The sequence below is a fragment of the Pinus tabuliformis genome, chromosome 1_2 (genome assembly GCF_031772625.1).
Source record: "Pinus tabuliformis cultivar Carrire ecotype Pingquan chromosome 1_2, CPIR1, whole genome shotgun sequence".
In the NCBI taxonomy this organism is placed as follows: Eukaryota; Viridiplantae; Streptophyta; class Pinopsida; order Pinales; family Pinaceae; genus Pinus; species Pinus tabuliformis.
Genome location: NC_142298.1, coordinates 279,427,155 through 279,571,333, shown reverse-complemented (window position 1 = coordinate 279,571,333; position 144,179 = coordinate 279,427,155).

The following is a 144,179-nucleotide window of genomic DNA, read 5'->3' as shown; positions in this document are numbered from 1 at the left end:
TCTCTTAATCACAAGTAGATCATTTTTTCAGTGTCCTAGGAGAACCTCTTGGGCCATATCATAATGAAGAGTCGGATTAAAGTGGACCCTGAAAGTGTCAAGGCTATTACCCAAATTCCCTTCCCAATGAGAAAGAAAGGCATGCAGACCTTCTTGGGGAAGATATACTTTCTCCGCAAGTTCATCTTCAATTATGTTCAAATTGTGAAACCTATGCAAGAGATAGTGTGGAAGGATGCAATTTACAAGTGGGAAAAAAGGGAAAAGGATGCATTTTCCTATATTAAGCAAGCTATCATAGAAGCACCAGTCTTATACAACCCATATTTCAACAAATATTTTATGCTCTACACATTGTCTTCTAATACTTCTCTTATTGTTGTGCTTACACAAAAGGATGATCAGAAGAATGAGCAGCCCAAATATTTTATGAGTACTAGCCTATAAGGACCTGAACTTAACTACCCTACCATTGATAAACATGCGTATGTATTTTATAATGCGGTGAAGAACTTTTGGCCCTATCTTTTGAAACGTTATTGTATTATCTTTGTTTTGCACCCAATAATGAGATCATTGTTTGTCCAACAAGAGCTAGGTGAGAGAAGAGCGAACTAGATGACCGATTTACAAGAGTATGATCTAGAATTCGAACCATTTCAGACTATTAAGGGCCATGGTCTATGTCGGTTTGTAGTAGAAGTAGTGAACGCAAAAAAATATGATCCATCTAGGTGGGAACAGGAAATCGATATGTACAATGTTGAGAATCCACCCCCACTACTATCTCAAACTCTTGATACGCAAATGTGCACCGGTATCTTAATCATGGCACTTTTCCCTCTCACTTATCCACATGAAAAAAGAGGGAAGTTAGATTGAAAGCATTATATTACCAGTTGGTGCATAGGGTGTTTTCTGCAGTTGGTGCATGGGGTGCTTTTCAGAAAGCCCCATAACGGAGTATTTCTTAGATGCTTGAAAGCACATGATTCAAAGAAAGTGTTGCATGACCTCCATGATGGACTAGACGGAGGACACTTCACAAGTGACACTACAGCAAATAAAGTTATGCGGGCCAATTTTTTTTTCCCACATTATTCAAAGATTCTCACGCATATGCCTACAAGTTCCTAGTCTGTCAGAAGTGTGTTGATTGAAGAAAGAATTCATTTTCCTTTTTACATCTTATCACTATGGAAGAACCATTTCAACAATGGTTTCTAGATGTCATCAGTGAGATTTTTCCGCACTCATCAAAGAAGCACCACTATATCCTCACTGCCATATATTACTTCACACAGTAGACAGAACTGGTTCCATTCAAGAAAGTGAATGATAAGGAAGTCATCAACTTCCTCAAGCAGAATACCATCTCCAGGTTTGGCGTTCTGACTTCACTTGTTTTTTACAATGAAACGTACCTTTCATTGTTAATATTATATGATTTTGCATTGAAAAATGGTATTGTATTGAAACATTCTGCTAATTACTATCTGCGGGGAAATGGTCTTGTTGAGTCTACCAATAAGAACCTCATTTGCATCCTTAATTAGATTGTTTTCTCTGAAAAAGGGAATTGACACTCCACTTTGGTGAATTCTCTATGGGGTGAATGATTCACGCCAAAACCTTCTCTTAATATGTCTCCCTACTTTATGGTGTATGGAAAAGAATCCATCCTACCCCCGAACATCTATTTTCCTGCCCTTAATCTTTCACAAGAATCCCAAGGTAAGCCATGGTTATTGGTTCAGAGTAGGATAGACACCCTCAACAAGCTGTAGGAAGAAAGAAAAAAATCAAAATAAATATTCTCTCTTCACGAGAGTTGTATCAAGAGGTGGTTCGACAAGAATTATCCAAGGAAAAATGAATTCAGTGTGGGTGACCTAGTCTTGAAGTGGGATAAATCCCACGAGGACAAAGGAAAACATACCAAGTTCCAATCCCTATGGATCATACCATTCACTGTGCATGAGAATCTTGTCCAATACACATATCATCTTCAATATTTAGATGGGAAGATTGACTCTCTTTCGGTTAATGGCCAAGATTTAAAACAATATTTTCAATGATAGTCTAGGATTGTGCCCTACCCTATGTGCATAATTTCATTTCTTCATTCTTTGTTTGTTCATTTTTGTGTTTTTTTCTCATCCATGTAAATAAGAGTCATGTGCGAATGTTTTTTTTGGATTCTTTGTGTGTGGTTGAGCTGAAAAGAGTCTTGTGACACCACAATATTTGGCTAACATTATTCCTCCTTTGTTTTGGTTACATATTTTGGGCAGTGATGTTCTAATGTAAAATACGATCCTTCCATAAGGATATTTTTGTGTTGAATCATGAAACCTATGTCTATTCTGGAAAACTTACACCCATACTCGGTTCTTTATGTTTCGGTGCTTTCACACTTATCCAATCAAGTAGAAGAGGAAAAGGGGAAAAATCTAAATGAGTAAACCTAAATCAGAGGTCTTTATATGATTCTTTGAAGGAACAACCTCTCCTGCTCAATAAGTCGATACCCCTCCTCCACCCATGAAATGAATAAGTGCCTATGCACAATCCTATATAAATATATAAATAAAGGTGAAAGAAGAGAAAAGGCTTCCTACACATAGAGGTGAAGCAAGCAACCTAGTCGAGTTACTGTCCAGGCTCGCTAGCAGCAAATCAATTTTAGTGTTCCTGTAGTGACTCCGTCACGATACTGTTCAGGCTTGCTAGAAGTGGAGAAACACCAGAGATGAAGAACTATACTCTGAAAATCTAAAGCTCGCAAACCATACTACCCTTTTGTGATTTGAAACATTGTGATATTATTGCTCTTATGTCTGTGTTCAATCGAGAAGGGACAGAGGGGACTATGTTTATTCACAAGGTAAGTGGGGTGATTTGGAATTTATCCAGGGACAAAGTATTAAAGGTATTACAGACTCATGTGCATGGATGTGCCTATGTTATTTTATGCAATGGATCGATAAGATTGCAAAATACACAGACACTGAGGCAGTTAAGGAAAACATAACAGGAAAACATGTAAGACAACAAGTTTAATAAGGAGTTCACCCAATGCTCCTGGGCTACGTCTCCTGGTCTAGCTCTCAGTGGTGGCCTCTCTATTATGTTTTAAGCAGGGTCTTTTTTTTTTTACAACAGTGAGCTCAATTCGAGTCTCACTAAACAAATGAAAGTCAGTAGGAATGGAGTGCACAGAATCTCCTTACTGAAATTCGACCTATAATGGTCACAGTAGTATGATAGGCCTATGTCGAGGAGTTTTCTTGAACCTCTCAAGCCTTATATGGAGTACACAGACTCTCTGACTCTCTCTGGCTCTGTCTGGCTCGATGCTGCCTTCAAGTCAACTCAGCTTCTACTCTCTGTTTTCTTCTCTTAGCTATCTGCCTTCTTGTGTTTTTCTGCTTCTGTCAGGACATGACTTTAAAGCCAATATATTCTTTTGAATATTCGTTTCCGCTTCCCAACCTTCTGGTTTCCTTACCTCTATCCGTTCAAATTCCTCTGCTCTTCGTCATCATCACTAGGTAACGCCTCGTAGGGAGGTGGCCACCTGTTTCCTAGTGAACTGGGCGTCGGATTCCTTGAATCATTTTTGAATGGCCGTTAATTCCATTTGCTTCAAGATCGCCTACGAAACATGAATCGTTGGGCAACTCATCATCCACGTCGGACTTCAAATCCCTTGTCATTTCGCTTTTGACTTGTCAAATCCGGTCAGTCATCGGGACGCATCTCCGTCGTCGATCTGGGCCCCCCAAGATCCTACGGTCGTCCTTCATATCAGGCGGACAAGTTGCATGATGTTTACCCGTCCGATGCGGGAGGTTTTCTCTCTCATCCGTCGGACGCATGTCTCTCAATGTGTGGCATCGGGCGGGACTCAGCCAAAACTGCTTACCGCCTCAAGGCCTTCTGATATCTTGTCGGTTTGTGGAATCCCACGCTACGGAACCGAATCCGTTACTTTTCTGAATTTTATAGCATTTTCGAGTCCGGGCGCTTCGGGGCTTTCCTTCACTGAGGGGGATGCATATCAGAAATCACCCCCGATTCTTTTTTTGGCCTTCGGTTTTGCAAGTTTGCGCCAGCGCATGTTACCATGGGCCAACAGTCTACGCGCTTAACCAAGGGTCCTCATTACTGCGCTCTGGCCACAACTGCACTATTACAAGGATTCCCTCTGATAGCTTTGATTTTTCTAAGACTTGAATCTTTTGGCATAACTTGAAACAGTCATGAAAACTTAGAGAGTGTTTAGGATCCAATTCGGATCACTGCCTTCGCACTAAAAAAGCTTTTGGACCACCAAAAGTTGGCTTTCTTTTAAATCAATCAATTGAGGGTATTGCTTCCTCGCTTGCTCAATTTCTATCCATTTCGTACTGCTTGGCTTTGAACCTTTGAGTCCAACCCTGAGGTATTCAACATCCCCTCTGCGCATAGTTCTTACCTTCCTGTCCAAAACTATATCTTCCTACAATTCATTAAGATATTCAGGAAATAGATCATCAATAGAAGGCAATTGACTCTGCTCTTCAAGATCTTCGATTAATGAAGGTTCAAATAGTCTCAAGTTGTCTGCATTAACAACTGAGTAGATGCACATGTAAGCTGGTAGATCAAGGCAAAAAGCATTCTCACCAATTTTCTCAAGTATCTTGAAAGGTCCATACCTTATTGGCTTCAGCTTCTTACCTTCACCTTGCATTTTGTCTTTGTTGATATACAGCCAGACTTGATCACCAACTTGGAAACTATGCTCCATCAGACGCTTGTCATGCCTTGCCTTGTACTTGGCTTGCCTCTTTTCCAGTTGTTCCTGTACTGCCTGTTGAATCTCTTGGATTTGTTCAATGAACTTGATTGCCTTGTCCACATCATTGTGTTCATCAACTGCTATGTCTTTACCAAAGACAAAATCCAAGGGAGACCTTGGTGTGAAACCAAAACAGGTCTCGAAAGGAGATCTCTGTGTAGAAGAATGTTTAGCTCAGTTGTAAGCATGCTGCACATAACATAAATGTTCATCCCAAAGTTTGGGATGCTTGCTGCAATATCCCCTGAGCAATTGGATCACTGTCTTGTTGACCACTTATGTTTGGCCATCTGTTTGCGGATGAAAAGTTGTGCTCTTCTTCAACTTGGTGTCCATCAATTCCCACAAACTTGACCAAAATTTCCCAATAAATCAGGTATCTCGATCAGATAGTATGGAAGTGGGTAATCCAAAATGAACCCATACATGCTGAAAGAACAACTTTGCAGTTTGTTCAGCTATAATATGTTTGTTACAAGGTATTAAAATACACATTTTGCTGAACCTATCCACAACAACATATAAATAGTCATGACCTTTCCTAGATTTAGGCAGTCCTCCAACAAAGTCCATGGAATCACTTTCCCAAGGATGAGAAGGAATTGGTAGTGGAGTGTACAAGCCTAATTTTCTATTGTTGGGCTTGTTTTTAGCACACATGGCACACCCTCTTAAATATCTAGAAACTGTCTCATTCATTTTTGGCCAATAACAAAATCTTTGTAGCTGTGCAACTTTTTTATTTACACCAAAGTGACCTGATATTAGAGAAGTGTGTGCTTCTCGAACTGTCTTTACTCTTTCAGTTTGTGGAATGCATAGCCTCCCAAAATGATACAAGAGTTGGCCCTTAACATGATAATCCAATTCTTCTACTCATTTGCCTTGACTTAAAGTTGCATATACATCTTTAAAATCTATATCTTGAGCATATTGTTCAATGTGGCTTTCATGCAATACTGAATTATGCTTAAGTATAGTAGATGCATTTATAATTGGTCTGGACAACATATCTGCAACTTTATTGTGTATGCCCTTTTTATATCTAATGACTAAATGAAACTGGTGTAGAAAACCCATCCATCTATAGTTCCTTGATTGCTGCAACTTAGTTTGGGAGTGTAGATATTGAAGTGGTTGATGATCAGTATGCATAACTGTCTCTTTTCCCATTAAGCAATGTTTCCACTTTTTCACACTCTGTACTAATGCATACAATTCTTTATCATATGTGGGATCGTTAACTACTGCAAAATTAAATGTCTCAAAATGATAACATATGGGTTTACCGTGATGCATCAATACTGCTCCCATGGCATAGTCACTGGCATATATTTCAATCTCAAATGGTCTTTGAAGATCAGGCAGTGCTAGTACTAGTGTTGTACTAATATTTTCTTTCAAGGTGTCGAAGGCTTTCTTCTATTTGCCTCTCCACTGAAACACCTTTTTCAATCCTGTTAAAGCATGTAAGGAAGCTGCAATTAAGGAAAAGTTAGAATTAAACTTTCTCCAATATTGTGCTGCTCCTAAGAAGCTTCTAACTTCTGTAGAAGATTTGGGTTAGGCCAGTTTACAATGACTACAACCTTAGAGGGATCTATCTTCAATTCCCCACCCCCTACTATATGTCCCAAATAATTCAAATATGTTTTTCCAAATTCACATTTTGAGAGTTTAACATAGATATTTTCTCTTTTCAAAACATCTAGAGACTCCTTAACATGATTTAAATGTTCTTCCCACATTTTGTTGAATATAAGAATGTCATTTAGATATACAATAACAAAATCATCAAGAAAAGGTCTGAGTACATCATTCATTACTCTCATGAAAGTAGCAGGAGCATTAGTTAAGCCAAAAGGCATAACCAGCCACTCATACAATCCTTGCTTTGTTTTGAAAGCAGTCTTCCATGCATCTTGCTCTGCAACTCTGACCTGATGATAGCCACTATGCAAGTCTAAATTGGAAAAATAAACAGCTTCTTTCAACTGATCTAATAGATCATCTATGCGAGGAAGGGGATAACAATTTTTTATCGTTATCTTATTCAGTGCTCGGTAATCAATGCACATTCTCCACGAGCCATCTTTCTTTCTCACCAAAACAATTGGAGACCCACATGGTGATGTGCTAGGTCTGATGAACCCCTTCTCGAGTAGCTCCTGTACCTGCTTCTTGATTTCTGCATGCTCTAAAGTGGATAACCTGTACATTCTGATGTTAGGCAATGGAGCATCTTGCTACAAATTAATATCATGCGCTATTTCCTTTTTTGGCGGCAGACCTTTAGGTTCTTGAAATAATATATCATATTCTGAAACAACTTTTTCTAAATCAGCTTGTTGTTTAGCATCACAACCCTCAAATACATTGGTTTTATCAGGTTCCTTTTCCTTTACAACCATCAGTAAAAATTGTTTGCATGAATTTACCATTTGTTTCATATGCCCTGATTTTATGAGAGTATAATTATTCTTGAGCTTATGAGCTCTTACAATATATTCGATTCCATCTTTAACGAGTAGATACTTGTTCTCAGCTCTATAGAAAATAGCTTTTCTATCATACAAGTAAGGACTTCCTAAAGCAATCCCACATATATCCAAAGGAACTATATCTAACTCAACCTCATCTACAAATGTTGACCCAAAAGAAAACTTAAGTTTTCATTGTCTAGTCACTTGTAGCTTTGCTTTATCACATAACCAACCTAATGGATATGGTTTCTTGTGAGGTGTGGTTAGTAATCCCAACTTCTTTACAATTGCTTCAGAAATTAAATTTACTTGTGAGCCACTATCAAACAAAGTACCAATCTTTTGATGATTGGAAATAACTCGAAGATGAAAAAGCTCATGTCTTTTTCTCTCATTTTCTTCATTATCAGTAGATTGTGCAGAATTACTAGTATATGCTTCAGAATTTTTACCTTTTATACCTGTGGCTGTGATTGTTGCTTCATCTCCTAAGTCTGACCCCAAATCCTTTTGAATAGCTGCAACAGTATTCTTCTTCTTGCCCTCGAACTTCTTAGGTTTCAGCTCCAGATGCAGAATCTAGCAGTGTTCATCATCATGCCCATCCTTCTTGTAGTGAGTGCATGAAGACTTGCTTTTTTGTACAGTGTTTGTCTTCCTCTCTTTCCATTTCTGTTTTCTCTTCTCCTTATTTTTGCTTGCAATGGTTTTGGATGATCCCCCAATTTTCTGGGTTCCCATTCTTACCTCTAGCTTCTATATGCATAGCCTGAACGGATACCTCATGTATGCTAGTGGGATTAAACATGAGGATAGTGTGCCTCGTGTAGCTGTGTAGACCACCTATATACTTCAACAAAGTCTCAAGTCAGTCTAAAGAAATTCCTAGAATCAAAGCTCTTTTCCTAAATTCTTGGGTGTAACCTTATACACTTTGCCTTTTTAGTTGCCAAAGAGTTTGCTAGATCATCATGGCTTGCTACATGTAAGCTAGTGGATAGAATTGCTTTTTAATTGCAAAAACAAATTCACTCCAAACAGAAAGAATCTTACCATGTTTCTTCATGTCAGCTTGTGTCTTCCCTTCCCACCATACCAGGGCAATGCCTCCAAGGCATAGGCTGGCCAGCTGAATCTTACTCTTGTCTGAGTCAATGCTCTACACTCTGCAATAAACATCAATCTGTCTGATCCAATTATCCAGCTTCTCTGCATTCAACTCTACATCATATATTGGTAAATCAAATTTAACATCTAATTTAATCAAAGATGTCTTCTTTTTGTTTTCAGGGCTACTAAGAGGTGTGGGCAGTTTCACTTCTTTCCCTTTGCCTTTAGAGTGGTCATGGAGGAGAGATTCTTCTTCTCCTTTATCTCTTTTGGAGTTTGTTGCATCTTCCTCTCTACCTTTCTTAAATTCTCTATACATTTCCTCTACCATGGCTCTCATGGTCATGAAACTATCCATGAACTGAGGATCTGATTCCAAAGTACTTTCTTCTGACATTTTCCTCTCAGGATAGACTCTTCCAATTTCAGGGTTAGTTTCAAAAAACTCTCCTTCTCCTAGTTTAAGCTTTGATCTAGCTAGCATTCAACAACAAAATCCAACACAAGCTTGTCTAACCTTAGTAACCTAGAGCTCTGATACCACTTGATCTGGAATTTATCTAGGGACAAAGTATTAAAGGTATTATAGACTCATGTGCATGGATGTGCCTATGTTACTGTTAGCTACCTATACCAATAGGTTTCATGTTTCATGATTGGCAGGGGAAGTGCCAATATGATCTACTTTGAGGATGCAAAGATCTCATATTTTGGGTGAAAGACACATATCTACAGTTGGTTGATGTGGTCCTACTTCTGAATGGGTGATCCAACAGTCTAAGCTGGGTCATGCCATGTTTCAATTTTGTGTTGTAGATTAGAGAAAGAAATCTGTCCAAACAGTTCAATCTTGGCAGATAAAGTAGTTAGGTAGAGAATGAAGGTTCCCAACTGTTTAATCTGGGGCCTTGGAAGTAATAAGGCTAGCTTTATATAGATAAACAAAAGAAAAAGCCAAAGGAAAAGAAAAGGCACATAAGGGTTTGCAAGTCTAAGTGCACCCTCTTTGGAGTAACAAAAAATGCTAGGCAATAGAGTGGGTAGGTAGATGGGGTTGCAGAAGCATGATTTCCTTTATGTCACTGGCCCAACCAAAGGAAAAACAGGGTGCCAGTGCAGGTCTCTTATTCAGCAGTTTTTGCAGCAACTCAATGAAGCATGTCTAACTTCCAGATTATCCCCCATCACATTCATTGCTAACATCCCAATACTACCTATGTTCATGAAAGAAGTCAAACTCTTTTGTTGATTCTTGTTTCTTTAGAAGCCACATTTCTTGTGTAAAATTCTTTTCATTTTGATCTACTTCCTAAACTAAGTTGATTCCATATAAAACTTAGTGTTTTTCCCCCTTCATCCACCTCTTCCACTCATATTAACTCCTAATTTCCTATTTATTTAACTCCCTATACTCCTTTTCCCCTATTATTAGGATAATCCTATAGAACAAATCCCAAATATGTACATATTCCCACCCCCTTGGCATTATAGCCATATGCTTGAATATTGGAAAATCATGCAGGAATAAAGTCTGCTTGCATGTGGTTGTATGAAGTCAGGGATTAAATTGACCTCAGGTCAGTTTGATAACCTAAGCTATACCCCTTTTTCCCTTTACAACCCTTTGAAATCATTTACCCACTCTACTTGCAAAAAAGCCTTGTAAAAACCCACCTTTACCCATTATCCTAACTTTGCTGTAATGCGCATTTCAACACAAAAACACCAAATAAACCCACTTTTACGTTTTATCCAAAGTCTATTTGCAAATGCGCACTTTTACAAAAAGCATTGAAAAAAAACATAAAACCCGCCAAAGTCTAAAGGTTCCGCCTGGGCGCGCATTTCCAGAAAAATTATAAAATATGCCCCACCCGCTGCCATATTGTCCTGCCATCTTATTGACCCGTCGACCGTCGGATCTGGGCTTTCCCATCCGACGGCCCATATCCATATCGGGTCGGCCCCGATGGCCGGACATTACCTCCCGAGAAATTGTCAGAGGGTGACGTCAGGCCTCCGCCACGCGTCGCCCCCAAATCTCATCGGGCCACCCTCTGACAATACCGCGACCGTATCCAGAGCGGTCCGAGCAAACCACTTACCGCTTATTGTTTACCGCTTATCCCGTCACGTCCTCGTCATCGCTACGTCACGCCCACGTCATAACCACTCAGCACCGTGTCAGCGCCCGGCCCGCCACTGCTCCGACCTGTCCGCCACCTCACCAGTCCCCGTGGACCACTCGCAGGCTGCCACGTCACCCTTCCGTACCCGACCCCACTTGATGACGTCATGCTGACGTCATCCAGAAAAAGCGCCAATAACCCAAAAAGTCCATATTTTCACCAAAAACTGTGGTTTTTGTCACTTTTGGCAAAAGAACTATCGCTCCGGTTTGCATGCAAAATACGATCTTTTCGCCGTCAACCTACAGAATTCAACTTAAAGGCCATGGGCGCTTCCAATCCACCTGCATTGTAACCATTGCCAGTAATTCACCAGGTATTTATCCGATTTTCCCATCCGTGCCTGGTTTTGAGTATAATTTACCAAGCAAGCATAAAAAGAGTCAAAATCACTGTAATTACCAGCGATTCTCCAGCGACCAGCATTCATTTCAGTTGTAGGGTCGAAATTCACCTGCACAGTCCACATTTAGCCAAGTTTTCATTAAAATTACAGTCAGTCCGCGCATCCGTGGACCTGAAACCTGAGCTGCTCTAATTCACCGGGAAAACAGTGGTACTAGTCCCAGCACTTGTTCATTTATCTCTCTTTGGAGCATCTCGATTGTTCTCGCCACAATTTACCCAGTTCTTTCCTTGCAAATTGCCTCACTCTTGCAAAATACCCCTCTGTGTTGCTTTGTACAGTAGAGCAAATCCTGATACAACTCAGAGTCCTATTTAACCATGGAGACACCAGTGGCACTGAACATTCCACCCTTGAATGCCCCACACATAGAGCTAGAGTGGAAGGCCCTGGGTGATAAACATTAGCAGATCACTGAGACATTCTCAATGAATTCCAAGTTTAACATTCATATTCTAAATAAGTTAAAGGCTCAACACCTCAGTGGAGCTGATATTTTAGGGATTTGGGACTCCAATTTGCCCATTTTTAACCTTCCTCAAGTCAATGTCCTTCCAGACTTGATCCATAGATTCTGTGAAAACTATGATCCATGTCAAAGAGCTGTTCTCAGTCCTACAAGTTTAGTCTTGTTCCATATCACCCCTGAGGCCATAAATGAGATGCTGCACTTTCACACTGTAAAGCCACTAACTCCTCTTTCCATGATGGATTTATTAAAGAAGGGGGGCAAGCTGTCCAGTGCCCAGGTCATCAAGATCAATCAGTTATTTATTCAGCCAAGCTCTGAAGCTATGAGAACACCTCCTATTGGAAATCCATATCTCAATGACTTGGGCAAAATGCTTGTGGACTTGATCAGTTATGTCCTGGGGTACAAGGGAGTTGAGGATGTTGATGACACTATTATGGCCATGCTGTCCATATTTTCCCCTGGAAAGCCTCCTGCTGTGCATTATGATTATGCTACATACATTGCCAATAAGATTCATGAGCAACTGATGAATCTAGAGAGGGAGAAGGTGTTTAGATACACCTCATACATCTATCACATGTTCCTATTTTATCAACCTGACAGTTTCAATATTCCTCTCAAGAAACTTGATGCCCAGGGAAACCCAAGGTCTGTAATATTCTGGACTTCAGTTTTTCATCACACCTCCTGTTCACCATACACATACTGTGAATTCATAGACCTTTTTATCCATCCAGCTATGACCTTGTTATTTGGTGTCCCTCCTCCAAGATTGACCGATGAGATGCAAAGAATACTCCAGCTCTCAAAGGCCTACAGCATTGGTGATTGGTACTTTTACCAACACCATACAGTAATCAGAATATATGGCTGTGAGTTGGACCCTTATAGGCTGCCAAGATATGTCCCTATGAGACTCTTTGCCTTGGAGTATTTCAGGCAATTTGGAAATGCAGACTAGGTCCATTTCCACAGTAAAAACAAGAAGGTGCAACTGAAGGTCAGGAACCAGCTGGGCCCATTTCTTTACAACAAAAGGGAGGAGGGATGGAAGGAAGCAGATATGATCCTAGAGACCCTCCAATTAGAAACTAGTTTCCGCTGGGTACCTTATGACCCTAATCATTTCATTTCTCTCAGGAGGGTAAAACATAAATTAGGTGGCTATGCTCACATCAGATTGCCTCATATTGAGAAATATGCCAATTTATTAAGTGGGAAAGAGGGCACTCTAGAAGAGGCAATTACTAGAGAGAAAATGCTACAAAGAGAGGCAAAGAACATTGAGAAAGAGGCTGACTTGGAAACTTGTGGGCAGGTTTCCTCTTCCTATCAAAGGCAACTTGGAGCAGCTGCCTCATCTTCTACAGCCCAGCAGCAAGCAGCTAGAACTGTTCATCAGGTGTCAAGCAAGGGTAAAGAAAAGCAGATGGAGCAGGAACAGCCACCTCCTACAATAGAACAGCAAAAAGAACAGCAGCCAATGCAGCAAGAACAAACAGCTGAGGCCCCAATATCCACTGGGCAACAGGCTCAAGAAACTGTGCCTCCTAAGCAGCAAACGACAGTGGAGGCCTCGGTGCTCCAAACTCCTCAGAATGAAGACAGAAACTGAAAGAGGGATAGAGAGCAGGAGACTCCCCTCACCACATCCACAACTCAAGGGGAGAAAAGGCAAAGGATAAATCCCCTTTCTAAAGAAGAGATGCCCATCGGACAATCATTGGGCATGGGCCCACCAAGCATGGAGGCATCTGCCAGTTCCTTTCAGCAGGAACAAGAAAGAATAATCGGAGGAGAGGTCAGCTCCTCAAGTCAGCAAAGGAGAGCCGAAAAGGGCATCAAGCAACAATTCATTGACATAAAAAAGAGAAATGAGCCACTCAGGCTCCAGATCTATAATCAATTGCTTAAAATGGCCCCTACAAACCAGCAGAGGCTTATGTCAGCTTATGACATAAATGAGGGGAAAATGACCATGAGTCATTTCATGCCAACCATGCTGCAGCCATAGTCAGCTGCAGACTATATAAGGACCAACCTTGAGGTTCTTGCAAAAGACATCCACCCTATGGATCAAATAGAACTTCACAAACAAACGGGTGAGATGGTATATTCGACACTTGCATATAAGACCTTCTTGGCACATAGGTTGGAAAATAGCCTGAACAATACAACCGCCCAACTTGAGTTGGAGAAGGCATCCTCTCAGGCCAAAGACAACAGGATAAGGTCTTTGGAGGATATAATCATAGAGCTTGGGCATGACCCAAAGGACCCGAAAGCTATAAAGGAGCTGCTAAAGATAAGAGATTCAAACATTGCAGCTGTAAGAAAGATGATAAAGATCCCAGCAACCTTTCACCCTCAAACAGAGGAGGTTGCCCAGCAAAGAAAGGACCATGATGTATCAACATTGCTGGTAACACTGCATAAACAACTTGTCTAGACAGAGGGAAAATTGGTAGAAACAGAGGCTGCATTGCAGGCAGCCCTACAGCAGAAAGAAGGAGGCCAAACATTTCAGCCCCCTCCACAAGTAATCAACCTTGAGGAACCCCCTCAAATTGTTACTCCTCCTACAGTGCAAACAGTTGAGACAGCTCCATCAACATCAGCACTAGCACCAACATCAGAGCAGGCTCCAAGCCTTGACATGCAGAAGCTGATGAATGAGATTCAAGCCCTAGAAGCCCAGATGGTAGAGCTAAATGAAGCCAAGGAGAATTTAGCTAAGCTGAATGAAAAATATGACAAGTCTAAGCAAAATGTGGCTGAAAAAGGAAGAGAAATAAAGGCTCTCAAGGAGAAGATAAAGGAGCTGGAGAAAGAGCTCACCCTTGACAAGGTTGTAACTGAAATCAAGAAAGTTTTATGGGCCAACATTGGCCAATCAATAACAGATCAATGGCAGTATATAGAGACTATTCATGAGCAAATGGAGCTCATAGCCAAAGCACACAGGGAAGTCCAAAGGGCAAGGGCATCTCTAGGCAATATGCCTGAGATAGCCAATAGAATGATCAACGTTCTCAATAACCGTACAGGTCCTCAGCTAGCAGCAATAGGAATCCCCAATAGAACTGAAACCATCCTGCTGATAAAGAGGGTCCTCACATTGAGAAGCCTGGTACAAACATTGGATAGAAGAAGCCAGGACATGCAAACAGAAGTAAACAAATTCATGGATAAGATTGCAGCATTACAGAGCAGAGGCCTTCCTGGCTTGCTGAACAGCGCAGGGAGGCTACTATCACATGAAAATTATGCCAAAAGGGTGAATACATTTGCCACTAATGAGATCACTGCAGGATCAAGTACCTCAAAGGAAACAGGGCCAGCATCTGGGCAAAGTCTCTATGACAGAGTAGAGAACTTATTTTTTATTATGAATGAGATCAGAAATTTGTTTGAAGTGCCTCCAAACTTCTACAAATATACAGAGGCAGATGAAACCTTAGATGCAATTTTGAGACATCAATTGCCTACACAGGAATGGTGGACCAGAATGATACAGTTGTTACTATAAACAAGAGGCTTTCATCAAGTTTTTTCATCAAAAAATATAAGTCATCATGTTCAGAAAAATTTGATGCATTTAGCATGTCTGGAGAAGAATGGACTGAGCCAACTCAGCAAACCAATTCGGCCACTAAAGCAACACTGACAGCTACAGATGACAGGGTCGAGAAAGCTACAGCATGACAAAGCCATAAACACACATCATTCAGCATTAATGCAGAACGCTCAAACCGACTCAGTGGCCTCCAAAGGTCAAAAAAGACTTCTGACAGAATTAAAGAGTATTCATTTTGTATTTAGAGCAGCAATAACTTCCTTATCTGCTATTCTGTAAAGTTGGTGAGTGTATTTATTTATCAAGTGACTCAGCGGTTCAGATATTTTTGTATAACTGATTGTATATATTCCCCCTCGCATGAGCTTGCAGGGGTTGTTGATTTTCTCTCCAGGAGATACTACGTTGTAAATGTTCAGAGTTTTAATACAACAAAGCTGATGGAATTTCCAAAGTTCTGTGTTGTCTGATGCGTTTTGGTGTGCTTGTTAAATGCTACAGGATTCCTGCGTATTTCATGGAACAATAAGTTTCTTTAACCTGTTCGTTATGTTTGTTATTTTCTTCATAATCCATTCATGTTCTGTGTTTCACAGTTTAATGGCAAAGAAAAAGAATAGTTTCAGGATTTATTCATAGAATACCTTGAACTCAATCTATGCTATTATGTATGTTTTCCTCAGCTATAGTTATAAGAGTGTGATTCTTAATTGCTGCACTTCCAAACTATACCTTTCACAGTGATTATCGTTCAGGAATTCAAACCTGCTCCTAGCCAATACATCTCTTTCTCACATCACCAGCTTAGTGGAAAATTCTTAATTGCCTTCCACTGGTTAAACACATTTCATCATCTCAATTTCAAGTTTGTTTCATGAAATAATTAAATGGCCCTGCAGTTTCAACAATCCCACTCAACATTTCAAACAAGCTACAGCCATAGACTCCATTGCCCAATGGATTAAAACTGTCTGAAGATCTCATTTTAGGTACTGAAAGACATCATTCAACCAAAATTTCAAATCAAAACCCTTACCTCACAGCTAGCCCAAGATCCCCTAGAACATAGTGAAAAAATCATAAGAGAGAGCCCTCTCTGATTACAGGTTGGCTAGAACCTGTAATCCAAAGCTTGGTTAGTGGTTACCCCAGCCGTATTCCCTCAGGAGTCAAAGGGAACAACCTGGGTGTTAACATAAATGGCGACTCCGCTGGGGACTGGATGAACTTTGCAACCTCCTATCTGATTCTTAATGCTGTAGATAAAGCCTGAGTAACAACCAGATAGCCTTAGAAACTGCCTTTGCTTTGCATTTGCAGGAGTATATAAAAGCTACCTCAGTCAATCTTTATTCAGTTTTAATTTTCATATAGTTGTGCTATAACTGATCAGTCCTTGTCAAAAGATCACTACCTCCTTAGAAATTCTCACAAAGAAAGTTATAGAAGCTGGCTCCTAAGAAGAAAACTCGTTACACAAGATCAAACCCAGATCCTGATCCAGCACCTGAGTTTCAAAATCCAAACTTGATTGCAAGAATCCTCAAGAGACACAAATCAGAAGGGACTTTATCAGATTCAAGTTCTGAAGCGGGTCTCCAAACCGACATTCCAACCCCTGCTAAGGCTTCTCTACATCCTCATACAACTGGCCCACAATCTCCTAGCTCTTCATCCACTTCACAAGGTATCCTTTCAACCACTCCATCAACTACACACACCCCTTTCATCCCACTTCCTCCACTTGTCCCATTCATCCCTGTTTTCCCTATTGTCCCACCAAACATGGCTAATAGATATGCCCCACTACAGTTACCGGCCAATCCAGCTCCTATGCCTCAAGAGTACCAAAGCAAGATCTCATACTTTGATGGTACTGGCTCTTATCCAGCCCTTCAACATACTAAGAAAATGCAGGACTACTTTGAAAACTACGAAATAGATGATGATGGGGTTAGAATGAAAATTTTTGTGCAAAGCCTAACAGGGGATGTAAGAACATGGTTTAGGTCACTTACAGCAAACTCAATAGCTGACCCTGAAGCCCTCTATCAAACATTTATCAACAGATGGGAGAAGAAGAAGGATCCACTTCATATTTTATCCGAATACAATACGATTAAAAGAGGTCCACAAGAAACTGTCCTGGACTACTGTGCTCGGTTTAACAATGTCTACAATGCTATTCCCCAAAATCTTAGACCCCCACCGGATCTGGCCCTATATACCTTTCCTGATGGGTTTGATTCAGATATGGCATATCAATTAAGGGAAAGGGCTCCCCGAACTTTAGCTGAAATGCAAGATATAGCAGTAAGTGTAGAAGCTAACCTGATAGCCAAGAGAAATAGGACAAGAACTGAGAGAAAGACTACCTTTAAAGAAGAGCCTTCAGGCTGGGATCAAAAACTGGATGCAATAATCACTGGTATGCAGAGATTAGGTGACAGAGTAGAATCAGTTGAAAGGAAGTCATCATGGGAAGCACCACAGAATAATCCTATTAGGAATCCCAAATTCAGAAGAAACCAAAATCCTAATGTTGGTAAAGCAAATTCTGAACCAGAGATTAGACCTCCGTTCCAAGAAAATTATACAGAAGCATCCACTTCTAATGAACAGATAGATGACACCCACATTAACCTAATGGGCCTGAATGATGATCAACAAGTGTTTCTGAGTCAAGAAGATCATAAGGAGGATGACATTAAGCAGTTCCAAACCAAGTCAGGTGAGTCCTTTGACTTTAAACAAGGCTATGACACAGCTGTTTATGAAGTTCATAAGCAATACAAGCTAAGGAGCAGAACTATAAATGTGACACAGCCTGAGAAAACAAAGGACACTCCACTGCCTAAGAAAACCATTGTCACAGAGCCAATTGTCAAAACTGATTCAATTACAAATGAAGTAACAGTAGAAGAAATAACTGAAGCATCTTCCCCAAATCAACAATCAATGGCTACATCACCCTTGCAGCCTAATCCAAGCATTACTTCCCAAAAGATGAGTAAAAAGGACAAGCCTCAAGATCAGAGTGAAAACCAAGAAGAAAATTTGAACAACAAAGAAAGGGTTGTCAACCACAATACCAAGGTCCAATTTGAAAAACCCTTTGACTTAGAAGCTGAAATTGGCAAATTAAAGATAGCCATTCCTCTTTCAGAGCTAGCCAAGCATGACATTTACAAACAACAAATCAAAAAGTCCCTTCAACTTACCCATAATAAAGATGATGTCAATGTGTTGGATGATACCCCAGAACTACTTTTCGGTCCAGAGGTTGATGGAAAGACAGCAGTTACAGGGATCTTACCTTTTTATGTCAGCTTGCATGTTCATGATAAGATATTACACAATGCAATGTTTGATTCAGGCGCCTCTCATAACCTTATGCCTAAATCAGTAATGGAGAGACTTAACCTAGACATTACAAGACCATATAAGGACCTATTTTCATTTGACTCCAGCCAAGTTAAGTGTTTAGGTTTGATAAAAGATCTATGTGTATCCCTTGTCCAGTATCCAAACAAAACAATCTTAATGGATGTTGTAGTTGCTGATATCCCACCCAAATATGGAATGATGTTATCAAGATCGTGGGGGGATAAACTCCAAGGTTCCCTGCAATTAGACATGTCATATGCCACCATCTCAGTCTTTGGTCAACCCAAGAGGCTATATAGAGAGTCACTTATGAAATACATGGTGAGCAGTGAAGAAAAGCCTCAAAATTTCCCCATTTATGCAGTCCATTCAGATATGGATCCCTTTATTCTGTTCAATGATGATACAAGTCCTGAGAGTGATAATAAATCGGTCACACTTGAACAGAATATGCATGAGAGTAAGCAACCGAGTCCCCAAGAAATCAAGATTGAGAAACCAATTGATGAGTCAGTCCTAAAAGATAAACCAGATGAAAGACAAGAACTCCAACTGATAATCCCAAGTTACAGAAAGGATGTTGAAAATCCCTTAAAACAGGAGATCTTATGGTTTCTTGAGTTTGATGGATCAGTCAACAAATTAGGGGCAGGAGCTGGAGTGTGGATTCATAACAAACAAAGCAATCATGCACAAGGTCGGGCCTATAGGCTTAATTTCAGATGTACCAACAATATGGCAGAGTATGAGGCTCTTTTGCTAGGCCTCAAACTGGTAAAATCATTAGAGGCCACAAAAATTTCAATCATGGGAGATTCAAACCTTATTATCCAACAAGTGAAAGGCAATTTTGTCACCAATGACAAAAGACTAAGGTCATATAGGTCGGCTGCTATTGAAATGCTTAAAACTTTCACTGAATTTCAGATAACCAAGATAGCTAGAGCCCACAATCTTCATGCACACTGTTTAGCCACATTTGCTAGTACATGCAAATTGCCTTTTGAACCTAACCATTGTTTTACAGCCGAGATAAAACACAGACCTTCTATCCCAAACAATGTTAAAGACTAGCAAGTATTTGAGGATGACACACAGATAAATAATTTCTTAACCTTGCAGCACGAATTTTCAGGTTTGAACATTGATGTTGATTCTGTGAAAGACATACAACCATTGAGTGAACAGGACCAAATAGCTATATCACCCAAAACAACAAATCAAATGCTTTGTTCAACAAGCTTTGACAAGCAACAAATACAAGAACTTGAACAACTGCATTTGGATGAAGTAGCTGGTACAGAGGCCGAAATCATAGAGCTAAAGGATAACTTTCTGCCAACAGGCCTAACTCCATTGGAGGACATTTTTTACTCAAATGATGTCCCTAGAAAACCGAAAATGCAGCCCCTTAATGCTGCCATTGAAGAATGCAATATTGGGACTCCTGAAAAACCCAAAATAATAAAATTGTCTGCATCTTTACCTCCTGACCAGAAGCTTAAATACATTGACCTCTTTAAAGAGTTCCAAGATGTGTTTGCATGGAGTTATGAGGATTTGAAATCCTATGACACCTCTGTTATCCAACACACCATCCCTCTCAAGCCTAATCAAAAGCCATTCAAACAAAAATTGAGAAGGATCAATCCTATGCTTCTCCCTCCAATTGAAAAAGAGGTACAAAAAATGTTTAAAGCTGGTATCATAGCCCCAATCAGGTTCTCAGTCTGGATTTCAAATTTGGTGCCCACCAGAAAGAAAACCGGTGAGATTAGGCTTTGCGTTGATCTAAGGAATTTAAACCAAGTATCCCTCAAAGACAATTATCCCCTACCTAAAATGGATCACATTCTCCAAAGAGTGGTGGGAGCTTCAAGAATATCATTACTTGATGGATTCTCAGGCTTCAATCAGATCCTAGTCCACCCTGATGATCAAGATAAAACAGCATTCACAACCCCATGGGGAACGTTCAAATATGTTAAAATGCCTTTTGGATTGAAAAATGCAGGAGCTACATTTCAAAGAGCAATGGACATTGCTTTTTCTAAAGAGATCCATGACTTTCTTGTCATTTACTTAGATGACCTCATACCTTTCTCAAAATCTGACCAAGAACATCTGAAACACTTGAGACAGATATTCATAACATGTAGAAAATATGGGATTTCCTTAAATCCTAAGAAGTCTCTATTTGGTTTGGAAGAAGGTAAGCTGTTAGGTCACATCATTTCTAAGGATGGCATTAGAATTGACCCAGACAGAATACAGGCCATCTTGCAAATGCCCCATCCAAGAAACATCAAAGAATTACAAGCCTTCTTGGGAAAGATCAACATTTTAAGGAGGTTCATCCCAAACTTAGCAGAATTAATCAGATTACTAAACAACATGCTAAAAAAGGATTCAAAAGTAAAGTGGACAGTAGAAGCAAATCAAGCTTTTGAAGGTATCAAATTGGCCCTTACCCAAACTCCAGTCTTAACAAATCCTCAATTTGACAAAGAGTTTATCATTTTCTCTTTTGCCTCCCAGCATACCATTTCTGTTGTCTTATTGCAGAAAGATGACCAAGGAAATGAGAAACCTATTGCTTTCTTTAGTAGAGCTCTTAGAGATGCACCTCTGAAATATCAGATCATGGAAAAACAAGCTTATGCTTTGGTCAAAGCCATCAAAGACTTCAGGATCTACATCCTGTACTCCCATGTTATAGCTTATGTACCAAGTCCCATTGTGAAAGACATACTCACTCAAGAAAACTTAGAAGGCAGAAGAGGAAAATGGATTGCCAACATTTTAGAATTTGATATTGAGATAAGACCTACAAAACTGATAAAAGGGCAAGGTTTGGCTAAATTAATGTCTGAAACAAATTTTCAAGCCTTAGACATTAACCAACTGGACAATGAATCGGAGCTGGCGACTCCAAAGATCAATGCAGCCTTTGAACAATCCCAGTGGTATTCTGATATCTGTTATATATTGCAAAACCTGTGTGCTCCCCCAGGATTGTCCAGAACCAAATCTAGATTTCTAAAAATGAAAGCTTCAAAATTCTGTGTTATAGATGGTAATTTACTATGGAAAAATCATGAAGGTATACTGCTGAACTGTTTGAATATGGATGAAACTGATAAGGTTATGAAAGAATTTCATGCAGGTGATTGTGGTGGACATTTGTACTGGAAGTCCACTGTGGACAAGATACTAAGAGCAGGTTACTATTGGCCCACCCTGTTCTCTGATGTTAAAAAATTTACCACTTCATGTCACAAGTGTCAAGTATTTGAGGGAAAGAGAAAATTACTGCCCCTTCCTTTGAGGCCTATTGCAACAGAGAAGCCCTTTCAGCAATGGGGCCTGGACTTCATTGGGGAAATTCATCCTTCTTCTTCAGGCCAACATAGATGGATTCTGACAGCCACAGACTACTTCACCAAATGGATTGAGGCTGTTCCATGTAGACAAGCAAATGATTCTACTATCATTCAGTTTCTGGAGGCTAATATTCTTTCTAGATTTGGCTGTCCTGACAAGATTATAACAGACAATGCTGCTGCTTTTAGATCCAAGAAGATGGTGAACTTCTGCCACAGATTTCATATTACTTTGGGCCATTCCACTGCATACTACCCTCAAGGAAACGGCCTAGCTGAATCATCAAATAAAAGCCTTGTAAACATCATAAAGAAGGTGTTGGAAGAAAATAAGAAGAATTGGCACAAAAAGCTTGTGAATGCCTTATGGGCAGATAGACTAACAACCAAGAGATCCATTGGGGTCAGCCCATATGAGTTAGTCTATGGATTAGAAGCCAAATTCCCTTCATCCTTAGGGATCCCTGTCATGAAACTTCTTCAAGAAAGTCAAGCTGAGCCCAATGACATGCAAAGAAGGATCAATCAAATAATATGTTTGCAGCAAACTAGAGACCAAGTTTATAGCAGAGTTCAAGTTGTACAAGAAAAGTTAAAGAAAGCTTTTGATAGAAGAACCAAAGCTGAAGACTTCTTTATTGGTGACAAAGTGCTTAAATGGGATTCAAGAAGAGAAGACAAGGGAAAGCATGGCAAATTTGACTCCCTTTGGAGGGGGCCTTTTGTAATTCAAGCAGTACAAGGAAATAATACTTACTTCTTGAAGAATTTGGATGGCCTTGAAGTTGAAGAGGGCCCTGTGAATGGCCGGATGTTGAAGCACTACTTTGACTACTTTCCATGTATATAGCAGGGTTTCTCCTTCTGTACATAATCAGTTGTATATAGTTTCTTTCAGCATACAAATGGTTCAGTTTAAGAAGTTGTTGTAAATAAGCAGGAAAAGGCTTTATATTCCAAAGGTTCCACAGAGGTGACAACCTCCAGTTTTGAAGTACAAAGAGAGAGTTTTCAAGTTTTGAGAAAAAGTCAGAAGCCAAGGCAGTCTGACCTGCTATTCTTGGTCTTTCAAGAAGAAAAACCATCCCCAAGTGGAGCCACTGTTAGCTACCTATACCAATAGGTTTCATGTTTCATGATTGGCAGGGGAAGTGCCAATATGATCTACTTTGAGGATGCAAAGATCTCATATTTTGGGTGAAAGACACATATCTACAGTTGGTTGATGTGGTCCTACTTCTGAATGGGTGATCCAACAGTCTAAGCTGGGTCATGCCATGTTTCAATTTTGTGTTGTAGATTAGAGAAAGAAATCTGTCCAAACAGTTCAATCTTGGCAGATAAAGTAGTTAGGTAGAGAATGAAGGTTCCCAACTGTTTAATCTGGGGCCTTGGAAGTAATAAGGCTAGCTTTATATAGATAAACAAAAGAAAAAGCCAAAGGAAAAGAAAAGGCACATAAGGGTTTGCAAGTCTAAGTGCACCCTCTTTGGAGTAACAAAAAATGCTAGGCAATAGAGTGGGTAGGTATATGGGGTTGCAGAAGCATGATTTCCTTTATGTCACTGGCCCAACCAAAGGAAAAACAGGGTGCCAGTGCAGGTCTCTTATTCAGCAGTTTTTGCAGCAACTCAATGAAGCATGTCTAACTTCCAGATTATCCCCCATCACATTCATTGCTAACATCCCAATACTACCTATGTTCATGAAAGAAGTCAAACTCTTTTGTTGATTCTTGTTTCTTTAGAAGCCACATTTCTTGTGTAAAATTCTTTTCATTTTGATCTACTTCCTAAACTAAGTTGATTCCATATAAAACTTAGTGTTTTTCCCCCTTCATCCACCTCTTCCACTCATATTAACTCCTAATTTCCTATTTATTTAACTCCCTATACTCCTTTTCCCCTATTATTAGGATAATCCTATAGAACAAATCCCAAATATGTACATATTCCCACCCCCTTGGCATTATAGCCATATGCTTGAATATTGGAAAATCATGCAGGAATAAAGTCTGCTTGCATGTGGTTGTATGAAGTCAGGGATTAAATTGACCTCAGGTCAGTTTGATAACCTAAGCTATACCCCTTTTTCCCTTTACAACCCTTTGAAATCATTTACCCACTCTACTTGCAAAAAAGCCTTGTAAAAACCCACCTTTACCCCTTATCCTAACTTTGTTGTAATGCGCATTTCAACACAAAAACACCAAATAAACCCACTTTTCCGTTTTATCCAAAGTCTATTTGCAAATGCGCACTTTTACAAAAAGCATTGAAAAAACACATAAAACCCGCCAAAGTCTAAAGGTTCCGCCTGGGCACGCATTTCCAGAAAAATTATAAAATATGCCCCACCCGCTGCCGTATTGTCCTGCCATCTTATTGACCCGTCGACCGTCGGATCTGGGCTTTCCCATCCGACGGCCCATATCCATATCGGGTCGGCCCCGATGGCCGGATGTTACCTCCAGAGAAATTGTCAGAGGGTGATGTCAGGCCTCCGCCACGCGTCGCCCCCAAATCTCATCGGGCCACCCTCTGACAATACCGCAACCGTATCCAGAGCGGTCCGAGCAAACCACTTACCGCTTATGGTTTACCGCTTATCCCGTCACGTCCTCGTCATCGCTACGTCACGCCCACGTCATAACCACTCAGTACCGTGTCAGCGCCCGGCCCGCCACTGCTCCGACCTGTCCGCCACCTCACTAGTCCCCGTGGACCACTCGTAGGCCGCCACGTCACCCTTCCGTACCCGACCCCACCTGATGATGTCATGCTGATGTCATCCAGAAAAAGCGCCAATAACCCAAAAAGTCCATATTTTCACCAAAAATCGCGGTTTTTGTCACTTTTGGCAAAAGAACTATCGCTCCGGTTTGCATGCAAAATACGATCTTTTCGCCGTCAACCTGCGGAATTCAACTTAAAGGTCGTGGGCGCTTCCAATCCACCTGCATTGTAACCATTGCCGGTAATTCACCAGGTATTTATCCGAGTTTCCCATCCGTGCCTGGTTTTGAGTATAATTTACCAAGCAAGCATAAAAAGAGTCAAAATCATTGTAATTACCAGCAATTCTCCAGCAACCAGCATTCATTTCAGTTGTAGGGTCAAAATTCACCTGCACAGTCCACATTTAACCAAGTTTTCATTAAAATTACAGTCAGTCCGCGCATCCGTGGACCTGAAACCTGAGCTGCACTAATTCACCGGGAAAACAGTGGTACTAGTCCCAGCACTTGCTCATTTATCTCTCTTTGGAGCATCTCGATTGTTCTTGCCACAATTTACCCAGTTCTTTCCTTGCAAATTGCCTCACTCTTGCAAAATACCCCTCTGTGTTGCTTTGTACAGTAGAGCAAATCCTAATACAACTCAGAGTCCTATTTAACCATGGAGACACCAGTGGCACTGAACATTCCACCCTTGAATGCCCCACACAGAGAGCTAGAGTGGAAGGCCCTGGGTGATAAAGATTACCAGATGACTGAGACATTCTCAATGAATTCCAAGTTTAACATTCATATGCTAAATAAGTTAAAGGCTCAACACCTCAGTGGAACTGATATTTTAGGGATTTGGGACTCCAATTTGCCCATTTTTAACCTTCCTCAAGTCAATGTCCTTCCAGACTTGATCCATAGATGCTGTGAAAACTATGATCCATGTCAAAGAGTTGTTCTCAGTCCTACAGGTTCAGTCTTGTTCCATATCACCCCTGAGGCCATAAATGAGATGCCGCACTTTCACACTGCAAAGCCACTAACTCCTCTTTCCATGATGGATTTATTAAAGAAGGGGGGCAAGCTGTCCAGTGCCCAGGTCATCAAGATCAATCAGTTATTTATTCAGCCAAGCTCTGAAGCTATGAGAACACCTCCTATTGGAAATCCATATCTCAATGACTTGGGCAAAATGCTTGTGGACTTGATCAGTTATGTCCTGGGGTACAGGGGAGTTGAGGATGTTGATGACACTATTATGGCCATGCTGTCCATATTTTCCCCTGGAAAGCCTCCTGCTGTGCATTATGATTATGCTACATACATTGCCAATAAGATTCATGAGCAACCGATGAATCTAGAGAGGGAGAAGGTGTTTAGATACACCTCATACATCTATCACCTGTTCCTATTTTATCAACCTGACAGTTTCCCTATTCCTCTCAAGAAACTTGATGCCCAGGGAAACCCAAGGTCTGTAATATTCTGGACTTCAGTTTTTCATCACACCTCCTGTTCACCATACACATACTGTGAATTCATAGACCTTTTTATCCATCCAGCTATGACCTTGTTATTTGGTGTCCCTCCTCCAAGATTGACCGATGAGATGCAAAGAATACTCCAGCTCTCAAAGGCCTACAGCATTGGTGATTGGTACTTTTACCAACACCATACAGTAATCAGAATATATGGCTGTGAGTTGGACCCTTATAGGCTGCCAAGATATGTCCCTATGAGACTCTTTGCCTTGGAGTATTTCAGGCAATTTGGAAATGCAGACCAGGTCCATTTCCACAGTAAAAACAAGAAGGTGCAACTGAAGGTCAGGAACCAGCTGGGCCCATTTCTTTACAACAAAAGGGAGGAGGGATGGAAGGAAGCAGATATGATCCTAGAGACCCTCCAATTAGAAACCAGTTTCCGCTGGGTACCTTATGACCCTAATCATTTCATTTCTCTCAGGAGGGTAAAACATAAATTAGGTGGCTATGCTCACATCAGATTGCCTCATATTGAGAAATATGCCAATTTATTAAGTTGGAAAGAGGGCACTCTAGAAGAGGCAATTACTAGAGAGAAAATGCTACAAAGAGAGGCAAAGAACATTGAGAAAGAGGCTGACTTGGAAACTTGTGGGCAGGTTTCCTCTTCCTATCAAAGGCAACTTGGAGCAGCTGCCTCATCTTCTACAGCCCAGCAGCAAGCAGCTAGAACTGTTCATCAGGTGTCAAGCAAGGGTAAAGAAAAGCAGATGGAGCAGGAACAGCCACCTCCTACAAAAGAACAGCAAAAAGAAGAGCAGCCAATGCAGCAAGAAGAAACAACTGAGGCCCCAATATCCACTGGGCAACAGGCTCAAGAAACTGTGCCTCCTATGCAGCAAACGACAGTGGAGGCCTCGGTGCTCCAAACTCCTCAGAATGAAGACAGAAACCGAAAGAGGGATAGAGAGCAGGAGACTCCCCTCACCACATCCACAACTCAAGGAGAGAAAAGGCAAAGGATAAATCCCCTTTCTGAAGAAGAGATGCCCATCGGACAATCATTGGGCATGGGCCCACCAAGCATGGAGGCATCTGCCAGTTCCTTTCAGCAGGAACAAGAAAGAATAATCGGAGGAGACGTCAGCTCCTCAAGTCAGCAAAGGAGAGCCGAAAAGGGCATCAAGCAACAATTCATTGACATAAAAAAGAGAAATGAGCCACTCAGGCTCCAGATCTATAATCAATTGCTTAAAATGGCCCCTACAAACCAGCAGAGGCTTATGTCAGCTTATGACATAAATGAGGGGAAAATGACCATGAGTCATTTCATGCCAACCATGCTACAGCCACAGTCAGCTGCGGACTATATAAGGACCAACCTTGAGGTTCTTGCAAAAGACATCCACCCTATGGATCAAATAGAACTTCACAAACAAACGGGTGAGATGGTATATTCGACACTTGCATATAAGACCTTCTTGGCACATAGGTTGGAAAATAGCCTGAACAATACAACCACCCAACTTGAGTTGGAGAAGGCATCCTCTCAGGCCAAAGACAACATGATAAGGTCTTTGGAGGATATAATCATAGAGCTTGGGCATGACCCAAAGGACCCGAAAGCTATAAAGGAGCTGCTAAAGATAAGAGATTCAAACATTGCAGCTCTAAGAAAGATGATAAAGATCCCAGCAACCTTTCACCCTCAAACAGAGGAGGTTGCCCAGCAAAGAAAGGACCAGGATGTATCAACATTGCTAGTAACACTGCATAAACAACTTGTCCAGACAGAGGGAAAATTGGTAGAAACAGAGGCTGCATTGCAGGCAGCCCTGCAGCAGAAAGAAGGAGGCCAAACATTTCAGCCCCCTCCACAAGTAATCAACCTTGAGGAACCCCCTCAAATTGTTACTCCTCCTATAGTGCAAACAATTGAGACAGCTCCATCAACATCAGCACCAGCACCAACATCAGAGCAGGCTCCAAGCCTTGACATGCAGAAGCTGATGAATGAGATTCAAGCCCTGGAAGCCCAGATGGCAGAGCTAAATGAGGCCAAGGAGAATTTAGCTAAGCTGAATGAAAAATATGACAAGTCTAAGCAAAATGTGGCTGAAAAAGGAAGAGAAATAAAGGCTCTCAAGGAGAAGATAAAGGAGCTGGAGAAAGAGATCACCCTTGACAAGGTTGTAACTGAAATCAAGAAAGTTTTATGGGCCAACGTTGGCTAATCAATAACAGATCAATGGCAGTATATAGAGACTATTCATGAGCAAATGGAGCTCATAGCCAAAGCACACAGGGAAGTCCAAAGGGCAAGGGCATCTCTAGGCAATATGCCTGAGATAGCCAATAGAATGATCAACGTTCTCAATAACCGTACAGGTCCTCAGCTGGCAGCAATAGGAATCCCCAATAGAACTGAAACCATCCTGCTGATAAAGAGGGTCCTCACATTGAGAAGCCTGGTACAAACATTGGATAGAAGAAGCCAGGACATGCAAACAGAAGTAAACAAATTCATGGATAAGATTGCAGCATTACAGAGCAGAGGCCTTCCTGGCTTGCTGAACAGCGCAAGGAGGCTACTATCACATGAAAATTATGCTAAAAGGGTGAATACATTTGCCACTAATGAGATCACTGCAGGATCAAGTATCTCAGAGGAAACAGGGCCAGCATCTGGGCAAAGTCTCTATGACAGAGTAGAGAACTTATTTTTTATTATGAATGAGATCAGACATTTGTTTGAAGTTCCTCCAAACATCTACAAATATATAGAGGCAAATGAAACCTTAGATGCAATTTTGAGACATAAATTGCCTACACAGGAATGGTGGACCAGAATGATACAGTTGTTACTATAAACAAGAGGCTTTCATCAAGTTTTTTCATCAAAAAATATAAGTCATCATGTTCAGAAAAATTTGATGCATTCAGTATGTCTGGAGAAGAATGGACTGAGCCAACTCAGCAAACCAATTCGGCCACTAAAGCAACACTGACAGCTACAGATGACAGGGCCGAGAAAGCTACAGCATGACAAAGCCATAAAGACACATCATTCAGCATTAATGCAGAACGCTCAAACCGACTCAGTGGCCTCCAAAGGTCAAAAAAGACTTCTAACAAAATTAAAGAGTATTCATTTTGTATTTAGAGCAGCAATAACTTCCTTATCTGCTATTCTGTAAAGTTGGTGAGTGTATTTATTTATCAAGTGACTCAGCGGTTCAGATATTTTTGTATAACCGATTGTATATATTCCCCCTCGCATGAGCTTGCAGGGGTTGTTGATTTTCTCTCCAGGAGATACTACACTGTAAATGTTCAGAGTTTTAATACAACAAAGCTGATGGAATTTCCAAAGTTCTGTGTTGTCTGATGCGTTTTGGTGTGCTTGTTGAATGCTACAGGATTCCTGCGTATTTCATGGAACAATAAGTTTCTTTAACCTATTCGTTATGTTTGTTATTTTCTTCATAATCCATTCATGTTCTTTGTTTCACAGTTTAATGGCAAAGAAAAAGAATAGTTTCAGGATTTATTCATAGAATACCCTGAACTCAATCTATGCTATTATGTATGTTTTCCTCAGCTATAGTTATAAGAGTGTGATTCTTAATTGCTGCACTTCCAAACTATACCTTTCACAGTGATTATCGTTCAGGAATTCAAACCTTCTCCTGGCCAATACATCTCTTTCTCACATCACCAGCTTAGTGGAAAATTCTTAATTGCCTTCCACTGGTTAAACACATTTCATCATCTCAATTTCAAGTTTGTTTCATGAAATAATTAAATGGCCCGCAGTTTCAACAATCCCACTCAACATTTCAAACAAGCTACAGCCATAGACTCCATTGCCCAATGGATTAAAACTGTCTGAAGATCTCATTTTAGGTACTGAAAGACATCATTCAACCAAAATTTCAAATCAAAACCCTTACCTCACAGCTAGCCCAAGATCCCCTAGAACATAGTGAAAAAATCATAAGAGAGAGCCCTCTCTGATTACAGGTTGGCTAGAACCTGTAATCCAAAGCTTGGTTAGTGGTTACCCCGGCCGTATTCCCTCAGGAGTCAAAGGGAACAACCTGGGTGTTAACAGTTACTTTATGCAATGGATCGATAAGATTGCAAAATACACAGACACTGAGGCAGTTATGGAAAACATAACAGGAAAACATGTAAGACAACAAGTTTAATAAGGAGTTCACCCAATGCTCCTGGGCTACGTCTCCTGGTCCAGATCTCAGTGGTGGCCTCTCTATTATGTTTTAAGTGGGGTTTTTTTTTCTTACAACAGTGAGCTCAATTCGAGTCTCACTAAACAGATGAAAGTCAATAGGAATGGAGTGCACATACTCTCCTTACTGAAATTTGACCTCTAATGGTCACAATAGTATGACAGGCCTATGCCGAGGAGTTTGCTTGAACCTCTCAAGCCTTCTATGGAGTACACAGACTCTCTGACTCTCTCTCGCTCTATCTAGCTCGATGTTGCCTTCAGGTCAGCTCGGCTTCTACTCTTTGTTTTCTGCTCTTAGCTATCTGCCTTCTTGTGTTTTTCTGCTTCTGTCAAATCATGGATTTAAAGTCATTCTGTTCTTTTGACTGTCCATTTCCGCTTCCCAGCCTTCTGGTTTCCTTACCTCTGTTCGTTCGAATTCCTCTGCTCTGCGTCATCATCATTGGGTAACGCCTCACAGGGAGGTGGCCACCTGTTTCCTAGCGAACTAGGCGTCAGATTCCTTGAATCATTTTTGAATGGTCGTTGATTCCGTTTGCTTCAAGATCACTCATGAAACATGAATCATTTTCCAACTCATCATCCACGTCGAACTTCAAATCCCCTGTCATCTCGTTTTCGACTTGTCAAATCCGGTCAATCATCGGGACACATCTCCGCCGTCGATCTGGGCCCCCCCAGATCCTACGGTCGTCCTTCATATCGAGTGGACAAGTTGCACGATGTTTACCCGTCCAATGTGGGCGGTTTTCTCTCTCATCTGTCAAACACATGTCGCTCGATGTGTGGCATCAGGCGGGCCTTAATCAAAACTGTTTACCACCTCAAGGCCTTCCGATATCTTGCCGGTTTGTGGAATCCCACACTATAGAACTGAATGCATTACTTTTTTGAATTTTATAGCGTTTTCGGGTCTGGGCGCTTTGGGGCTTTCCTTCACTGAGGGGGACGCCCTGTGATACGCGATTAGCGCTTTAGCACTAATCACATATCAGAAATCACCCTCGTTTCTTGATTTGGCCTCTGGTTTTTCCAGTTTGCGCCAGCGTGCGTTACCATGGGCCAACGGTCTGCACGCTTGACTGATGGTCTTCATTGCTCTGCTCTGGCCACAACTGCACTATTACGAGGATTCCTTCTGATAGCTTTGATTTTTCTAAGACTTGAATCTTTTGGCATAACTTGAAACAGTCATGAAAACTTAGAGAGTTTTTAGGATCCAACTCGGATCATGGGGAAACCAAAGTGATATGCACGATGAATCAATACTCCCCGAGGAACTATGTATCACCCTCCTCCCACATCTACCCAATTAATCAGCCAACCAGGGTAAACATCTAACAAGAAGTTAATATGATATGATTCAACTCCCTATGTATTATTTAAGGAAGTAGAATCGGCGGAACATAACACACAGACCTTCTACATCAGAAACAGAACTCTGAGGATCCATCCTAAACGCTAGGTAACCAACCCCTGAGACCAACTAAAGTTTTAGTGCATCAAACCCTTGGACACTCCCTTGATATGGACAAGGATGCATCTAGGAGGCTCTCGACACTCCCACAGCAAGGGAAAGCGAGTGCCTGTGGACTTTTTCCCCAGTGTTGGGCCTGCGACTCCATGATTTGTGCCACTTTTTCAGGCCCAAAGCCCAAGTCACTGCCCAAAACTCAATGACACCTTCAGAAATGAAATTTCACAGCGGAACAAAGATACATTTCCAAAAACATCAACAAGGACTAAACTGGACCCCTATTAGCCATGACAGGCATTTCTTAAAACAAATCACAAATATGAAATCTACAGGTCTTAACAGCATAACTAAGCATAGGGGTCTCATACTTATCTGATAATTGCTAATAAGCATTGATGCCTCAACACATTAGCTGCAATTTCATCTATTATGCCATAGATACATTGTTCATTCATTTACAAGTAAAAACATGATGAGATGCATACATCATCACTGTCATAGAAAATTTTCATAACCATCATATAACCAACATCATAACAATGATAAAATAACCATCAAGATCACATAATAACAAGTACTTGTACCCATCAATTACGAGAGGAAAATAGATCTTATTAACATATGCAAAATGCAACCAGTTCTAGGACTTCCATGTACCACCCGACCATAGACATGGATGAGCCAAATCTCTCTTCAACCAGACACCCTCGTGCCATATTCCAAGCATGAATGTGGATATCATGAAGAAAATCCATCAAAATCGAACTAGGGCTTCTAGAGGCCAAACCACCTCAACTCTCAACCATTGATTCCATTTCACGGTTGGACATCACTAACCATCACCAAAACGGTCTCTACATAAGTTGTCTAGGGATCCAGAGTGTTCGTTCCAACCTGACTTCCAGGACTAGTAACTCAACCCATAGTTGTCATTGGGCTTCTAGAGAATTTTTCCAACCAAGGCTTCCAGGACAAGTAACTCAACCCATCCATGGATTCCAGAGCATTTTTCAAACCAACGCTTCTGGGACTAGTAACTCAACCCACCAAGGGCTTCCATAGCATTTGTCCAACCAAGGCTTCCAAGACTAGTAACTCAACCCAAGTTGTTATAGGGCTTCCATAGAATTTTTCAAACCAAGGCTTCCAGGACTAGTAACTCAACCCAAGTTGTTATAGGGCTTCCAGAGCATTTGTCCAACTAAGGCTTCCAGGAACTAATAACTCAACCCACATCTAGAGGCACAAGAAAACCAACTAGAAAACAAAAGTAAAACCCACAACAACATGGTTATCTAGGAAGTGGAAAGACTAGGAAAAACCATTGTTAATCCAGGAAATTCTCCATGCCAATGACAGATCATAACCAATAAACCACATGCATGCCAAAACTAGCAAGGAAACCATACATGCAACTCGATACCTACAAATAAATTCAGTTGTAGCCATTGATCCTACTCTTCCTTGCTCGATATTTTCTTCCCTTTTCCTTCTTTCTCTAAATCCCAAGTATGCCACACTCCTCCAAGAGTTCTCTAAGAAAATTTAAGTGTCCAAAAGTATGAGAGGGAGAGAGAGAATAGAAGAGAGCTCCACCAAAAACCTGTCAAAAACTTCCCAAATGGTCCTCATAAGCCTTTTTATCAATGAGGCCTCTATTTTCTTCATTTTCCATTATTTTCCTTCAATTTCCTCCTCACATGCAACTTGTGACCTTTCACCTTCCTTTTCTCCTAATTTCCATTATTTTCATAAATAAAATGCCAAATAAATGCCTCTTACATTTCCAAATCCTTTTCCAATTTCCTTAGCCATAATAAACTAAATGAGCACCCACTAGGATGTTTTTTCACCATTCAACTTGGAATACGTGTCCCATGACTGTGGTCTTCAATAGTTTTACATGGATTTTGACCAAGGTTGTTACAAACTAGACCCTGAACAAAACAATCAACCTAGATAGAGAATGTAGGATTCTACCAGTGTGTTGCCAAGTGTTGTCACTACTACAACACCCTCCAAAATTTTGGCCTACACCCAAATTCTAGAACTTTCATTGAACTTGCATACTTTCGTCGCAAGCATTAGGACTTGTTCCATGTGTTTTCTCTAAATGTTTTTGTCCCTTTTGCAAGAAAATCAAAGTGTAATCTTTTTGCATGTCAAGTGTTGCACATCGCATGGAAGCTAGTTTTGGTGGTTTCAAGGGGTGATATTTGCATAAATGAGTTGGTCTTACCATGTAAACATGTGTCACACTCATTTCCAATTTTTTAAGAATTGTCACAAAAGTTTCGGCACGGTCGTCACAAAGTGTATCTTTGGTGTCGCACTTGTCATCGCAAAGTTGTTACACTTAGGTAAGTTTGTTGTTCATGTGTTCTAGATTATCTATGTCATGTCATCAAGTGTTCTAAGTGTGTGATCACAATCAAGTCTTGTCATTGTTCACATCAACTTCATGGATCCCACACTTAGCCTCATCCAACCCTCTTGAACTGCACATTGTGCAGCCTCAACCCTCAAGTAGCAACCCTGCCTCTTAGCACTGTGCAATGCGTAGTTCCTACCTCCCAGGACAGTGCACTGCGTAGACTCAGTGCTCAAGCCCAACCCCTAAGGTACAAAATTACACAATCCATCTCTCCATCTAGGCTCGAAATGTGCATTGCGTAGTCTCAATCCTCAAACCCAACCCTTGAGCTATTGAACTACGCAATTGCATAGTCACCTAGCCTCCTTGTCCTTCTAGAACTATGCAGTGAGCAACTTCAGTCATCAAGCCATCAACCTAGCTCCCTCAGCTCCCCAACTGCACAATCATCAAGTCTAGTCCATCCTAAATTATGCATTGTGTAATCTTAAGGCTCATACCTGACCCTTGACTACCTAAGCTGTGCAATATTGTAGTCATTGAGCCTCTCCCTCAGCTTGCCTCCTAGTTTCGGCTCAGTCAATGGATCATCATGCAACATCTTAGACTAGGGTTTTAACGTACTTATGTCATCTTTTCATGGGTGAATTGCAGATGCGGGAACTCTATCATGCTATGATGGGATGGTGAAGAAGAAGAAGGAGAAGGAGAACATGATGGAAGACACCTATTTAGTTGAATATGCAAGTGGATCAATCAGGAGAATGCAAAGGGACATTAGTTTTTGATTGCAGCTCAAGACCTGATAACACTAAAGACTCCTCATCTCTAAGCTACTTGAAGGTGGATAGAATATCATTCTTAAGAAGACACATAACAAGAAGTAGCATGAATTACTTGACATTCCCATGTCATCAAGTAGTCCATGTCATCAGTGTCATGTCATGAGTAATAATATGCCACATCATTTTGTGGATTATGTAAATTATTATTCAAAAATGTATTGTAAAGTGGATGTCCAAAGGACATGCACAGAATATGAAGAGTCATGCAAAAGTAAAAAATTCATAGGGAAGTAAAATAGTCATGAGGGTAATCAAAGAGTCACAAGGGAGGTGAAGGATCATCCCATTGGTTATATATACACCCTCATTGTACAAGAAACTTACTTTTCACCTTGGCTCCTACCACAAGGCATCAGAGAGAAGCTAATTCTTTTGGGGAGAAAGTAGTGGCTCCAATGCTCCACTTTTGGAGCTAGTGGTGTTCATTGTATACATGTGTCTTGGGAATTTTACCTAATATATGAAGCCTAATGGCATGTACATTCTTCGTGCATGGATTCTGAATATTTGTAATATTGTTCTATGAATGTTTATATTTCATGTTTGTTTTCACCTATACTAAATTAGTTGAACTATTTCAGTTATTTTAGTGCTTATCATATTGAGAATGTGATGTAATGGTTGCAATGTTCATCACATCTTTGTGGACTATTCCGCTAGATGTTAGACGGATGTCTCCTATTTGTTTGTGTCTCCGCTAGAGTGGTACTACTACCTCTCTCCCAGAGGCTCACTTTCCTTTCCTATCTGCAGTACAAGAACATCGACACACCTACAACTCAACACTCACCAGGCACACTCACTTTATTTCTTAAGGCACATATGCATTCCTCTCTCTTGTTGATAGTTAGAGCCAAGGAAAACCTTTAAGAAAACAACAATCAAGTTGTATTCCAGATGGGGATCCTATACCAAATGGTGTGAGGTCTAATTGGGACCACATATCAGGGGGAGCCCTTTGAATTTTGGCAAGTCCATCACTATCAACACTTTGATGATAACATATCCCTTAGGAGATTGGACATTCATTGGTTCTACAACTAGTCAATGGAATATTTAGATCCCAAAAATCTCATTCATTTAGAAGACATGAATGAGTGTGTTAGTTTGTAGATATGTAGATTCAGACTCTTTTTAGCACCAAATCTATAGATTTGTATCAAACCCATCTCATTTAGCCATTTGTCTTCCATCTTTGTTTATAATTAGGGACACAAAAACAATTGGTGATTTGGAAGAAGGGAATTTGAGAATTGTGTCCCTATCCTTCCATCTTCAATTGATCAATGATTCTATTACTGACTATGTGTGTCCATTTGTCCCTTGAGACTCACTATCTCAAAATCAAAAGCAAAATGTGGCCAGGTTTCTTGCATTAAATGTCTTATGGTGGTGTTTATTTGAGAACTTTGACAGTAGTTTGTCTGTTATATTTGTGAAAAATTTGTAGTTCATGAAACAATGATTGGTTTGAAATTTGGATTTCTAGTTTGCATGTTATTTTTTCATTATGATTATTATCTACCAGGTATTATTTGATCACTATTATCATGTTGCATAATGTTGTTTGTGTAGATTTCAAGTTTTTTTATCCCAAGCAAGATGACTTCCATAGACTTGAGAACTTACTGAAAAACTATTGTGATGGGGAGGAATGGGATTTAAATGGTTTCACTGGCATAATTTTGGCTCATAAAATAGTGGTTATTGTTGTCAAGACAGATGAAGTTTCCTTTTTGGTGTTATCACAACCATTAACTTGGCAAGATATAAGTTTGGCATTTTTCAGATGGAGAGTTGACTTGCTTGTCTTTTATTTTAGGATTGTATTTGTTATATGTTTGCAGTCATATTTCATCAGTTTTACCCTTTTTTGTAAATTAGTTCTTTCTTCTATGTTCCTATTTTCTCCTATTGTATAAGGAACTATTAAAATTCAATAAGACATCATCATATTGAGAACCTATTGTTGTCTTTTTTTTTCTTTTTTTTTCTTTTTTGAAATTATTTTTTGACATTTAGTTTTAGGTAAATTATTGTTCAAAGAAAATTGACCTCCTCGGTGTTTTTCAGTAGTTAAATTTGTTAGTATCAACTTATTCTTCACATTACATCTATAAGTCAACCTTTTCTTCTCATGAGGACTCCAATTTGAATAGTCTTTTGTTGAGTTATATTATTTTGTAGGTCTTCTTGCTCTCTCAGAAATTAAAATTGGACGCAAGATTCGTGAATAAATATAATGGGACCTATAGCCTGAGCCTAGGTATATCATTGGTGTAGCTTAAGGCTATATAAAATTTGTTTTCTCGAGGTGACACCAAAGTAGATATAAAGGACCATTCAAGACTATATGTGATGTCCTTTATTAGTTTCTATGTGAAAAATAATTGTCAAAATTGGACACAAGATTTGTCAATAAACATAATGGGACGCATAACCGGGGTTGAACATTAGTGTAGCTTAGGGTTATATAAAAGTTTTTTTTCTAAAAAATGATACAAAATTATATATAAAAGACTCTTCAAGATTATAGGGCTATGGATTATGATCCTTTACAACAACTTTTATCATGAGTCTGAGATTGACCTCGAACCCATTTACAAGATATATATGCAAAAGGAGTGTACATGGCATAAAAATATTTTTGAGCACATCTGGATAAATTTTTGAAGTTGCGTCATTATTAACCTACAATATTACTCCAACAAAAAATCCTATAGACAATATTCCTGAATATGCACAGATCCACTACAATAATAGTTGTGTCTAAGTAAAGAATATGCATGGATCTTCTACAGTATCATAACGAATAAGCATCAATATTATCATAAAATATAATTATATTACATAAATTTTTTTATTTTTGAAAAATTAAATAAGAAAATCGTCTAGCTCAGAAATTGAAATTAGTTAACCATTTGTGATGTCTGCAATAGACCTGTGAATATTGGTGACCCAAAATTGCCACACAGATCCTTCAAATGCCCATGATTATCCTTGCAGAATGTGTAGATAACCATTCCTAAGGGATCATGTATTTTGGGGTTCTGAAAGTAGGCAAACCTGCAAAAAGACCAGGGAATAATTTTTTCCATATAGTCGATTGATGCTCGTATCCATCAAGGGAAACATTACCCGAAAGTTGTAAAATCATCTGGAAAACATCCACAATATAGGAAGAAAAGTTTGCTTCAGTTTGGGTAGCTCCCAGATTCAAGGGAAGTGTTTCATTGACTAAACTGATTGTGATTTCGAATCATCCACAATGAATAAATGAGTTTTAAACATTGATTTCTCCAATGTAGAGATTTATCAACATCTTCAGGACCATACATGAGAGCTTATACTTGTTTTCTTCTTCATTCATATTGTGGTCACTGGGGGATGGTTACAAGAGATAACTCAGCAGAGAAGAGAGTGCCCAGAGATTACCTCATTTTTCCCTGTCATCGTTTGAGCGGGAATAGGAGACGAGAAATTCCAATACACTGTTAAAATTCGAGGTTCGTGTAACGCCATTAGAGTGAGCAATATTGAGCATTATGATAGGTTATGATTCCTCATTCTTTACAGAAAGATGAGTTTCGCTTCAATCAACGTTTATCATAATTTTGTTTCTATTGTACAACAGGTAAAATCCATACTAAATAAGGACAACATTTCTCCAACCTATTTTTATTTTCTCTCTTTTTTAGTAGCTTTTGCTGCTTCTTTTGTTGCATACTTTACCAAGGTCATGGCCTTCACTGAATTTTTTGGATTTAGAGACTTTCTAAGCTTAGAAATGGTCCAAGACATACCAACCTTATGTCCTACAGCTCCAAGCCCCTCATTTATTAACTTTTCAACCTGCTCTCCAAACCTGTGACCAAAAAATATGTCAGATAATAACAAAATGCAAATATAAATTTGTGATCTCCAACTATTATTTCTCACTTGAAGTGAAACATAAATATTATGGGAGCAGTATATACTTATGAGAGACGATAGCTGTAGCCACAACAAAATAAGTTGACAACACACTCTTTCCAACAACTTCGACATCGATTTTTTCCAGTTCACAAGCATGGTAGATATTTCCACTCAATATACACTCTAATACATTCACATTTCTCCCAAAAAAATCCATTTAGGTTGATTTGTTTTGTATGATTAGTTATGATGTGCTAATAAAAATTACATATTTATAGATATTTGCTTGCTTATTGCTCCATGTGCTGAGGTTTCATTAGTTGTTTCTGCTTTCAATCAGGTAAATTTCCTTAATTTTAAAGTGACATTCATGAGAAAAACGGCTTCAAAAAAAAATATTGAACAAAAAATATTCAAAGTACAGCAAACCATCAAAGAGACACATTAACACAGTGTTTTGATGAAGGAGTTCACCCCTCCTGGGCTACATCTCCTTGGTCCAGCTTCCATGGCTTAGGCCTCTGTATTAGCTCAATGTGGAAAAAATATTGTTTAAAAATATCTATGACTCCTGATACCTGCACCAATGTGTTCAAAATGTCCAAATTAGCCAAGAACACCTCTTTCTGAACTCAATTTGGTCAAAATTTCACTTCTCTAGAGCTCATTCAGTTTTTTCCTACATTTTCTCCTCTAAATATAAAACATGTTCAGTTAGTCCCACGAAATTTGGTGGCAGGCCCAAATTTAGGGACACCTCTAGTTTACCTACAGTTAATTAATATAAAATTGCGCTTAATTAACTTTAATACGGGATTAGCACTAAGCGTAAACCGTGACATTCAGTGGCAATGTTGGACTGTTCACATGGAACGGTTAGTCGCATTAAACATTACGGTTAGGGTTCGTCGGAACTACTAACCATTAGGCATTACCCCACTTGCGTTCACATGAATCTGCCGCAGAGTGGTGGCCGGAATCGCTGGGTTAACTGACCGTCGGAGGTTTTGTTATGTAGCATTCATATGTTAATTGTTTATTGCTTGGTGGATAGCCACCGAACTTTACTGCAACCACTTACGTTTTATTACATTTTTTTCACATGGGGAGAGGGCTAACCTTCGGGTTGGCCCTCCCTTAACCGCCAGCCTTCAAATGAATATAACATAAATATAAACCGTGAACTCTATGGTTAAGAAACACGTTGTAGAGCGGACGGTTAAGGCTTGAGGTTGGTATGCGGTAGGTCATGCGTTCAACCCCCACCACCAATAAATTTTGCTCCATAGTAGACCACCAATCCAACCCTTGGGAGGTACCACATGGAATTCTTCCATTGGTCTAAAATAAAACCAATAAGAATGCGCCAAATCACCACTGTACAACCCAACCATATGGTGACACGTGCCCAATCCTGATTCCTTGTTGACCAATCATTGACCATGCCTAGACACCTGTCACGTTAGCAATACAGAATACTGACTGTGTAGTGACTGGGCATTTTCTTTTTAAATTTCATTTGTTTAGCAAAGTGATCAGAACACAATAACTTTCTCATACAAACTCGGTTTTCGACAAAATGAGTTGCATTAGGATATTTTTTCTGAGACAGACACAGTCGTTCAAGTTTCAAGCCAATATGAGAATTTTATTTTTGAGCTAAATACTGAGCACTTGATCATTCCTCCCTACTAGAAGCCTTTTTGACTCCAAAATATACTATCAATTGTTCAGCAGGTGAGGGTACAACTCCCACACCTTCTCAATCTACAACCATTTGGCTTGAGAAGGCTTTTGGCCCTTGAGTCCCACTCTAAGGTATTCAACATCCCCTCTCTGTGAAGTTTTGTTTCTCTTGTCAAGTATGAGATCCTGTTGAAGTTCATAAAGATATTTTGGCGAGAAATAATCTATTGATGGAATCTGAACATGCTCTCCTTGATCATCAATTAAAGGAGGCCCAAACAATCTCAAATTCTCAACATTAACAACAGAGTATATTTGCATATAAGGAAGCAAATCAAGCTTAAATGCATTGTTACCAATCCTTTCCAGAATTTTAAAAGGACCATAATGGATTGATTTAAGCTTTTTACCTTCCCCTTGAAGTCTCTCTTTGCTAATATATAACCAAACTTCGTCGCCAACTTGAAATTTTTTATCAACCCGGTGTTTGTCATGCCTTGCCTTGTAGTTGCTTTGACTTTTCTCAAGTTGTTCCTGCATTGTATGATGTATCAACTAAATTTTCTCTATGAACTTCCTTGCCTTATCGATGTCACTTTGACCATCGATGGCAACATCTTTCTCAAAGATGAAGTCCAATGGCGATATTGGCAAGTATCCATAACATGCCTCAAACGGTGATATGTTTGTGGAAGAATTATTTGCCCTCTTGTATGCATGTTGTATGTAATGCAACTGTTCATCCCACAACTTAGGATGTTTGCTGCAATATCCTCTATGAAGATGAATAATTGTTTTATTGACCACCTCGGTTTTTCATATTTTTTTGGATTAAAGGTTGTACTCTTCTTCAACTTTGTGTCCATCATGTCCCACATATTTGACCAAAAAGTCCCAACAAATCGAGAATTTTGATCACTTACAATAGAAGTAGGAAGACCAAAATGAACCCAAATGTTTTGGAAGAAAAGATGGGTTGTTTGTTCAGCAATAATTTTCTTTTTACATGGTGTTTGTATGCACATTTTGTTGAACCCGTCTACAACTACATACAAGTAATCATGACCTTTCTTTGACAATGGAAGACCTCCTACAAAATCCATTGAGACACTCTCCCATGGACATGAAGATACCGGAAGTGGAGTGTAAAAACCAATTTTCCTAAGGAATTTAGACTTCTGTGATCCATAACATTGTTTAGAAAATCTTCGGCAAAATCACATAACCAATCTTTTGTCGACGCGTTTCGAACCAACCAGTGTGGTTCATCATCAGGACAAGTTGAAGAACCAATCCGGCTTAGCTTGATTAAATAGAGTGTGCAGAGACTCCAACGGCTAATTTTGACCTAAAGATCCTGGTCAAACATTCTTAGAAATAGCTAAAACAGGTAAATATCAATTGTTAATTTAAAAACAAATAGATATAATATTATTATTAGCTCAAATATTAAGAGAATTCATAATATAATATCCATATCTAATATTTTAATTATAATGGTCATTAATAAATTATATCTCATATTTACTAAATAATCTATATTTATTATTATCCCAATATTATTTAAATACAAGTAAAAGGTAATAAATCACTATTATTCTCAGAATTTAGTTACATTAGGTAATTGCGTAATAATTATATAATGGTCCATTGGTAAGTTAGATCTTCTCTATTTTGTTCTTAAAATATATCATTTTTATTTATTATTTAAATATAATGGTCCATTCGAAATTAAAATAATAAGTTATATACAATAATATATGTTTATTAAATAATCTATATTTACTTACTAATTTATAATTCCAAACAAATAGTATTCTTGTTAAATTATTATTATTCCTAGAATTTAGTTCCATTATGTAAATACCATAATTTAGGGTTGTTAAGGTCCATGTTTATTAATAATAGTATAACTAATATCATAATTTACCCTTTAAACCTAATGGTCAACTAATTTATATTCATTAATAAACAATATTTAATCAATATTTATTTATTCCAATAAAATATTAAAGTTAACTTTGTCATTAGGTAAATATAATATTACTTATAATGTAAATACCATAATTTAGGGTTGTTAAAGTCCATGTTTATTAATAATAGTATAACTAATATTATTGGTATATCATAATCTATCCTTTAAACCTAATGGTCAAATAATTTATATTCATTAATAATCAATATTTATTCAATATTTATTTATTCCAATAAAAATATTAAAGTTAACTATGTCATTAGGTAAATATATTATTACTTATAAGGATTAAAAAGGGGTTTTTTAGACCTTAGTTAAAGGGAAATTCAATTCTAAGGTTATAGTAGAATTAAATATAAATGCATAAATAATGAAATTATGGAACCAAAAAATCTAATCTAATTATAATATACCCAATAGTATCATAAACGGGATAAGGTTAATACAATAATTAGCCCGAAACTAATTAATAACTTATTAATAACTCAAACACTCCATAATAATAGGACTAATCTGCCAAAAGCCCTATTATTATGGAGTGTTTGAGTTATTAATAAGTTATTAATTAGTTTCGGGCTAATTAGTGTATTAACCTTAGCCCGTTTATGATACTATTGGGTATATTATAATTAGATTAGATTTTTTGGTTCCATAATTTCATTATTTATGCATTTATATTTAATTCTACTATAACCTTAGAATTGAATTTCCCTTTAACTAAGGTCTAAAAAACCCCTTTTTAATCCTTATAAGTAATAATATATTTACCTAATGACATAGTTAACTTTAATATTTTTATTGGAATAAATAAATATTGATTATTAATGAATATAAATTATTTGACCATTAGGTTTAAAGGATAAATTATGATATACCAATAATATTAGTTATACTATTATTAATAAACATGGACTTTAACAACCCTAAATTATGGTATTTACATTATAAGTAATAATATATTTACCTAATGACAAAGTTAACTTTAATATTTTATTGGAATAAATAAATATTGAATAAATATTGTTTATTAATGAATATAAATTATTTGACCATTAGGTTTAAAGGGTAAATTATGATATTAGTTATACTATTATTAATAAACATGGACCTTAACAACCCTAAATTATGGTATTTACCTAATGGAACTAAATTCTAGGAATAATAATGATTTAACAAGAATACTATTTGTTTGGAATTATAAATTAGTAAGTAAATATAGATTATTTAATAAACATATATTATTGTATATAACTTATTATTTTAATTTCGAATGGACCATTATATTTAAATAATAAATAAAAATGATATATTTTAAGAACAAAATAGAGAAGATCTAACTTACCAATGGACCATTAAATAATTATTACGCAATTACCTAATGTAACTAAATTCTGAGAATAATAGTGATTTATTACCTTTTACTTGTATTTAAATAATATTGGGATAATAATAAATATAGATTATTTAGTAAATATGAGATATAATTTATTAATGACCATTATAATTAAAATATTAGATATGGATATTATATTATGAATTCTCTTAATATTTGAGCTAATAATAATATTATATCTATTTGTTTTTAAATTAACAATTGATATTTACCTGTTTTAGCTATTTCTAAGAATGTTTGACCAGGATCTTTAGGTCAAAATTAGCCGTTGGAGTCTCTGCACACTCTATTTAATCAAGCTAAGCCGGATTGGTTCTTCAACTTGTCCTGACGATGAACCACACTGGTTGGTTCGAAACGCGTCGACAAAAGATTGGTTACGTGATTTTGCCGAAGATTTTCTAACCAATTTTCCTGTTTATAGGCTTACTTGTAGCACACAAAGAACATCCTCTTATGAAACGAGAAACATTATCCAACATGCATGGCCAATAACAATACCTTTGAAGATTTGTTATTGTCTTGCCTACACCAAAGTGTCTAGCAATCAATGAAGTGTGTGCCTCCCTTATGATATTGTTTCTTTCTCCCTGTGGAATACACAACTTTCCCAAGTGATACAACAAACTGTTATGTACATGATAATCCAACTCTTCAATTTGGTTTCCTTGACTCAAGCTTGCATATACTTCTTGAAAGTCACTATCATTTGCATATTGTTCTATCTAACTTTCATGCTAAACATAATTATGCTTGAGTATAACAGATGAATTTACAATAGGCCTTAAAATCATATCAGCTACCTTATTTTAGATTCCCTTTTTATACCTGATAACCAAATGAAATTGTTGTAGAAAACCCATCCATTTGAAATTCCGTGACTTCTGCAACTTTGAATGTGACTATAAATACTGCAATGGTTGATGGTCGGTATGGATGATGGTCTCCTTCCCCATCAAACAGTTATTCCATTTCTTAACACTTTGTACCAATGCATAAATTTCTTTTTCATATGTGGGATATTTAGTTACACCTCCATTAAATATTTCATAATGAAATGAAATGGGCTTACCATGTTGCAATAAAACTGCTCCCATGGCATAATCGCTTGCATCCTTTTGAATCTTGAATGGTTGTATAAGATCCAGAAGTGCTAATACTGGTGTTGAACTTATATTTTTCTTCAAAGCATCAAATTGTTTTTTTTGTACATCTCCCCAATGGAAGACTTTCTTGACACTTGACAAAGCATGTAATGGAGTTGCAATGGAATAAAAAATAGCAATAAACTTTCTCCAATATTGTGATGCCCCTAAAAAGCTTCTTACCTATGTAACTGTATTGGGCTTGGGCCAATTTAGAATTACCTCAACCTTAGAGGGGTCTATCTTCAGCTCACCTCCTCCAAAAATGTGTCCCAAATACACCAAAGAAGTCTTGCCAAATTCACACTTCGACATCTTTAAAAACAATTGTTTTTTTCTCAAGACATCAAGTACTTTGTTTACATGCATGACATGTTCATCTCTTGACTTGTTGAATATGAGGATATCATCTAAGTAGACAATTCATAAAATCATCTAGAAATGGTCTCAACACATCATTCATTACCCTCATGAAATTAGTTGGAGCATTTGTAAGAGCGAAAGGCATAACAAACCACTCAAACAATCCTTGTTTAGTTTTAAATATAGTTTTCCAAATGTCTTCTTCATTTATCCTAACTTGATGATAACCACTTCATAAATCTAACTTAGTGAAATACTTTTCATACCTCAATTGATCAACCAAATCATCAATTCTTGGGAGTGGATAACAATTCTTTATCATGATTTTGTTCAGTGCACAAAAATCCACACACATGCGCCAAGTTCCATCCTTCTTTGGCACCAAGACAATGGGCGAACCACATGGCGAAGTAGATGGGCATATGATACCTTTGCTCAACAATTCTTGAATTTGATTTTTGATTTCCAAGCTCTCCATAATAGACATGTGATACATGCCAATGTTCAGAAGTGGAACATCCTATTGCAACTGAATCTCATGCTGAATTCCCCTCTTGGGAGGTAACCCCTTTGGTTCCTGAAACATCTCGCCATGCTTGCTTACCACATCAAACAAATCAGATTTCAATTTATCATCACAACCTTCAAAAGATTCATAATCAATATCATTCTTTTTCTTGATCATGAGAAGCACAAAATTTTTACTTGCATTTACTAGTCTCTTCATCTTCCCTACATTAACCAAAGAAATGTTCATATTTTTGTGATGGCCTCTCAGTATGTACTCCACCCCATTATTGAGAAATATGTATTTGTTTTCATGGCGATAAAATACTGCTTTTCTATAATACAAATAAGGACTACCCAAAATGATTCCTGAGATTTCAAGTGGAACTACATCTAACTCAACTTCATGAATGAACTTTTCAGTAATGGAGAACTTGAATAAACACTTCCTTGTAACCTGTAAGTTTGCATTGTTTACTATCCAACCCAATGGATATGGCTTATGATGAGGTATAATTTCAAGGTTTAGTTTTTTAACCAAGTCTTATGAAATCAAGTTTGATTGTGACCCACTATCAAATAATGCATCAATATTTGTATGATTTGAAATCACTCTAACATGAAACAACTCTATTCTTGACTCTTCATTTGGAGTGTTGTGTTAATTATGTGATGAATTAGTGCTTGCAACAGTTTATTTTCCTTTTGTAACCATGGCTGAAATCTTGGTCTCATCACCAGAATCTGAACCAAGGTCATGTTGTGTGGTAGCGATCATCTTTTGTTTTCCCTTATTGTTTTGTTTCTTAGGCCTTAATTCGAGATGCAATTTCCATCAATGGGCTTCATCATGCCCCTATTTGGAACAATGTTTGCATGTGATTTTCTCCCCTTCTTTCTTCACACTTTCATTCTTCTTCCCCTGCCCTTTTTTGCCCTTTTCTTTCTCCTTACCCTTGAATGGCTTCCTCTTACTACCCTTTTCATGAATGTTATTACCTCTAGATTCAAGGTGCATGGATTGCACACATACCTCATCTAAGTTATTTGGATTGAACATAAGAAAAGTATGTTTCAGATAGGAATGTAATTCCCCAATATATTTCAGCAGTGTATCTTGGGAATTCCAATTCACTCCTAATAACAAATCCCTTTTCCTAAACTCTTGTGTATAATCTTGGAATGTTTGGACTTTAAGCTGCCTAAAATTCTGCCAACTCATAATGGCTTTTTGCATATAGGTTAAAGGATAAAACTGTCTTTTAATTGCAAAAACAAATTCAACCCAAGTGATGGATATCTTACCATGGATTCTCATTTCCTCTTGAGTCTTTTCTTCCTACCAAACTAGTGCAACTACTTCTAGCCTCAATGAAGCCAGCTGGATCTTTATGTCATCTTCTTGAAGGTTCTGAATTTTGCATTATACTTCCAACTGTAGAATCCAATTGTTCAACTTGTCTGTAGTCTCCTCTCCATTGTACATGGAAAGTTCAAATTTTATGTCCAATTTCAGTAATGGAGTCTTTCCTTTTGGGGTTTTTGAATGAGTATGAGCAGTTTCAATGGTGATAGTGGAAGACGATGTTGTGTGAGATGGTGAAGATGATGAGGATGGTGGAAATGGAGGTGGCTTTCAAGCATTCCCTTTGAAATCCTTCTTCTCATCTTTTTTGTCCTATGAGCTTCCTTCTCCATGTGGAGGTTTAGAACTCTCTCCAACCATTCTAGTGTTCCTCTCTTCATAGAGGACTTTAACCATCTCAGTCAAAGTATAGAAAGATTTCTTGAATTCTTCCTCTTCTGAAGAGGGACCTTCAGGCTCTCTTTCTCCAGACATAATGGCTATGGATTTAGGCTCACAAATTGGTACTGCTTGTACCTCTTCAATCTCAGATTAAGGCAAAACTTGAGGAGTTCCAAGTGTAGCTAGAGTTGGAACTTTGGGTGGTGAAGATTGTGGCCTTGTGGCTCTCTTTCTTCTGAGCATTAACTCAAGAGTTGCAACCAATAGCTTCCCTTCTCCTTTCTGCAACTTTAACCTTGTAAGCATCACAATTATGCAACCATTAAAACCCTAATTGCACAAACTCAAGCAATCAAGCAATTCAACCTGGGCTCTGATACCAATTTGATATATTTTTGTATGATTAGTTATGTTGTGCTAATAAAAATTACATATTTATAAATATGCGCTTTCTTATTTCTCCTTGTGTTGAGGTTTCATTAGTTGTTTGTGCATACAATCAGGTAAATTTCCTTAAGTTTAAAGTGACATTCATGAGAAAAATGTCTTCAAAAACAAATATTGAACATCAATTATTCAGAGTACAGCAAACCATCAAAGAGACACATTAACACAGTTTTTTGATGAAGGAGTTCACCCCTCCTGGGCTACATCTCCTTGGTCCAGCTTCCATGGCTTAGGCCTTTGTATTAGCTCAATGTGGAAGAAAAATGTTGTTTACAAAGCTCTATGGCTCCTGATACCTACACCAATGTGTTCATAATGTCCAAATTAGCCAATAACACCTCTTTTTGAGCTCAATTTGGTCGAAAATTGACTTCTCTAGAGCTCAATCAGTTTTTTCCTACATTTTCTCCTCTAAATCTAGAACATTTCCAGTTAGTCCCGCTAAATTTGGTGGCATGCCCGAATTCAAAATCACCGCCAGTTCAACTACAGTTAATTAATATAAAATTGTGCTTAATTAACTTTTATACGGGATAAGCACTAAGCATAAACCATGACATTCGACGGCAATGTTGGATTGTTCACATGCAACGATTAGTCACATTAAAATTTATGGATAGGATCTGTCGGAACTACTAACTGTTAGAAATTACCCCACTTGCATTCATTTGAAACCATCGCGAAGTGGTGGCCGGAACTGCCGGGTTAACTGATCGTCGGAGGTTTTGTTATGTACCATTCACATGTTAATTGTTTGTTGCTTGCTGGATAGCCGCCGGACTTAACTGCAACCGCTTGTATTTTATTACATTGTGTTCACATGGGGGGAGGGCTGGCCTGCAGGCTGGCCCTCCCCTAACCGCCAGCCTTCAAACAAATACAACATAAATATAAACAGTGAACTCTATGGTTAAGAAACACGGTGTAAAGCAGACGGTTAAAGCTTGAGGTTGGTATGCGGTAGGTCGTGGGTTCGACCCCGACCACTGCCAATAAATTTTGCTCCATAGTAGACCACCAATTCGACCCTTGGGAGGTGCCACATGGTGGCCTCCGGGCTTGCCACGTGGCATTCTTCCATTGGTCTAAAATAATACCAATAAGAATGCGCCAAATCACCACTATACAATCCAACCATATAGTGACACTTATCTGATCCTGATTCATTGTTGGCCAATCATTGACCATGCCTAGTCACCTGACACGTCAGCAATACGGACTGCTGACTATGTAGTGACTGGGGAATTTTTTTTAAATTTTGCCCATTTAACAAAGTGATCAGAACACAATAACTTTCTCATACGAACTCGTTTTGTGACGAAACGAGTTGTGTTAGGATCGTTTTTCCGAGACGGACGTGGTCATTTAGGTTTTGATCCAATCTAAGAACTTTGATTTTTGATCTAAATATTGAGCACGTGATCATAAATCCAATCAATAGGTCTTTAAAGAGAAATCCTAGTTTAAACAATGCAAATAACAACATTTTACATATAACAATCTTAGTCATTAAAGAATTGACATTGCAAAACAAGCCAAACTTTGAAACTTTTTGGAAGGCTCGAAGATATTTTTGCAATGTTTTCATTAGAAATAATAGATATAAGGCCCCAAGGCATAGATCAGTTTCTCCAATCCTTTCCACTGAAGTGTATTTCCCAAGGAGTCACGTGATTTATTACTATGGAGTCTTATGAGGTTACCAACTACTATTGTATTTGGAAGTCAATATCAACCATCATTCACAAATCCACATAAGATGAAAGGAATCAGCAAAATAGCGTTAGCAAAGTACCAACTCCCTTATTCTTAACTTAAGTGCACAAGAAGGTGGAATAAATTATTTCTTAAGGGATTTAAAAGAATAATAAATAAATAGTTCTTAAAAAATGTTTATCCCTCCAAAACATACAACCCACATTAAATGTCCACCCTAAATGGTAAAATGTCCCCCAAATTAGCGACTATAAGCCAGATTTTCTAGGGGAGATAGGAGGAGCAACATTGACTATGATTTTAAAAATTTTCCAAACTAGAGACAAGATCCAAAGATCAGCAATACAAAAACAAAAAAAATGTCGGGATGCACCAAAGGAAGTAATGTCCATATGATGCCAATATTCCTTTGTACTATGATCTTAGACCACACCTTTAATTTGCCCTACACTTATCACTTGTGTTTCTTTCTTTTTTTATTGTTTATTCATATGGAAATTCTTACAATGATAGCTTTTGTATGCAAACATATTTGTCACATAGGTCACTCTATGTCACAGAAAGTATAATAAAATATTTATATTCTACTCTAATTTATGTTCTTTCCCCCTCTCCCTCCCTCCTCTCCCTCTCCATCTAATAGACATAGACATATCGACTTTTGAGTTCATTATTTCACGTTCATCTCTATGCGGTGTATTAGTGCTTATAGACACTATCATAATGCATGATACAACCTACCTATAAATTCTTTATTATTTCATAATACTTACAGTAGAATAAAACCCCTCCATCCCGAGAATGTCTCCATCCATAAACAAATTTTACGTAAACATGGAGAGAATAATCAATCAAGCATATAGGAAACTTATCCGCTAAACGAAAAAACAACATAATAGATAGAGAGAGCTCTGATATACAGAAAATCAAATATGGGATAAATACTTATTAAATATTATTCCATAAATGAAAATGTAGTTTATTTCGAATCTACAATCAAAATACACAGATGATGAAAGAGGTCTCAAAAATATATATAACAATAAGATTTAAAAGTAGTGCTAGAAAATTATATTCCATGCCTGCAACAAAATCCCTTTCTATATGCACATACAAAATAGAAAAACAAAAAAAGGAATAACCTTGTTCCATTACATCTTTATCATGTCATGGATGATCACTTTCTTTTTCATGGCCTCCTTATCTATGTTCCTATCTTCCCTGACTTCCAAAACCCTGCCACCGAGAACTATCGTGGTTGCTCCATGAATTATTGTTCTCCCCCCAACTTGGGCATGTTCTTGAAGAGAAGTTGTAAGTAAAGGATGTTCCACCTTGATCACTCTATTTAGAACCTTAGGAAAGCATAACACCCCCTGGGTTACTTGGAGCTCTTCACCATTCCAAAATGTTTATAAGGGCTTCTCCACTTTCATCATTGTAAAGAGTTATCATCAAAAAAAAAATTCAAAAAAAAAATCGCATGGGAACAAAGAAACATTTGATCTAGTTCGAATACCAACTATAATCCAAAACTTGTGGTCGTATTCTTAACTCAAAAATTACCCATACCCGTCTCTACAAATCAAGCCTCTTGTTGATGATGATGATGTAATATTTACTAATTCCATGATGTGATTTATTTACAAAGAAAAATTTTCTAAAGCATATCCATTTCATCTCATAGGTTTTCAAAAATGATAAATATCACTCATGAACTAGTAAATATTGCTTTGTATCATCCTTGACTAGAAATCAAGGGTGTGAGGCAGGAAAGTGTTCCCTTTGCAGACAAAGGCAACCCTTCTAGCCCTAGAGTGGGTCTAGTCACAAATAAGGACAGATCAACAATAGCTTTCCTTAAACAATCATAGTTAGAGGCCTACCTCAACCAGTGGTCGATAGAGTTCCATTGTGCTGCTCCAACTTCCGCTTCCTTCTCCTAATGAGTAATCAACCTGAAACAATGCAAAGGAAATACAACAAAGCACGTAACTGAAACAACAAATGATCTATTTACTCATAAAGTCAAGAAGTCATGAGATATCAAGTACATTACACACAAGACATAGGAAAACATCATCGATTGCATTAATTATGAAATAAGAGTAAGCTTACAACCAAAGTCTTGACGTCACAAGCCTTCTCAGAGGGATCCAGCCAACATGTTCCTCAAGCATTCACTCTTTGAAGATGGATCTCCCAACATAGAATTCTCTCTCACTCACAAGTTTTATACAAGATCAAAGGCACTTCACAACCTTTCTCAAGCTATCAAAAAACCCACACTTGTCACACTCACACTAGCTATCTAGCAAACTCACAGTACTATCAGCAACACTCCAAAGACTAAGAATTCCAAAACTAGTAGCACATAGCAATGGTAAGAGTTTAAATAGGAGAAGGAGTCTCCATGAAAGGTGGGAGGATGAGCTTATCTCCAAGGAAGGTAGCACAAATGACCAAACAGCCACACCAGAGAAAGGAGGGCGACATAAACTAGGCCAACAACCAGGTCTGGAGTCATCTGGAAGGCCGACTGTTGGAACAAATTCACCCAATCTGGATCATTGCGGGCACATAACTGGTCTGTCGCGCTAACATCGCTATTGAATAAGGGATCTAGTCAGGTCATCACAGAATATTACAAGCGACAGTTGCGCTGGCACATAAAATCCAACCATCGCGGGAATCACATGTACTTCCGCGATGGCAGTGCTTCTGGACTGTTTTGGAGCGCCCATCAGCATTTTTATTTTGCCAACAGACGCAATGAGGTAGAAACCTTTGGGAAAGTGGGTCATTTGGCAACATCAGAGAGCATTTATCTAATTTTAGCATGTACAACTTGGACACATGACACAGTAGGAAGACTGGAGTGAAGAAAGTGACAAACTATTGTGTAACAGATGCCCCCTAAAGTATGAAGCCCAAGAGAGAGGGAGGGGTGAAATTCTTTACAAAACTGACTAAGCTGGAACACCATCTAGAAGAACCTACGCACAAGTACAACTGATATCTCTGACGATGAATGACATGTAGTCTAGGCATGGGCGCAGCCATCCAGAAGACATATGAACTAGGCCTGTGGTATGGACGCAGCCATCTAGCTAGTGAGACCATGATGATGATAAAGGTATGGTCACAACCATCCGTGAAGACTCAGGTATGGTCGCAGCCATCCATCAATGAGTCATGTAATCATAAACCAATCCACGCAACTCGAACATATGTAATCTGAGTTTGGGGTATTGAACCCATCCAATCATAGTACAAATTCTAACATGCAAATAGATGTGCTGAGGTCGAGCATGATAGAAAGTCACTTGATTACCGGTCAATGATGAAAACCATTAACAAGCACAAGAGAAACCACCAATAATGCCAATGGCTCTCAAGGTACTATCTAGCACAATCCACGAAGTGTGAAGAAGGAGCTGAAGTTGAACACTCGTGGAATCACCCAATCGACGACCAATGATGAAAGTCGACCGTCAGGTGCGAAGAACTTGCCATTGAGGCATGCAAGCTCTAAGGTACCAAAGGGGATCTCTAGATCAATCTCCTAGATAATGAGCTGATGTCGACAGGAGACGACCCGTCGCAGGAGGGCCATAATGTTTCCCCCATCAATGACACGAGATAAGGAACAAGTGGTAGATGGCGAAACAAAGTATCAGAGGAGAAGACGAGGGTGTAAACTGCAGAAGGATTATACTCTTGAACATGTTGGCCACACGACTCCGAAGGGTGGCAGCATTCAGGCACCAAGGGATCAGAGGCTCAAAGGAGACGGCATGAATCGGATGGAATGAGGCTAGAATGATGACCCAAACCCGCGGAAGGCCAAATGACGATGTATGGATGTCCCAACCCGACAAGAAGCAAAAGTGTCGATGTTCAAGAGTGACTAGCTGCCATAGACAATCAATGAAAAACCTGTTGTTGAGTCCAACCTAGTAATATTTTAACAAGCCCTAGGAAGAAGAAGCTTGAGTCTTGTCATGGTGACGAGTCCAATGTCGTCAGGGTTTAACGAGTCCGACATAGGTAAAACTCAGAGTCTTTTTCATGTTTAGAGAGTTTGAAAAAGACACAGAAAAGAAAATTCCAGGGGGGTCCTTTTTCGTAGATTTGTGTCTCTCGAGCCCGAAAAAGTATAAAACGATACTCGAAAGAACCACCTGAACGTTACGATCGAGGAGTATTTTTCGTAACTAGTGACTTCGACCCGAAAAAGTAGAAAAGCGGTCGGAAGCATGTCGTTTCATAACCGATAAAGAGCTTGAAACGATAAAAGCCCGCAATATTTTTGTGTTTAAACGGTCAGAAAAGAGCTTAAAGGTGACCACCTTTTTAATTCCATTTAACGAGTCAAAAAAGGAAAAACTCGGCAATCTTTTCATCTTTTACAAGTCAGAAAAGAGCTTAAAGGAGACTCGTCCTAGAGGAACGAGTGGTATAAATGGTAGCAACTGGTTCCAGCAACAGTAGAACCACTCATCGCTGCAGTTCCTCAGGAAGGGATAAACAATCAAGTGAAAGCATATGATCAGCTAAAGAGATGGTGGCGATGGAATGAAACAACCAAGGCTCATCTAGCAAAATTTAGCAGATAAACGGCAATCACAAGATGTAAATCGGCTATGGTTTCATTTTTACACAAGCTTGAACCATGGAGAACTCTGCTTGGATTCAGTTTCATGTTTACACAAGCTTGAAACGAAAAAACTATGCTTGTTATAAGTTCGCATGCCCCTAGCATAATGACGCAAATCGAGGTGCATGCCCCCAAGCTTCATTGCATTCAACGAGGTGGATGGAATGAACGTTCACTTTCGAGATCTTGGAAAGACTCGACTTGGATTTTACGAGATCTTAATCAAAGACTCGATTTGGAAAAGGAGGAGTTGTTTCATTTTTTAATGAGGTTGACATAGTAAAAGAACTATCCTCATAAACCTTGCTTCATTTTGTAACAAGCTTGACACAAGAGAAGGAACTGTGCTCGAGACTCCTTGTTCCATTTTTTAACGAGGTTGACACAAGATAAGAACCATCCTCGGACGTCTTGTTTCATTTTTTAACGAGGTTGACACAAGATCAGAACTATCCTCGGGACTCCTTGTTTCATTTTTTAACGAGCTTGACACAAGGTCAGGAACTATGCTCATGATACCCGGTTTCATTTTTTAACGAGGTTGAGATAGGAACAAACTATCCTCGTGATTCCTTGTTCATGGGCCATACAAGAACATGGCTCCCAAGAGGTCTTCACGGGATGGAAGAAATGCACTCTAGGAGGAATACATGTCATGATGCACCAATGACAGATCGGGTTCCAATGCCCCAAGTACGTGATGTACGAGACCATCTGCATGATCATCAGCAGAGGCAGAGATGGAATGGGTAGCCACATAATTGACCTATGGCAAGGAAGTTATTGTTTGTGAGCAAGAACCGATAGGGGATGACAGTTGCGCAGGAGGCATCAGGGGACTAAAGAACGACAATTAATCTATGGTCACCATTCTTCCATCATGTGGAAAATAAACCACACGAAAAAGTGAAGAGACAAGGGCCTCCATGGCATAAACATAGTCATGGCCAAGGAGAAGACTGAAATCTAAAGCACCTTGGACAACCATAACGTCTATATAGACGGTTTTGGCCCCCAAAGTAACAGGAAACTTTGGGAGGATCCCTAACGGTTGACTGGTTCCTCCGTCAAATGCTAACAGATTTTATGCAACCGGAACAAGCTGTGGGGAACCCAAAGCTTGCCAAGTAGTGGAAGGCATAAGACTGACAGATGCACCCTCATCCAAGACAGTGCTAGGTACTGCCTTATCATAGGCATGTACTGTAATCTGGAAAGGCACATGGGATGGAAGGCGAAATGTAGTCAAATGACTCTAGTCGAAGGAAATGACTGAACTACTTGGTGGGGGAACCGTATGATTACCCCCTTGCTCTACAGGAACCGAAGAAGGACTCTCGTGATCAGCAGGGATAGGAGGGTTGTTCTCAGACTCAAGAGAATCTGATGAGACAAGAAGAACATGAGCATGACACTCTTCCAAAATAGAGTGATCAACAGGTGGTGAACCTAATTTGACACTCTCCCCGACCAATGGTTGGTCTGGAACGGGCTGAGCACAGCCAGGCTCGGAAGGAGGAGGACAGACAAGAGAAGAATCTAAGTCAATCTCTTTGTCAATTGGGAGAGGGTCTGAAGAGAGCCTCTTCTAACCAACAAGAAGTTGGGGTGAAGAAGCTATAAGACTTTCCAAAATGGCGGAAGCTTTATCCATGAGCGGATAAAGGTGAAGGGGATGGTTGCCTTCACCCAGTCTACAGGGAATCGAATCTTCCCTTCCTTCTTACCATTTCTAGTTGATAGGGTAGCATCGTCATGAGCTTCAGAGGATGATGAGGGACGAGCTAGATCGTGAGACCATACGTCTAAGATCCTAGGAATACCAGGACAATCACGAAGAAGATGGTCACCCTTACACAATTTACAAGGAAACTTAACCTTCCACAGAGGAGCAGAAGGTGGTCCGACCTAAGATGTACTTGGAGCAGTAGCTGCATAGGTGGCCTCGCATTTATTAGACTTCTTCTTCTTCTTCATCATCTTCTTCTTCTTCTTAGTCTCCTGGTTACTAGATGTGAAACTTTCACCAGGCGAAGGAGGAGAGGAAGAGGAAGAAACAGGGGAAGAAGGCGTAGGCTCAACCTTGGAATCAACATGTTGTAGTTCAGATGAAGGAGACGGTGGAACAAAATTCATGATGCTCGGGACCACCGAGGTTGAAAACAACCATACGGGCAAACCGATGGTTAACCCAGGCAAAGACAATGTTGCCATATACGGAGCACCAGCATTTCCAAAAGAAGGAAATGGACCAAGATTTCCATCTGGGTGAAAACCTTGGCTGGTAGACTCGGGGAATGTTGCCATCAGGAATGAGCCTGAAAACACTTGAACTGTAATGAAGAACTCTAACTGTTACCAGGAATATTTCGTGGGAAAATAAATTTTTAAGACACAGGAACAGAACTTCACCTTTTCACCTTTAAAGAGTCGAGAAAAGGACGAAAAGATGACTCTAGTCACCTTCAAATATTTAATAAGCCTGAAGTGACAAGTGCTCAGATGGACCTTTTCTATTAGGGAGTCCGAAAAGGAATGAAAGTGACTAATCTGGAGAACTAGGCAAAAGGTTTACCAAACAAATCCGTAAAACTGCATATACACCTTGGCAGTCATATGAAAACCAAGGACTTTCCGTACGACAGTCAATCTTCCTGAATGTTGTGTTCGGTGCGTTATGGCTTGTAAGGTGACAGAAACGGCTTCCTATGGATAAAGGATGATAACCTAGTGGGGTCTCCCAGCATATACTCGATGGCACATGGGAGCACAAACCCGTGCTAGACCACTATTGAGTCACAAAAGGAGGAATCACCCAACCTTGAGTGGAAACAAAAGTGACTAGGTTTAACGACACCGGAGCACGTCTCTAGCCTAGACCTCTAAATGTGTGTGTTATGTTCCAATGCGTTGTTAGATTTATTCAGTGCATTTTAGAGTTGATCTTGGATTATGTTTCAGTTTCCAGGCCTTACCGTATGTATATCAAAAACCTAGGATGCAGCTAGAATGAGCGAAGCATCTTTCATTTCGATGAACACCTACTTATGGAAAGGTATAGAGTTCATTCCCAAACCAAGACAAGCAAATGCAAACACTAAGAAACACAATGCATCAATACACTAATCTCACGATGCATCGATACTACTAATGAAAGATTTAAAATTTGCTTTCAAATTTCTCAAACATGAAAATTCATAATGCAAATGTACTTTCACTTTCGTATGCTAAATGAATGCAAACTTTTGATTTTCTTTTTTTTTTGTGAATTCAAAGAGACAAACAAGCAAGTGTGAACTGATCGATCCAAACAATTGTGATCTATGCTTGGTAGTGAAGAAATCGAATCAACATAAAAAATTGGTTCAATAATCGACACTAAAAGTCAACCAGAAACAAGCAATGAAAAAGCCTCAAGCAAATCAATAAGAGGGTTGTGGATGAACCTTGAACAGACAAGTAACCCAAGCAAATGGTTTCTCAATGAAACTTATAAAGGGCTAGGTCACATGGTCTAAAAACACAAGACTCACTCAATGAAATCAAAGAGACAGTGCCCCTAACCAAAAGCAATTAAAACAAGCTAATGAGAGACAAGAAACAACAGGGGATAAGCAAGATTGATGAATTCAGGAGGTAAAGTTATAAAAATAGCTTTTCAGGAATCATCGCAAGTTGTACACTGACAACTATATATTTCATCATTAGTTTAGATACCATCGCCAGTGATGGACAAACAACTAGAGATGTCAGCGCAAATTTTACATAGACAACCTGAGATGATTGCGGAAAAACACCTATTTTCCACGATGATGTGATTTCAAGAGTCGTCGCGAGAATAAGCTAGAAACCCAAGATCATCGTAGGTAAAAAGCTACAAAGTTGCGATGACATCGCGACTGTTAGGCTTTTTTCCGCGATGATGCAAAAAACAATGACAAATGAACAAAAACTCCTGAACCAAAACTAGTCAACCCTTCAATCAAATAGAGGTATTTCCCAGATCAACCCAGGAAACTCAAAAGACTGATAATTAATCCCCAAACTTCAAAAGAGACCAAAACAAAAATCAAAACAAGAGTAAACAAGAAAAGAACAAAGGCCAAAGCTTCCCCAACGGAGTCGCCAATTTGTGATGCAGGAAAGTGTTCCCTCTACGGATAGAGGCAACCCCTCTAGCCCTACAGTGGGTCTAGTCACAAACAAGGACAGATCAACAATAGCTTTCCTTAAACAGTCATAGTTGGAGGCCTACCTCAACCGGTGGTCGATGGAGTTCCGTTGCGCTGCTCAAGCTTCCGCTTCCTTCTCCTAATGAGTAATCAACCTGAAACAATGCAAAGGAAATACAACAAAGCACGTAACCGGAACAACAAATGATCTATTTACTCATAAAGTCAAGAAGTCATGAGATATCAAGTAAATTACGTACAAGACATAGGAAAACATCATTGATTGCATTAATTATGAAATAAGAGTAACCTTACAACCAAAATCTTGACGTCACAAGCCTTCTAAGAGGGATCCAGCCAGCATGTTCCTCAAGCATTCACTCTTTGAAGATGGATCTCCCAACATACAAGTCTCTCTCACTCACAAGTATTATACAAGATCAAAGACACTTCACAACCTTCCTCAAGCTATCAACAAACCCACACTTGTCACACTCACACCAGCTATCTAGAAAACTCACAGTACTATCAGCAACACTCTAAAGACTAAGAATTCCAAAACTAGCACCACATAGCAATGGTGAGAGTTTAAATAGGAGAAGGAGTCTCCATGAAAGGTGGGAGGATGAGCTTATCTCCAAGGAAGGTAGCACAAATGACGGAACAACCACACCAGAGAAAGGAGGGCGACATAAACTAGGCCAACAACCAGGTCTGGAGTCATCTGGAAGGCCAACTGTTGGAACAAATTCGCCCAATCTGGATCATCGCGGGCACATAACTGGTCTTTCGCGCTGACATCGCTATTGAATAACGGATCTAGTCAGGTCATCGTGGAATATTACAAGCGACAGTTGCGCTGGCACATAAAATCTGACCATCACGGGAATCACGTGTACTTCCGCGATGGCAGCGCTTCTGGACTGTTTTGGAGTGCCCATCAGTGCGTTTATTTTGCCAACAGACAAGATGAGGCAGAAACCTTTGGAAAAGTGGGTCATTTGGCAACATCATAGAGCATTTGTCTAATTTTAGCATGTACAACTTGGACACATGACACAGTAGGAAGACTAGAGTGAAGACAGTGACAAACTACTGTGTAACAAAGGGTGTACCTTAGAATTTGGGGATCAAACCCACTTGGTTTATTATTGCAACTATCCAATTCAGCTAAGGATACTAGGAATCCTCTTGCATAAGAATTTTTGACACTTATAGATGCAGTTAAGAATTCAAATTGTCTTGGAAATAAAATAGGATTACAAAGGTATCAAAACATTTCACATCATTTAGAAATTACATTTTAAATTTTACACAATAAATTTGAGGATACTTGGAAGGAACAATTGTATTTGAATCAAGTGAACTCTTCAAAGCTACATATTGATCATTAGGGTCTTGCCCCATTTTAAGAAAGAGAGGATATTCCACATTGTTTCAATGAGAGAAATCAAATTTGGATTTTACGTCAGCACCTTGTAGCAAATAAGGATTTGAGCCCATGAATCTATTGAACTAAAAATATCCTTAAATCCAATTTTCAACTACACAATAATGGAAGCTTTGAAGAAGGTCGAGCAAGTAAAAACTTGAACCCAAACCTTACTACATTTCTAATCTGGATGCAAGAAATGAATTTAGTAGCCTGTAAAAAGTACCATACTCTGCTCCTTGTGCAAGAGTGCTCTCAGCTCCATTTCATCCACATGAAAAGAAAGCATTAAATCCACAACATGGAAACATAAATTAGTAGTGACTTGTATCTGAGGGAGCAAGAACCTTCTGTATTTCTCTTCCAAATATTTATATGGACATTGTATTATGCCCCATGCGCACTGGTGGGAAACAAAAATACACCATACAAGAAAATTTTTCTTGATTTCTATATTATGTTCGTAGAATTTTATTGGTGACATATCCAATATTACACAACATTTCCTCAAAAAACAACAAAGGCCTAGGAGGACAGTAATAGAAAAATTTGGTAAAAGCTTACAAAATTTCTGTGATAAAATAAATTGCAAGAGCTTTCTACAAAGACAACAAAGATCAAAGGTTCACAAATGCCTCGACCAACAAGGAAGGTTTAATTATTGGAGGATATTTGTTAGAATATTTCTAAAGGATTCTTTATGATCAAAGATAAAACTAGCTCCAACTCTACTGTTGACCATTGCCAAAGGAAATTTTGCTAACGACTACCCTACAGTTGAAGAGAGTAAGGAATTGTGAAGAAAAAACCTTTTTAACCCTAACAAAGAAAATGATTGAAGAAAAGAATCTTAGAATATCGAGAAACAAATTAAAAGTCAAACCCTGGTATTGGGGACAAGTAGAGTAAAAACTCAAGCCAGATATTCATCTTGCAGAGGCTCCTCTCAGTTGCTGCAACCATGGGCACCTATGATGTCACCACCATCTGCATACCCTACTTCCATTTTGTCACCAATAACGGTAATGATCACCTGCCCTACATTGTGTGTATGGGTGAGAAGGAATGGGAAATCATAGCTCTGACCAACCTCTTGTATCCCCCTAGTTGTTATGCTTTCTCTTGAGGACAAACCCCTATAGACTCTCAACCAGTCTTACCTACTTTTATTTTTCTCTTGTAATGTGACCTACGTGTAAACAGGAGAAACCCTGAGCTAGATGAAGATAACAGAAACCCCGAAACGTTCACCACTCATACCTAAAGGCTTTGTATCTTGCACAAAAAGCGTATTTCAAAAATTAAGACAATAAGTGGTATATCTAAATACTTTGTATCTTGTACAAAATGAATCTTTGAAAAGTTAAGACAATATGCTAATTTTAAGATGAAATAAAATTTATGTCTTAAACAAATGTCTTAAAAAACCCCTCCATGTACCAGTGTGTATGCCCCTTTATAGTTTTAAATATTAACTGTATTCCACATTGTGCAGAGTGCAGAGGAAGAAAATAGCAATCCCGGGGAAGTTTAAATATGGAAAAGCACATCTTATATTTGGTTATTAAATTGACTTAGTTATCATTTTATACTTGTGTATATGGAAGTTTTAAGCGTCTTATAACCATTCGGGTTAAAAATAGCAAAAGCACAAAAATGAAAGACTAAATTCAACAAGTGAACCAAACCCAACAACTATTTACTTAAATAGACTAGTGATGGGCTTGACACTTGTGTTGTATTATACCAAATTGTGATGGGAAAACCTCATGTCACCATATTTGCTTGTGCAGGAAAGTAATATCTCATGCATTTTGTTGGGCTTTCTCAATGCCCCTCTAGAAACCATAGAGATTAGAAAACTCAATCAAACAGATTATGGAGAATGTTCAATGTACGACAACTGGAAAAGTTCTAATAAAGGAACACAAAAATGGGTTGGAGGTGATGGTCTATCACAAAGAATTGGCACCAATTAGGTAAGAGAACAATGATTTGGATGTAGAAGAGCCAAGTGTCAGAATGCAGCCAGAGAATAACTTGGCTAGGCTAGCCTTTAAAAGTAATCATGGTGTCTTCATAATGGATTACCACTTTTCTCCACTTAATCTGCATCTTTCTTTGTGGGTTGTGGATTCGGTTGGATTTTTCAGGGAAATTTGCATAATTATGAGATGATTCAATCATGTTATTTTTACGTGTATTCACGATACCATTAATATGGGCATTATTAATTCAGGAAATTTTCGTGAATGCTTTCAAACACAAATCCCCATTAAACATGACCTTTTACAGACACTTACATTTTCTTGTGAAATCATGAGAAATGCATATTCTAAACAACTTTATAAAACCATCAACAAGAAACAATAATTAATAATCATGAACATCCATAAACACGAGATATGATAATGGAGTTCACCTAGTATGGGCTACGTCTCTAGGCCCAGTGTCAAGAGTGGGGAGGCTTCTTCATTAGTTGTTGCAAGATGATGATGAGTACATGATGTGTTCTTTGTCAATACAGGGAAGAACCCCTTATCTAGAGTGTCATGTCTCTACAAGAGACGTTCTTCCATAAGAACTCTCACTCATATAAGATCTCCTCCAGCATGAAAAAATATAAAACTCTCAAATAAAGTGGCATACAATGATCCTCTCACAAAGTGGCATACATGGATCTAAAATTAAAATCATCATCTCAAAAAAAAAAGAAAATGAACACATGGAAATAATGCACCTATACCTCCAAGTCTGGGGACAACCTAAAAATCATCTACTCATATGAATAAATAGCATGCACCATCATGTTCCTTGTGAAAAATTGTGAAATCTGAGTATGAACTCGACCCCCTTCTATTTTGGTTAAATATGGGCTCCCCGGGAATATTTTATATTCATCACAAGATTATCTTCTAGACACGGTGAAAAATATGCTCCTCAGATGAAGAAATGCACTGCACCATTAGACTCCTGGTGAAAAACTGGTTCAAATGAGTATAAACTCGACATCATTCTGACACTGTCAAAGTTTGCCCCTAAGGGAATCGTAAAGATTTTTCATAAAGAATATTCTTGGGAATAATCCCTAACATATGCTCTAACCATATTCCTAGAATATTCTTGAGATTGATGTCTTCATTAGCCTTCCTACATCCTCATCTCTCATGTATTCTCCATCATTCTCCATGGTTCCCTTTGAACCATTTGAATGGCATTTAATACCAAAGTGTGAGGGTGAATAAGATAAGGTGCATGGTTGGCATTATGGTTGGCATAGTAATGTTAAGTTACTTGTCGTTGTATAGGTTTTGGGTTGAAAACCCATGGAATCCCAATTTTGCTGTAATATGGTTTTAAAGCCCAATTTTGGTTTTAATATAGTTTTTAAACCATATAAGATATGGTATACGTATGTCCATATTGTAACGACTCCCCAAATCATGAGAATAATACAAAAATGAAGGTTGCACCATGCCAAGGCCACTTGGACTAATTTTAGAGGCCATGTGGCACCATGAGATTAGGCCATGTGACAAGCTCTCATTGGTCCGCATCATATGCCACTTCTGTCACCTACTTGTGATGTGTTGACTTATGGTGTTGCCACATCACTTGCTTATGGGTCCACCTAGTTTTCTAATTGGCCTGGCGTCCCATTAGGCCTACTAACTTTTCTTCCATGTGTCATATGTACGAACTTCCATGTGGCAAGATCTTGACTTTGCCTATTTTGACCAAACCTTTGACTAGCCATAACTTTTGCATACAAACGTGAATTGAGGTGTCATTTGCACCATTGGAAATATTGCAACGAGATATTTTATATAATCCTTATTTCATTGTAATCCAAGTACTTTGATTTTTGAGCTTTTCTAGAGCCACCTGGATCACTCCTCCCCACTAAGGAGCTTTTGGTCCTCCAAAAGCATGAACACAGTCTGCAATATGTTATACTCTCCCATATGAAAAACAAGTTCCCTAACAAACCACACTTCCTTCTCCTTCACCTTTGTTTTTCGGAGCCATGAGTGATGGACTGAAGCCTATACCCAATGCAAAATTGTAGTACAGTATTTGCAAAATGCATGTTCCTCTACAAGGCGAAACACGACCCCATCAAACCCCATACTTTCCAAGAATTTATAGTGCATGCTTTGGTCAATTTTACATCAAAATCATAATATAAACCAATACCCCAGCTATCAACAAAAGGCTAAAAATATCGCATGATGCTTGCATAAGTTATGGAAAACACTTCATCATTTTTACAATCATTTCGCAACATGTGATTTACAAAATGTGGCCATGATCAACTACTTAAAAATTCTACCCATATCTTACCCAACCAGGTTGATGGTCTCTCTTCCTGCAGTTGGATTTCTCGTTGATTTGCTTCACTGACAGGGTCCCTTTCAAGTTCTTTTGGTCGTTCAGTCATTACTCTGGGTGGAGCTCCCAACATGTGGCTCTCCGATGTCCATGTTTGTTACAATGGATGCAAAAAATACTTTTCCTCCATCCCTGCTTAACATTATTCCTTACCTAGATGTGGAGAAGGAATTTCATGTCTTGTCCTATTTCTTGTTGCCATTATTTTCCAACAAACAACAACAACATGGTTATACAAGCCACAAAAACTGCATGGTTTTCTATGCCATAATTTTTTCTCATCATTAACAATATGATTGTAATCAAAATAAACTTTAGAATACTGACACTTTTTATACCTTGCTTTAGCTCTCTCTTTTGAATGCTCACTTCCCTTTGTAAATGATCAGCAATCACGATCACTCGAGGCTTGTAAGGTACTATCCGCATACTTCATTGTCTTGTACATTTCACCTGAAGATTCTCTTGTCTGTTATGCAACTAGCTCACAAAATAGAGGAAAAGATAGATCAACGACTTCAAAATCATCCTATTCGAGGGGGCAACCTCCTTTACATCACACCAATTGACAATTCTTGGATGATACAAATGACAAGACCTCCTTTCTATATAGGATTCTAAGGGGTCACAATATAGTCAAAGTCGACATAACAATAATAATGTAAGGGCACAATGTCTGCTTGGGGTAGTTCAAGTGGCGATGGTCGTGGAAATGAAGTCTCACCGAACCAGAGATCTTGGGTTCGTATCTTGTGCTACCCTCCCCCTAGAGTGGGGTGAATAATGGACATGTAAACGATGAAAATTATAGAGTCCTACCAAGCTCAACAGCAAAAAAAAATAATGTAAGGGCACAACAATAACAATGGTGGACTTCTATGGGGCACAATAATAACAATATGGGGACAACATGGGAACAACAACAACAATAAGGGGATACAATGACAATGATAATAAGGGAATACACTAGTATTATAGGGACCTAACATGCCCCTCTCCTTCAGAAAAGTGTTGTCCTCAAAGCTTGAGTAGTTCTGGATGCTTCTGTATAAATTTCGCATCCTCCCATTTGGAATCTTCAGCGGGTAAGTTCTTCCACTTGATGAGATACTCTGAAATTGATTGATTTCGTAGTTGTCGAGTTCTTGTTTCTATGATTGCTTCAAGTTCCAATATGATTTTTCCTTCTGTGTCAAGTTCCAGAAATATTGTTTGAATTGGGAGCTTGTCACCTATAACCTTCTTTAAGCATGAAACAAGGAAAACTAAGTGTGCTCAGTAAGATGTCGGAAGCTCCAATTTGTATGCCATAGTACCAATATTTTCAACACCTTGTACAGACCATAATACTTTGGTGATAATTTATTATCCTTCTTATCTTGCTTAAGGGACATTTGTTTATATGGTTGTAGCCATAGAAATACTTAGTCACCTACATCAAAACTTCTTAATTCGCTGCGATATTGATTTGCCTGTTGTTTCATTCTATTCTGTGCCAAAGTGAGGTTATCCTTTAAGAGTTGGAGAACTTGTTGTTGATGCTCGATGTGATCTTCCACTGCTTGAACCTTAGAATTTTCTCTTAAATATGATGTGATGGGCGGTGGATGATATCCATAAAGTGCCATAAATGGGGTCATTTTTTTTGTAGTATGGAAGGAAGTATTATACCATCATTCAGCCAGAGGCAACCATTTGACCCATTGTGTCTGTTTATGAGATAAAAATAAATGAAGATATCCTTCAAAACATTTTTTCACTATCTCAGTTTTCCCATCAGATTGAGGATGATAAGATGAGCTATGAGCTAACTGAGTACCCATACAAGAAAATAATTATGTCCAAAAATTTCCATTGAAAATTGGATCTCTGTCGCTTACAATAATCTTTGGGTTTCCATGTAGGTTTTGAATTGTTTCCATAAGTGTAGTAGCAATTGTACTGGCTTTAAAGGGATGAGATAATGCACAAAAGTGTGCATACTTGTGTTGTGGTCACCAACAACCCCCCTTCTTCACTTGACATTAGCAATAACGTCAAGCAAAGAGGGGACCCTGAACGAAAATCCCAAAAAATATTTTTTCTAAAGTTTTTGTATTTCTCTCCCTAAGGCTCAAATCGCATCGCGAAGAAAAGCCGAAGCATAACTCGAGCGTGAAAAACAAATACTGCGAAATTGCGATGCGAAGTTCATCGCATCGCATGCCTCACACGCGCCCCTTAAAAGAAAAACCTTCGAGCAATGCGATCGCCGATATGCGATATCGCAAATCGCAAGCATCACGCTATACGACGTAACCATTAAATGAGAACTTGCGATATTTGTGATTTTCGATTTGCGATTTGCGATCTGTGATGGCAGCGATCTGCGATCTGTGACCTGCGATCTGAAAAGACTTATCACACGATAGACCCATGCATTAAGTGCGTGCCTTGTAAGAATTTAATGACCGCATGCTTAAGTATCTAGGAATGATTGCGTTACATTTATCGAAGAGTCAAGTTATGATGAATGTCAGAATTATGCATTCATTAGAGATTAATGCTTCCACGTCAAATCTTTTCATTTCACTTCCCCTTTGCGTAGACTGCAAGACACACAACTGATATAAGTTTATATGCAGGAAACATCTGAGGGAAAGAGGAAAGCGCCAATCAGCAAAGAGAAAATGCCTCCGCAAACGGATGCCGCATGCAGCAGAACCGTGGATTCCAGACTATCAGCCAACCGGCACTGACGAAATTAGACTATCCAGGACTCAGAGTCAAAGGCACACAAAAGCAGCGTATTCAGAAAAGATCCTGAAGCTCAGACTTAGTGAAGCAGAGAAAGAAGCGCATGAGAAGGATGACGCGTCAGGAAAACCTGGAACAAAGAACGGAAGAAATTCTCGACACGGGGAGTTGCCCATACAGCACGACTCCTAACCCACTCAGTCATTCGCACGACCGGAAACCGAAAACGGCAACAGCAAAATCAGTTCGAGAAGAAACTGGGACACGCTAAGTATACACGCGGCGAATACACCCAGCTAGAGAAAGGTTTTCGAAAATATCTTCTGGTCTGCCGGAAGGAAGTGCCAGCTCCTGCTATTTCCACTTTTATCTCCCGAGCGAAACAAGAAGGCGGCCAGCCGACTCTTCCCAGGAAAGCATTACACTGTTGACAGCACTAAAGAGAATATACAGAAACGGTCAGAAATTAGATTTTAAGTTTAGAAATAAAGTTGCTTTTAGTAAAAGGGCGGTCATTTGAGGTCGATTCCCTAATTTCATGTAATTAAGATTGATTAGTTAGTAGTATTTAACCCTTCTCATGGTTTTTGGAGAAGGGTCCGGAAATCTGTCAAAAAACTTATCCTCAGAACATGCACTTCTGCACCCTCAGAGGAGGTTTTTGATGAATGGATGGATCGAGATTTATTTATGTTTGCATTTTAATATATGTTACTGATGTTGCACTTCTGTACTCTTAGCAGATGTTAGAACAAGTAGAAATAAATCATTGTTACTTGAAGTTTATTAGTGAAGTTAGTCATAAATGGTACTTTTATCTCTTGGCTAGATTCTGCTAGTATTCCTAAAGTGATATGTGGCTGAGTTCTTTATATGTTATTGCATGAATGTCTGCATTACCATTTGGCACTTCTGTACGGTGGGGTCATTTATTTATGTTTAACATATAGAAAACTGATTATGCGATATGTTGTTCACAACTACTCTGCCTAACTTCTTATGCAGAATGGTTTATCTTTATTGATTTATATTCTGATATCAGTTGAATGATCTTTATTACCGGCTGCTGTTAGAAATCTTTCTAGATCGCATAACAAAAGAAAAACACCCCGGGTTAGCATAGATTAGATGTATTTTTCTTCATTAGATTACATTAGCATAGAGTTAATTTAGCAGTTAGAATTAAGACTAGTTTAGAAGAACCCCCCTAGATTAATACCATCAGACTCTATGCACACACACACACCCATCACATTGGGAAACTGGTCCCATTACCCCCAGTCGGACCCGCTACTCCAAACGGGCAAGGAGCCGCCAACCAGGTTCCGGACCGGGTGGGTATCCCCCTTGTTGTTGACCCGACCTCGGGGCCCTCAACATTTCTGGCGCTAGAAGGAGGGCCACGGCTATGAATGGCACATAATTCAAAATCCAAATACCATTCTAAGAGCAAATCACCAACTTCCCCGACTTCCCCAATACGACTAAACTCGGAACTGGAAGTCGCTCGGACATCCACTGCTGCTATACATCCCGATACATCAGATCAACTTATTGTCGATCCCCCTGAAGTTCAAACCTTGATCCGTAAACTCCAGGGATTCTCTATTTTTAACCAGAAATCTGATAAATCTAAAGGCAGCTTGACTTCGCAATACAACCCTGCTCATCCCCTGACCCGATTAAAGAGTGAAAAGTTTGGCATTCAGCCAACTGAAATCCCTCTCCCCACTAGGAAAAGAGCAAGGAAAGCATTTCAAGAGTCTGACAGAGAGACTCTTTCATCCACCTCATCCATTTCAACTCCCTCTCCGCGAAGTCAACCACCCACATCTCCACCTCAAATCACTCATCCATCTTCCGCAACCCTTCCTCCACAATCGTCAAAGATCATAACATCTCTATCTTCTCAACCTCAAAGATCATCTTCTACACTTTTATTAACCAGCAACTCAGCGATGGCACAATCTCCATGGAACAACCCTGGGGCGGTTTTAATGCCTCCACCCCTGAGTCCAATACCTGCCCATCCCGAGAAGTGGTTACCAAAGTTCAATCCAGAAACTGGAATGCTAGTTGAAGAACATATCAATAATTTCATGCTTTCTGTTAATCTCAACGGAGTTACCAACGAAGACGCCGTGGTCCGACTCTTCCCCTATACGATGCAAGGGACGGTCGGGTCATGGTACTTTTCGCTACCCTCCGGATCTATCACCAGCTGGGATATTTTTCAAAATCAATTTCTCACCAAATTCGGCGATGATAGATCGACAGCGACACTGATCAACGATCTGTCCAATCTTAAAGCTGAGGCTCGGGAACCCATTAAAGATTTTAACTTACGGTTCAACAAGATCCTCAATAAAATCCCCGCTGCTTCCCAACCCAGCGAGGAAGTAAGATGCGAATGGTACATCACGGCCTTACCTTCAAACTTGGCCATCTTCGTAGATAGGGCAAGCAAGACAACCTTAGTCGAAAACTTGGCTGAGGCATTGGCAGTCGAAAGACGCGTAGTAGCCCTAAAAAAGAGATCTACAATCGAAGAGCGTAAATCTAAGAAAATCTCTTTCAAAGAAGAAACCAAGAAGAAGCAAACGAAGGATCCTTTCGACATGGAAGGATTACAAAAGGTATTAAAGGCCATGTCAAATGAGATGATTGATATCAGGAAACAAGTAGCAGAATCATCCCCAAGAAAGCCTTTTAGGAGTTTTAAGAGAAATCCTCCTATGGAGACGAAGCCACCCAGCGTGGTCTCTAACGTGGAATCTGAAGAAGAAGAAGAAGAGAACACCATTGAAACGCATACCGACGATGAAGAAGTGGTGGAACTGCAAGGAATGTGGGATTTCATCCTCCCACAAGAGGAAGATCAAGAAGCACTTCCGGTTAGCACAAGAAGCAGAAATCAACTTGATCCTCCCCAGACTACCCCAAAACAGAAGGGCGCAAGCCCTCCAGCAAAAGAAAAGGTCGCAACAAAGAAGACAACCCCTAAAGCGACCTCATTTAGCCCAGTCCAATCAGAGCAATCGCCTCCATCAAAGACACTAATAGTGTCGGATGAAATGGAGTATAACATCATCGACGACATGAAGAAGACTAGGGCTAATATCACCCTGTACGAGCTGAGCAAATTGAAACACCAACAGAAGATCATGATGAAAGAGTTACACGCCGTACCTACTGCGCCTCTACCTACAGCTATAGCTTCCCATAATATAGGAAGACCCCCAATCAACGCGATCAATAAAATCGATCCAAATGACATCGCTTTGATTGGAGGGAGGTCTAGATCTCACACTCCCCCTTTCCTCCTCACTTACGAGATCTTTAACAGAAACGTGCATAACTGCTTGGTTGATTCTGGTGCTTCAACCAATATTCTACCCAAGTCAATATGTGCCAAACTTAATGTTCAACCGCAAAAATCCGCAGTGCGCATAGTTCAACTTGATCGATCACAAATCGAAGTGATAGGCGAACTTAATCAAGTGAACATAAGACTATCGTCCAACCCCAAGGTATGCCAGGTCATCGATATTCTAGTTGTTGACATCCCTGAATTTTATGGTCTAATTCTTAGCAGGGATTGGTCCGAGAAGCTCCACGGATATTTTTCGACTGACTGGTCGCACATGTGGTTACCCTTCAACGAGAAGCCAAATCAAATAAAGGTTGAACGAGAACTGCACCAAAAGTACATAGTGACGGATCTGGAGGGAGAGAACGAAGCCATAGCATACAACAGCAGCATCATAGGCAACTATTCGGTAGACTCTTTCCTTGGAAATTTCAATGCTCACGTATCACCATATTTAGAAAATTCGGTCGTGTCCCAAGTAGAAAACTTTTCCCAGACTGATGATTCAAAATGTGTTAGTTTCTTAGATAACCCTGTAAATACTTCTTTATTTTGGAAATTATATTTTGATGGCTCTAAGTCCAACAAGGGAGCGGGAGCAGGATGCGTCTTGATTAGCCCAGACGGAAATAAGACCATGCTCACATGCAGACTGGAGTTCGATTGCACAAACAACACAGCGGAATACGAAGCCTTGGTGCAAGGCCTATACAAAGCAATCGGCTCCAACGTCAAATATCTTCAAGTCTTTGGAGATTCCGAGATCGTCGTCAAACAGGTACGTAACACCATACACTGCCTGTCTAGTCATTTAAAGCACTACCAATCTTTAGTGCAAGATCTCACTGCGCATTTTACAGCATTCAATATTTCATCAATCCCAAGACTTCACAATGCAAGTGCAGACCTGCTAGCAAACGTAGCCTCCAGACTCATTCCCTCCGAAGACTTTAGTCCAGATAGGTTTTTGATAGAATTAATTTTTAAACCGTCTATCCCTGACAACATCACCAACTGGAGAGTACTCAACGACGACCCAGACATCGTAAGTTTCCTTACCTCTGAAGGATCCTACTCAAACCAGATAATCGACGAGGACTGTCATGACCACCAAATACAACAAAATGGCACTGATAACGCTATACCCAAATCAGTGGTCAAATTAGAAGATTTGTATGACTTAAAAAGTCGGTTCAAAAGGTCAGCTAACGCCAAACTTTACAGTTCAACTCTGAACTACGAATCAGTGAACTTAGGAACCGATGAGAAACCCCAAAACGTCAATCTAGGCCAAGGCCTAGCTCCTGAAGAAAAATCAGCATACATCCGTCTTCTACGACAGTACAAGAACGTCTTTGCCTGGAACTACAATGAGCTGAAAACTTATAACACTTCTATCATTCAGCACACTATCCCTATGATCGACAACGAGAAACCCGTCCAACAGAAGCTCAGAAAAATCCACCCCAACCTGGAAAATCAGATAAAAACTGAGTTGAATAAGTTGTTGAGAGCCAGAATAATTTTCCCGGTCAGACATTCCAAATGGGTATCCAATATGGTACCTGTTAGGAAGAAAAACAGAGATATTAGAATCTGCATCGACTTCCGGAATCTCAACAAAGCCTGTCAGAAGGACAATTTTCCCCTCCCACCTATGGAGCAAATATTACAGGCTGTAGCAGGCTCAGAATTGATGTCTTTCCTGGATGGATTTTCAGGATATAATCAAGTACTGGTGCACCCAGACGATCAGCTAAAAACTACCTTCCGAACTAAATGGGGTACCTACGCGTATCGAAAGATGTCGTTCGGTCTGATCAACGCCGGCGCTACTTTTCAAAGAGCTATGGATATTGCGTTCAAAGGGTTAGTCAATAAATCAGTAGTGATTTACCTGGATGATATAACTGTGTACTCCAAAAAACGAAGCGACCATCTCAAAGATTTGAAGCAAATCTTTCAAAGATGTTTAAGGTATGGAATCTCGCTTAACCCGAAGAAATCTTTTTTCGCGTTGAGTGAAGGGAAATTGCTAGGGTTCATAGTGTCCAAATCGGGCATTCACATCGAACCTGCCAGAATCAAAGAAATTTCCGAGATATCCATGCCCCATAACAAAAAGACCATGCAATCTTTCCTAGGACAGATCAATTTTGTGAAAAGATTTGTCCCAGATTTTTCACGTATTATTTCTCCTTTACAAAAAATGATAAAAAAGAATTCAAACTTTAAATGGGGTCTAGACGAGCACGAAGCGTTTAACTTAATCAAACAAGCCATCATCGACGCTCCATCCCTAGCAACCCCAAATTTTTCAGAACCATTTGTCTTATACACGTTCGCCTCAGAACATTCTTATGCTGCGATCTTGACCCAGGCAAACAAAGAAAAGGCAGAAGCCCCAATCGCATTCTTTAGCTCAAACTTACAAGGTGCTGAGCTGAAATATTCGGACGTAGAGAAACAGGCATATGCCGTCTTTAAAGCAGTCAAATATTTCAGACCCTTCTTGCTAAAAGCCCATACCAAGGTCATAGTACCATTCCCGGCGGTAAGAAACCTCCTGATTCAGAAAGACGTGGGCGAAAAGAGAGCGAATTGGATCACCGCCTTGCAAGAATACGACCTGGAAATCAAGCCAGCACACATCGTAAGAGGCCAAGGCTTCTGCAAGATGTTAGCTGGAGCATCGCAAATCCCCGAAGAATCGCCTGAAGAGGTACACGCGTATGAGGTAAGCCTAAACGACGCAGAATCATTTTATGCCAACATCATTTATTTCCTAAAGAACGGATATGCTCCATTTCACCTGGATCACATCAAAAAGAGAGCCCTGAGGTTAAAAGCTAAACAATACCAGCTCGTAAATGATGTCTTATTTAAAAGAAACTATGATTCTGTGCTTCTTAGATGTCTTGAGAAAACTGAAGCCGAAAAGGTTTTGCAGGAACTCCACGATGGGCCAGCAGGTGGACACTATGCTGGAGAAGCCACCGCACACAAAATCTTACGTGCAGGATACTACTGGCCCACGCTGTTCAAAGACTCGTACAATCACGTGAGAAAATGCCAAGTCTGCCAAACTGCTGCAGGAAAACAAAAGAAGTCATCCATGCCACTGCAGCCGGTTAACATCGAATAGCCGTTCAGCCAATGGGGCCTGGACATAATAGGTGAGATCGTTCCTCACTCCTCTAAACAGCATAGGTATATCCTCACTGCAACCGACTATTTTACTAAATGGGTAGAGGCGGTTCCTCTCAAGACAGCTAATTCTGAAAACATTGTTGAATTCATAGATCAGTTTATCATTACTAGGTTTGGATTGCCAACGGCCTTAATATTTGATAACGCTTCATATTTTTCTGGAAATACCATGACTGAGTTCGCACTCAAAAGAGGGTTCAAACTGAAGTATTCTGCCAACTACTATCCACAAGGTAATGGGTTGGCTGAATCAACGAACAAGAACCTGATCAGGATTATCAAAAAGACAGTTGACCAAAACCAAAAGAATTGGCACAAAGCGCTGGTAAACGCCTTATGGGCAGACAGAATTACCAAGAAAGCCTCTATCGGGACTTCTCCCTTTAATTTGGTTTACGGGAGAGAAGCAGTTCTTCCTACTCACTTACTCATTCCCTCTTTGTCCTTAGTACAATACATTGATGAAGTACCTACTTCTCCCTTACAACTAAGGCAAATGGAGGTAATCAAGTTAGAAGAACGACGAGAACAGGCCAAGAAAACCCATGCTCACCACCAAGCGCTGATAAAATCCTCTTTTGACTCGAACATAAAGACCAGAAAAAACTTCCAGATGGGTGATTTAGTTTTGAAGTGGGATAAGGCTCACGAAGAAAAGGGAAAACATACGAAATTCCAGAAGCTATGGCTTGGTCCTTTTCAAATCGTAGAAGTCATAGGCCCGTCGACTTTTATGTTGCAGGACTTGACAGGCAGGAGAGATTCTCTGCCTGTAAACGGACAAATCCTCAAAATGTATTTCCCATAGAAGGTCATCCTTCTGTTTTTGTAAGATAGTTTTAAATTTTCATGTTAGTTTTCATTTTTCACAGATAGGGCTGGTTGTGAACGATCATAAATAGTATTCATGAAGAAACATACCATTTCTGTGTCAGATTTTGATTTCACTTGTATAAATAGCAAAACTTTTCGAAAAATCTGACTTTTATTATTGACAAGCAGAGTTAACTTTAACCTGAATATGATGTTAGTTTCAAACTTCACAAAGAAGCCTGGGATGAGAGTAACTTTTGGCAAAAAATTGTTTTATGCCAATGCTATGAAAGGTATCATCGATAGCAAAATAGGTATTCTCTGCAAAACTGTTGTTCTTAAAACTTTATTATTGTCGTCCAAAGCTTTCTTAAGGAAAAACAATGACTTCCTCCCTGCTAAGGAGAATCGCAGCATCCATAGAGACAATCCAAGAAAACACTATATCTCAAAGAATAAGAGGTCTCATCACGAGCCGGCTTATCATGATCACAGATATTATAACTTGCTGACTTTGCCACTACTGTCTACCAAAACAGGGCAACGACTCAAGATTGTGCAATCGAAAGACAAGGGGTCTCATCACGAGCCAGCTTGTTCAGCAAAAGTGTAAATCAAGTGAATGACTGTGTCATAATTTGGCCACCAAACCAAGACATTGTTCTTTAGAGAATAAAAAAATCAAAAAAGAAAGAAAAAGTGTCAAAAGGATTTTTCTCTGGAATGTTGTAAATAACCTCAAGCAGGAAAAAGGATCATTGCTGGATAACATGGTAACCCTGTCGAGGCTATGGACGCTTGCAGGCAGCAGAGGCTCTACCTACGACAAATGAGCATACTTTACAAAGCTAGTACGTAGAGAAGACCTTATTTTGTCTTTGAGGAGACTGAGTAATGACTAGGTATGAATACAAAAAATAACCCAGGGGAAACAAACAATCAGAATGAAATAAGAAGTTGTGACGAAGCATCATTGACAGGATAAAAGGTAATACTCTATCTGTCCATAACAAAATTTAGGCATAAGAAAACTTTTCTGTTTTGGAAGTGAAAATGCAATAGAACAAGCAGAGATAACTGGTTCTTCACAGTGAATCGCCATTGTTGTGGTCACCAACAACCCCCCTTCTTCACTTGACATTAGCAATAACGTCAAGCAAAGAGGGGACCCTGAACGAAAATCCCAAAAAATATTTTTTCTAAAGTTTTTGTATTTCTCTCCCTAAGGCTCAAATCGCATCGCGAAGAAAAGCCGAAGCATAACTCGAGCGCGAAAAACAAATACTGCGAAATTGCGATGCGAAGTTCATCGCATCGCATGCCTCACATGCGCCCCTTAAAAGAAAAACCTTCGAGCAATGCGATCGCCGATATGCGATATCGCAAATCGCAAGCATCACGCTATACGACGTAACCATTAAACGAGAACTTGCGATATTTGTGATTTGCGATTTGCGATTTGCGATCTGCGATGGCAGCAATCTGCGATCTGCGACCTGCGATCTGAAAAGACTTATCACACGATAGACCCATGCATTAAGCGCGCGCCTTGAAAGAATTTAATGACCGCATGCTTAAGTATCTAGGAATGATTGCGTTACATTTATCGAAGAGTCAAGTTATGATGAATGTCAGAATTATGCATTCATTAGAGATTAATGCTTCCACGTCAAATCTTTTCATTTCACTTCCCCTTTGCGTAGACTACAAGACACGCAACTTATATAAGTTTATATGCAGGAAACATCTGAGGGAAAGAGGAAAGCGCCAATCAGCAAAGAGAAATTGCCTCCACAAACGGATGTCGCATGCAGCAGAACCGCGAATTCCAGACTATCAGCCAACCGGCACTGACGAAATTAGACTATCCAGGACTCAGAGTCAAAGGCACACAAAAGCAGCGTATTCAGAAAAGATCCTGAAGCTCAGACTTAGTGAAGCAGAGAAAGAAGCGCATGAGAAGGAGGACGCGTCAGGAAAACCTGGAACAAAGAACGGAAGAAATTCTCGACACGGGGAGTTGCCCATACAGCACGACTCCTAACCCACTCAGTCATTCGCACGACCGGAAACCGAAAACGGCAACAACAAAATCAGTTCGAGAAGAAACTGGGACACGCTAAGTATACACGCGGCGAATACACCCAGCTAGAGAAAGGTTTTCGAAAATATCTTCTGGTCTGCCGGAAGGAAGTGCCAGCTCCTGCTATTTCCACTTTTATCTCCCGAGCGAAACAAGAAGGCGGCCAGCCGACTCTTCCCAGGAAAGCATTACACTGTTGACAGCACTAAAGAGAATATACAGAAACGGTCAGAAATTAGATTTTAAGTTTAGAAATAAAGTTGCTTTTAGTAAAAGGGCGGTCATTTGAGGTCGATTCCCTAATTTCATGTAATTAATATTGATTAGTTAGTAGTATTTAACCCTTCTCATGGTTTTTGGAGAAGGGTCCGGAAATCTGTCAAAAAACTTATCCTCAGAACATGCACTTCTGCACCCTCAGAGGAGGTTTTTGATGAATGGATGGATCGAGATTTATTTATGTTTGCATTTTAATATCTGTTACTGATGTTGCACTTCTGTACTCTTAGCAGATGTTAGAACAAGTAGAAATAAATAATTGTTACTTGAAGTTTATTAGTGAAGTTAATCATAAATGGTACTTTTATCTCTTGGCTAGATTCTGCTAGTATTCCTAAAGTGATATGTGGCTGAGTTCTTTATATGTTATTGCATGAATGTCTGCATTACCATTTGGCACTTCTGTACGGTGGGGTCATTTATTTATGTTTAACATATAGAAAACTGATTATGCGATATGTTGTTCACAACTACTCTACCTAACTTCTTATGCAGAATGGTTTATCTTTATTGATTTATATTCTGATATCAGTTGAATGATCTTTATTACCGGTTGCTGTTAGAAATCTTTCTAGATCGCATAACAAAAGAAAAACACCCCGGGTTAGCATAGATTAGATGTATTTTTCTTCATTAGATTACATTAGCATAGAGTTAATTTAGCAGTTAGAATTAAGACTAGTTTAGAAGAACCCCCCTAGATTAATACCATCAGACTCTACGCACACACACACACCCATCACATTGGGAAACTGGTCCCATTACCCCCAGTCGGACCCGCTACTCCAAACGGGCAAGGAGCCGCCAACCAGGTTCCGGACCGGGTGGGTATCCCCCTTGTTGTTGACCCGACCTCGGGGCCCTCAACAACTTGGTAAGTCTATCAACTACCACCATTATGACACTCTTTCCTTTAGACTTGGGTAAACCTGTGATAAAATCCATTGAAACCTCCTCCCAACATTGACTTGGAATGGATAAATGTTGTAATAGACATGGGGTCTTAATTGTTTCAACTTTATTTTGTTGGAAAACCAAACATTCCACCAAAAACTTTTGAATATCACATTTAAGGCCATCCCAAAAAAAATCCTTCTTAACCCTGTGGTAAGTTTTTTAAAATCCTGAGTGCCCTCCTAAGGGAGAGGTGTGCAATTCCAAAAGAATATTTTATTTGAGTTAGGAATTCTTACAGAGGTATAAGCGATCTTTGTACTATAACAAATCATTTTTCTGGATAAATGTATCAGATGTAATGGGGTCTTGTTGTATCTTTTGAATGAGTGTCCACACTTCTTTGTCATTATTCCATTCATGTCTTGCTTCCTTTATCTAATCAGGTTGGATAATAGAAATGGTGCAAAGCAATGCTTCCACATTCTCATCCTTTCTTGAGAGTGCATGTGCAATAACATTTTGCTTCCCTTTTTTGTAGATGATTTCAAAGTCATAACCCAACATCTTTGTGACCCATTTTTGCTACTCTTCTAAAGACAATCTTTGTTCTAAAATGTATTTTAGACTATCATGATTTGTTTTTACCTTGAAGTGCCTTCCCATTAGGTAAGGTCGGCATTTCTTAAGTGCATGTAGTATTGCCAACATTTCCTTCTCATAAATAGCTTTGTGTAAATACCTTCCTTTGATTGGACGACTTTTGAAAGCAATGGGTGTTTCTTTTTGCATTAAAACAGAACCAATTCCATTTCCTGAGACATCACATTCCACAATAAAGGTTTCTTTGAAGTCTGACATAGCTAAGACCAGTGCTTGGCACATTGCCTCTTTAAGATGTTCAAAGGCTTTTGTTGCTTCTGGAGTCCAAAAAAATGCATCTTTCTTCAGTAATGTTATTAGAGGTGATGTTATTCTCCCATAATTCTTAACAAACTTGTGATAATACTATGTCAACCCGAGAAATCCTCGCAGATGCATTATGGATGTGGGGATTTTCCATTCCTTAATGGCTTTAATTTTTCTAGGGTCTACCTTAACACCTTCATGAGATACAATATGACCCAAATATTCCACCACTTGTACTCCAAAGCAACATTTGCAAGTTTTTGCATATAATTGTTTCTCCTCCAATAGCTTGAGAAGTCTATCAACATGTTGAACATGATCCTTCCAAGACTTATTGTAGATTAGTATATAATCAAAAAATACTAACACAAATTTTCTAAGGAAGGGTTTGAAAATGGAATTCATCAAACCTTGAAATGTAGAAGGTGCATTGGTAAGGCCAAAAGGCATGACCCAAAATTGATAATGACCCTCATGAGTTCTAAATGTTGTTTTCGGAATGTCTTCAGTCTTCATTCTGATTTGATGATATCCTGAACAAAAGTCCAACTTGGTGAAGTAAATTTCTCCATGCAATTCATCCAATAATTCGTCAATGACAGCAATGGGAAATTTATCTTTAATAGTGAGCTTTTTGAGCTCCATATAATCCGGACACATGCCCCATGATCCATCCTTCTTGTGCACCAATACTACTGGAGCAGAGAAATAACTTTGACTAGGTTGAATTATACCATCCTCTAGCATTTCTGCAACCATACGTTCAATTTCACTCTTTTGGGCATAGGGATATCTGTAACACCTGATGTTTGGAGGAACAATTCCTGGAATCAAATGAATAGAATGATCATGATCAAGAATAGGTGGTAGGCCTTTGGGAGTCTCAAATACCTTGGAATGATTGTCCAAGGCTTTTTGGAGATCTGGAGAAATAGATGATTTCGACATGGGAACCTCTAGCAAATATAATTATGCAATTACGCCATGTTGTTCTTTCTTTAGAAGCTTTGTCATGTCGTTAGAGTTGACTATCTTTCTCAGTTTCCTTGTGATACCCCTTAATTCAACTTCCTTTCCTTCTGAAAAAAAATTCAAGAAAAGTTCTTAAAAATTAAAAGCTATCGTACCCAAAGATTGTAGCCATTGGACGCCTAGTACAACATCAGCACCACCCATTGGAATGGAAAGAATTGGACTATTGAAAACATATTCTCCCATGGATAGCTTTATATTATGGCACTTTCCAGAGAAATTTATGGTTCTTCCATTTGAAACCATCACTTGGCACTCTGGTGCTGGATACAGGAAGCAATTCAATTCATTCGCTATCTTACAATGAATAAAATTATGGGTACTGCCCAAATCAATCAACACTATTAACTTTTTCTTCTTGATATGTCCTTCTATCTTTATAGTTTGAGGAGTGGTTATTCCGACCAATGCATTACAAGATATGGTCGGATTCATTTCTTCTTTCTCTATGCTTTGTTCCTAGTGTGTATCCTCTTCTTTTAATGTTTATTGTTCCTTTTCTTCTTCCTCTTCACAATCTATGTAAAATAATTTCTTCTCATTACACTTATGACCTTTAGTGTATTTTCTATCACAACTATAACAAAGCCCTTTTGCTCTTTTTTCTTCCCATTTTTGTGGTCTCAACCTTGTCGGTTGTGGAAGGCTAGGAGCAACAACACTTCCATATTTATAGTTGTGATTGGTAGGCTTTCTTGTTGCCATAATTTTTCTTTCAATTTTTCTTGCCAACCTGAATACCTTCTCCAATGAATCAAGTTCCCAAAGGTGAAACTCATGTTGGATGTTATCTTTTAATGTCCCTATGAAAACATCAATCCTATGCTCCTCTGGAATATATTTTACCCTTATAATTTAATTTTTGGAAGTCCTCAATGTGCTCCACCATTGAACCTTTTTGTTTGAGATTTATCAATTGGCTAAAAAAGGTGTTGCTTTTTGTATCTTCATAATGTGTTATCATTTCTTCCGTAAAAATTGCCCAAGTGACAATTTTTTTATGAGATAAAAGCCATCGATACCATACAAACTGATAGGGTTCCAAATATAAAGTCGCAATGCGTACCTTTTGTGTGTTTTGCACATTATGGAGATCAAAATATTGCTCCATCTGTAGTATCCATGTTACAGGATCTTTGCCATCAAACTTCCTCATATCGATCTTTGGAACATGGTGGGTCTTCAATCCAACATTAGAGTCTATGAAATCATGACTAACATTTATTTTTTTCTCATTGTGAGTTTCCTCTACTACCATTTCGCCATTAGGAAGCATTTCTTGTAGCAATTTTTCTAAACCTCCTTTCAAACCTTCAATGTCTTTCTTCAAATGTTCAATGTTTACTTCTAACCATCCATATTAGCTTCCATGCCATTATTTAAATCATCCATCTTAGCTTCCATAATTTTCTTTAAACCATCCATATTAGCTTCTGCTACATTTTGTGAGAGTGAAATTTGTTGTACTTGGCCTCGTAATTTTGATATATCATGTTGCACTTCTTCCTCTTCTTCATGAGTCATGCTAGAGCTTTCAGGTTGCTTACTAGGTGTTCCCATTTTCTTTCTTTAGGGCATCAATTAATGATAATTATGCTTCACTATGTCCTTTTAATTCCTTGAAAATATTTTTTCAAACCAAACTTATGCAAAATTTTAAAAAGACTACACACCTTTTTTGGCTTTGTAGGAGCTCGATATTGAACCTGGTGTATCTCTGCAATTTTGGATCTCCAAGGTCTGCAATTTCATTCTGTGGTAGCGTTGGGATCTTTGCCATCAAACTTCCTCATATCGATCTTTGGAACATGGTGGGTATTCAATCCAACATTAAAGTCTATGAAATCATGACTAACATTTTTTTTTCTCATCATGAGTTTCCTCTACTACCTTTTTGCCATTAGGAAACATTTCTTGTAGCAACTTTTCTAAAACTCCTTTCAAACCTTCCATGTCTTTCTTCAAATATTCAATGTTTACTTCTAAACCATCCATATTAGCTTCCATTCCATTCTTTAAATCATCCATCTTAGCTTCCATAATTTTCTTTAAACCATCCATATTAGCTTCTGCTACTTTTTGTGAGAGTGAAATTTGTTGTGCTTGGTCTCGTAATTTTGATATATCATGTTGCATTTCTTCCTCTTCTTCATGATTCATGCTAGAGCTTTCAAGTTGCTTACTAGGTGTTTCCATTTTCTTTCTTTAGGGCATCAATTAATGATAATTATGCTTCACTATGTCCTTTCAATTACTTGAAAATAATTTTTCAAACCAAACTTATGCAAAATTTTAAAAAGACTACACACCTTTTTTGGCTTTGTAGGAGCTCGATATTGAATCTGGTGTATCTCTGTACTTTCGAATCTCCAAGGTTTGCAATTTCATTCTGTGGTAGCCCTCGGAGTCCTTGTTCCAACCTAGCAAGTTTGATCAATATTGGATTCTCCAAGAAAGAGTTATTCAAAATATCCCACGATGACTTGATTATAGACTAGTTCAGTAGAGCGAACTTGTATGAAGTGCTACGTGTCCTTTTTTCGACCTTCGGACCTAAAACTGATACACATAAAACTAATTTATGTCCTCTTTTTGTAAATTTTTACAAAATTTCAATCTGATGCACAGAGAGAAAGTTATGACGATTTTCCACAGATCCCTTGTTTGCGATATAATTCGGGAGCCTGCGAAAACCATAACTTCCTTGGATCATATCTCCGAAACTATAGTGAGACAAGATCTGAAATTCGTACCCGAAGTTCATCACGATTTTGGATCAAATGGGTTTTAATTTTAGTTTCCCCAATGTCGTAGAAAAACGTTACAGTGAAAATTCCACAATGGCATATTTGAAGCAGTGAAACCCTAGAATCCAAAGCTCTGATACAAATTATTATGCAACTAGACAAAATAGAAGAAAAGATAGATCAACGACTTCAAAATCAGCCTCTTCAAGGGGGAAGCCTCCTTTACATTACACAAATGAACAATTTTTGGATGATACAAATGACAAGGCCTCTTTTCTATATATAAGAGTATAAGGGGTCATAATATAGTCAAAGTCGACATAACAATAATAATGTAAGGGCACAACAATAACAATAGTGGGCTTCTATGTGGCACAATAATAAAAATATGGGGACAACATGGGCACAACAATAACAATAAGGGGATACAATGACAATAATAATAAGGGAATACACTAGTATTATAGGGACCTAACCGTCTCTTCCTTTCTGACATAGCCCAATCCTGCATGTCATGGTAATTCCACCACTTAGATGGGATTCACAATGCCTTTCCCATTAGCACCTAGGCCCTTGCCTTCATATCCCATATTCTTCATTAATATTGAACCAATGCATGTAGTGTGATTTTCAAAATCACCCAAATCATCATCATCATGTGAAAATGAAACTGAAGAATTACCAACAATGTTTACCTCTAAAGTAGGTGATGATGGCTCCGCTAAGCCTTCATTGTGCTTCAACTTTTCCAAGGCCTATTCTATGGATTGTAATTGAAGTTGCGAACATTTATTCTCCTCTTCTACTTTTTTTAGAAGTCTCCTCAATTCATCATTATCTGCTTGAAGGCTCTGATTGATCTCCTCATTTGAATAATGAGAATAAAATAAAGAAGAAGAATATTCACTCGAAGATGGAGATGGAGCATCATATTCCTCTCTCTCTCTCATGTTCTGTTTTTTCCATTTTCTCCTCATAACCTGCATACATTATATCTACCATGCTTGTCATCCTGTAGAAGGCCTCATATATATCTTTGTGATCCTCCATTTTCCTTCTTGCATGCTCAATTCACAATCCCTAGCAAAAAGGTCAGACCACTCTGATTCCACTTGATCAGGGAAATTTTCGTGAATTCTTTCAAAAAAAATTCCCCAGTAAACAGGACCTTTTACCGACACTTACATTTTCTTGTGAAATCATGAGTAATTCATATTCTAAACAACTTCAAAAAACCATCAACATGAAACAAGTAGTAATAATCATGAACATCCATAAACACACGATATGATAATGGAGTTCACCCAGTATGGGATACGTCTCTGGGCCCTGTGTCAAAAGTGGGGAGGTCTCTTCATTAGTTGCTGCAAGATGTTGATTAGTACATGATGTGTTCTTTGTCAATGCATAGATGAACCCCTTATGCATGTCTCTCCATGAGACGTTCTTCTATAATAACTCTCTCATATAAGTTCTCCTCTAGCGTGACAAAATATCAAACTCTCACATAAAGTGGCATACAATGATCCTCTCACAAAGTGGCATACATGGATCTCAAATTCAATTCATCATCTCAATAAATAAAAAAATCAAATTAACACATGGAAATAATCCACCTTATAACTTCAAGTATGGGGACGGCTTGAAAATTGGCTACTCCGATGAAGAAACATCATGTGCCATCATGTTCCTTGTGAAAAATCGTGAAATCTGAGTATAAACGCGACCCCTCCGGTCTTGATCAAATATGGACTACCTAGGAATATTTTAGATTCCTCACAAGATTTTCTTCTAGACACGGGTGAAAAATATGCTCCTCAGATGAAGAAATGGACTGCACCATTAGACTCCCGGTGAAACACTAGTTCAAATGAGTATAAACTTGACATAATTCTGACACTGTCAAAATTTTCCCCTCAGATAATATTAAAGATTCTTCATAGGGAATAGTCTTGGGAATATTCCCTAACATATGCTCTAACCATATTCTTAGAATCTTCTTGAGATTCTGTCTTCATTGGTCGGCTTGCACCCTCATCTCTCATGTATTCTCCATCATTCTCCATGGCTCCCTTTGAACCATTTGAATGGCCTCTTATAACAAAGTGTGAGGGTGAATAAGACAAGGTGTGTGGTTCGCATAATGGTTGGAATAATCATATTAAGTTACTTGTTGTTGGAGAGGTTTTGTGTTCAAAAACCATGGACTCCCAATTTTTCTTTAATATGGTTTTAAAGCCCAATTTTGGTTTTAATATAGTTTTCAAACTATATAATATATGGTATACGTATGTCCATATTGTAACGACTCCCCAAACCATAAGAATAAGACAAAAATGAAGGTTAGACCATGCCAATTCCACTTGGGCCTAATTTGAGGTGCCATGTGGCACCATACGATTGGACCATGTGGAAAGCTCTCATTGGTCCACATCATATGCCACATTTGTCACCTACTTGCCATGTGTTGACTTATGATGTTGCCACATCACTTGTTTGTGGGTTCACCTGGTTTGTTGACTGGGCTACCACATTAGCTATATGGGTCCCAATAGGCCTGCTGAATTTTCTTCCATGTGTAATCTGTACGTCCTTCCACATGGCAAAATATTGACTTTGACTTTGACTTTTGCCTAGTTTGACCAAAACTTTAATTGGCCATAACTTTTGCATACGAGCTCAGATTGAGGTGTCTTTTGCGTTGTTGGAAAGTTTACAACGAGATATTCGATTGGATCTAGGTTTCATTGTAATACAAGGACTTTGATATTTGAGCTTTTATGGAGCCACCCTGATCAATTGTTATTATTACGTTCTTCTCCTTCCTCCTTCCATGCATGTGCGAAGTCTTTGTCTTCTTCCCATGGAATGGGGCTAGTTCTAAGAGCGGTAAAAGTAGCTGGAACAACAAAAGGATGGCATGAGTCTAGATTAGGCACTTACTAATCTAGTCTTGGTAGCTTCAAGGAAGTTGGTCTCCTATAAATTATAAACCTTACTATGAGTATGTAATTATGCTTCTAGCTTAAGAATACATGTGTTGAGTAATTAAAGTGCTACTAGAATTACGTTTCCAAGAGGTCGAAATAATCTTACTCGGGCTATATAATTCATACAAATTCACTAGTGGCATATCATTTTGAGCCTAATATATGAGTAGAGAGCCTATACAAGCGAGTGACATATCGAGTGTTATTCTAGAAGCCAACCCGACATAAATGGGCTTAGCTGTTTTAGAGCTAGTAGTGTTGTTTCTCTATCCCCGTAAGTATTGTAACATTATATATCCTTGACGGAATTGTATTAGTCAATCTCCATGCCTACGTTTGACTGCCACTACCAGCATCCAGCTCACACCACCAACATTCGACGTTTGGATTCAATTCACAGTTTAACATCGACATTGAGGCTTCACATAAAATCTCAAAGAGTTCTCATATAACAAACCTTATTTCCAAGGATTTTGTTTAGGTAATGTAGAGAGTGTGTAGGAGTGTTTGTATTGCTAATGGAACTTTGTTTGTATTGCTAATTTCACTTCTCCGCACCTCTCTGAGTAAAAAAAATGACTGGAGACGTGTAAAGAATGTAATGGCCATACAAGCTTCATGTTATTAACAAACATAGCAAGTGGGTTGAATTGATCTGTCTTGCATCATATTTCCCATCAAAAATCAATATCATGAGCGTTCATCTCTCATTAATGGTTTTTAAAACCCTTTAATCAGGTGGGAGAGGAGATTAAATTTTGCTTTCCCATATGCAGCCTATCATCACCTTATCGTTTTTAAAATTTTGTATTCCTCAATTCAAATCATTTGAAAACTAAGAAGACAAAATTTTAATAAATGAATCTCGCAGCTCTCAGGTGGGGAGCCCCTGAGGTTTCCAAATAGTGTTTCCTTTCATTGAATGAAGAATCAAACATTACATGTATTATAGGATTACATTTAGTTAGGGAGATCAAACAAACTTCTGGAAAATTGGATCTGAATCCTAAATACAAACACAATCAAGAACTACCTAATGAATTTTTTTCCCCATTATTTCCAAGTCTCCCCTTAATGGAGAAAGGATTAATTTCCACACCTAATATCTCCATAAACAACACAAATTTCATCTTCCCAAGGGGCTTAGTGAAAATATCAGTAGCATTTTCACAAGTATTACAATATTCAAGAAAAAAAATCTTTGGACTATATCTTCTCTCTAACAAAATGAAATTGAGCATCAACATGCTTTTTTCTTGCATGATAAATTAGATTATTTTCCAACTTGATCGAGCTCTGGTTGTCACATTTGATCATTGTAGCCTTCTTTTGTTCTTCTCCAACATCTTGAAGAACTCTCCTCAACCAAACAACTTCACAAGTTGCTGAACACAAAGATTTATACTCTGCCTCAGTGGATGACAAAGATACAGGTTGCTTCTTGCTACTCCATGAAACAATCCCAGATCCAATGTTAAAAGCATAACTTGTAGTAGATCTCATATCATCTGCATTACCAGCCCAATCTGAATCTGAGTAACCTGTCAGTTCAACATGAAATGAAATATTATACTTAAGACCGAAATCATTTGTTCCTTTAAGGTACATGAGTACATCTTTCGCTGCTCTCCAAGGACTTTCTAGAGGGCTTGTCAAAAACTAACTGAACACGCTAACCGAGTATACTACGTCAGGTCTAGTTGTAGTAAGATAATTCAAGCTTCCCACTACATTGTTCCATCTACCTCCATTGAGCCATCATCAATATGAAGTTTCATATTCAGTTGCATTGGAACAACATCAACTTTGCACTGATCCATTTTGAACATCTTAAGATATTCTCTGACATACTTACCCTAAGATACAACAGCTTGACCAACATCTCTCCAAATTTCAAGACCTAGACATTAATGTAACTCACCAAGATCTTTCATCTCAAATACTTGTGACATTTTCACCTTAATTCCATTAATTAGTTTATCATAGTTCCCTACAATAATTAAATCATTAACATATAAGGAAATTAGTAAAACATGCCCCTTTGTATCAAATTTGGTATACAAATTTGGATCACTCTGCCTCCTAATAAAACCATGTTGAAGAAAGAAAGAATCTATCTTCACCTACCACAACTTGGGTTCCTGCTTCATCCCATACACAACTTTCTTTAATATACAAACTAAATGTTCCTGCCCCTTTTTCACAAACCCTTCAAGTTGTGTCAAATACACCTCCTCCTTTAAATCACCATTCAAAAAAGAAGATTTTACATCTAATTGGTGCACGTTCCAATGGTACTTTGTAGCTAATGCAATTAACAATCTAATAGTATTTAATTTAGCTGCAGGTGCAAATATTTTTGCATAGTCAATATCGCCTTTCTGTGAGTACCCTTTTGCCACCAATCTGGCCTTATATTTGTCTATAGTACCATCTGCTTTAAATTTGGGTTTGTACAACCATTTACATCCTATGGGCTCTTTATCTTTAGGCAATTCATTCAATTCCCAGGTTTTATTTTTAATTATAGAATCATATTCTTCCTTCATTGTTTTTCTCCACTCTTCATGTTCATTAGCTTCATTAAAACTCATGGGTTCTATGACATTTAAAACACTACTCATCAGGGCATATTCCTTATACCTTTCAGGTAGGTGAATCTGTCGAGTAGATATCCTTGGCACTTCATTGTCTTCACCCCTTTTCTCTGAAGGTACTTCTCCACCTCTATGTGAGCTCTGACTACTTATAGTATCCATAGCACTGGATTCTTCCTCAAGCTTTCGTTTCTCACTGTCTTATGTTGCTTCTTTATTGTCTTCAACTTCAGGAAGTATGTGCCACCTTTCATAGTTGTTGTCCTTGTTTCCTTCATCTACTTGTTCATGGAAAATTACATCTCTATGTGAGTAGATGGATTAAACATTTTATATGCTTTAATTCTGAATAATATCCTACAAAAATACATTTGATGGATTTAGCATCAAGCTTATTTCTATTCTCCATCGGAATATGTGCAAAGGATTTGCACCCAAATACCCTCAAATGATGAACTGCTAGTTTAAAACCATACAGGGCCTTGAATGGGGTCTTGAGATCAAAATACATGGTTGGATTTCTATTCTTTATATTAATGGCCTTTACCCAAAAATAATTTGAGAGATTCTTACCTTTAATCATACTTCGAGCACACTCCACCAATGTGCTATTTTTCCTTTCTACAACACCATTCTGCTGTGGAGTGTAGGGTACTATAAATTGCTACACTATTCCATGATCCTTGTATTACTTGATGAAGTTCCCCAATATGTACTCTCCCCCTTGATCAGAACGGAGGATCTTTATGAACTTCCTTGTCTACTTCTCTACCATGTTTTCTAATTCTTTGAAATACTCAAAAACATCACTCTTTCTCTTGAGGAAGTACACCCAAGTGTACCTTATGCAATCATCAATAAACAAAAAAAAAAAAAAAAAGAACCTCCTAGAGATCTCGTTTTCATTGGTCCAAAAACATCAAAATGCACAAGTTCTAATACATCTCTTCTTCTCTTATCATAGTTAGAGGGCATTTCATCTCTATGAATTTTTCTTAATGCATAGCCTTCACAAGCAACATACTCATTCTTTAACATAAGGAGTCCTTCAACCGTTCTTTGTTTCTGCAACAACAACAAATCATGAAAATTGATATGCCCATACCTATGGTGCCAAATAATTTCTATTGGCACAATTGTAGAACACAGTGCTTTATGACTCGCGTTGGTGACTTCAAGTTTGTATAGGTCTCCAGCTCTGACTCTTGAAGCAATAGGATTGTAGTGATCTAGCGGGTCTTTTACTTTGCAATGTGTTTTGAAGAATTCAACCTTCATATTTTGAACTGTGATTGTAGACATAGAGATCATATTTTTCTTGATCCTAGGCACATACATAGCATTATGAATGCAGTTAACACTGCTATTTGGTAAAGTCACTGGAATATATCCATATCCCTTGATCTGATGTGCACAATCATCTCCAAGATAAATGTTGGCCCCATTGCTTGTTTCCTTGAAGTTCTCATACCAGTCCTTATTGCCTGTTATGTGGATTGAAGCTCTAAAATCAACAAACCATGCATCGACATCATCCGTTTCAACAAACAACGCAACATTCAAACACAAATAACTTAAGATTCTTAAGATCAAAATACAGGGTTTCTCTTGCAAAATGTCCTTAATGTCTTATGTGCTTATGCCCAACTTCATCATTTTTCTTCTTATAACAATCTCTGGCAAGATGCCCACTTCTACCACAATAAAAACATTTCATTCCAGAATCATTTTGAAAGATGACATACCTTGATTTGGCTTTGAAAATGGTCTTCTCTGAGATGGAATTCCACCTTTACTTCCTCCTCCTGGTTTCCCTTTGAATAACTTCTTCTTCGCCAAAAGTGATAAATTTGGATTCTAAGGCTTTAAATTATTGTGCGTCTATTCTTCCTGCATCATTATACTTGTCAATTTCTCAAAAGTGGGAGCTTTCTCCCTTACTGCAAGACCTGTAATAAACATCTTATAATCCTCTGACATTACATTTAACGTGATTGTCACAAGATCAATACTAGGCATTGATTCTCATGTCTCCCAACTTATCTTTCAAATCTTTAATTCTTGAAACAAAAGCACTAACAGATTCATTTTCTTCAATTTTAATATAAAGGAGGTTACTTTTTAGGAAGAGTACCTGATTTGTATTTTTAGTCTCATACAACTCTTTGAATGTATTCCAAGTTTCATTAGAGGTATAACAATCACGAATATGATGAATTATAGTATCTTTCATGGACATCCTTAATAGTACATTTGATCTATTCTCCCACTTCTCCCAATCTTGAATCGATGTAGTTGTCGACCTCCAACAAGTTTTACTTCTTCTCCCTTTGTAATTGTCCAGACACCATATCCCTCCAAGAAACTCTGCAACTTGAATTTCCAATTAACATAGTTGAATCCGTCCAATTTATTAGTCTCATTTAGATATGTTTCTAGAAAGAGATTCATAAACTTTGAGAAAGAAAAAAGAAAAAATCTCCACTCCTCCACTATAACCAAATATGAAAGACCCGAATTCCTTTCGATTTTATTTCACTTTTCACTTAATTTTTATTATTGGGATCATAGTGGCTTATCCAATTATATATGGGAAAAAATTATGGGTTGATTAGGCCTACCTTTCCTTCAAAGGCTCTGCGCTCACTTTAAATCTACCCTAAAAGAAAAGTATCTGGTTATCACACTTTAAAACCAACACCTCTCAATCAAACATTTGAAAAAAAACTCTCCATCACACTTTGCAAAAAAACACATGACGCTGCATTACACGATTTGACACTTTCTGAACTTTACCCTCTTCGACGCACTTTCTCCCTGTGGAAGAATGCGCTGATCCATATTCACTTCAATGCACTTTCTGAACTTTACCCTCTTTGACGCACTTTCTCCCTGTGGAAGAATGCGCTGATCCAGATTCACTTCAATGCACTTTCTCCCTATACAAGAATATGCTAGTTCAAAGTTTCCCATGGCTCGACCTCCGGCCTCTTACTCTGTGCCACAAATTTTGGTTTCAGGTTGGTACACATATATTAATTTATCAAGAATTTCTACACTAATACACCCACCTTAGTTCTCAATGCAATTCTGCAAGAAATCGCCAAACATAGATGCACAGATCTGGTAAATAACTATGGCCAGGTCGACTCCTTTTTAGGTGAGGGTTACCGGTCACACATGCTCCAGCTGCGTGTGAGACAGATTTGACCAATATTCTCTCAATCTTAACTGCACCAGGCCTTCTCGGTCTCCCCAAAGCTTCCTCGCTCTCGACCTCATCTAAGTGAGCACCTCCTGGCTGATCTCTTTCGGCGTCATACTTCTCCATGCTCACCGCTAGCAATGGGTCTTCTCACGCTCACCAGTGCACATGGATTCTACAACCATACACTCCAAACGCTCCACATTGATTCTGTGATCCATGCCACAGCTCCAAGGTCAACCTCCACGCACCAATTTCTCAGCTCTTCTAAACGGGAAATTCCAATGGCGAGGATCACATGCTACGTCTCCACACTGCGCTCAGCTATGTAACAGAGGGCACCCAGACTCGACTCCACCAAAAAGACTTGGCTCACTGCCTTTTCCATGGACTCCCCATGTAGGTGGTAATACCGATTCTCAAACGCATTAACAGATTCTGCAAGGCTGACACGCAGCCTCTCCTATCACTATCACAAACCCAAGATGAGCCTTACTCTCTCATACTAATTTGAAAACTAAAAAGGCGAAATTTTAATAAATGAATCTCGCAGCTCTCACGTGAGGAGCCCCTGAGCCTGCCAAACAACACTTCCTTTCATTGATCAGCAGCAGGGGAAACTAACCATGGCTTCATATAGTACAATGCCCTGCTCCCTTTTAATTCTTCCAGCGTTCGAAACCTAATATTATAATTCGCTTATACTTACTTGATGGAACAGCAGTTCTTGATATAATGCATTGTAAAATTAAGTATTGAGCACTAAATACTTACAATTTAAGTAAAATTCCACAATAATTGAATCAATAAAATACCACAACAACAAAGGTTAAACACCATAGTCATTAACATTATTAACGTTATGAATGCATACAATATTACTGGTACTTTTTCGTATATTAATCAGAGAAATATTTGGTATAAATAAATTATTCCAAGGAGATAAAATGAATTAAAAAAGAAAGTGATTAATAAAGTATTTTACTCCAACTTCTCATTTCATTTCATAGATGACTAGTTAATTTCTGAAGCAAATGGTTATTCCTCTGGTAAGACACCCTAGCGAATGGTTGTCGTAATTCATTTTATTGGTGCGACCAAAAAGCTTCCCATGCGGATATGACTTTGTCAATGTTTCCTCTCCACCTCTTTTGAACGTTTCAGTGTGTGGAGAAACCACTGCAATTGCATGACTTAAATCTATGGCACTCAGTACAACTATATCCATGATGTTGTTCGATTCGGTGGGATTAAGTACGGACTTTGATCTCTTCTGGTTGGTAAGGTCGAAGGAATTTCCATGAGACATTAACTGAAAATAATTTTGCTATCACGAAATATTGATACATTGTGTGGAGTGTGGAGGTGTAACACTTCTCACAATGTATCTTTGTTTACTTGTTCATTTTTTCTTTCACACCTCTGCACAACTTATTAATGTTATAGAAATTTATTGAGTGGCCTTCTTTCACATTTCTGCACTCTCCATAATATATCAATGTTATAGAAATTTATTCAGTGGCCTCCACACCCTCACTTGCTTACTAAGTGTCGTGCAACCCTGTTAGTTTTGGTATCATTAGGAAGAGAAATAGCAGTGTAGTGTCAGATGTAATAGTGTCAGTGCCAAAGCACTTACCAATAAAATGGGCTCTTACAAAATTAATATTTTTTTTTATTTTAAAATGATTTGTAAGAACTAACAAATACTAAAAATAAAAATCTTTCCACTAAGGGAATTATGTCACATCAAGGTTGGTTTAGCCAATAAAAAATTAAAAATAAAATTTCCATAAATTAGAAAATTATTTTTGAATTTATAAAAGATAGAAATATTTAACATTTTCCCAAAATTATAACTAAAATATCAAAAAATCAACCCAAAAATTTAAAAACCAAAAATCAAACAAATATCCTATACTCCTAAAAAAACAAAAACTAACCATATAAAATTCACCATATGAACGAATTCATGTTCAAACAACTACTTATAATACAATAATTCAAACAACTACCTATAATACAATTGATAGAATTGTAAAGCTTATGTTAAGATAACTTCGCAAGTATTTGTTTGACAGAAATAGCCTTGGAATGTCATTCTCCAATTTGAACTCCCACTTACATCTATGGAAGCCTAGATCAATATGGAAGTTCCGATAGTCTAACAATTTAGTCATAAGTGGTAAAATCATAAGAAACTTCTTCTATTAGCTTGGCATTAATTTAAAAGTAATTCATTTTTCTTGAGGTCAATGTTTGAGTTGTCCTCTAATTTCTTAATGAAAGAATATTTTTCCAAATTTGGGAGTAAATTAAAACTAGTTGAACGTGTTTGACAGCAATTAAAATAATATTTCTTTAACTTTTGTAAGTAAAATACTTCCCTTGCCCTTTCTTTATAGCTAAATTACTTTCCCTTACCTTCTATAGTATTCATTTAGATCAAGTTTTATTTTCATTGTATGTAAAATAATTTTGTGAAATGAGGGGTATATATATTAATTAGTATTTTGAAATAAGGTGTTTATCTAGATTATTATGAGCGTAGTTATTATTTATAATTATTATTAAGTTTAAATGTTTATAATTTTAATAGTATTATGATTAAATAAAGTTTTGAAAATTGTGTTTTTATTATTTGAAAGTTAAAAATTATTATTATTTATTTTTTAATTAATGAGTAAAATTGTTGTTATATAAAATATGTTATATTAATTATGATTTGAATTTAAATAGGAATGCAATAATTTACAGATATAATCATAAATATAGAGATGAAGCAGAAAAATATTTCATTTCATTAATAGAAAAATATGTAACTATGTTTACAAACAGAATGGAAATAAGATAGCTCAAGCGATGGTAGCTTATCTCTGAGAAGAGATATGGCGGCTACATGTCTCTAGAAGTTCAGGACCCGAAAAATTGCTAAAAATAGTAAATGCTGAAATGAACAAGGAAACAGATGAAACTGATTGGGGGGTCTAGGTGGAATAGGCGAGTGGCCACCAATATCCACCTAGATCAAATTATAAATTTGTGTTTTTAAAGCAATGGAATGTGTATTAAATGATAACAATGTACTAATAATTAAGTTACTTGTTCCAAATCAATTGTAAAATGTTGAATAAATGAATATGCATTATGGAATTAAACACAAAAGGAAGAGTATTATGTATTGAATGAATGTATTGTTAATTATAAAATTAAAAGAAGAGTTAATAATGGATAAAATTTGTGGATGGGTATTAGTAAATAGTTGTTATGTTAATATTATTTGATTGATAAATAACTATTATTAATGATGATATATAGGTTTGCCTAATGTGCTATAGGAAAAGTTGATTTGATGTGCATTAGGATAAATAGTTAAAGATTACAAGTACCTTATTGGAGAATATATTTATTAATGACTTTCTATAAAAATAAAATAAAAATATGGACTAAGGAAAAAAAATTACTTTCACCAAAACTTATACCAACCATCTTATAGGTGTATCTTTCTTGAGGCAAGAGGAGGCCAGAGGATCATGCAAATAAATGGGGGACACAAAGCCTTATAAGTGTCTAACACTGAGTAGATCCTTGGAGTAACGTTTTAACATTTGATGATTACGGTAAACACCCATTTGATGAGTTATTATAACATCCCACGATGCATATAAAGGATAATCTCAACAAAGGGACTCTTGCCATGGTAAGGTGAGCTTATCAAGTACCAAGACGTGAAATTTGTGTTGTGAGCAATGTGAAGTTAAATATATAATTTGAACATAAAGAGGTGGGAAATTGGGGGTTACAGATGATGGAGAAATGAATGGAATAGCTAAACACTAGGAGGGGAAATTTGAGTTGTGTGTGAAAATATATCTAATAGAGATCGATTGATTTTTTAGTTTATGGATTTAGCTTATATTTAGAATCTTCTGGTTGAATCAGTTAATAATAATACTCCTCTTAATGGTTTATTTTGTGTGATTTATAACAACATGAACATTTATACATTCTAAAAGCATGTAGATATCTAGTGTTAATCAAGTGCATGGCATATTATGATTGTATATTAACATTGATCAAGTGATAGAAAGTATTAAAATTTAAGGCTAATAAGTTTGATAATATTATTATTGTGTGTTTATATCACTAGATGCTACTTCCAGATGAAATTTCCTAAAGGGGGAGTATATGTAACTCTTATTATCATTTTATTATTGTTGAATTTTAGGATATATACAAGGAAATTAAATGTAAATATTACACACACTCTAAAATACACATGTCAAATCCCATTATATGATTGTAATTAATTATGTTAACATTTCATTTGCATGAATACTTCATCCATATGACAACTGAGAAATAGATAAATAATAAACATAATATATGTATCTTATTTCTAATTAATGAAAAATTCCAAATAGTTGACTAGCGGATTGAGCACCTACATGGACCATGATACACGAGTAGAGATTAGTGAGGGAGTTGTGTGGTTCACCTTGCATACAATTTATAATCACCCTTTCATACTATTAATTTTGAATTTGAAAATATTCCTTAATTTTCCCTATTACCCAAATCCAATGAACAAGAAGAGCCTAGTAGCTGAGGCGTCCCCTCCCCACAATCATGGTAGCATGTGGTGGTGGTTGAGAGGTCTCTCAACTGTTAATGAGAGGATTGGAAAAGAGAACCCACCTCAAAATTAGTAATTAACCCCTGTTGCATGGGGAAAATTGGAAAAATCATGAATATAGGAAAATAGGAGAAGAATGAAGGGCATGAGTGGAAAGAATGAGATATTTGGCATGTAGAGATAGCCATCTTCAATATGGTTAATGGTATAAATAATTCAAGCAATATAAATCACTATATTTTTTCCTTGAATCAAGCGTGGAAGCTCTAGAACATTGTTGAGCATAAGATGCTCAACTAATGCTTTATTGGGCCCACACAAGTAGCACAAGTAAGAGAAATCACTAAGGGACATTGGAGTACTGAAGAGATTTAGGTGCATTGTGCAAGCTACTAGAGGAGCAACTGGATTCATAAAGACCCTATGGTTTGTAGAGAAGAGGAGTTACTACTAATCTCTTACCTATGAGGAAGAATTTTCCTTCATACCATAAAATCTTATGTGTTTGTGAAGTTTCCCCTTTGTGGTAGCATGGTCTGGCTAGGAGGTGGTTAGTTGTAGAAAGCGCATGTGTAGTTGAGCCTATGATTGGGTGGAAAAGAGGTCAACCATAGTTCATTTTTATTAACTATTACTTCACATACATGTTGTTATTTTCTTTCATAAAGTTTGTGTAATGCAAGTTTGTTTGTTATCTATGCCTTAGCTGAAGGATGCATCTTGTTGAGTTAAATCGTCTAAAGGAAGGAATTCTAACTATAATAAAGTTTAATTATATGATGATATATTGTTTAATCACTAGGAAATATTCCTTCTCTATGTTTGATTAAATGGTTTATTGAATTGTGTTCATGGAAATTTCATAAATGGTTCTAGTACTATGTTGGATGCTTGGATTGTCATGTAGGTACCTTTTTGAAGAAAAAATGGCAGCCATGAGAACTAGGGTTCCTTAGCGGGGAGACGCAGTTTTGGGACAACATACTAGCTCCGGCTCCTCGGTGGTCTTGAATGGAAGTCAAGGGATTCAAGCATCTAGCCTTAGGTGGTTTCAAAAACTTTCATTACCCCCAAAGATCCATGGTTTTCCTAGAAGTGGTTTTACTGGGGTCTATCATTCGGCCTCTCGCTGCGAAGTGGCCCTCGCCGCTCCCTTCAGTTTTGTTGTTATTGCTTTTTGACTCCAAGTGCGGCTACATCCGGTCCACTTCTCTCACTCCTACCGGCATGGAAGGGCTTCGCGGTGGGCATCTGTGGAGTGGTTGGGCAGGTCTTGGCTTTGGGTGGTGGAGACCATCGCTCTTATGTGGTTTGGAGACCATTTTCCCTATTTTTAGGATTATTTCGTTGATTGTGACCTCTATTTTGTTGTTGTTCCGACCGTCTCTTGGCCCCTTCGCTCTGGTATGCTGAATCTTCTTTTCTGAGTCTCTGTCGAGTCACAGGGGTTTCTGGACACCACACTACTGACTATTGATGTTGTGCAGAGGGGTTACCAGAACTGTGGGGTATTATGTGCTCAATGGAAAAAATGGGGGAATGGTTGAGGGTTGGGGATAGCCGAACTATCATGTGCCCTTCCATGTCGAGACCGGAAAATGCATTGCGCTCTAGCTCAACAGAGCCACACTCCATCCAGTCTTATCTCTGCATCTGCAACAAAAGGTGCCCAGGGAAAATGGGAACACCATAAATCCCTGTAGCAACAAGGAAGAAATCTGGTCCAAGAAACTGGTAAGTCCCCCCTGCATTCAATTTTTCCTTAAGACCCCTATTGGGATCTTGTTATTAATTTGGGTAAACACAGCAGACAGTGTGATGTTCCTGAAATAATACATCACACATAAAACTGGATACCCTGTGAATATGCAAAATTTAGTATTCGGGGCAGAATATTACAGGATAATCAGCCCATGCTGGAATACCATATCCTACCAGATTCCACTATAATCCTCAACCTGAGACTCAGGGGAGGAGCAGCGGCACCCAGTTACACCAAAAATGCAAATGGGGGGGTCGGAAGAAGCATTGCAAAAGGCACGAGAGCAAAACAAAAGCAAACAATGGGGGAACATCATTCAAAAACATTCTTTAGGGGAAAAAATCAGTCACAGAACCAACCAAACTGGAAATAAATGTGCCAAGCCCATACATAGTGGAGAAACTAAACTACACCCCAGAACTAAACATAGACATGCCAGGAACAAACGAGCATTGCGCCTCCTTCGAATCCCAAGCCATTATATTCCGTTTTAACTGATTCTGGCCAAAACCAGTAGAACTTTTCCACTGGATATTAACTAACTAGTCATTAGAATGCGAAATACATCTTTGATTAAAGGATTCTTTATTGTAAAGTTCCTAACAACTGATGTTAAGACTCAATCCTTCACAAAGGACCATGGTTCTGGGGTTCGACTGGCATATTCACTACTCCTTGGTTTCCTGAATTTGATGCAAATACCATGGTTGTCTCCAGCATGCCAGTTTGGGTTCGGATGCACAATCTTCCCCTACACTTTTGGGGCGACAGGGTACTTGCAAGCATTGGCAACAGCATTGGGCAGTTCATCAAGACTGATACTCAATGAGCAGAAGAAAGGGTTTATACTTTTGCATGAATATGTGTAGAAGTAGACCTCAGCAAAGGCTTACCAGACAACATTCTCTTAATACACAACAAGCAGATTTAGACTCAAATTTTAGACTATGAGAACACAACATTTAGGTGTAGGAATTGTAGGCAAACAGGGCACATACACAATTTGTGTCCAGAAGCTAAAAAAGACACTCGAAGAAAGAAGAGCCTTGGGAAACAACCCAAAGACTGGAAATATCCCCCACCAGAACCTGAAGAGTAGGTGGGTGAAGCTGAGGAAGATTCAGCTCCAAAAGGAATAACCAGACATCAATGGAACCAGAAACAAAGGGGGGCACCCCACAAGACCCAAATGAATCTCGAAATCACCTATTGGAATCAAAAATGATTCTTGAAGAAGGGGACATAGGCAGGAACAAGCATAATCATTCATCCAATAACTCAAACTCGGACAAGGATATTGCCATATTGGATGTAGGGAATCAACTTGCACTTGTATCTCCGGCATCATCCCAAGGGGAATGGCGAAGGGTCTGTTATCTCAAAATCGGATCCTGATAGGCTGCTGGTCAGGTTGACTCTAAGTAACTATTTCATACCTACTTTAGGCTGAGGCTTAGCCTCCTCAACCTGAGAGGGCTCTCTCTTAAAGGATTAATTATTTTGATTAAAGATAAGATGGCTAACTCTTATAAAACAACTGTGAAAAATATGAATGCTAGAAATACATTAAACAACTATCCATTGGGCTTATGGAGTCAACAACACCTCAATATAACAGTGAACTCAACCTTACATAGAAGTCAGGGCACTCAGCATTTAGACATTCAGAACATAACTCATATGGGACCACAGTTTATAAATGCATACAGGAAATCAGAGCAAATTCAGTGAATTCTGAGTGATTATACATATATACCACTGTAAAAATTATGGAAAGGACAAGATCACATATTTTGAACATAAGAAATCCTTCATGAATCCTGAGAAGTAAAGTCAAAATTATATTACTGAAAATGAGTCTTTACATAAGCCAAATACAAGTTGTATCATAAAATTTTCCAACCTTGATTACATTGTTGTTTCAGCTATATATAGAGTTCTTATTCTAACTGATCGAGATTCCTCCTCCAGCATGAGGGGATTCGAAAACTACTTCTAATGACACCTATTAACCCTTTAACTAACTAATAAATACAACAAGGTGTTGACTGGAGTTTTTTCAGAGATCTAAATCAACTATGACTCTAACTCCATATTACATGCATGATGGCTTCTCCTCGTTCTTTGACATCTGGTTTTCTTTCAGTTTGGCTGAGATGTGTTTAATGCTCCATGTTGACCTTGGATGCTGAATCTTCTTAACTGCCCAGAAATATTAGGAGACTATCCTTGCTTCTCGGCTTCAGTTTTCCCCAAAATATTTGAATGCAAAGAAGCATGTCTTTTATCTTTTAACCGCCTAAAATGTAGAAGTCTGCCACGTCCTTGATGCGTTGTAAGCTTTTTCCCATGTACATGTGTGCAGGCAAAAGTTTCTTGTAAACTACTTAACATATCCTGAACTGTGGTAAATTGCTCACTTTACGACAAAAATTTAAAGTTGGATTTTGAATATATTTTTTCTCCACCTGTCTTGACCTGGTTAACTGTTGAGAGCTTCAGATGATGCCTTGTATGCCTTTTAGACGTTTCCGTTTCAAAATTCCCGCTTATAATTCAAAACTGCTTGATTTGCGTTAAAATCATCACCTTCAGCAGTTTCGTAGCGCGCTACGAAACTGCTGAGTTATTTAAAACAGCTTGCTTTTAACCCGAGACCTTTATTAGCCGAGTACTTGATTGCCAAAAACTCGTTTAGACTTTCCACATGTCGAATAGGGATTTATATTTCCTCAGAAAGATAAAATCAAGCAAATTTGTCAAAACCTTAAAACAAAATCTTACTTGAAATGAAAACTCATTTAGCAGGTAGCTGACTTAGCTGTGCCTTCAGATCTTCAATTTGTTTCTTCATAGCCTTATTCCCAGCTCTCAGTTGCATATTGATCCTTCTGATGTACTTGGCTTCTTTGATTGCTGGTACTGTCCATGTGTGAAATTGTGAATGGCCATCAACCACTGAATTCAGCTGAGCTTCTACAGTTTCATTCCCTTTCCATAAAGCTTTATAATACTTTGCATGTATGGCTGCATGTTTTCTAGCGGCTTTCTTCAATTTGGCAATCTCATATTGAGCTGATTCCAATTGGCTCTTCAGGGCTGCTATATTATTTTCTTTAGCTGCAATGACTGTTTTGCCTGTGTCTTTTTGTGTCTCTTCCCCTGTTTCCTCTGTTCTTGGCAGTGCTTCCAGTACTTGCTGGAATCTCCTTGTCATAGGTCTTCTCGGTTTAAAAACGAACTCTTCAGCTGGCTCATCAAATTTAAGCCTTTTTGAGGCCTTGGATTTCTTGGTGTTTTCTTGTTCTGACTGCATCAATTCGATTTGAACTGGTAGAGACTGCTCGAATTCAATAGCCTATAATAAATCATTTAAACTTGCCTTGGACACTGGACTTTCTTCAATTGCTATAGCTTTACCTTTTTCCTTATTTATCTGACTTCTTGTTCTTACCCTTGAGACTACTTCAGATGTGCTTGTTTTAGGTACAGTGTTTTTACCATGAGCTTTTTCCTTAGTTGATTGTTGAGGTTGATCTTGGATGATAAGTGGCTTCACTTGTTTTCTTACTTGTGACTTTGGAACTCTTTTAGCTCTTACTTCTATTTGGAGCTCAGCTATTGTAGAATCTTTAGCAGGTTGAGGAGTGAGGCCAGTCTGGCTTTTGAATCTAGCCATGAAAATGAATGAATTCCAATCTCTGTCTATCTTTTGGAGCCCATCTAAAACCAGTAGTTTAATCAAACCATGATGAAACAAAGAGGTTTCACAATCCTCTTTCCTCAGTTGTACCTTATCACACATCTTACTCAAACTACGGAACAGATAAAAAGGTAAGTCTATGGAGACCTTCCCGGTGAAATGCAAAAGGAGTTTAAAATGGTAAGAGTAAACCTTGTTATACCTTCCTTCACAAGTCAGATATTTCTCTATGCAGGTGAGTAAGTGAGCATAATATTCTTTGACATAATTCCTGGGCACTGCCTTACTTAAATCTTCATTTACATAATCATCCTTCAAAAACTCCTTGCAAGGATTCATGTCAAATTTGAAATTTTTAAACCATTCCTCTTTTCCTCGTGGGATCTCTGTTACAGTAAATATCACTTCTGGCGAAACCTGCAATTCTAACATGGCTACCTTTGAATTCAAGCCTGTGAAGTTAAGTGCAAATTCTTTAGTTACCTGTGCGTGTCCTCCTTGTAACTTTTTGCAAAACTTCCAGCACCCGGCCTTTTTAAATGCTTTCTTCACCTCTTCATTTCTCAGCGTTATATCTAGGCCTTCAGGCTCAGTCCTTAGAGGTTTGCCGGATCTGTGCTCCTTTTTCTCCATTGATTCTTCCAAATCCTCGCAAACAATAACTACCAGCTCCGGTTGGAATTGTGTTTCAGCTTCTATTTGAATTCAGCCTCGCTTGATTATCAGCCTCGCTTGAATTTTAAATTTTTCCGTTTAAAATCTTTCAAGATGTAACCTTGCAGATTTGTCATTCATGCAAGACTTACGGCCATCATCAAGATTTATGCACGGTTGTCTTTCTTGGGAATGATAATTCGTGCGTATCAACAGATCTAGTGGTGGTGATAGTGGCAATGAGTGGTAAAATGTGGTAAGAGAGGTACAGGAGCTGACATGAGAAGACACGGCCTATGACTCACCTAACGGACTTGACATTTCGGGAAAGATTCGCTGCGAAAGGTACGAATCCATGATTTCGCAGCGCGGTCAGTTTTAAATTTGAATGATGCGCTGCGAAACTGCCTAATCATGATTCGCTGCGAAACTGCCTAACTATGATTGTGCTGCGAAACTACCTAATTGACATTGCGCTGTGAAATTACAAAAAGACACGGTGACTGACATAAGATAACCGGTGGCTGTAGAACAATGGTAGATGGAGGGGAACCAATGGGAGCTGAGAATAACTTGACTCAAAAACTCATCAAAACTCCAGATTCTAAGGGAAAAAATTAAAACCAAATTAAACTAACACTGACCTTCGTCATCGGGCTAGGATGGAAAGTTACATGTATCAACTTTTAGTTCTAAGTGATAACAGTGGCTCCACTTGGGATAGTGTGCTCCTGTAGTACACTAAGAACTCGTATGTCCAGTGCTTTGTCCAATTTATGAAAACATAGATGGAGTTGACAAGCATCCTTTTCTAGCTTTGTGAGCCTTAACCTCGGGCTTGAGCTTCCTGTTCAGCTTGTCATTTATTTGCAACAAAGAAAGATTAATAAAACGGTTATGTACAATGTTGTGAGAAACCTGGCAGAGATTTAATCAATTGTAATGCTTTAGGAACCTACCATTAACAGGTCCTCCAGCATACGGTGTTCCATCAATCTCTTGTAGAATGTAGGTTTTATTCCCATGGAAAGCAGAAATTTGATATGGTCCTTTCCACAAATACTCAAATTTACCATGTTTACCTTTCTCTTCAATTCTAGCTTCCCATTTCAAGACTTTATCATGGATCTAGAATGTAACTTCTTTGATCTTTTTGTCAAATGCTCTCTTGATCCTGTTCTGGTTTTGTTGATGACTGTCAAACACCTCATTTCTTTTCCCTTGCAAAGCTATTAGCTGATTAATCCTTCGTTGTATAGCATTTGGTTCCTCTTCTAGTCCTTGAATCAACTTCATTACTGGTACTCCAAGGGATGTTGGAAATATAGCCTCTGCCCCATATACTAGCTCATATGGTGATGTTCCAATGGACCTCTTTGTGCAAATCCGGTCAGCCCACAAAGCATATTTCAGTTTCAAATGCCAAGCTTTTTTATTTTCTTGCAGCAGCTTCTTAATGATTCTCACAAGGCTCTTGTTTGATGACTCAGCCAAACCATTTCCCTGTGGATAATAAGCAGTGGAATGTCCAAGGGAGATGTGATACTGGTGACAAAAATTAATCATTCTTTTGGACTTGAAAGCTTGAGCATTGTCTGTAATGATCTTGATTGGGCAACCAAATCTTGATAATATATTATTTTCTAAGAAAGAAATAATCACTGAATCATTTGCTTGCCTTGTGGGTATTGCTTCTATCCATTTTGTAAAGTAATCGGTGGCTGTGAGAATCCAGCGATGCTGTCCTGATGAAGGAGGATGGATTTCCCCTATAAAGTCTAATCCCCACTGCTGGAAAGGTGCTTCAACATAAATAGGAACCAAGGGCATTGGCATAAGCTTTCTCTTTCCTTCAAACACTTGACATTCATGGCATGTGGCTATCTTTTTATAGATATCTCTAAACATAGTTGGCCAAAAATAGCCAGCTCTCAAGACCTTGTTTGCAGTGGCTTTCCAATAGTGATGTCCTCCACAATCCCCTTTATGAAACTCATCAATTACTTTAGCTTCTTCTTCAATGAGGCAATTTAATAATATTCCTCCTGCATCTTTCCAAAACAAATTTTGGTCATACACAAAATATCTGAGCGATTTCAATTTGGTAAACCGAGCTTTGGATTTTGAAAGATTATCAGGAGCTCTATTATGCTGCAAAACAAATGCTACATCCTTGTACCATTCTGAGATCAAGAATTTCTCATTTATTTGGACCAATTCTTCTTCATTTTCAGAAATTTCTGAGATTTCTGTGCTTAAATTAATATCAATACAATCCAAATTTGACTGAGTCAACAATTTGGCTAGGCCTTGACCCTTTACCAACTTTGTGGGTTTGATCTCAATGTCATACTCCAGCAGTTTTGCTATCCACTTTCCTCTTTTTCCATCTGGATCAGCTTGTGTAAGAATATCTTTTATAACAGCATTTGGGACGTAGGCAACAATGTGAGAGTGTAAAACATAGATTCTGAAATCCTTAATTGCTTTCACCAATGCATAGGCTTGCTTCTCTAAGATATTATATTTCAATTCAGCATTGGCTAATGTCTTGCTAAAGAAAGAAATGGGTTGTTCAGTACCTTGACTTCCTTTTTGCAATAAAACTCTAGCAATTGTGTCTTCAGAAGCGAATGTGAAGATAAGGAACTCCTTGGTAAAATCTGGGCTGATGACTACTGGTGCTTGAGTAAGTGCCTTCTTGATCTCTTCAAATGATTTCTTTGCTTCAACTGTCCATTTAAAATCTGCTCCTTTCTTTAACATCTTTGTTATGTTCTTGACAACTTCAGCAAAATTAGGAATGAATCTTCTAACAAAGTTAACTTTCCCAAGAAAGGATTGAATCTCCTTCTTACTCCTTGGTAAATCTAATTTTTGAATTGCACTAACTCTATTAGGATCAATCCTAATTCCTTCTTCAGAAATAATATGACCAAGCAGTTTGCCAGAAGTTAGAGCGAAAATACTTTTGGTTGGGTTTAGAGAAATACCAAACCTCCTACACTTCAGTAGGACCCTTTCAAGGTGCTTTAAGTGATCTTCTTCCCTTTTTGAAAAAACTGTGATGTCATCAAGATAAACCACCACTGATTTGTCCTTTTCTTCAGCAAAAGCAATATCCATTGCTCTCTGGAAAGTGGCTCCCGCGTTCATGAGACCAAAGGGCATTTTTGCATACATGAATGTTCCCCATGGTGTAGTGAAGGCCGTTTTCTCCTGATCATCTGGGTGAACAAGAATCTGATTGTACCCTGAGAAACCATCAAGCATAGACATCCTTTGTGAACCAACAATGTTTTGCAGAATGAAATCCATTTTGGGGAGGGGGTAATTATCTTTCAATGAAGCTTTGTTTAAGTTTCTGAAGTCTATACAAATTCTGATCTCTCCATTCTTTTTTCTGACTGGTACCAAGTTAGCAAGCCAATTTGAGAATCTGATTGGGACAATAATTTTAGCATCAAAAAGCTTTTTCACTTCTTTTTCAATCAGTGGCATTAGAAGAGGATTAATTCTTCTTAGCTTCTGCTTAAAAGGCTTTCCATTCTGCTTAATAGGAATGGTATGCTGTATGATTGAAGAGTCATATTGTTTCAAGTCATCATAGCTCCATGCAAAAACATCAATGAATCTTTTCATCATCTCAACATATTTAGTCTTCATATCAGCTGAAAGGAATTTTGAAATCTTGACTATCTTAGGCACAACCGAGTCTCCTAAATTGCAGCTTTCTACTTCTTCTTCATTAGCTTGTAGTCTTGGTGCTTTAAACACATCATTTTGATCAAATAATTTATCAAGGGGAATGAGGCCTTTAGGAATTAAGTTGTTTTGTAATTGTAATACTTCTGAGCTTTCCTTCGACTCTATTAACATATTCTGCTGATCTATCTGATTGTGTTCAAACTCTTCTTTTAATTCAATGAAGTTCCTTACATGTTGATCATCCTCAAAAACTTGCCAATTTGTGATATTATCCGGTATAGCTGGTCTATGGCGAACCTCCACTTCATAATTTTCAGAAGAGTGTTTAGGAATGATAAAGAGACTGGCTGAAACGGAAAGAGAATCTGCAATAGAGTTTTGATCTCTAGTTTTGATGCTGAAGGAATAGGATTGAAATTTTTCCAACATCTCCAACACTAAATTTCTGTATGCTCTCATCCTCGTATCCTTAGTTTGATATGTACCTTCTACTTGTTTAATTACCAATTCAGAATCTCCACAAACAGCAATGTTTTTAGCTTTCAATTTTATCAAGGCTTCCAAACCTAAAATCAGAGATTCGTACTCAGCCATATTGTTGGTACAATCAAAGTTTAGTTTATATGAGAGAAACTTACTTTCTTCAGTTGGACTAGTGATCCAAATCCTAGCTCCTGCCCCCTCTTTACCTGCTGATCCATCAAAGTATAATGACCAACAGCCCATGATGTCTCTTTCATCTCCTTGTTGCCCTTCTTGACACTGATTTTCTGCAGGTTCATCTTGTGATTCTTTTCCAACTGATTCATTGAAAAGGATAGCTGATCCAAGACCAGTATCACATGAGTAAATAGGAAAATTCTGAGGCTTGTCTTTGCTGCTTACCATGTAGGCCATCCTTGTCTCGCGATACAACCTCCTTTGTTCACCAAACACTAGGATGGTAGCATATGTAAGGTCCATCTGCATTGTGCCCTTGATTTTTGCTACCCATGACCTTGAAAGAAGCATCCCAAACTTTGGTGGAATGTCTGCAACAACAATATCCATAACAATTGTTTTTGCTGGAATTTGTGTGAGCCCCACAACAACATCTTTTATCAAACCAATGCAATGGACTCTTTTTGAATCAAAGGAAAATAAATCCTTATATGGCCTAGTTACCTCTAACCCCAGTCTTTCCATGATTACCTTAGGCATGAGATTATGTGATGCCCCCGAGTCTAACATAGCATTATGTAGAGTCATATCATGAATGCTAATGCTTATGTAGAAAGGGGGAAACTCTTCATTTTGTTCATCTTCAAGTCTTGGACCCAAACAGATAATGGGATTATCTTCTTGTACATTTAGGATATCAGCCACTCCTGGTTGTGAATTAAGCATCTCCACAATTTTGCTTCTGTATTTGTCTACCTTGAGAATTTCATTAAAAGGGACTGATATCTTAATTTTTGCAATCTCATTCTCAAGAGTCTTGTCAATTTCTTTAGGAGGAGAAGGAATTTGAATGTCCTTTTTGACAAGAGGAGAATCATCCTTACCTTCAACCACCTTTGATTTTTCCTTTTTATCTTCAACTGTCTTTGAGGTATTCTTCTTGGGCTGTGCTTTGTTTGCTGTAATAGGAACATCTCTATTCCTAAGGTTGTACTGCTTTTGCATCTCAAAGATAGCGTGCTGATAGCCCTTTAAAAAATCTGAAGGCTCTTCTCCTGATTTTATCATACTGGACTCATCATGTTCCTCCTTAGTCAAGAAAATCCCTGACACTTCTTCATCAAAACAATGGATTGATTCCTCAGGGACTTCAGGTTCATCTTCTTCATCTACCAAATTTTGTTGGAAGGGAGGTCTCACTGGAGGATCTGCCTACTGATTTCTGTTATCTCTTGGCCTTTGCTGATTCTGAGGTCTTCTAAACTGAGGGTTCCTGAATTGAGGTTCTTGCTGTGCTGGAGGAGCAGAAGCATTCCCAAGAGCTAGTCAGTCCATCAATTTCTCCATGGTTTTCATCATTGTTTCAAACTTGTCTTCTTGAGCAGAGGTAGAAGGCTTCTCTTCTTCCTTCAGCTTAGTCTTTGCCATCTTTGATTTCTTAGCAGCAAGCATATTCACCTCGACCTTAATTGCATCATTTTGCATATCAGCAAGAGAAGCAGACTCCCTTTCTCTGAGTAAAAGAGAGAAATCTGAATCAAATGACTCAGCATATCTCAACTGTGCCAAAGCTCCAGGAGGTTTCAAATGAGATGGAATGGAATTGTATATTTTATTAAACCTCTTAGAGAAGTTTTGGACAGTTTCCTCTGGAGCTCTCCTAAGATTGTTGTATTCAGTAATGGCTTGGACAGGGTTGGCTCTGTTTCCCCATTTCCTTAGAAAGCTGTCTTCAAATTCTACCCAACTATGAATGCTTCCGGCTCTAAGGGCTTTAAACCATTTTCTGACTTCCCCAATGAAAGTTTGAGCAAACAATATTAGTTTTACATCTTCATCATCCACTTCTTCCCTGTCAACAAAATCATTGAACCTATCCACATGTTCCTCTGCTGTAATATCTTCATCTCCTCCCCATGTTGGAATTATGGCAGCATATTTGCTAGGAAGATCATGTAAAACAGCAGGGAGAGCTAGGGGAGCATACCTAGCAGGTATAGCCATAATGAATGGAGGAGCAGTGATAACAGGTATTGTATGACCGGTGGGAGCAGAACTAGTGTGAGATAGTGTCTGAGGACTATTTGGACTAGCAGAGGCAGAAGATAAAGTATTGGTACGAAAAGGACTATTTGAACTTTGCAAACCACTGACCAAGGAACTCCAATTTGGGAGAGGTAAACCAGTTTTGGATTTGAGCAAAACTTCAAAAGGATCAAGCTCTTTAAGTTGATTCAAATCTTCTTCTTCTAACAGTAATTCTGAAGTAACAACCTCCCAAAACTCCTCCTTATCTTTTTGTGACACTAAGGACGAAGTATCAATGCCTCTTTTTTGTAAATCTAAAATAATTCCAATAAGTTCTTCTTCGTTCTCAGATCTCAACAATACCTCATGAATTTTATCATCTACAATTTTATCTTCAGGACTTCTAGAAAATTCAGGGAACAAAGATTTTGATACAGATGAAGTACCTGGTATATCAGGAAATCTTTGCCTGCTCCTTGAGATGGTATTCGGATTATCCACAGGAGTAGGTGGATTTGGGTCAGGATTACTCCTTGTATATCTTCCTCTCGAAGCCACCTTTTTAACTTTAAGATTGTATGGAGTCACCAAGGTAGAATGCAGCCTCGAAAACCTTCTGAGCTCCTGCTACCTTCAGAATTTCAGCTTCATGATTTCGGGAATGAGTAATCTTCAGGCTCTCAGCAGACGCACCAAAATGTTATCTCAAAATCGGATCCTGATAGGCTGCTGGTCAGGTTGACTCTAAGTAACTATTTCAGACCTACTTTAGGCTGAGGCTTAGCCTCCTCAACCTGAGAGGGCTCTCTCTTAAAGGATTAATGATTTTGATTAAAGATAAGATGGCTAACTCTTATAGAACAACTGTGAAAAATATGAATGCTGGAAATACATTAAACAACTATCCATTGGGCTTATGGAGTCAACAACACCTCAATATAACAGTGAACTCAACCTTACATAGAAGTCAGGGCACTCAGCATTTAGACATTCAGAACATAACTCATATGGGACCACAGTTTATAAATGCATACAGGAAATCAGAGCACATTCAGTGAATTCTGAGTGATTATACATATATACCACTGTAAAAATTATGGAAAGGACAAGATCACATATTCTGAACATAAGAAATCCTTCATGAATCCTGAGAAGTAAAGTCAAAATTATATTACTGAAAATGAGTCTTTACATAAGCCAAATACAAGTTGTATCATAAAATTTTCCAACCTTGATTACATTGCTGTTTCAGCTATATATAGAGTTCTTATTCTAACTGATCGAGATTCCTCCTCCAGCATGAGGGGATTCGAAAACTACTTCTAATGACACCTATTAACCCTTTAACTAACTAATAAATACAACAAGGTGTTGACTGGAGTTTTTTTAGAGATCTAAATCAACTATGACTCTAACTCCATATTACATGCATGATGGCTTCTCCTCGTTCTTTGACATCTGGTTTTCTTTCAGTTTGGCTGAGATGTGTTTAATGCTCCATGTTGACCTTGGATGCTGAATCTTCTTAACTGCCCAGAAATATTAGGAGACTATCCTTGCTTCTCGGCTTCAGTTTTCCCCAAAATATTCGAATGCAAAGAAGCATGTCTTTTATCTTTTAATCGCCTAAAATGTAGAAGTCTGCCACGTCCTTGATGCGTTGTAAGCTTTTTCCCATGTACATGTGTGCAGGCAAAAGTTTCTTGTAAACTGCTTAACATAACCTGAACTGTGGTAAATTGCTCACTTTACGACAAAAATTTAAAGTTGGATTTTGAATATATTTTTTCTCCACCTGTCTTGACCTGGTTGACTGTTGAGAGCTTCAGATGATGCCTTGTATGCCTTTTAGACGTTTCCCTTTCAAAATTCCCGCTTATAATTCAAAACTGCTTGATTTGCGTTAAAATCATCACCTTCAGCAGTTTCGTAGCGCGCTACAAAACTGCTGAGTTATTTAAAACAGCTTGCTTTTAACCCGAGACCTTTATTAGCCGAGTACTTGATTGCCAAAAACTCCTTTAGACTTTCCACATGTCGAATAGGGATTTATATTTCCTCAGAAAGATAAAATCAAGCAAATTTGTCAAAACTTTAAAACAAAATCTTACTTGAAATGAAAACTCATTTAGCAGGTAGCTGACTTAGCTATGCCTTCAGATCTTCAATTTGTTTCTTCATAGCCTTATTCCCAGCTCTCAGTTGCATATTGATCCTTCTGATGTACTTGGCTTCTTTGATTGCTGGTACTGTCCATGTGTGAAATTGTGAATGGCCATCAACCACTGAATTCAGCTGAGCTTCTACAGTTTCATTCCCTTTCCATAAAGCTTTATAATACTTTGCATGTATGGCTGCATGTTTTCTAGCGGCTTTCTTCAATTTGGCAATCTCATATTTAGCTGATTCCAATTGGCTCTTCAGGGCTGCTATATTATTTTCTTTAGCTGCAATGACTGTTTTGCCTGTGTCTTTTTGTGTCTCTTCCCCTGTTTCCTTTGTTCTTGGCAGTGCTTCCTGTACTTGCTGGAATCTCCTTGTCATAGGTCTTCTCGGTTTAAAAACGAACTCTTCAGCTGGCTCATCAAATTTAAGCCTTTTTGAGGCCTTGGATTTCTTGGTGTTTTCTTGTTCTGACTGCATTAATTCGATTTGAACTGGTAGAGACTGCTCGAATTCAATAGCCTGTAATAAATCATTTAAACTTGCCTTGGACACTGGACTTTCTTCAATTGCTATAGCTTTACCTTTTTCCTTATTTATCTGACTTCTTGTTCTTACCCTTGAGACTACTTCAGATGTGCTTGTTTCAGGTACAGTCTTTTTACCATGAGCTTTTTCCTTAGTTGATTGCTGAGGTTGATCTTGGATGATAAGTGGCTTCACTTGTTTTCTTACTTGTGACTTTGGAACTCTTTTAGCTCTTACTTCTGTTTGGAGCTCAGCTATTGTAGAATCTTTAGCAGGTTGAGGAGTGAGGCCAGTCTGGCTTTTGAATCCAGCCATGAAAATGAATGAATTCCAATCTCTGTCTATCTTTTGGAGCCCATCTAAAACCAGTAGTTTAATCAAACCATGATGAAACAAAGAGGTTTCACAATCCTCTTTCCTCAGCTGTACCTTATCACACATCTTACTCAAACTACGGAACAGATAAAAAGGTAAGTCTATGGAGACCTTCCCGGTGAAATGAAAAAGGAGTTTAAAATGGTAAGAGTAAACCTTGTTATACCTTCCTTCACAAGTCAGATATTTCTGTATGCAGGTGAGTAAGTGAGCATAATATTCTTTGACATAATTCCTGGGCACTGCCTTACTTAAATCTTCATTTACATAATCATCCTTCAAAAACTCCTTGCAAGGATTCATGTCAAATTTGAAATTTTTAAACCATTCCTCTTTTCCTCGTGGGATCTCTGTTACAGTAGATATCACTTCTGGCGAAACCTGCAATTCTAACATGGCTACCTTTGAATTCAAGCCTGTGAAGTTAAGTGCAAATTCTTTAGTTACCTGTGCGTGTCCTCCTTGTAACTTTTTGCAAAACTTCCAGCACCCGGCCTTTTTAAATGCTTTCTTCACCTCTTCATTTCTCAGCGTTATATCCAGGCCTTCAGGCTCAGTTCTTAGAGGTTTGCCAGATCTGTGCTCCTTTTTCTCCATTGATTCTTCCAAATCCTCGCAAACAATAACTACCAGCTCCGGTTGGAATTGTGTTTCAGCTTCTATTTGAATTCAGCCTCGCTTGATTATCAGCCTCGCTTGAATTTTAAATTTTTCCGTTTAAAATCTTTTAAGATGTAACCTTGCAGATTTGTCATTCATGCGAGACTTACGGCCATCATCAAGATTTATGCACGGTTGTCTTTCTTGGGAATGATAATTCGTGCGTATCAACAGATCTAGTGGTGGTGATAGTGGCAATGAGTGGTAAAATGTGGTAAGAGAGGTACAGGAGCTGACATGAGAAGACACAGCCTATGACTCACCTAACGGACTTGACATTTCGGGAAAGATTCGCTGCGAAAGGTACGAATCCATGATTTCGCAGCGCGGTCAGTTTTAAATTTGAGTGATGCGCTGCGAAACTGCCTAATCATGATTCGCTGCGAAACTGCCTAACTATGATTGCGCTGCGAAACTGCCTAATTGGCATTGCGCTGTGAAATTACAAAAAGACACGGTGACTGACATAAGATAACCGGTGGCTATAGAACAATGGTAGATGGAGGGGAACCAATGGGAGCTGAGAATAACTTGACTCAAAAACTCATCAAAACTCCAGATTCTAAGGGAAAAAATTAAAACCAAATTAAACTAACACTGACCTTCGTCATCGGGCTAGGATGGAAAGTTACATGTATCAACTTTTAGTTCTAAGTGATAACAGGGTCGAGATAGAGAAGGGGAGAAAATCTTAGCTTTTTCCCATCATGTACATTACTTTTGTTTTTTCTATTTGTTTATGATTATAATCAGTCTCTGACTAGATGATGTTATATCACTTGCCAATGTAACATGTAATTTTATTTTCATTAATAAAATTACACCTTTTTCCTTGGAAAAAAAATATGTTGAATGCATGATAAATTGTTGAATATTTTTTGGACATGTTGGGGTGATTATTTATGTGGGTTAATTAACATAAACTTTATTAGCTATCCATCCCTAGATTAGTCATCCAATATTGGACTACATGAGAGGGCTTCATGGAAATTTTCTATGTTGGCATTTCAAAGTACCAATAAAATTACCATAATTCTATATACCTTGAATTATTGTATGCCGTGGATGGTAGTGCATGTGATTTTTAGCGTGAATGCTATATTTTTATGTGGGATGATTGAGTTGTTGAATCTTTATAGAACATATATGATGATTTTAAATATAATCACAAAATAGAAGTACATTCACCCCTGTAAAGTTGAGATCCACACCTTGAGAGTGAGGTTCATGGGTAGGGCTAAAGTGATCAATCCTTGATTGAATGAACTCATTAGATTACAACTATAATGAATGGTCTTCATCTTTTATACAAGCTCCATAAATATATGGAGTGACTTATTTTATTTACTTGATTTCCTAGTGGCTTTGTCTTGCATTCCATCCCTACACATCTAAGATGTAAAATATGGTTCTTGCCTAGGAGGAACCTCCCCATACATTTATTGAGGAAGTGGGATGTGAAAATGGGCTAAGGAATAATTAAAACTTATGGCCTCTTGCAAATATTACACCTTATAAAGTTTGTTTCCTTCTTTTTTGACCCCTTAAGGGAATGGAATTATGATTCATTATAAGTTTAAGTATACATAGGAAAGTAATGCATAGTTGTTTTGTAGGAGGTGTTTCATTAGGGAATGATCCAGACTTATACAAGAACTTAATAGAGTATAGATACAAACATAAACACCGAGATGTAGTAGAAATAAAACTTCATTTCATTAATATCAAATAATTGAAAGATGCTTACATACATAATGGAAATAAACTAGCTCGGTTAATGATAGCTTATCTCTGAGAAGAGATGTGGCGGTTGCATGCCTATGAATTGTGTTATAATGAGGCTCAAGGGCCTTTTTGTTATTGATCAACACAGGAAAACCCTAAACAACCAAAACCTAACCCCAAGAGATGGAACGACAAGAGTTTGTGGGCATCGTTAGGGTTATATGGGAAGCCAACTTCCTGTGGTCATAACTTGGTCATATGATATATGTTTGGAATGTAAGCTATCGCGTTGGAAATATCTCTCCCAGTAATACATGATTTGATTCAAGCCAGAGGACCTCAAAAAAGCATTGTCTAGGGGGTCAAAATATATATGGAAGTTCGGGACCCAAAAAACTGCTAAAAATAGTAAATGCTACTATAATCAAGGAAATGGATTAAACCAACTAAAGGTCGAGGTGGAATACGTGGGTGGCCACCAATATCCACCTGGATCAATCCCCCCCTCTTAGAAAGAAATGGTCCCCATTACATGCAAATCCTCCATGAGGTGAGGAATTTTTTGTTGAACCTGGTCCCTAGTGAACCACTTGTGTTGGTGAAGGAGATGGATTGCTTTGACGACTCGATAGAGTTGGATCCTCTAATGGAAAGTTTCATTTATATGTGTGTCCATGATCTTGTTAGTTGTGGATTCTTCAATGCAGTTGGGGTTGAGCTCTATTGGTTTCAGTTGCTCAGCAACATCGAATGTGTCCAACAATGGGGGAAATTATGGTCGTAGTCGGTCCACATTGAATACTAGGTGCAGGCCAAGGAACGGTGGAATTTTGAGCTCGAAGGAATTGTCCCCTATAGCCTTGTTGATGGTGTACAAACCATATTGGAGTGGGAAAAGTTTGTGGTGGGGCCCAGCGAGGCACTCTTTCTATAGATGTAACCAAACTTTGTTGCCCACCTAGAACTTGTTATGCACTCGATGATGATCATAACATTACTTGTACTTAGCATTGGCTATGTCCAATATGGCATAGACCTACTGGAGGATGTGTTGAATGCGCTCAATGAAGTTGTTAGCCCTATCAGCTTCAGCCTAGCCATGAGCTGAATCTGCCCGAGTAGCTACGAATGGTATTGCCACATCATTGTGACATACTGACTGGAATCCCAATCCCACCAAAAAGGTGTTGTTTCCAATTGATCTATGGAGAGCTCTGTTGTAATTAAGATGGACATAGTAGAGGATTTCATCCCATGTGTGTGGATGCTTTGAGTTGTACATGCAAATAATGTGCATGATCATCTTGTTGATGACCTCTATTTGGCCATCAGTTTGGGGGTGGAAGGTCATGGACTTAGTGAGCTTGGTATCCAACATCGACTAGAGGCTTAACCAAAATGTACTCAGGAACCTGCTATCCTAATCTAAGATAATGGACTGTGGGATCCCAAAGTGTACACACACTCGTTCAAAGAAGATCTTAGCATTGGCTTCTATTGTGATACTCTTCTTGCAGGCCGCCAGAATGGCCATCTTAGAGAATCTGTCGATGACCACGAAAACGCAGTCGTTGCAATGCTTAGTAGAAGGAAGGCACAACATGTAATCCATGGAGATAGATTCCCAAGGCTGACTAGGAGTAGGCAGAGGAGTATATAGGCCTTGTTTCTTTATGGTTAGTTTGGAAATGGTGCAGGCAGTGCAGGATATGATGTACTTCCCAACATTTTGTCAAAGTTTTGGCCAATAAAAACACTTTTGCAGCACTGCCACTATTTTCTCTACTCTGAAATTCCCAACAACTCTACTATAGTGAGCTTCCCAAATCATCTTGGCACACTTCCTTAAAGGAAGATAGATATGTCCCAGGTGGCATAATAGTGCACCTTGGAGGTGAAAACTGGGAACTTGCTTGTCTTCCAGGAGCATCTGGCATGTGTTTCCGAATTGTGGATCACTCTTATAAATATGCGGCCACCCCGAAGTCTTGTGTCCACAAGATTCGAGCACAGTGGTCAGAGCCATGACCAGCAGTTGGCTAAAGCAGTCTGCAACATTATTGGTGCTTCCCTTCTTGTACTTACTGTTCAAATGGAACTGTTGCAGGTATGTGGATCATTTCTTATGGTGATATTTCTACAACTTTCCTTGTGTTTGTATGAACTACAGGGGTCGGTGGCTTGTGTAGATGACTCTTTCCTTCCCTAGAATGTAAATCTTCCATTGTCAGTAGGCCTAGATAATGGAATACATCTCTTTGTCATAGGTGGGATACTTTCGGGCTGTGTCTAAAAGCTTCTCACTGTGATATGCCACTGGATGCCCCTGCTGAGTAAGACCTACACCAATAAGATAGTCGAAGGCATCAATCTCAATCTCAAATGGTTGTTGAAGTTCTGGTAATGTGAGCAGAGGTGATGCTTCAACTCGGAAAAAAACCTTATATTGGGATTCGTACCAAAACAACTTTTCTTTCGCTCCACCCTTGGTGACTTGACTCAAAGCCCAAGTAATATGAGAGAACCCCAAAACAAACATGTGGTATAAATTGGAAAGACCTACAAAGTTGTGGAGCTTTATTAGAGTGGTTGGGGTTGGCCAATCCCAAATAACTTCTATCTTGGTTGGGTTCACATGCACACCCCACTCATCATTTATGTACCCTAGATATTGAACCTGGGTCATACCAAAAGTGCATTTCTCCAAATTGGCACACAATTTGTGTTGTCACAGGGTTTGGAGGACCTATTGAATATGGTGGAGGTGCTCTTCCTAACTCTGGTTGAAGATTAGGATGTCATCCAAATACACTACCACGAATGAGTTGGTGAAGGGCCGCAATATGTCATCCATCATCTTCATGAATCTTGTGGGGGCATTCGTCAACCCAAAAGGCATGACCAGCCATTCGAAAAGGCCCTCCTTGGATTTGAAGGTTGTCTTCCACACATCAGAGGGTTCGATTGGTACCTGGTGATAACTAGACTTCAAGTCAATCTTGCTGAAATATTTGGCCCCTTTGAGCTAGTCCAGAAGGTCATTTATCTATGGGATTGGATACCTATTCCGAACAGTGATCTTATTCAGTGCTCAATAGTCAATACAAAGTCTCCACGTCCCATCCTTCTTCTGTACCAACCCAATCAAGCTCCCACAAGGTGATGAACTTGGCTTAATGTTCCCTTTCTACAACAGCTCCTAAATATGCCTCTTGATTTCATTGTTCTCCATAATACAGTGTTGATAGATCGGCCGTTGGGTAGTGGTGCAACCGGGGTCAAATCGATGAACTAATTGACCTAAAAGTGTAGGGGTACCCCTATGTGTGAGGTGAATATTTCTCTGTACTCCTCCACGACTTTGTCCATCTATTGTTGTCATGCGAAGGAGCACTATCTGGAGGTCGTGGATGTGGCCACAATATTATTCTTCCCCTGAGGGTGAATCATAAGGAAGATAAATTTATAGCTCTAGGATATTATCTTACTCCATTGCTTCACAGAGATCACACAGATGGTGATAGGCGGTTCTACGTCTGGTATCATGTATAACTTATTGCCCAGAGAAATAATAATAGTGCAAGGCCTAGACTCATACACAGTACGATGCTTCCACAAGTATGGTTGGCCTAATAATACATCACATACTTCAAGAGGAGCAACATCACACAATACCTCATCTACGAAGGGCTTGATGTTGTAGGGAAGGTGACATTGTTGGCTGACGCAGAGATATCATCCTTGGTGAAGCCTCCTGATGGTGTATGATTGTGGGTGTAGTGTTTTCAGTAGGCCCAACCGCTTCACAACCTTTGCTGAAATGAGGTTCTTTGGACTTTCCTTGTCAATAATGAACTGCAGTGGAGAACCCTTCACCCACATCTATTAGTGGAAGATCTACTCCCCCTCCTCTAGATCTTCAGGCTCAATCTTATGGATCTTGGTGGTGGCAATGGTGACACTAGGCTCCACATCAATAATTTTCTTCCCCTTATCATTCTCCTTGTTTGGTTTTGACTCAAAGTCGGAACATGCATCTTATTCAGAAGCTTTCATCTTGGCCACCAATGACTCCTTGGCTTGACACTCACTTGTGTTGTGAGTGGGGCTCTTATGGAACTCACATCATTTCCCTGTGTCCTTCTTTGTCTTTGTGGTGTTATTCTTTGCTTATAGCTTCGACGGGTTGTCCTAGGTCACCTCATATTTGCTTTGTCCTTTGTTCTATAGTTTGGGGGCACATTTCCCTTGCTTCAGATTCCCAGATCCAAAGTATCACTTCTTATGTTTAAATTTCTGCTCGGTCTTGATAGTGTATCGATAGGTGGCGCCAAGCAAGGAGATGTCTAGGAAGTCCATCTCATCCTGAATGTACTTGTGTAGACAGACGCGGTATTGAGTACCAAATTCCACTATGAATCCTTGCTACCCAACTTCGTGTGTAGTGTATGAAAAATACTTGTGAACTATGGCACGTCTTGCTCCCTTACCTACCACAGCATGGTCCACTTTATGTATTTATCTTCATAGCTCCCGACAGGGTAATATTGTTCCTTGATGGTGTCTCGGAAATAATTCCAAGTGGGTGAGGCTTCACTCTCATCCTTCTATTCACAGTAGGTTTCCCACCAATCCTTGACATGGGGGTGGCTTTGAGGAGTGCAAAAGTAATATTTTTCCGATTGGAACAATCATGAACTAAAAAATATCCTTCCAACAGATTTAACCATGTATCTATGATGTTTTCATCTATCTGGCCTTAAAATATGGTAATTTCCAATTGGACTTGTACCTTAAAGGGAGTGGCGCCTCCAAAGTGGTTGTTGGATGAAGTTGTGTCGCCTGTGGGTAGTTGCTGAAGGATCTAGGCAAAGTTATCCATCATCACGTTCCTCTGTCACTCAAGGGCTTCCTCGAGCAATATTTTGAAATGGTCTCCTGCTCCCTCATCTTTCTTTTCTTCCACCATGGGAGGTCGTAGGGGTTTGTGACGCTGATCTTGCAAAGGTTCAACCAGTTCGAGCCCTAACTCCTTATACCCTGACCTTATTGGGGACATGCAAAGAAAAAAAAGAAAGAGCAGACCGGTCTAATACCATTGATCTAGAATTATATAGGAACACAACATAATACAAATACAAACATAAACACCGAGATGCAACAAAAATAAAACTTCATTTCATTAATATCAAAGAACTGAAATATGCTTACATACATAATGGAAATAAACTAGCTCAGGTGATGGCAGCTTATCTCTGAGAAGAGATGTGGTGGCTACATGCCTCTAAACTGTGTTACAATGAGGCTCAAGGGATTTTTTATTATTGAACAATAAGGAATAACCATAAACAACCAAAACCCTAACCCTAAGAGATGGAATTCCAGGAGTTTATGGGCCCTATTGGGGTTAGTTGGGCAACCAACTTCCCGAGGTCGTAACTTGGTCATATGATCTATGTTTGGTGCCTATGATACCTCATTGGAAATATCTCTCTGAGTACTACAGTATTTGCACATGACCCTACCTATGGCAATAGGCATGCTACAGACCTCAAAAAAATGTTGTTTTGGGGGTCAAAACAACTCCAAAAATTCAAGACCCGAAAAACAGGTAAAAATAGTAAATGCTGCTATAATCAAGGAAACAGATGAAATAGATTAGAGGTCTAGGTGGAATAGGTAGGTGGCCACCAATATCCACCTAGATCAGGGAAACAAATAATGTGAAGACTATATGAATAATTTGGAAACATTCATCAGTTTGTCATGGTAATTTTTATAATAGACTGGTGGACCTTTTGCATGACTAAATTCCTAAGTTATGTATGTCTTAATGCTTGTTGTGAGCATGAGTGATCTCTCACTCATACCATATAAAAAATGAAGCTTTTGTTTTATTTTTTTGTGTGCTTGCAACATAAGCCCATATTTCATAGTTTATGTGATATGATGAAATTTTCAAGTGAAATAGTAGTGCAATCATATATGGTAAGTGATGCATATGAGAGTATGTCTCATGTTGATCATGGGGGCTTCACTCAATGAACCTCTAACATATCACGTGTGTTCATGGCATACTAAACAATACCCTTAATTTGATTACATATTGGAAAATACCTCTAAAAATCAATTTATTTAACCCCCTACCAATGTGAACCCATTACACCTTCCCAATTTAAAAAACCCCTACTTTCACTAGATATTGTAGGTATCCATTTTTTCATTAACATTTTTTATACCCCTTTATATTTATATCCATTTATTTTCATTAACAATGGTAAGCAGATTTTGCACTTCAAAAGAATAACCTAAATACTAGGTAGTTGAAAACTTGAAAGCTTCAATAAAAAATGCAGATATAAGTTTGTTGGTTTACAAATACCTATTGTGGAAAATTTGAATCGAAAATACACAGATTTGAAATCTCAATTGCATCTATCTTCTATTGAATGTTACAAAATATACACTACATTATTTTAAAACAAAACCTTGATAACCAACACAACGGCACACCTTTCATCTCGTTTATAGACTAGGAAAAGGAGAGAAAGTACGATGAATATGGACACACAAAAAATCTTATCTAGTTGGACTTCGTCAAATTGTAGCCCTAACCCGATCACCTAGTGCACCATAGTTTCATTGTAAGAGTGCCAAGTAAGTGTGTCTCCATCAAAAGATGAACTACAGCATGCATCCCTTCCTTGAGATATATGTCCTCTACATAAGATGGGGATTTCTCATGCATAAGTATTCTAATTAACTAGGGATTTTCACCCTTCTAGTAAGAATAGATCATGCATGCTAAAAATAACAAAAGAATAACTCTGATAATAGAAAAACTCTATCCAAAACTGAAATTACTAAATCTGAATCAACATCTAAACTGGAATTAACTCAATGTGGCACATGTGTGCCCTCAACATTCATGCACCCTCTTCCAAACAATAGTCTATTTCATTATATCTTGTGGCATGCATGTGCCCTCTAACAAGCAATAGTCAGTATCATTGTCTCCTACACTTTTATTCAACCTGCTCATCACTAATGTAAGGAGAGGGTGATGGTGCCATATGTGTTGTCTTCTCTATTACCCCATCATTGGGATGATCACTAGCTGAGAAACAGGTAAAAACTCTTAACACATGCATTATACGTATATCATAGAGGTATTATTAATGTGATGCATGTATTTTTTGGAGCAAAGATGCTTGGGAGCGGGAGCGGGGTGTGATATTTTCAAAATATCCCAAGTCAGGAGTGATTTTGGGAGTGAATTTTATATAATACATAATTTTATATATATTGATGCATATATGTCAAAAAAACATGTAGAATGATGAATTGGTGATAAAAAACATATAAACATGGATTAAACTATATACATCAATCATCTAATAGTTATAATCTTCATCAACCACAGGTCCGCAAATTACAAGTTCTCATTTATATAACATGTAAGGGTGCACACAACCAAAATAACAGCAAGTGCAATCCATCTTTAAACCAAAAATACAACAAAAAATAGGCTCTATATGGCCTCTAGAATCCAAAAAAATAATGCTACAAAAATAGCCTACATATCATCAAAATCATTGCCTATCTTGGTATCTTTGTCATTAATATCACCCTCTAAGCATTAACATAAGATAGAAAAAATGTAGCATGTTAAGTCAATATTATGTTTGAGTGATGGGTACATTCTCAGTAGGGCCATGATAGAGGAGTTCAATAACTAATGTCACTAACATCAAGTTACATAGAGGGCTTGGTGCTCTTGATTAAATATGAGTTGCATACCCTAGTACATGAAAAAATCCAATGGAAACACTGCAATCCCCCCAATCCTGAAATCCTGAGAAACTGACAAGTTTGTTGGATTTTGAGTGAGATCTAAAATTCTACTTTCTCCATATGAAATAAAATGAGGTCAAAACCACTCTCAAACATCCTGAGTCATTTCATGGTAATTTTAAAAAATTAAGTAAAAGTTGTATCTTTCATTTTCATCCTTTTACTTTAAGAATTTAATATTACCATGAATTTCATATCAATACTAGGACCATAGGCTTGAATATTAGGCCTCTCTGGACCTAATATTACCATAGTGTTTTCTTTCTCCCTCCCACTCTCAATGCTCCCACGATACTCTTGAACCTCTATTTCTCCAACCCGCTTGTTTTTTGCCTCTATGTGGCCAATGTATTGTATAAAAAATACCTTATAATACACATATTGTTATACAACATATAAAAACCCTTTACCCCTCTATTATATGTTTAATATATTATTTCATTTTTTCCTCGTTTTTATACCCCAATAGGAACGCACGTGGTATGGTATTGCTTTATCAGTGAATGATGTTGATGTGCATATGTTGAAGTGGGATGCTAGGTTAAGCAAGCAATATTAGAGAATAATCGGTTGTATTTATGTACATAAAAATGCATATGGAAGGGACTTGATGATAGGCTTCCCTAGTTTATTAAGCATTAAATATTGAAGTTTTTGTTTAAGCTACATAATTCCTAGGTAACTAAACTTAAAGGAGTTTTCTTGGTCTTGGTATAATAAGCTTGTTCGTTGAGTCATAAGGGAATGGAAAAAATTTTATTAGGAAGGACATTTGAGACATTGGGACAAGTAATTTCATGACTTGCTACAACATCAAGAAAACTCTTGGGATCTTGAGATCCCTTACATCCTAGCCTAGTGGTGGAAGGACGCTTTAGTATATTTGAAGCAAAGGAAATCCCATAATGGTAGCATTTTTCCTCCTTGCATTGAACTTGAACAAGTTAGAATCTTCTAGATATTATAAATCCACTTTTATAAGGGTTAGATGAGCTATTAAAGGCCTATAGTTGGCTAATGGGCCTAGTTGTTCCTTAGAAACTTTCTACAAAAAGGTGGGATATTTTGGCTAAGTTTTCATCATTTTTTGGCACTTTAATGAAGATTTTATTGTCATACAACCTATATCGCATGGAAAAAAGTTGAGTGATATAGCCAAAGACAGGCACCCAAGAACATGTGGCACATCTAAATTGGCGATCACATCCTAGAAATGTTTTGTGGAGAACACATGGAATCTTGTCACACCTTTGCAAATTGCCTAGGAGAGCATATGTCACCTTGTCACATATTTGGAAACTCTACCCAAATGCATGGAATCTTGCCAAATTCTTGTAAAACTTCAATCAATACACATGGTAGGACTTGGTTATCACATCATGAAAAATTATGTTTGGTGAAATGCACCACACCCAAAAAAAATCTAGTGTGATGCACCACACTCATGAAGTTTATCAACCATATGAGATAATATGATGATGTATCTTAGGGTTTGATCATGCAATGAAAGGTTCGTGGAATGATCAACGAATAATCACACACGTCTATAAAATGTCACAAGGTTAAAAAATTTCAACCCTATGACATATCACATGGTCAAATATTTTTCACCATGCAATATGAAGCCTTATTCAATAAACTAGAGCTATTAGAACATGATCATAAAAAAAAGGAAGTTAAACTATTGGCCTAGAATGAAAAAATAATATACATATCATATTTTCATATGTTAGAGTTTCAAAAAGACAAAGCTAAGCATAGGCACCCAATAAGTTTATTACATCCTATACCAATTCCAAAATGGAAGTGGGCAACCATATCAATTTATTATATTATAGGACTATTAAGAATTGTAAAGTATCATGATGAAATAATGGTGATGGTGGATAAGTTGAGAAAAGATACTCATTTCATTCAAATAAACTCCACCACAAGGAGATCAATATTAACGAATGGATTTTCAGCTTGCATGGAATACCACAAGTAATTGTATTTAACCAAGTTACCAATTTCACTTGGAATTTTTGGAAGGAATTGTTTGTAATATTTGGAACATAGTTGGCTTACAACACTATCTATCTCGCCCAGATGGATAGGCAGGTAGCTATGACAAATCAAGTGTTAGAAGATATGTTGTTGGGAAAAGTATCCAATACGGAATGACCCTATCCCACTCTAAGGGTGATAGTACCTCAGCAACAATCAAAGCAAAGCTATCTAAGATTTCTTCTTTATGAAAGCAAAATAGGGGAGATAGAGATCCACTAACCGATGTCTTCCGCTAATGGTTGATCCAATCTTCTCTCCTTGCTACTTGCTCCCAGCTCCTTGCTCTTTCACTGGCCCAGCTACACCAAGATCCTGCAAAATGACAAGAGAGGGAAACTACAAGAAGCATACATTCATAATTGATTCAAGGATTAGAATAAATCAAATACACAAGTATAACAATACACCATTGAGACACATGCATATAGAAGAACCTCAAATGCTTTATTAATGGAAGAAGTAAAGTTCAGGAAGTGATACAACCATAAGAGGCCCAATCCAGCATCACCTTCCCAGCAGAAAGAAATCTCCTCTTCACCTCCTTCAAAGCAAATCACCCAATAGTTCTAAACTCAAACCAACAGCAATTCTTTACATTCACAAGATTCCCGCCTCCCTAGACCTCATGAGAGAGATCTATATATAGGAGTTTTGGAGAAAGGATGAGTCAGCTTGAGGCTGGCATGAAGCTGACTAGTGTCCTCTCTCACTTCAGTTATTCTTCAGTTCTTGAGTCCACTTGGAGGTTCTTGCTTCCACTTGGAGATCTAGACCCTCTTACTCATCACCAGTCGAATTCCTTGATCCAAGTGTCATTTTGGAAGCTTCCTGGGCATTGACACCTTGAGGAATGACTGTGCCACATGTCCAAACTCGCCCAGCGCAGGTAGCCTTCTTTGTAGTTGACATTCAACGCAGGTGGACAGTGGAGCACTTGACATTCAGCGCAGATGCTCAGTGGAGCAGTTGACATGATCCAGAATTGCCTTGTTTTTGAGTGTTTTCAGGTGGAGAACTGATATTCAGTGCTGTGGTTTGCTGACCTTGTTCCTCTAGGGGTAGGAACAACATGTTTAGGGACTTTGGATCCCTTAGATTATTGACATTTCATGCTTCATGTTGTAAGGCACTAAAATGTCTATAACAGTTACCCCCTAAAGTATGAGGTCGTTTATCGGGTGAAATGCTTTATCAGGAGGATCTGAAGTTCATTCAATCGCTGAGAGGTGACCTGTAATAAGATACAATACAATACATTATTTTTCATACTGCTTCCATGATCTAGCTGAGGCGGGCATTCCCATGCTCAGCTTTATAAATACATTTTTCTGTACATAGACAATCGTCTGATGATAGACTGATAATTCTCTGCTGAAATTATCATCCTTTGAGTAGGATGATCATCTGCTGCACATGTCAATGTCTTTATTTCCTGAATATATATCGCAGCCCGGATGGATGAAACTAGATCTGGGGTCTTCAAACTCGTTCGATCTTCACTCTAAGTACAAGTCAATCCATGTGAGAATTGCGCTGAAGTCGAACATGGAAAGACATCGCTTGATTACCGGCCAATGATGTAAACCGTTAACAAGCGCGAGAGGAATCACCGATAATGATAATGACCCTCAAGGTACTGCAGTACAATTCACATGGTGTGAATATAGGACTTGGCGTCGAACACCACGCAAAATCTTCTGGTCGAAGGTCATTGATGTATACCTGTCGCCAGAAGTGAGAAACTTGCCATTGAGGCATGCAAGCTTCAAAGTACTGAAGGGGTTGTTCCTAGATCAACTCCTTGGATAATGAGCTGATGTCGACAAGGAGCGATCCGTCAAAGGAGGGCCTTAATGAATCCCACATCAGTGACACGGAACGGAGCTAATGATTCTAATGGAGGTGAAAACAATCTGTGAAATATGATTCAGGGTGGCGGTCATGAAAGGATGAAAGATGAAGTATGGTAGTGGATGGGACACGGTTGACTCTTTCTGCACAACATCTCTTGAACATATAACGACACTGATGCGATGGATCGGTAGCATTACCCCAAATGTGGATGGTTTGGCGAGACCATGGTGATGAGACCGGTGAATGAAACAACCCAACCCGATGTGGTACGGAGGAAAAGTGTCATGTTCAAGAGCGACTTGCTACCATTAAAGCTTTGAGGTTCTCCCAATTTTTCCCCAGTCATTTCTAACCAGTACCTCTTTATTTTTTTCAAGCTTGAGGAGGATAACATATGCTTGTTCTATAACCTGCCCTTCGGGCAAGCCCATCGCTATGTTTTAACGAGCCTAGCGATAGGGAAACTCGTTCTCGTCTAAAGACAAGTTTGTCGCTATTTAATCATTTTAACGAGTCTAACGACAAGGAAAACTCGGTCCTTTTCATTTTTAGAGAGTCTGAAAAGGTACATAAAGTTAACTCCAAAATTCCTTTTTCGTCATCTAATCCCTTAAGTCCGAAAAAGTATAAAACAATACAAAAGGGATGAATTTTCGATAACTTTAACGAGCCGAATAAAACAAGCGCTCGACCTTTTTGTGCAATAATCCCTCAGGTCCAAAAAGATTAAAATCTAGAGGAGGGATAGCTCTTCTGGTCCTTTTAACGAGCTGGAAAGCCAAAACTTGGCAATCTTTTCATATTTTACGAGTCAGTTGAAAAGAGCTCAAAGAAGACTCGTCTTTTGAGGAACGAGTGATAAACAGGGATAGCAGCAGATTCCAGGTACAGGTTGGAATTTTCCAATCACGGCAGTGTCACAAGGATGGCTAGGTGAAATCACTCTTCGCAGTTGTTCCTCAAAATGGGTAAACAATCATATGGAGGTGAACGATCGGCCAAATGAAGGTGGAGGTGGCGGGTGTAAACACGACCATGGGCTTTTTATGGCTGATAAATTTACGATCACAACGGTTATTTACCGGGATAGGTTCATTTTTTAGATAAAAATGAGCTTAAACTCTGGAGGAAACATTGCTCACTGCTTTTATTTATTTTTTAACGAGCATGAAGACCGCGTTAAAACTGCTCGGATCTTGCATTTTTTTTTTTTTTAACGAGCATGAACTTTATGCTAAAACTGCTCGTTTTATAGTTAAATTTTGATTTTTACCATAAGTAGCTTTTCTCTTTTCAAGGATAGTACTGCATTCTCAATTGCTGCAACAAACTTTGTTAGAAATGAATAATATTTGCATGAAAATGAGATTATAACCCTAATATTTCGCTTTGAACTACGTACAAAGCCATTAAAAGGTATTTTTACCTCTCATTTTACCATTTTATTTGCACCAGCTGATTCCGGGAGATTCTGCGGACGATTTTCAGCGCCGTCTGGACCAGGTAGGAGCTAAACCCTAGCTCTTTCTTTTCATGGTTTCCTTTTTCAGTTTTGTGCCTGTTTCCCAGCTTTTCTGAGCCTCAGGGGTTTTGCCAGGGTGCCCTAACTTCAGCGCAGGTTCCCCATTCGAAACCTGCGTTGAATGTCAAGCTGCCTTAAGGCAGCCTGACCTTCAGTGCAGGTGGGACACTCTCTGCCTACGTTGGACTCAGAAAACTGAGTTTTCAGCTCATTTTTTGATGAATTTTCGCCAGTTTTTCATCAAAATCAGGAACTTACTCCTTCTCTTATTTGTTTTGCAGGGAATTTTGAACAAAATGTCCCTTACATGGCGAGAACGAGAACATGAAGAGGAGGACATGATTGCCCTCCATGACCCTGTCACGGTGAACGCGCTACGGAACTGTGGCCTGCTGAAGCTTTTTCGTATCTCTAGCATGAGAGCACAGATCACTTTGCTGCAGTATATGCTTGATGCTTGGGATCCCATTAACCAAGTATTCCAGATTAGGGGAAAATCCATCCCCTTGACCATGGAGGACATTTACTTCTTGACTGGACTGTCAAGGCGAGGTGCCCCCATTTCTTTGTCAGGTATGGCCCGGGGGACCGATTCCGTGAGAGATTATGTCCGCCAGTATTGCAGGGAAGGCTCCCAGCCGAGCAGAGACGGCAAGGTTGTTATCCGTGCGATTACTGACAGGTCTCTCAGGTCCATTCTGTATACCATTGGTAGGATGGCCGGTAGTGCAGCTCTACATGTTGCCAACAGATCTTATGTGCAGCACGCCTTGGAGTGTCTCCAATCGAAAGTATTCAACTAGTGTGATGCAGTACTTGTTCAGATGAAAAGTAAATTGACCAAGGTAAAGGACGGGAAGCTGAAGAACTTTGGATTTGGTTCTATTATGACTGCCTTTGCCTTGGAGAAAATCCCACTGATGCAGCCTCAGTATATCATACTCGACTTGCCTTCTCCGACTGAGCCACGTATGCAGAGGTGGGTCGATCACATGTCTAGGCATGCTGGTCAACCTCAGATTACTTTCACTGATGCCTTCTTCAGGTGGTTCGAGCGCCAGGAGATGGTCTTTTCTGAGTATCCATATGTGGGTATGGATTTCCGAGGTGATCCGGATTTGGTGCTACCGGATGGTGAACAGTGGGGCGCTATTGGTAAACTCTTTGACCATATCACTGTTTACTGTTTTTATTCATAATGTTTCTGTGCTTTATTCTATCAAGACTTTTAATCATACTCTTGGGTGCGTGCAGATGTTGGTCCTGTTCGTCCAGCAGTTCGTCCGAGACCGCCAGTTGCTGCCCCGGCAGTGGAGCCTGCTAGGAGAGTTATTCTCCGCGACCTTGACGATACTGAGACCCTTACAGCTGTGCAGGAGCAGGTTGAGAGCCTTACTCTCGGCATTCCCGATGTGAGGATTGATGAGTTACCTTTACAGCTGCAGCGACACACTACCGGTGTGCCTAGACGATGGACTCATCTCTTGCGCATGATTGCACAGGCCGTGACGTGCTATCATGAGCACCACTAGGCTAGGGTGCCCCCTAGCATCTTTTTGAGTTTTAGGTCATATGACCAATTTTGTCTTGGTTACAGAACACTATGTATGAACTATAAACAGCTTATATATATTTTGATTTTCGAGTTTTATTCTGGTTGAGTTATACGATCCATATGTACAATCATTGATGATGCGTCTTTTTATACATGTCGCAAATGTCTATCCAACACATAATTTGCTAATGAGTCGGTTAATGTGTTTAAGTTTCTGGAAATATGTTGATATTGAATTGAATCAAATTGTCTTTCCAAAATCTTAACCCTTAGGAACATGCGATAAATAGCTGGATTGCGAACGGAATATATACCATTGAGTTGTAGTATTACGAGCTGTGAGTCTAGCCTGACAATTAGTCGGCATATGCCACGTGTGATGGCATCAGAGAGTAGTTCTATCAACGCACTATACTCAGCGATGTTATTCGTTGATTGCCCAATACACACACCTCTGAAACTTACTAGCTCGCCGCTTGGATCAAAAATGGCCCAGGCTGCGGAGGATAGGTTCCGCGAACTACGACTCGCTCCGTCGGCATATCCAACACATGTCTCCAGAAGGTTTGACATCTGCAACAAATGAAAAAGGTGGATCACTCGACCAGAACAAATACTTTAGCGAAAACAAAATACAACAAAAGCATGCAGGTTACTATTTAAGCATAGTAACGCTTGAGGTACAGCCCGTTACGGGGCTGCGCCAGTGGAATTCCGTCATAGTCCATTAACTCGTAGGCTCCTTTTGCTAACACCCTTTTAACAATATAGGGGCCCATCCACAAGGAATTAAATTTACCTGCTCCCAATTTATCGGATTCTTGGTCATAAAGCAAGACCAAATCACCTTCTCAGAAGACACAGGGTTTGACATTTTTGTCAAACTGAGCCTTGACTCGTTTCTTATGGGCTTCGTTAGCCAAAGCGGCATCACGACGGGTTTCATCCAATTGGATTAATTCCAAGAAACGAGCCTCTTCTTCTGAAGTTCCGGGGAGGAGATCAATTGCGAGTTTAAGCGACGAAATTTCGCACTGGATTGGCAAGACTGCTTCCAGGCCATACACCAATTGAAAAGGTGTGAACCCGGTTGCGTTCTTTGCCGACGTTCGGTAAGCCCACAAGGCTGAGTACAGGATTAGGTGCCACCTTCTTTTATGAACCCCGATCATCCTTTGCAACATACGCTTCAGGACCTTGTTGATTGCTTCAACTTGTCCGTTGGCTTGCGGATAATACGGAGTAGAGCTGTCGTGAGATAGCCCTAGCTTGGCAGCTAATTCGACCATCATGTGATTGCGAAAATGCGACCCATGATCTGTCACTATAGCCTGTGGTACGCTGAACCTGGCGACTACATGATTGAAAAAGAAAAGGGCAGCTGTTTCACCAGTGTTATCCAATGTAGGCATCGCCTCGGCCCATTTGGTAAAATAGTCAACAGTGACTATAATATACCCATGCCCCCCAGTCGAGGTGGGGTTACATTGCATGAAATCGATGCCCCATTTGGCGAAAGGCCCAACAGCAACTATTGGCTGTAAAGGTGCGGGTGGTCGTCTAGTTTTGCTATCAAAAATTTGACAAGCATGGCAACTTCTGACTGCGGTTATGCAATCTTTGAACATTGTTGGCCAGAAGTATCCTGCTCGTAAGATTTTTTGTGCTGTTGCATATCCAGATTGATGCCCCCCACACGCGCCTGAATGACACTCATTCAGGGCTTTTTCGGCCTCCTCATGGGTAAGGCACCTCCTCAGAACTGTATCGATACCACGACGGTAAAGTGTATCACCGACGATCATGTAGTCTTTTGCTTGGTATCGTATACGTTTTTGTTCGGAGTGAGAGGTGTTAGGCCTGAATTTTTGGGTTTGGAGATAGACTATGATATCTCCATACTATTCATCGCTTGTAGATATCAGAAACAAAATTTCGTCCATGATTGACTCTTCTGATGTTTCATCGTTGGACGACGATGGGAGATCACACAATAATTCTGCGAAAACTAGAGCTTTCTTTGATTTGGATTTTACAAATTCCAGATCAAACTCTTGAAGGATCGCTATCCATTTTGAATATTTGCCCCCCAGCAACTGTCGCGACAGTATATAAGTCATGGGGTTGCAATCTGACAAAATGGTAGTTTTCCGAAAGAGGACATAATGTCGAAACCTTTGAATCGCTTGAACAGTTGCAAGCGCTAGTTTTTCAACATAAGAATATTTACTTTCTGTATCATTTAAGTTTTTACTCAAATAATATATAGGATGTTCAATTCCATCGACTTCTTGAACTAAAACCATCGCAATGGTTGTATCCGCTGCAGCCAGATACAGGTTAAAATCTCTTTGATAGTCCGGAGCGTACATTAATGATGCTTTTACTAGAGAATCTTTCAGAGCATCAAAAGAAGCTTGCGCCACCTGGTCCCAGACGAAAGGTACCACCTTTTTCAAAAGACGAGTATAACCTTTAGCAAGTTCTGCGTAATTTGGAATGAACCTCCTCAGAAAGTTTGCTTTCCCTTGGAGTTTCTGAATCTGAAGCAAATTTGAAGGTGGAGGCAAATTAATGATTGCCTAAACCTTGCAGGGGTCGAGACGAATCCCATCCTTAGAGACTACAAAGCCAAGTAAACGACCAGAACTGACACAAAACACACATTTGTGTGGATTGAGTCTTATCTTGTAGTGTCGGCAACGTAGAAATATCGCTCTTAAATGTTGCGGATGATCAGTCCGCTTTCGCGAATGAGCCGGAAGGTCGTCGAGATAAGGTTGAACAATGTTCTTGATGTCATGGAAGGCATAATTCATTGCCCTCTGAAACGTCGCCCCTGCGTTCTTTAAACCAAAGGGTAATTTTCGATAAGCGAATGTGCCCCACGGACAAATAAATGCAGTCTTTGACTGGTCCTGTGGGCAGATATTTATTTGATTATACCCGGAAAATCCATCCATAAATGAAAAGATTTCACATCCAGCGCATTCATCAATTATCTGGTCGATGAAGGGTGTAGGATAGTTGTCCTTCGGACAAGCTTGGTTTACATCCCTATAATCGACACACACTCTAATCGTCCCTTGTTTCTTCATAACAGGGACAATATTCGATACCCAATCAGTTAGAGGAACCGGGTAGATGAATCCAGCATGGAGAAGTTTTTCAACTTCTGCCTTAATGGCAGCGGCTTTCTTGGGGTGCACCTGCCGAAGCCATTGTCTTACTGGTTTGACATCAGGATACATTTTAATTTCATGTTCAACGATACTCGAGTCAATGCCTGGCATTTCATCATATGACCAAGCAAAGACATCTCTAAATTCGCGAAAAAGAGCGTTATATATTTCCAGTTCTGAAGGGGAACAACCTTTGCCGACATAAATATTCTCTACAACATCTGTTTTAGTCGAGATATTTATGGCTATAGTCTCTTCAATATTGGATAAGTTTCGCTTGGAATCCACCGTATTTACAGTATTTGTTAGGAATTCAAAAACTAACGGGTGATAAAGGTCACTTTGAGTATCTTCTTCATATTCCGGAAGAAGGGAACGATGGTGGTGATCATTCCATGGTGCCCCCTCAATCAACATTGATTGTAAGATTTCTTCGTCAGTCCCATGTACTTTCGACCAAGGATCTAATGAGGTACCATATTCTTTAGACCTATCTACCCAAACGCTTGACGAGCGTTGATTTGGGTTCACCTCCCATGCTTGAAACATTGATTGCTACAATATTTCAAAAGGGCTTGGGGGCAAAACCATTGTACGATCCATGTTGACCTTCGTGGAAGATATCATGTTGCAGGTTGCTACAAACGGTATATTTCCCATATAAATAGGAGGTGGTAGCGCGAAGGTTCCCATCAATGTGGGGTCTTTCAATAATCCTACTCCGATATCTTGAATTGAATGGTTGCTTTCATGGATCATGGGAATGCTTCCTGTAACTTGTGAACCATTTGGGAGGAAGTTCTGTTGGTCGATGACCGTAATCCCTCCTTCAAAGGGGAATGCGATCTTCCTAAAATAAGTCGACACAACAGCTGCCATGGCATAAATCCATGGTCTACCCAGTAGGATGTTGTAGTCAAGATTTCCATCGATGACCTCAACATCAATTTCTACTGTTTTTCCTCCTAGTTCAACTTTCAAGTTATTAAGGATACCGTATGGGGTATATGTCCTTCCGTCGAAAGCTTTTAATGTCATTGAAGATCGCGACAAGGTTGGAGATCCTAAAGTTTTCCAGCAACTCATCGACATAATACATGTGGATGCTTCCTCATCAATAATTGTTCTGTGAACAGTTTTGTTGAGGGCTTTCACTTGAATAAGGAAAGCTAGTTGAGCTGATAACTGAGGATCGTATCCTTTGTGATCAAAGGATACAAGATTGGAATCCTTAGGATCAACCCCACCAATTGCTGATAACAACGCCTGCCTTTGGGATGGACAATTTTGTAGTACCTCAAGAGTCGACATAGCGGATGGCGATTGGGCCAAATCTTCCACTATGTTATAATGCTGCGCCGCTCTGGCGCGAGGATTAAATGTCGACTTGTGTACTACACCCTTTGGCGGTTTTATTGTTAATTCAGGAATGATGGGCGGTACAACTTCTGTCGAAGTTGTTGTCGAACTACTTGGTTGATCTTTACCTTTGTCGTTCGACAGCTGAGGATTCCCGTAATCTTTGTTCCTTGTCGAAATCAAAGCATCATTCTGCTGTTTTGAAACCGACAACATAAGCACTTGAGATGGGGAAGCATTTCCACTATCAACCATATTTTGACCTGGGTTGGGAAATGGATCAGTTAACACAGCTGAGGTTTGGGAACTTTTAAAGAACCTCTTCAACTCAGCTTTGAATGGACAATTCCTTGTGTAATGATCCTCATCATCACATATTTGACATGGATAATTTTGTTTCCCTTTCCCAGGAGGGTTTGAAGAAGTTTTTCCAGGAGATGATTCACCCTGTTTCTTCTTCTTCCCTTTGTTTTGCTTCTTCTTGCTTCCTGGTTGAGTGGTTTCTTTGCCTTTATCTGCTGATACGGCATTTACTTCCGAAGCAAGAATTTTTTCTTTTGCATTCTGATCCGAATTCTTACGGGCTTTCTTAGACGAAGCCTTTATCGATTTCGCGTTTGCCGTGCCAATCACGCCATCACCGGCATGAGAGTCACTATTGGATTTTGGAGGAGGAGGAATTGAAAATTCCGGTCTAGGGGCGTCGGGTATTTTGTCGTAGAGCGTGCCGGACTGAGTATAAACTAAGTCCAGATACTGAGCACGAGCAATGACTTGCTCCTCTGTTACGACTCCCCCCTTGGCCACATCTTCCGTTATAGCCGGAAGTAACGACTTGATAAACCATTCAGCTAATAGCTGATCGGGAACGTACGTTTTTACCATCCTTCGACGACGACGCCACTCATGTATATGATCAGATATGTGAGTAGCTGTTGTCTGTTTGAAGTTGGTTAATATTTCGGTTCCCGTTTCATACCTTATCGGTAATTGAAAATGGGTTAAGAAAGTCGTGGCTAGGGAGCTAAAATTGTCGAAAGAGGCTCTAGGTAATTCAATATACCATTTAGCCGCTGGACCTGTCAATGTCCTCTGAAAAAGGCGAAGCCTTATCGAATCGTCGTTCAGGGTGTTCGATGAACACCACAGATGGAAAGTCATCACGTGATTCGATGGGTCTTCACCTGGATTTCCATTGAATTTAGGAATGTCAGATGGAAGTTTGTGAGGAATCGCTGGCCACCAAGGGGCATAAGCAATCGGATCGTTGGTTAACCGGTGTAAATTGGGTAACTTTAAAGTTGCCACGAATGGTAACTGTTGATTCAGGTTAGGCGAAGCGTAACCAGGGTACGATGGAATCGCTTGAGCAGTGGGCCTTTGCATACCAGCGTAATGTAATTGATGTTGGTATGATTGATACGGTTGGTGGACTTGACCACTGTAAAGTGGTTGGTTTTGACCGTTTTGGATATACGGTTGTCCACTGTTCGCAAAGATCTGCTGCTCAGAACCTTGGTACACCTGCTGGAATTGTGGTTGTTGGTATTGCACTAGCCATGGTTGTGAAGCCATGTTCTGTTGTGCTATGCTAACCGTTGGACCAAGGTGTGGGGTAATTGTACCCGTTTGGACCTGTGTCGCCCCACCAGTTGGCGATTGTGGTTGTGACCCATGGTCAAGTGGCTGTTGCATTACAACCTGAGAAATCTGAGGTTGACATGCAACAGGTATCGCTTGAACTTGTGACACTGTTACAATAGCCGGTGTGGTTGGGATGTTCGTCATAGGTACACACTGTTGCATAGAATATACAACCCTTAGTTGTTGAGGTAGCATAGGTACCCAACTACTTGATGCAATTCCAGTATAACCTGAATACTGTTGTGAACTCCCGTATGGGTACCCTCCCGGAGGGGGTAATGAAAGGGCATACTGCCCCCCATACGGTAGCAATTCGGAACTCAAGGGGATTGATTTTCCTTGGGGACTGGATTGCCCAAATTGACCTCCAAATGGATCAATTTTGCGAGTCTCAACATAAGAGTTGTCGGGTATTACTCCGGATGAACAAACTGGAACAGACCATACTGTCGAAATAGTCCCTTGGTGGACTCCTTCTAGCGGTTGTGAGCTAGTTGGGACAGATGGTATGCCAGCAAACATTGTTGGAGTGATGGCAGGGGCTTCTGCTGTCGCTGTGTCATTCGACATAGTCCTAGATGATGACAGTTGTTCAGACATTTTAAGTCTATCCAATAGATTGCCTAGCGATTCTACAGGAACCTCCACTTGTGGTGGATTAACTTCTGATGAAGGAAATAGAGTGACCCCGACTCCAAAATGGGTTGGAGTACTTGCTTGCGGATCCTCTGCAATTTCCTCTATCGCAATCAAACCCGGTGGAAGAGGAAGACCGTCAGGTCCGTAAAAAATTTCTGGTGCCGAAGAAGTGGTTGTTTCGACAGCAATAGTTGTTGGAGGAACAAAACTTTCTGGACCGGTTACAGATGGAACTGGTTCAGTTACACAAGTATTTGCCCCCAGACTAGGATCAATATTACTGTCCTTTTGTGGCTGTTGAACTTCTTCTATAGAGGCAGGGTTTCCAGAAATGTTTGGAGTAACCAGAACCTCAGATGTAGTTGGAACACTAGTTCTAACCTTTATAGGAGATTTTGAACCGGTTAAACGAGTTCGCTTTGTCCGTACTGTTTTCGATTCCGGAGACAAAGACGGTTGACTCGTAAGCCTCCGCAAACGACGGGGTTTCAATTGACTTTCTTCCACGATTGCGGATTACTTGATCAACCAAAATATTAAAAAGGGGAAATTTGTGTTTCCGAATTGAATGAATTTTATTAGACGCTTTTAGACACAACTTGCTTTTTCACTTTTTAAGAGTCGAGAAAAAGCTAAAGATGACTCTAGTCTCCTTTGATGTTTTAACGAGCCCGAAGTGACAAATGCTCGGATGGACTTTTTCAGTTATAGAGTTTGAAAAAGGCCAAAAGAAACTACTCTGGAGTTCTAGGCAGAGGGTGTGCCAAACTTTTCGCAAAACCACAGAATACGTTTTACGGTACGAGTGGTCGATCTTCGTGAATGCTGTGTTCACTGCATTGCGATCAGTAGGGTGGCCAACACGGCTTCCTATGGATAAAGGCTTTGTTCCTATAGGGGTCTCCCAATATATACATGACGGTACGTGGGAGCACAAGTCCGTATTAGTGCCACCGACTCTCAGGAGGAATCACCCACCTTCTTCGAGATCGACAGTCACTATGTTTAACGACGCCGGAACACGTCTCTACCTAGACCTCTATGTGTTTGCGTTATGTTTCAAAGCGTTGTTATGTTCATTCAATATATTTTAAGTTAATCTTCTTAAAGTTTGCCTTTCAAGGTTCACCACGAGATGTATGATACAAATTCCTAAATGCAGTCTAAGATGATAAGCAAGCTTTACAATCTTTCAACTTATGAAAATCTTAACTACTGAGGGAAAAGAAAGACATCATCTTTTCACACAGATCATAGAGCACACACTAATGTACTTTTTCCTAAATCCACATGCAAACTTATCAAAATGCACATGCACAATGCAGGTATTTCTTTTCTCTTTCTTAATGTTGATGTACTACAAAAAGAAAGCTGTTGTATAACTTTGAATTCAACTTCAAGTGAAAGCAAACAAGCTTTTGTCCAAAATCAAAAGACACCTTAAGATTTACTTGTTTCAACACTAGAAATACATAAATTCAAACCATATGACGAAAGAAAAAGCTCAATCAGCTATGAACAGCAAACAAGCTAACTCTAAAGATCAAAACGACACTTATCACAGGTCTAGATCTAAGAGGTCACAGCAAGACTAGTTCACTTTCGTTATGGGAAACTGCAAATGATATCAGAAATACACAAAGAACAAATACAGTTTCTTTATACAACCGAGGCGGAATAGTGGCAAAGAAAGGTGGTTTCAGATAGGTACATTGACTGATAACAGGCAGCAAAAACAGGGATGAAAACAGGGCAACAGAAAGCAGAGAACCCCAGTTGCACTAGGCCACACTGGTTCAGCGCAGGTAGAACACTGTCAGTTTGACATTCAGCGCAGGTAGCCCCTTCGGGACCTGCGATGAAATGCATACTGCCTTCACAGTGCCTGCAATGAAGAGAGAAACTCTCGTTTTTCTCAGGTTCTGGGTCACAGATTGCTCAAAAATCAACAGTTTTTGGCCAAATCAAAGCTATCAATCAAATACACACTAAAGGATGAAAAGGAGGATGAAAAGCTATCACTAAGAGCTATTCAGAGTCCTTGTGGATCAGCTCTTCAAATCATAAACATGCCCAGAAACTGAGCCAGAGTAGCTGCCCTCTACTTTGCATTTGAAAGATCCAAATGCAGTTCGATTCGGTACTCCCTGTGTTTAGGAAATGAATAGCAAAAACACAAACAACCAACAAGATACATCCCCAGTGGAGTCGCCAGGTTCGGCGTACCACGGGCTATAGTGACAGATCATGGGTCGCATTTTCGCAATCACATGATGGTCGAATTAGCTGCCAAGCTAGGGCTATCTCACGACAGCTCTACTCCGTATTATCTGCAAGCCAACGGACAAGTTGAAGCAATCAACAAGGTCCTGAAGCGTATGTTGCAAAGGATGATCGGGGTTCATAAAAGAAGGTGGCACCTAATCCTATACTCAGCCTTGTGGGCTTACCGAACGTCGGCAAAGAACGCAACCGGGTTCACACCTTTTCAATTGGTGTATGGCCTGGAAGCAGTCTTGCCAATCCAGCGCGAAATTTCGTCGCTTAAACTCGCAATTGATCTCCTCCCCGAAACTTCAGAAGAAGAGGCTCGTTTCTTGGAATTAATCCAATTGGATGAAACCCGTCGTGATGCCGCTTTGGCTAACGAAGCCCATAAGAAACGAGTCAAGGCTCAGTTCGACAAAAATGTCAAACCCCGTGTCTTCTCAGAAGGTGATTTGGTCTTGCTTTATGACCAAGAATCCGATAAATTGGGAGCAAGTAAATTTAATTCCTTGTGGATGGGCCCCTATATTGTTAAAAGGGTGTTAGCAAAAGGAGCCTACGAGTTAATGGACTATGACGGAATTCCACTGGCGCAGCCCCGTAACGGGCTGTACCTCAAGCGTTACTATGCTTAAATAGTAACCTGCATGCTTTTGTTGTATTTTGTTTTCGCTAAAGTATTTGTTCTAGTCGAGTGATCCACCTTTTTCATTTGTTGTAGATGTCAAACCTTCTGGAGACATGTGTTGGATATGCCGACGGAGCGAGTCGTAGTAGCTTGGCCAGTAGAGTCGCCAATTTGTTGTTGGGAAAAGTATCCAATACGGAATGACCCTATCCCACTCTAAGGGTGATAGTACCTCAGCAACAATCAAAGCAAAGCTATCTAACATTTCTTCTTTATGAAAGTAAAATAGGGGAGATAGAGATCCACTAACCGATGTCTTCCGCTAATGGTTGATCCAATCTTCTCTCCTTGCTGCTTGCTCCCAGCTCCTTGCTCTTTCACTGGCCCAGCTACACCAAGATCCTGCAAAATGACAAGAGAGGGAAACTACAAGAAGCATACATTCATAATTGATTCAAGGATTAGAATAAATCAAATACACAAGTATAACAATACACCATTGAGACACATGCATATAGAAGAACCTCAAATGCTTTATTAATGGAAGAAGTAAAGTTCAGGAAGTGATACAACCATAAGAGGCCCAATCCAGCATCACCTTCCCAGCAGAAAGAAATCTCCTCTTCACCTCCTTCAAAGCAAATCACCCAATAGTTCTAAACTCAAACCAACAGCAATTCTTTACATTCACAAGATTCCCGCCTCCCTAGACCTCATGAGAGAGATCTATATATAGGAGTTTTGGAGAAAGGATGAGTCAGCTTGAGGCTGGCATGAAGCTGACTAGTGTCCTCTCTCACTTCAGTTATTCTTCAGTTCTTGAGTCCACTTGGAGGTTCTTGCTTCCACTTGGAGATCTAGACCCTCTTACTCATCACCAGTCGAATTCCTTGATCCAAGTGTCATTTTGGAAGCTTCCTGGGCATTGACACCTTGAGGAATGACTGTGCCACATGTCCAAACTCGCCCAGCGCAGGTAGCCTTCTTTGCAGTTGACATTCAACGCAGGTGGACAGTGGAGCACTTGAAATTCAGCGCAGATGCTCAGTGGAGCAGTTGACATGATCCAGAATTGCCTTGTTTTTGAGTGTTTTCAGGTGGAGAACTGATATTCAGTGCTATGGTTTGCTGACCTTGTTCCTCTAGGGGTAGGAACAACATGTTTAGGGACTTTGGATCCCTTAGATTATGGACATTTCATGCTTCATGCTGTAAGGCACAAAAATGTCTATAACAAGATATAATTCATATGTATTTCATGAACACACCCATTAAATGGGAGGACTACATAGCCCTTGTGGATTTTTCCTACAATAATGGATACCAAGAGTTTGATATTCCTTTAATGGAGTGGGGATTGTAACATTCCCATTTGATTTTTAGTTATGATTGTAATTAAGTATGTTAACATTTCCTATGTTTCATGAATATTTTTTCATTATAATAAGTTGAACTAAATAAATCAAAAATAGTATATATGAATCTTATGTTCTTGCTAATGAAAAATCCAAGCATTTGACTGTGGGATCGAGAAACTACATGGACCATGATACCATGTGTGGGTATTGGTGAGGGGGTTTTTGGGTTGACCTTGCATATATTTACTAATAACCCTTCTAAAATCCATGCTATTGATTTTAAATTTGAAAATATACCCTCATTTTCCCTATTTTCCGAAACCCATTAAATGAGAAGAGACCACTAGTTGAAAGGTCACCTCCCAAAAATCATGAAATCATGGGCTAGTAGTTAATATGTCTATTAACTATTTATGAGAGGAATGGTAAAGATTACCCACCTAGAAATTTGAAATTGACCCATGTTGCATGGGGATAAAGATGGAAAAATCATGAATCTCGGAAGAGAGAAGAATAGAGGGAATGAGTGGAAAGAATAAGGAAATTTTCATATAGATATTTACATCTTCAATTTGGTTATCAGTCTAAGGAACTCACACAAGAAAAATAATTGTTTGCTTCCTTAAATCAAGTGGGGATGTTTTGGAACCTCACTGAGTACAAGAGAGTCATGGCTAGTGCTTTGTTGGGCATGCACAGGTAGCATGAGGAGCGGAAATCACTAAGGGAATTTGGGGTAGTTAAAGGATTTCCTTAGGAATTGTGCAATCTAACAGAGGAGCAATGGGAGTCATGGAGTCCATATTCTCACAAGATAAGAGTATTCCCTACTAATATCTTACATGTCAAGAATATTTTTCCTTCATATCATCAATCCTTTGAGTGTTTATGAAGTTTTCCTCTTGCAGTATCATGGCATGGATAGGGGGTGACTAGTTGTGGAAAGAGCATATGCAACTGAGCCTATGGTTGGGTTGAAAAGAGCTGAACCCTAGTCAGTTGTTGGAAATTATTACTTCAAATAATTGTCTCTATTTTCTTTCATGAAGTTCATAATTATGTAGCTTTTCTTATTATGTGTGCCATACCTAATTGATGCATATTGTTGTGTTAAATCATTTAAACGAAGGAATTTTAATTATAAGCAAGTGTAATTCTATTTTGATATGTTATGTCATAACAAGAAAATATTCCATTTGTATACTTGAGAAATTGGTCTGGTCAATATAATTTGTGGTATGTACATTGAATTATGTTTATGGAAATTGCATAAGTTGTTATAGCACTCCGTTGGATGCATCTTGACTTGTTTAATTACTTTGGACATGTTTGTAGAAATTTAACCGTAGATCACCTGATAATGCAATATACTAAAGAAAAATACAAGATCTACTTCTACAACAAACTTTGCGGAAGCTTAATCGAATATGAGCAAGATCAAATAGAACACATATAACTGAGAACAAGAAATCAATCACACATGAACACAGAAGAATAACCCAGGGAAAGCCTCAGCCTAAAACCCCAATCTTTGTATTATCATACAAGTGGAAATATGTTCAGATTACAAAAAGAATCAGCTCACAAGCTATCCTGCTCTCTTTGCAATCCAACTGCTGCTCATAGACAGTCAAAGGCTTCTCACAAACCTTCTCCTCTTCCCTCCAAGCCTCCTATTTCCTTGTGCAATTTCTCCTGGGTCCTCAAGCTGCCACCTGTGTGTAATAATCCCTCACACACTACTCTGACCTCTGAAATAATTGCACAAACCTGAAGGAGATAATTCTTTTTGCATGGATGAGTTTCCTATATAGGAAAAAACCTCCAACTAATAGTACATTGTCCCTTCCTCTGATCTCAACTGGGTCTCTAACTGAGCTGACATGCATGAGTTATTTATGAGAGAATATTTAGTTATCTGAAGTGCAGCAGTTACATGCATGCAAGCATTAACTAACTGAACTCACAATTAGTTCAAAAAATTATTTGAACTAATTTAACTGGACTTAACTCAGTTAACTGAGCTAACTAATTACAACTCATCTTGATCTCCTTTAATCAAAGGATAACTTCCTCAATCAATGGAGAAACTATTGCATGTCTTCACATAGACTTCTTGTTTGATTTTCTACAACTAATTAACTCAAGATGAATTAATTAATTATTTTACAAAAAGCTGCTAAGATCAAATTAGAATTTTACTTCTCAATTTTAGTTCAGGGACTAACTAAAATTGGAATCTATCCTGAAATGCTATTTATAGCAAAGCTATTTTTAGCACTTCCATTTTTCATTCCTTGTTGCTATGTCCAACACTAATACCCGAACTGATATTTATAGCAGTTCTATTTTTAGCATTTCTTGTTGCCATTTTCAACACTCCCTCTCAACAAGAAATGCATTCAACTCGAACCCGATCCTGAACCTTTGGAATATTCTGCATGCAACACTTCTCCCAAGTGTTATTGCTCCAGCAACTCTAGAAACAAAAAAACTCCCAACTAACCTCCCTGTTGGGCTAGAAACATCCTCTGATGCTGAAGCTCCATCTGCCGCTAACAAGTGCTCCCTCTCTGGCCTCTGAGCTGTTGTAACACTCCATGCATCTCACACCGTTACACACCTCTCTGTGCCATCCTGCACTGGTGCAACACTCCTGTGCCTCTCGCATTGTTGCAGCCTGCTAGCTCTGTACTGTCTTGGGATTCCTGCACTGTATCTCTCTCTGTCGCTCCATCCGCATCCATCTCTACCCACTTAGCCAATCCTGCTACTCCTCGTCGGGGCTCCCATAGTAAGGTCTAAGCAAAGAGGTTGGGTACCTCAATGATCTTTCCCCTATTCCAGCCTTCTTATGACTATCACTCCACATCACCCCACCTCCGACCTGGAGGTATGGATGCATGTGATCCCTTTGCCCACTTGGCTCGAAATTTCTCCCTATTGGAGATCTTTGCATGAGTGGATGCCTCCACTCGGTCTCCTCTCAGCTTCTCTTATTGTGCCTGCTCCACAACATCCTTAAGCTGCTTCACCAATTGTGGCTCCTCCACAATTGTCTGAGACTTCTTCTGGTGCTGCATGTTGAGAGGTAATGTACTCTCCCTCTCAACCACCAAGTCTCCAACAGTTGCCTTTCTCCTCAAGGCTTTGCATGCATCTTGAACCTCAAGAGCATACAGGTTCTTGACTCATGAACCCATCTGATTCACCTGTCTCATGGTGACGTGTCTAAGGAAAACCTTTCCCTTACTGAAGACTACATCATAGCCTTTGTCTTCCATCATTGCGATCAACACCAAATTTTTCTTCAGTCCTGGTGCATACTTGACATCGGTTAAGGTAATACGAGCTCCATGCTCCCTCTGAAAAACAACCGTGCCTACACCTGAGACACTATACTTTTCATCATTACCCATCACTATGAGTATCTAGAGATCTTTCTCCTCCAAGGTACTGAACAAACTCTTGTCGCCGGTCATGTGGAAAGAAGCTCCACTGTCAAGAAACCAACCACATCCCACCATGGATGAAACCATGCATGCAAAGAGAGTGAAATCCAACTTGAACTGTGAGGCCAATGCCTCACCTTCAGATCCTTCCTTGGATCCCATCTTGGATTTCTTCAGTGGACAATTTGTAGCAAAATGGCCCACCTCATGACAATGAAAGCATTGCACTTTCGATTTGTCAAACTTCTTCCCACCATGGGAAGAACTTGATTTGGGATGAGAATCCTTCTCCTTCCCCTTCTTCACCTTACTCGCTAAGGCGCAGTTTTCTTCATCCTCCTTGGATGAAGAACCATCTCTGGTGCTTCTTCTTATCTCCTCCTGCATCAGATCTGACCAAAGTCATTCCTAATCTGGTAGTTTCTCTCTTCCATTAACCGAGTCTTAGTAGCTATGCGAGATCTTAGGAAGACCAAGGATTGTAAGACTCACCATGTCATCAACGACTGTTGTGATCCCTACACTTCCAAGCTCATCCCTGCAGGTGGTGAACTTGTTCAGATATGTAGAGATTGTGTCACCCTTTTCACACTTGATTTTCCGAAGCTTGTCTTTCAGCGCCAGCTTCCTCTGATTGTTGTTGTTCTGATATATATCTTTCAATGTTTTCCACATCGAAAACTTTGTCTCCTTCCCATGGAGGCTCGAGACAATGTGGTCTCGAACTCTCTCCAGGAGGATTCTCCTTGCTCTATCCACACATTTCTTGCATTCCGCCA